The sequence below is a fragment of the Ruditapes philippinarum genome, unplaced genomic scaffold, assembly GCF_026571515.1.
Source record: "Ruditapes philippinarum isolate M1 unplaced genomic scaffold, ASM2657151v2 ctg1203_1_1_1_1, whole genome shotgun sequence".
NCBI classification, from domain to species: domain Eukaryota; kingdom Metazoa; phylum Mollusca; class Bivalvia; order Venerida; family Veneridae; genus Ruditapes; species Ruditapes philippinarum.
In genome coordinates, this window is record NW_026857820.1 from 1 (window position 1) to 138,286 (window position 138,286).

Consider the following 138,286-nt stretch of genomic DNA (forward strand, 5'->3'; position numbering starts at 1 on the left):
TAGCCCAAAGGGCAATGCATGTTTTGAAATGCCCCTCCGCTGAATAAAAATGTCATCTAATGGAATCCTTGTTGCTTGGTATAGGCATCTTTAACCAGAGAACTTTATGCTATTTTATTGTTACATTAATTATATACACGATACATGAATTTATGAATTTTGGAAAAAGTGTCCGTTTTAAAATGCTTACTGACTGAAATGTGTTTACTAAAAACAGCTGCAGAAGCATTGATTTAAACATGCTAATAAGTATTGACATCCGAGTTATAATATGCTTATATTGAAGTTATAACGAACTGTCACATTATTATAATAAATTAAAGGTTCAAATAATGTTGGTCAGGTTGTTTTTGAATAACTAATAAATGTATGGTCACGCAATGGTACACAGGCTTAAAAAGTGCCCATAGTTGAACCAAAATAACCTCATTTAGTTATCATTAACAATAACATAATTTCTAAAGCGGTGTTTCAATACTTTCTATAAACAAATGTAAAATTGTGAAAAAATAAAGTTTTTTTTTTTAATTCAGGGTTTTACTGGTTAATCTAATGATCTTTGATTGGGGTCCTCCCTGCATCATCATTTGAAGCCCAAAATGCGGACTCGATGCTTGAGAGTTTAGATAGGCTGTAAATTGTTTTTTGTTTATTTGTTTTTTTTAAGCGCCATAGTCGTCCTAGAAAGTCCGTTTTGAAAAGATCACAATTTCAGTTAGCCGACACACATACTGGTATCGAAGCAGTTTCCGATAAAAATATGAGGTTATTGAAAAATTTCTCAATAACAACGTCTCCAATTTTAATAAAATTTGATATGACTAAATACAGGTCATGCATTGTTATTGTAAATAAAAACTGGATTCCTGAATAAGACATGCGCATCAAAAATGGGGCTCCAACGGGAGGTGTAAATTAGCTGTAATTGCCTCGCTTCAGAAGCAGTTTCCGACACTTTTATTTAATCATTGATTTTGCGGATTTATAAATCGGTATCGATGTATTTGTTGTAATAAGACTTTTTTAAGGCCTCTTTAGACAAATAATATTGCTTTATTTAGGGTTTTAATCGTAATAATTCAGAAATCCTGGTAAACTTAATATGACATCTGCAGTGATTTTTACCGAGATTATTATCAGACCGGTTCCGGCGCACTGACCAGTTCCGAACAATAAAGCGAGCCATTCACGTAACCGACAATAAATATAGAAAATATAGAAAATATTCACTGGTTTTGTAGTTTATTGACATTAACAAATAAATAATTAAATCATCATTTTATTTCGGCTTCTTATTTATAATTTTCGTCTGATTTAGGCAAAAATGCTAAATTTCACCTCGCCAATCTTATTGGTATTGGTATATCGGTACTGTACATATTATATGTAAACTGAAAGAAAGGGACACAGTTTATATATTGAAGTAAAAGTTGTTATCTGCCTTACAACTTCATCCAAAAATATTTGCAAAAATATAACATAAAGATATTCATACCTGTTTAAACTAGGAGACCCTATTTAACTACATGTAGTTCCGAAGCATGTATTTTTAATGACAGGATTTCTGTCAATGAACACTGTTCCATGTGTTCTCATCGGAAATAAAATGTTATTTGAAATAGAATTTATGAAAGAGTGTGTAAAAAAAGTGTGCAAACAACTTTGTTGAGATAAACATATTTTGAAGTAAAAGCATAATCATTTATTTAAAAAGCGCTAACTGTTTAAAATAGTAGGATCGAGTCTTTAAGATACGCTATGCTCTTATTTATGGAAAGCACATCTACGTGTAGTGTAATTAATATACATTTAACCTCTGAAAACTAAATGATAAGATAACATGCAGAAGGAAGAACAAATAAATATCGATTTCTATGTCAGTGTTAACAGTTATTACTTGATCTAAAAATTGTTGTTAATGTATCTGTTTTATGGATAAAATCTGGGACAGAAGATCGTTCTGTCCCAGATAAAATAAACAGTAAATAATAAGATTATCTATAGAAAGTATTTATCTCTAATGGGACTGGAATAAATATTGTTCGAGCTCAATCGCAAAACAAAAACTTATTTTTTATCTTGACCATGTCAAGATTTTGTGATACGAACGGCCAACTGGGCAGGTCCTAGGGCTTAAGGGGGGATACTCCGAAGAACAAGTTTTCGTTCAGCGATGCTCCAAGAAGCGTTTTCCGGTGTATATCGCACCGTTTAAAATCTGCAACTAGTGAATATTATTTTGGCATATGTAAATAAGTTTTTACAACGATCGTGCATCATAAACTTAATTAAGGGTGAAAGGTTGACTTTTATAGATCGCATATCGTAAGGACAGTTGTCATATATTACGTGCAAGAACAGAAGTACGAAGATTGTGTTCACACGATGGTTAAAGCTAATCAATCCTACTCGTTTCGACTTAATTACCATAATCATACAGTCAAAATACAGTGTAACTTCTGAAAACATATCTACTTACAGACAGTCTTTAAAAGTAGCAGAATCATAAATTAATTACAATTCATGTTATTTGATAAAATGGTCATGAGAAGAGTAATTAGGTATTTTAAAAATGCTATTGCCTAGGAGGGTACGATTTTGAGTTTTACCACAAAATGCTGGTACATATTAATTCCTTTTTTTCTTTTTTTTTTCATTTTTTGTATTTTTTATGAAGTAATTTTTCGGATCTGTCCACAGCAAAAGCAAAGCGAGAAATTGGCATTTATGTGAATTTGCGAAAGACTACAATATATTACAAGGTACCTATTCAAAGACCCCATCCGCTCTGCACAATAAGATATACATGTATACATATTTTACATGTCCGCTTTCACATTGTTTCATCGCGAAAATGAAGATAGATAAAACTCTTGTTATTTTATCTCATCCAGTGAGTTAAAGGCACAGTATGCCTCAGAAATCAATATATTTTTCTTAATTCTTTAGAAATGACAGACATGTGTTTAATAGTAAATTAGTTTTACCTATAATTAAACAGATTGCGGCAAATGGCGGATGTCAACCTTTTTTTATAATAACATGAAATGTGACTAGTTTTAAAAGTAACATATTGTGTTCAATTGATAAAATATTTTTTTAGGCCATATACTCGGATAATATTTAAAGATATTTAGAGTTAGAAGAAACATTTTTAAAAACCATTACACGATCAAAAATATCCGCCACAATCTGCTGTCCCGTTCTCGAGTTCCTATGACCACTGAAGCATAATGGGCCTTAAAGTCAGAGTGACAATTGTTTGATGCAATAATTTTTAAATGCTGCATAAAAATCGTTTGAAAAAATTATCCAAAAAAAAATAAGATTACTTACCTGAGAGAAATGTATTTTTCGTATATATTCACGGGGCATCTCTCGGGTTTGGCTAAGTTTTCGTATGCTCGTGTGATTTTTGGTGTATCTTACGGTGCTGAATTCCCCCTCTGTTTGTTTTGGGTACATCCTCTTGTTATTCTAAATAACGGCGATTTTGTAAGTCCTTTGACTGTGATTTTGTCCTTTTCCCCAACTCAAAGTGCACGATGTTAATGGCCCCTGCTTTTTAAGAAAATGCAAGCCGGGGTGAAAAGTAACGTATCAAGAACATTTGGGGCGTTTTGTTTAAAGAATGCTTTTGTTCCACAGTTCTTTTCTCCTTTTTTCCTTAAATACAGGTTTCCCTCTTTGCATACCAACCCCTTTTTTTGGATACTGCTTCTTTTTTGAATAAAAGATACGCCTTAGTCCCAAAGGGGCATCATCTAAAAAGTTGATAAGTCTCCCTTGCTGTCAAGATGGTTTTTCGAAATTATATTCATTAATGTTTTGGGTTATATTCTTCCCCGATTTTGTCCTCATTTGTATTAAGTCCCCAGTGTCTCGTTCAGCCTTCGTATCATATTTATGAGATTGTTGTTTGGCACAAAATAGTCTGTGCTTTTATTTCTGTTCTTCTGCCATAAGTAAAACATGTTAACTGTCCAATTTGATTTCTTTTCTGTCTTACTAGACAATCCACTTTTGACAAGGCTGTCTAAATCACTTTGTTTCAGTGGCACTGAAAACCTTGCTGGCTCATTTTGTTTGATAAGCTGAGTTACCATGTCTAATACTTCACTTAAAATTAAATCCGATTCTTTAGGGCTCAAACATTCGTTTTCTTTAGACTGTGTTATAAAAATACTATTATCTGAATAAGACATTATTGCTGCTCGTTTTTTTCTATCTTTCTTTTTTAAATCCAGAGCCACTTAATGATGGCAACTTTGTGTTACTTAAGAATATCGTCACAACTATATATACAGTGTATTACATGAAATATTGATAAACCTTTTTCATTGTACCCAAAAGAGTAAAGCTGTCTAATAACTTAACAATGGACGTATGAGTTTTTACCCAATATTTTCATGAAAATTCATGGATTGATACAACTTCTATTATTTAGACAATAGAGAGAAACTCCTAAAACTGTCCATTATGTGAGAGAATAAATAGATCCCGGCTATGCGCCTCGATTTGTTCATTCTCTCACATAATGGACAGTTTTTGGAGTTTCTCCATAACTTATTTTTTGTCAAAATTGCAAGCTATATCAGTTTCAATTATTTCGATTTTGAATTTGTTCTGTTTCTGTTTTGTATTTATATTTTGAAAATCTTATAGTTTCATTTCGTTTTGCACTTTTAATTACTTCCCATCTGAGTAAAGGGTTTGGTCTGTATTAAGAAAACGTATTTCAGTAATGGTATTTTTAATTCCGTCTTTAAATTCTGTATTGAAAGTAAACTTTAATTTAGTTGAAAAACACCAGGACAAAAGCACCATAGGATCAAAATTTAAAGTTGCATATGCTATAGAGTGATCAAATTTAAAGCTAGGTTTTATGCCGGATTTTCAACAATATTTACCAAATCATTTGAAACAACAAAATAATATAATCTACACGCTATATTTAATCGTACTTTTGAGCGCAATGTCAATCTTTTTGCCAACGGATTTTGTATCGAGATATATCATTAAGTTGAACAGTTTCAAGCATGCTTTTATTCTTTGGCGTCACTTCAAATGTGTATGAGGGTTTTAATCTAGTTTGTAAGTATTAGGTTCTAGCACTACATTAAAATCTCCCCCTATAATAAAAAGGTAATCACTTCTGTCTTCAACGAAGGCTTCTAGTTTACGGGAAATTTCAATATCATCTTTATTTGGGCCTGTGTACATTTATGATAAATACCACTTTGTTTTTCCTTACATGAAGTGCTTATACATGTCCGATCACAATCTCAAAAGTATTTAGAATTTGAATATTTAAACCATTTCTGAATTTTTGATAATTTAAACATCATCACTATAAAGTTAAATCCTAAGTAAACCAACTATGACATATATTCTTTGCAAATCAATGTTAAACAGTTATAACGTCATTTTTATATACTATCATGATTTAAAAATGAAATTCAATGAAACAACAACAACAAAAACAACAAAGACCAACATATTTCCTCATGACATATCAGAAAGAAAATATTATAATGGTACCTAACAAACACTCTTACATATTATTTAAAGATGTAAATATTTGGATAAAACACTAAATGTCATAGATTAGAATTTAGTAACCAAAAATATTTATTTTTTATTAAGTCATTGTCAAATGATTACAAAGGTTACATTTTTCTGAAAAGAGTAAGGAAATTTTAGGTAACAGTTGGAACAAGAGGATGGGACAGAAAATTAAAAAAAATATCTATCTAAATTTGGTATCAATACTATCAAATCAATGATATATCTTACATTTCTTAATATCAAATATAATAAATTAAAACTGCAAGCAAAAAATATTACACTCATTTTGAAATTTCTACAATCAATATAGTAAATGTTATTGCGAGCAAATCACATTACATGCATTTGACAGTCAAACTTAAAAATGTAATACAAATCATATTACATTATTTTGACATTCACACTATCAAATGTAATAAATTTAACTAAAGACAAAATACATAACATACATTTTAACATAAATACCGCAAGCAAAATATATTACATTCATTTTTACACTCTTATCATCAAGTCTAATAGATTTAACTGAAGACATATTACATTCATTAACATAATAACCGCAAGCCAAATTTAATTACATTCATTTATTTTCGTACTATTAAATCTAATACATTCAACTTCAAGCAAAATATAGTGTATTCACATTGACAATTTGAAATTTGACAATTATACTACCAATTCTAAATTAAATTAACCACAAGCAAAATATATTATATTCGTTTTGACGCTCATTCATACTGTTTATTGTTGTAACTTGCAAAAACTTTATTGAGTTATTGGGGTTGGTTTTGTTCGAAGGTCTTTTCCTAAACTTTTATTTATTGAGTCTGTTTCTTCTGTGGTTTCATTTCAAGAGCTAAATGAGTTCGTTATAATACTAGAGTCTAAGTCGCTACATCTATTGATGGATTCTATTTTTCGTTTCGGTGTCCGCTTATAACATTCATACATTCATACGGTGGTTATCATGGAACCTTCAATATGACAAGTTTACAGCAAAATGCAATGTGCTATGTTTTGTAAAGGGTCGTCGTTTTGTTTGGTCATGTTTTACCAACCTAAGAAAATTATATACCAAATGAGTTTTGAAAAGAAGGAAAACTGAAGCCAATTCAGAAATGTATTTGTATATATAATTATAATTGTTTTAAACACAAAGTAAGAAAAAAGGTAGTATTCAAATGAAAAGTCGTATACGTTATATGTCAAATTAAACACATAAAATTAAATTGATACTATTGGGGCCACAGCACTATTTTGCAATGGAATCCAACGTCGTACGCGTTGTAATCATTTTTTGTAATTTATTGTATAAACAGATAACAACAATTTCTAAAAGTCCCAAAATAGTTTTTGTGCAAGTATCATAGATACGATGTGATACCGGTGAATTAAGGGTTCGTTTTGCACATATGGTTACGTGTTTTAGCCAAAATTAGTCAAAAGTGGTGACAGATAGTCAGACTGTACAGAAGTGCTTGCGTAAAAAGCAATTTATTGGCAGTACAAATTCAGGAAAAAATGTCAAAGAGCTACAAAATAAGAATATAAGTTAAACATAAATTGAATATATGTATATATTTAAGAAATGAAAACAAATACACAATAATCTTTATTATTTCGAGAGAGCTTTTCAATGCGCTATCAGCAAAAATAAACATATTTCATGACATAAAGTATGCATTTTTCCCTGTTAATGATTGTGTGTCGATTTAAGTTTCCGAAATGATTTAATATTAATGTTCAAAAAATTTAACTCATAGCACAAATTTGATGCTTGTCACGGGTTATTTTGTTGCCATTTAGCAATGTGTCAAATATTATTTAATATCATCGATGTTAAATGTATTGGCGACCAATGTTTACTCCTTTGTTTTACTACAGTCACAAAGTTTTATTTCCTAAGGGAGCGATTTAGTAAATTAAACGCAATGCAACTAACTGGAATTACTTTTCTCAGGGGAATCAATGTAAAAATAATAACGGGTATATTTTCCCAATCTCCCCATTGAATTAAAACTGATTGTAATGAATATATCAATAAAGAAATCAGAGAAACCACACACAAGCATGTCAAATGGACAGTCCATTGTTTTCACACATAATGCTTGTCTTCATATCTGTCTTGAAGGTATGAATAGCATTTTAAACCCTCTTCTTCCAATTCACACTAACATTCAAGCACTAAAATATTTATTGACGTGGAGACAAATTGACATTGTAGATAATTTCAATTTCAAACTGTTATTTGAAAATTAAATAGACTTCTCATTTCAGTTTCATTTATTGGTTTATCTTTTATTTAAGGTAATTACATTTTGCATAATACATTTTAATGCCAATCGACTAAACTATAATTTGTACGTTTCTGAGCGACACTTCGACAGTAATGAGCATGCGCGATATTTCTTTTAAAGAAATGAAATGAAAAAGATAATTGCAGAATCGTGAGGCACAGGCAACATGAAAAACACGGCATCGGCTAACGCTCTATCCTTTTTCGTACTTGGTATGTCGGTTTGCCTGTTGTACTCTTCAGAATTCTTTGTTTTTAGGAGAAATAAATTGTTTGACGGTTATACGTGTCCTGAGTCGAAACGCGTTTTTAGTATGGACAACGTTTACAGCGATATTCAATGTGCTTTGTATTGTAAAGGGTCGTCATCCTGTGTTGACATATTTTACCAACCACAGAAAAAAAGAGATGCGACGGCTGCAGAGATTTTGAATACACAGAACTGGAAATTGCCGACGGTTTTTTGTATTATACGAGGAGAGGTAAATACTCCTCTCATATTTTTAGTTCAGTTATGACGTATTACACATCCATTTAGCAGATTTAATGATTAAAGTTGAACTATATTATATGTTAAATATAAAGACAAACTGCACAATCTGTTTTATTTAATCATTTAATGTCTTTACTACAATGTCAAGTTCTTCTTTTTAAAATTCTAATTAGTGAAAAAATATATTCTTGATGATTTTTCGTTAAAGGACAATTTTAGAAATATTCCATCGTAATTGAATGTTTTAAACTGTATATCTAAGCCGATTTTGCTTGTCTTTGGTATTAATTGAATGAATTGTAATGAATATTGTGTACCTAAATGTAAGGAAAATGTGGTTAAAGTTGAAGTTTTTTAAAATAAAATTTGGATAGTTTTCTCACATGAAATAATCCGAAGTCTCTAAGTTAATCATGATTCGAATATACATTGGTGAGGAGGAATTGGTTCAAAGTCAACAACCTTAACCACTCGAACACCGACGCCCATTTGTTAAATAAGATGATCCTATTCGTATTAAACCTCAACTTTTAAAAGATTCTTTCCGTCCACTGTGATTTTAAAACCAAGTAAAACGCAAGTAAAACATGTGAGGAAAGTTTGACACGATGAGAACGCAACTCATTCTGTTCTTTTTTTACCTTAGTTGTGAGTTGCTTTTATCTAGCTGTAAATAACGTATAATATTCAAGTGACACTGCTAAATAAACTTTTCTTTCAGTTACAAAACTGGTATTTTGAAATTCTGAAGAGGCCTTTTTTAAAATATGGAAGAGCCTAAAGTATGCATCTGTCATAATATGTAAACAGCAAACAATATTTAACTGAGATATTTTATATCTACTTTATTTTCATAAGTAGCTAGATGTATACGTAAGGATTTTTATCTTACTTTTAAGTGCGTTAAGAATAGGCGGTGTGTTTGATATTATTTACTAGAATATTATTTCGGTTTCTAAATACCAATAATGTACAGTGCATGAAAAAAGGAACGTCAAACTAATATTTTAAAGGCATTGCTAATTCGTTTATTATCGGAAGGAAAACCGGCATTTGGTTAATGCTGCTAGCATCAGCCAGGGTTGTCTTAAGACACAAAACAACAAGCTTTTATTAAACGTGCAAATGCTTATTTGACGCAAGCTGCGAAATAGAAAGTAATACAAATATCAAGTTATCATAAGCGGTTAAACTTTTTTAACTTTTATTTAAGTAATAATATTTTTAATATGTCATTAAAGAACAAAACGAAATAATAAAAATTTTAGGTACACATTTAGGTTACCGTCTACGATGTGAAAATACGTTGATATTTGATTTGAATTACACAGCGGTATATATTACATCGTAATACCAAGTGTTTAAGCAATCAAAAATTTGTGAAATTAATTTGCGGTGATGTAATCTATGATATGTGTTAATGAATTCAACTTTATCATTTAGCCTGGCAAATTCGGCAAAATCCTGTTGTAAAAATGACAATCATCGCGTTAACAAGAATATGTCACAGACAGAAAAAGTGATTTTGGAGTTATAAAAATGAAGTGTGTATTCATTATTTACATAAAAATCTGACATGTTTAGAACTGTTTCAGAAATAAAGATATGGAAATTAGAATGTATAGTTATGAAAATGCTTGATGCGAGAATCTTGCATTTAAACAAAATTATGGTACACTATTACTAAATATATATAATTAAATGGTTTAATAAACATACTTGTCAATCAGATTTAGTTGATGGTTTAACTTTGGTTTTCAGCTGTTAACTATATTTGGACCACGTGGTCACCATGGAGCATATGCAGCGTAAGTTGTGATTCGGGTACTCAAATAAGATCGAGAGAGTGTTCTATTCGCATAGAAGGCAACGGAGAATCGACGTGTGATCAAGCTGATGGGGTTAATGGGGAGACACAACCTTGTAATGAGCAATCATGCCCTAGTAAGTAATATATGGTTATAATATTCCTACTTGAACACTGTATCACCGCCTTGGTGGTGTAAATGGTGTATTTGTTACAAATGACATTTAAACCCTTCTGAAAAGTTGACTTCATTTTATTGAGTTTTGCCCGTATTGTTCTTGTTTAGGTTGTAAACATTATCGATACTAGAATCTAACTTGATTACGATACGTTACCTATCCTCAAATGGCACAAACAAGTCATATTAAAGGCTCAAGTATCGTCACTGCATGAAAACATTTGCAGATGTTGAATTGTATTACAATCACATACAGGGGTAATACTGAGTCATGTGACTGTTATACAAAGGGGTGAGGGGAAATAAATCCCATGTACCAAAAAAATTGAGTCCGTGACCCCCTAATTATTTTAGTTATTTTGACTAAGTATACATTTTAAAGGACGTTTAAAGAAAATAATCAAACAAGTGGGTTATGATGGCCCTGAAGTCGCTCACCTGTATATAGGCCCCCGGAGCGGGGCCAGTTTTGACCCCAGGGCTTTTATTTGAACAAACTTGGTTGACATCCATTAGAAGATGTTTCATGCTAAACATCTAAGGTCTAGCTCGTTGGGTTTTTTAAACGAAGATTTTTTAAGATTTTCTTTACTTATAGGAGATACACAAAATCGTCTTTTAGAGATGTGAAATGATAGTCTTATATTGTGTTATAATTATAAATTAAATTATGTTATTTTGATAAACTTTAATGAAGATGGTTCTCTGATTACCGACATCATTATAATTATCATGATTTTTGTGTGTGTATTTATTTTGTTTTACTTACAAGATGAAGAATTCATAAGTGTGCGTGATGTAATGTTATATAAATTGTTAATTGAGAGTAGAACATTAAGACATTAGCAACAGAAATTAACAAATATCAAACTACATAGTCATGTATTAATATTTTACAAGGATACTTTCACGGTGTAAGATTTCAAAATACGAAATTTTCTCTACCTTATTAATGGTATATATTGTTTTAGATTGAAACACCTGACTTTATAGATTTCACTCCAATTTGTTTTATGTAATAAATTGTAAATCTTATTTTGTTTTCATACATTATATTTTTTTGGAAAGCAGGAAAATGTCCTTACGTAGTACTACATGTATTACATTTAACACATTAAAATTAAACTTAAATATTTCATCTTTTATCATTAAAAATATAGTTCAAGTACACGTTTGCATATTTCAGTTTTAAAAAGAAAGATTTAATTTTCATTTTTCAAATGTAGATAATCATTATTGGAGGAAAAAGAAAATTTGCATTGTTTTTCAGAAAGAAACTGACGGCCTTTGATATGCTACATGATATATCAATGCAATTGTCGTCGCATGTGTTAAACGAATTTGATTTATAAAGTTATTCATTTGTGATTTACTATAATCATTTTGATATTGTTGTAAACTTGTGACCTGTCCATCCTACCGGTTGTTTAGTATTTTCTTTTGCCTTTCGTCTCTTGCTTCCTCCTTCATTTAATTGCCTAACTTGTAAGATCAACGATAAGTATCTGAAATAAGATCGTTTTTGGATGTGAATTTAATGTTTTCACTAAATAGTTTTATTGTTTTAAGGAACTGTGTTTGATAATTCAAAAATATTCATTAAGAGATTTTTACTCAGTTGATCCTTATAATCATAATGTAATCAAACAATTTTGTAAGTGTTTAAGAAACAATCAATAATGTAAATTTATGTAGTAACAATTTCATTTTTCAAACTATATCATTTTAATCAATTACAAATAAATGATTGAATAAAATTGCTGCTTTTTCTAAAAGGCAACTGTTTCACACTTGTTATTTCAATGTGTAAGTGTTTTTCAGGAGAAATAAATGTAATCTGCAACTCAAATGTTGTTGTTTTTTTCTGGACCTAAGGTATAATTGAATGTACACCGATTAAAAATTACTTCAACCGATGCAAAGTTTTGTAAGTCATGGTGCATATCCATATATTGGTAGCCTCTTCGCGATATCTACTCAAACGGTACATACTCAAAGAGGTTGCCTATGATTTAAAACTCAAAAACAAACAGGTAGCCCGTACCGCTGCAAAACCGAGTGTTTTATGAAATTTTACATTTATTTGTTACTTACTATTGCAATTTGTCTGAAGATGATTTGAATATAAATGAAAACATGCAATACATAATCAAACATCTGGTTCATTTAAAATAGAGAGAAATAATAATCCTCAAAGAAAGCCCAACACGCAAAATTGTTGCATGCTCGGTTTGATTGAACCTGTTCATGGACGGTAATGGTGAGTGCAAGTTACCGTCCACGCCCCCTTGCACCGGCTTAAGCGGAATGCAACATTTAACATGAACTGGTAAAATTAAAAATTTTGAAACATTCGCAGATGTGTTTATATGGCGGTCATCATAGAACCTTCAATGTGACACGTTAGTGCCATTCCATGAAAAGCGGCATATGGTCCTCAAGTAAAAGAATGCGTGTGCCCTAAACGAGAAAACAATGGGCGGAAATAAATAATTAGATTTTGAAAGGGGATCAGAAGTTATGAAGCCTGCATATCACAGATATTAAGCCCGCAAAAATATTTCGGAACGATTAGCGAGGAAAGATATGCCGATTTTATGTAGTTTGTTTTAGTTGCAATATAGGAAATATGTGCAATAATAGAAAAATGAACATACTATAAAATACATATAGAAAAGCATCATAGTTTTACGTTGTATACATCTTTTCCATATGCATACCTTCTTTCATCATTACAATGAATTTTCTCAGGATTGTTACCAATCGCTGGTTTGTTTTCAGCAGGGACAAGCCAGTGCATCATAGTTTTACGTTGTATACATCTTTTCCATATGCATACCTTCTTTCCTCATTACAATGAATTTTCTCAGGATTGTTACCAATCGCTGCTTTGTTTTCAGCAGGGAAAAGCCAGTGCATGAGCGAAGAGGGTACCGTTTTATTAGATTTCGCAAAGTGGGTACTAAAATGGGTATGGGCTTTAAATATTGTTTAATAATAAATCCTTGTAAAATTACATAGTAAGTGAGGAAGATTTGCAATTTGGGCATAATGTTAATGCATTGAACGGATTTGGTTTAACCATATTTATTTAAGCTCGATTGCGAAACAATCAATTCTTGCAACTTGTATTATTCACTTTCGAGTCTGCTTCCTGGAACCAACCAGTACTGGTGTCATATGAAGAAACATGGTCTTCCCCCTAACAAGACTTGAACCCGTGAGAGGCACACCTTAACGACTAGGCCAGCGATTGAACAGATAAAGACAACAGAGAAAAACGGAGAAAATTACAGCGCAAAGGCACCGATTCGTATGATTTGGCCAGACCTAGTTCAAGAACGTGTTTCCTTCTTTAAATCGATGTATCCCATCCCTATTAAATTTGACCGTTGAAACAAAGACCTTTTAAATAGAAATGATTTTGTTATATAAAGTAATAAGCATAACAGACATCGTCAATATTCGATCCAAACATTCTTATTTCATATATTTTCCATTTAAAAATAAATGAAAATATCAATAAAAAATGAAAAAAGTATGAAGTTTGTTGGGGAAAGAAACAATAGGTGTTTTTATTATAACCTTGGTCCATAATATTATTTCATGAATTTGTATATTACGTTCTGGCCTAATAGCTTCTTTACGCACACATATAAAATATAATTTAAAAGAACAAACAGAGAAAAGAAGAGTTTGAAAACAGGAAGGAATCTATATGATGCACATACAGAAATATGATATCCCGCGAGATAACAAAAAATACAAATGAAATGAAAATATCTGATACGGTTTAATTCAATTTATTCATGAGATATAATATAAATGCGGTAACGTGGGTTTATCTATGGGAATGTGAGTATTTGTTCGTTCCCACAGGATGCTTTAAAGCCCTAAGGAAATAAGTCAATTAATCAACTTGAAATAATCGATATGCAATTACCTGTATTTTATGTTTAAAACATAAAATTTTCATTTAAAAATACAAAAACTACTATCTTTACATTAATCAAAGTGGTATATTCAACATGTTAATGAATAATGTGTGACTATTATTTAATATTCGTTTGTTCAATTTTATGAAAATCATCAATAAAAAGTAAAAGTTTTTATCATGCTTGATATTCATCATACAGGTCTCATATTTTATGGAAAAAAACATCGTATACTAACAGGCTACATGTATTAAAGTATTTCACTGTCCATTATTAATGTTATAAAAGAAAATATGTTAGAATTGAAAACATAAAGTGTGAACATTTGAAAGAATTTTGCCTTTTTGTCACCAAAAGTAAAGTCAAACTGATACTATGTAACTTGGTCCATATACACATTCATTTATAAATACAATTGGCGTTAGGTAGGATAACTATGTCTGCGACTTGTTAATTCATGAACATAGAGTGATGTCAACCATTTTGACACGACAGTCCCTCATGTATTTTAAGTAAAGAAATCAGAAGTAAAATTCATGATATGTAAAATGAATACAAACATATTTCTCCTTTCCGCTCAATGCCTTAATTGTGGCAATGACTCATGAAAGCCATTAATAGTGATGGTCATTAATTTTGTCAACCAACTTGCTAGAATAAAACGATATTATGTTTAATACTAAAGTATTGTCTTGTAGAAACATCAGCTCGCCAACCTAAAGGAAGTTAAACATGAAGCAAACAACAACATTATTTAAAGGTTTGAGGTATGGATCTGGACTCACATTGCCAAATCTTGATAAATGCCAATCGGAACACCTCGAGCGACTTCAAGAATTCGCGAACTTGACGGAGATTGCCGAGTTGTTACGATTGGATAAATGCTTTATCTGCACATGTACAATAAATTCATTATAGACATAGATTGAAATAACTCCTCCTCTGTGTATTGAAATGCATTTGAAAAGTTTGGATGAATTAATGATAAACACATACAGGGAGACAAATGTATTATTTATGATGATGCTATGGTTCTTAAACAGTGCACTATCTCTAGTTGTTACCTATTAATATTTTACGTTTCACTTGAATATCTCAAATACTTTGGGAGATTTTCTGTGGGCAAGGAACATACAGACCATGTTTATCTTAAACCTGCTAGTGTGACCTTGATCTTGATAGATGTTAGGGTTTTGTCCATGATATATTGTCTTAATATGGTGAATATGGTGAATGTGTTGCAACTTATTTCAAAAACCTTAGAATAAAAAGTCTCATAAAAGACCACGTTAAGCTTTATGTGTAACCTTGACCTTGGAGCAAGGGGTCAGTGTTCTTATCTTGACACATGGTCTTATTATGGTAAGCAGTCCCGTGTTGAATGAAAACGTAATGAACTGGACGAGAAATATACTCCTCATCAAACAATGTTTAAGTTTGATCTTCAAGTTTGACTTTTGTTTCGCATCGCATGACACGTTGTATTATATAGTGAGAATGTGTACCAAGTTAGTTCAAAATCCCTTAATGGACAAACATGTTATGGACCGGGCACGAATTGTACCCTCCATTAGACAGTATTGATCTTCGATCTCAAAGTGTGATCATCGGCATGGAGTCAGATGTCTGGTTGTTTGGCATGACACTTTGTCTGTCTTAATGTTGTTAACATTTGTGAAAAGTTATTTCAAAGTCCTTTAATGAATGCCTGAGTTATGAACTGAACAGACGGACGAAGCCTATTTATACATCCACTTTTTTTCCGAAAAAGCGAGAAACAGAAAGTATACAAATGTGCTTAATTACTAATGGGGCTTTTGGCATAAATAATGATACCAACTATGACTTCTTAGTTTATCCCAAGTTTACTCATATAATGGTTATATTGACATTTACCGCCAGCTTCTTGTTCAATATGTATTACAATTTACATACACTTATTTAATTCATACCAAACCTTGTATCAAACAATATCATTATTTCACTCAAAGATTTTAAATGTGCAAAATCTTGACATTAAAAGCTACAATAAAAATTAATGTAATGTTCTAAACTTTATTATATACCGCCAATCAACTGTCATTTAGTCAGCAAAAGTGTGTAAACAGGAAGAAGAATTGACATTTTATCATACAATAAGTAATCCACTGGTGTAATAATGTGCCCTGATAACTGCTGTGTTTATGACGCTCAACAATTTTAAATTCAATATTATATTGTGTCATATAAATAAAAGTGACATTTTGCACATTCAAGGGTATATAAAATATTTTAGTGAGTGATTGTCCAAATATGTTTACATTTTCACGTAATTCTTTTCAATTTTATAATTTACCTCGACGATAAATAACGATCTTGACCCAAGGAAATTTCTGTAAATATTCATCGGAATTTACCTGTAAAATTCAATTTATAAAAAGAGTGGAGCAGTCTTTTTAATACATTTTAGACATATTACATCAATTATAGTTGGTCAATCATCCTTTCAACTTGACAATGAAAAACAAATGAGCATAATGTCACTAAAGATATAATTTAACAACATGAGTGCTATGAATAAGATAACTATTTCAAAGTCAGCTAGGCTTTTAAGTTTAGATAACATCATGATACAACAGGTATCAATTCTCCAATCATCGGTGAATTGCAGTGAAGAATCAAGTGAAATAGCATTTGCCCAAAGGAATTTAGCACATGAATGAACATGGTGTTAAGATATCAGTCTAATGGGGGACACTCCTTGTTTTGAAATGTTATTCCCCTGAATAAAAGAGTATTCTCAAGAAATCATATTTGCTTGGTAAAGGAATCTATAACCAGAAATCTTTATGATATTTTATTGTTACATAAGTTATATACAAGATACATGTACTTATGAATTTTTAAAAAAATGTCCGTTTTGAAGTGCTTACTGACTGAAATTTATTTACTTAAAACAGCTGCAGAAGCATTGGTTAAAAACATGCAAATAAGTATTGACCTCCGAGTTATAATATGCTAATATTGACGTTATTACGTACTGTCAGGTAAAAAAAATAAAACTAAATGTTAAAATAATGTTGGTCAGGTTGTATTTGAATAATCAATAAATGCATGGTCACGCAATGGTACACAGGCTAAAAGAGTGCCTATAGTGAAACCAAAATAACCTAAATAAATTATCATCAACAGTCAAATAATTATTAAAGCGATGTTTCAATCATTTCTATACAAATTAGTAAAATTGTAAACAAAATTAAAGATTTTTTTTAATTTGGGGTTTAACTGGTAAATCTAATAATCTTTGATTGGGGTCCTACTTGCATCATCATTTGAAGCCCAAAATGCGGACTCAATGCTTGAGAGTTTATATAAGCTATAACCGTTTTTGTTTTTCTTTAAACGCCATAGTCGTATTAAGAAGTCCGTTTTGACAAAACCAACATTTCAGTTAGCCGACACACAAATGCCCTTAAGTACGTTTATGAAAAGTCCGTTTTGAAAAAAAAAATCAAAATTATAGTTAGCCGACACACATATGTCCCCAAGTAAGTAAATGAAACTTGCACTTCGTTGTTAAGCTTTCACAGGACATCTTCAATGCGATCTGCTTTATGCGTTTTAGTATGTTTTGTTACTATTTTACTGCGTTTACACGGCGTTCTTAGGGCTCTCTATAGCGTCATGCTGCGTCCTCACAGCGACTCTAAGGACGTCCTGGAAACGCCAGAGTCATAAAAGAAAATACCTGGTCGTACTGTAAATCCCTTCGAATTGTCATAGTCTCGTCAGTTATATGTCAGACAATTCGTGTGTGTTTAATGCTGTGACTCTGCTGCATCTTCAGTACATTAATAGTGCGTTTTGACCACATGGCTTTTACCGCGACCATGGGGTTCTTAGGGGGTTCCAATCCAGAGCACACTGTCAATACCGATCGTCGGCGATTGTTTTGTGCATAATATTGTGCATGGAATAAATAATAATATGCACAGTAACATTCACATATTACCACATGCATAATTTGCCAATGTGTCAAAAAACAAAATAACTTATTGACCAAGACCATGCGTCTGCGTTTAATTCAAATGTTAAGTTCTTACCATCTGCACTTTTATTTGTTACCCACACATATTAATAAGCATATATTACATTTAACCTTGAATGTTTACTCTATTTCATGTTTTTATACATGCAAACTACATGCTGATAAAAATTAAACGAAATGGAAAACCAAATAGAACGAAAGGGAAAACCAAACAATCAACATAGTAACGATGATTTTTAAACGGTTACAAAATTACCGATTTCTATCTGAATTTCTATGTTGTGCACTTCAAGTTTTTTTTATCATTGTCGTTCACTTTTAGTTAATAATAATATTATAGGTGGTAGTTATAATTTGATCATAAATTTATTGAATTTCAAAACCTTTTTTCCAAGAACCATAATATTGACACCTTAAATTAATTATTTTATTATAGCAGGAAAATTAAGTTCTAATCATGATTGCTTTGTTTTGACTACCTAGTTCAGTTCTTAATCCTTTCTTAATATATTCACAAATATTTTTCAAGAATTTTCTGGTGAGGTTTCTGAGCAACAAGCTTATTAGTATGGAGACTTTGGTTTTTTAAAAACATTTGTTTAACTGTCATGACCCTGCAAATGATCTGAAATTTTGCACAAAAGTTATTTGTTTAGACCTACATTAATTGGTATAAAAGTCTCGAAAAACTATTTATTTAATTATATTATTTATATTTATAGTCGCTTCTGTTAAAAAATTCAGTGTAGTCCCTTCAATATAAGATGCTTACTCATAGGTTTAAATTTTCTAAAATTTAGATAACGCATAAATTTAGTAAAAGGTATGTTTACAATCTCAGCGCTGTAGTAACAGATTCATGTGATGAGTTTAAATATTAATAGTGTAATTATGATGATACACATAATTATCAATATAAAAGCCGTTTTTAAAGCCTAATTTATGTTATAACCTCAAGCAAAATCGCAATTTTAGAAATAATGCAACGTACCGACAATTCAATTTCGATCATTCGGACACGGTGTAGTAGTTATTTCCCCTAGAATATTTATCTTTTGAAATAAATTCACAGTGAACAAACAAAAACTAAAAATGAATTAAAATGATATATTCATATGTAAAACAATGTACATTATATATATATAAATTACACACAGTCGTATTCACATTATGCACGGCTGCAGATGAGAAGTTGGATGGTATTTTATGACCCTTCCCCCGCCCAATATGAGATCTGGCTTGTTTATTTTTGAATATGCATTAAATATAACATCAAGGTCTGGATTAAAAGTTTTGCCTTAAAATTCACGCGAAAATGTGACTCATCAGCCCCAACCCGTACAACAAATAGTAAGCAGCCTCTAGAATCGTTTCGTGAAGTTCTTGGATACGCGTCTAAAAATGTAGTTCCCGAGGATGCTGGCAGGTTGTAAATTTAGTTCAATCTATCTTTGTCTCTATCCAGTTAACGTATAATCAGGACAACGAGGAACTCTTTTATTCAGATATTCCTGTATCAAACTGTCTATAGTCTCACAATCACCATCGATCCTTACACTAGTCTCCAAAATATCCATCCATCGTTTCACCCAAAACATATCGCACGTGCAGTCCATCCTTGTGTTAGTTAGGTCCAGTATTTCAATGTTATAAAGATTTTGTATTCCTTCAGACACGTAGGTTAAGCCTGTTTCAGAAAGGTCGAGATATTTCAAGGCCACCAGTCCATTAAAAGAACTGCGAGAGATATATTTAAGCGGGTTTGCTCTGTAGGAAAGATTCCTTAAAATTGGTAGATTCTGAATATCCCCGTGTTCTATTGTGACAATATCATTGTATGATAAGTCTAACTCAACCAATGTCTGCAATTCTGAAATTGACCCAGGTGTTCGTTTTAGTCCACATTTCTTTAAGTTGAGAAATGATACTTTGGTTTGCATTAGATCAAAAATCGACTCATCGCTTATATAGATGAACGCATTCCCCTCCAAACTAAGGTTTTGTAAATTTGAGAGAAATCTAATTGCAGGTGGGAAATACTTAAAATTGTTATACTCAAGGCTTAAAACTTTAAGATTTGAACTTATCTCTTTAAACGTTTCGTTAATGATAATTTTATCTCCTTTCTCAAATTGATTGTGATCAAAGTGAAGTTCTTCTAGTCGTTTTAATGCTGCTATGGAAACAGGGACTTGTTGAAGGTGTGCGTACTTAATAGTGAGGCTTTTTAAAGTGTACGTGAACCCGATAAAGCTGCCTTGAAATATCAGAGGAATATTTGAACCGATCATCTTCAGCACTTTCAACTGTTGTAAATGACGTAATGAATCTGGCCATTGTGTAAGGGCAGAAGAATGTCCGAATGAAAACTGTTCAAGAGAATCCCCGATGAAATTCAAAACTTCACTATCTTGGACTTCGGGCGACTGGGAAGGTGAGACAGGTGTCTGAGGATATCCAAATATTAGATTTCCGTAGACGTCGAGTACTTTGATACCTCTTAAACGATTTAACGCAAGTGGTAGTGTCTGCAGGTTATTATTTGCTAGGTTAAGTATCACTAATTCTTTCTCATGGCCATGAAATGCCATTTCATGTATGTGTGAAATGTTATTATTTTCCAGATACAGTACAGTAAGCGATAATTCAGAAAATGACGACGGCGGAAGAGATGTCAGCAGATTCCCGCCATAATCAAGCGTGTTAAAGGCGTCGACATTTATGTATCCAAACGACACAATTTTCTGTAAAGCCTTATTTCGACAGTCAATGACATTCTGATGACATCGACAAGGTTCTGGTGCCGGACATGGTTTGTTTGGTAAAATAAATGCAGACGAGTGGAAAGATCCAAATGCAAGTACAAACAGAACGAATGTTACGCTGCCCATTCTACTGAAATATAAAAACAAGTAGATTGTCTTGAAGAATTCAATGAGAAACATTCCAGAGCAGCAATATTATTATGAAATACATGTATCCACATGTAAAGTGCAAGTTTGCAAAGTGACATTATTAAATGATGTATATCATTTTATCACTGTTATTTATTTATTCCCCGTGAGGAGAAGTTTGATACCAGCAAGTACGTTTATCTTCTGAATGAGGCAAATGTAAAATAGAGAAAATAAGAATCCCCAGAGAAAGCCCAACACGGAGACTTGAAAATGTTGCAGGCTCGGTTTAATTTAGCCTGTCTAGGGACAGTACTGTCAAATGCAAACTACCATCCACGCCCCCTAGCACCGACTTAAGCAGAATTTAACATTTAACATAAACTGGCACATTCGCAGATGTGTTCATATGGCGGTTATCTTGGTACCTTCAATGGGACACGTAAGTGCCATTCCATGAAAAGCGGCATATGGTCCCCAAGTAAAAAAAATACATGTGCCCTAAACGAGAAAATAATGAGCGGAACTAAATAAAATGGAATTTTGAAAGGGGATCAGAGGTTATGAAGCCTGCATATCACAGATAAGACGTCTAAAGAAAAATTCAAAAAGCAGGCCACATATCCTATGGGTGATTCATCAGTATTCAAGTGGAGAATACTTGAACATCCCAACAAGAAAATATCCGAATAGAAAGAACTAAATTACCACAAGCAGAACAATTATGTCGTGCTGAACGATCTTTTAGGATCGGAAAAAAATATATAACATTTCAAGACCTATTGGCAACTAAGATTAACTGATTCTTTCAATGAAGGGTTGTACTTTTGGTTGCTGCCTTGAAATCAAGATATCATGCAGTCCATCCATGATACTTTGATGGCAATATTTAATCTTATGCTACCATTACAATTTACATGATCTTCATCTTGTGGTTACAATTACACTAAATAATAATATAAGAACCTTTATAGAGATTATGAACCAAGCTTAAGTCTCTAATTCGTGACCAGTGCTCCTATCAACTAGAGTTTATTTGTCAATATCCAAGCATGTGACAGTGTGGAAATTCTAAAATGGCAAACACCTATGCTTTTTAGGTCAAATCTAGTTTTCGGCGAGATGAAAGATGTCGTGAGCTCACTTTGTTTTGCCCAGCAACATTGAAATGCAAACAACTTTTCAAATTATAAGTAAATGTTCAACGTGATTTCCTTTTTACGTATGAAACTACCAATTTAAACATATTTATTACATGTATCTTAATATTTCATTTTATGCATTAATGAACATAAGGTAAACTTAACCTTTCAGTTCTCTATCCGCAATTATAACAGCTTGTAGAATACATGATAAGAGCCGAACAAATATGTCCCATAATTTGTCCGAGATGTGGGCATCACAACTGTCAGTAATCCGCCGTACTTTCGAAATGTTTGATAAGAAAAACCAGGACGAGTTCGTTAATTGCACATAATTATTCTCTCAACGAACATAGAGTATTAAGACTTTAACGAGAAGGTAGCACCTTTTGGCATACGTGAACCGATATTTTAATGTGGCCTCACACGCATGGGAACGGCACATGTAAGGCTGGAGACAAAAACGCTTTAACCATTTTTTTTATTTCTTTACAGGCTCTTTTAAAGGTGAATAAAAGAAAAAATAGCCAACTAAAAATATATATCTAAAACAAGGGGAATAACTTAAACAAACGCTTACTGTCGAGCCGTTTGTTGTAGTTCTTCTTTTTTATTATAAATAAGCATTCTCTCGAGTTCTTCCATGTGTCTTAAATACATGCGCTATGGAGTCATTTTTATGCCTATATTCACAATGAAAAGAGGTTTTAAAGTGAAAATTAAAAAAAAATCACCACCACCAACAACAACAACAAACAGACATACAATGTAACCGGTAAACATTTTTCTCCATCTTTGCTTGATCGACGTCAATGACCAATCTTTGAATCCGCTATGTCCAGTTAAAAACATATTCCTTGCAAATACGAGTTTTTGGGACACGTTTCTATGCTAGTGCGTATCACGTGACTACTCCGGCTAAAATTGTATGTCATTGAAAAGTCGAAAAGTCAAATTTCCAATGATGAAAAGAAAGACAAAATGTACGGGACATCTTAGCAGCATGAATACTTCTTATTTTTCTTTAAAAAATAGTTTGCAGACACATTACGACCACACTCTGTACTTAACATAACTTTATGCAATCATGTGCTATTACATGACTACATGGAAATGCAACACATTATGGTTTTATATTAACAAAGCATGTTTTTCGAACTGCATTCATCTGTTTTGTTACTTTTTGGGATGTGTCTTTTGCATTCAAGTAATTTGTTTGTGACATTTTTTATTATAGCAAAATAACTGATCTTAACCGCACACACGAAAACATGGTAACCTACCTTTATGTCTCACTTTAACTATCTTGATGCATAAAAGATTGCCAAACGCAGGTAATGAAGTGCATATATGTACAAACCTGCCTGAGTAGTAAGATAAAATATTAAAATCGTATCTAAAAGCTTTGAACAACGTTAAAGGAACTCCACTGAGGTTCAAAAGCCTAAAATCATAAAATTTATTTTTTACACAGATCAGCTGGGGCACGTAAAACAGGAAGACATGAAAAAATAATTAAGAAATTTACTCAGAAATGAATTGAAAAGCGTATTTTTGTGACATTTTTGATATGATTTGAGTGAAAAGCGTTTAAACGCTTTTCAATTTTGGGTCATTTTTCACTACTTGAATAATTATCCTGGATAAACCGAGAGAGCAAATGATCTAAAATTTTGCACACAAGTTACTGATCTAGACCTACATCAAACTGAGCATTAATCTCGAAAAAATATTTCCAGTCTCGTCATGTCAAAAAACCTCAGTGGAGTCCCTTTAAGATGGTAGTCTTGTTTTGTCGTGATATTGTCCTACCATCCTCCATTTAACTTGACATTTCAAAAATTTAAATGCGCACAATCTCAGAGTTTAACAATTTTCTTAAGTACAAATGCAAAATATGAGTGCACGTCTTAAGATATGACGTTTCTCGTATTCAGCATAAGACTTTTTTCTTGTTTTTTTACTTTCTAGTATTTTACATGTCCTGTCATCTATTTAATTATAAATTTTTTAGTGACATTTCGTTTCTTTTTCTCGGATAAGAGTAAAGAAATTAATTTTTAAAAATGGGTCAAAGACAGAAATAGAGGATATTGAATGAGTGTAGTTTAATACTAAATTTATTGAACGAGTTGAATAAAATCATATTATGCGAGCCTCGAGCCTCTGGCGAGCATAATATCGTTTTATTCAGCTCGTTCAATAAATTTAGTATTGAATCTACACGAATATAATATTCTATTTATCACCTATGTAAAATAAGAACAGTAAACTGTTAAAATGAGTAATTTTTCAATGACGCACCCATAGTGTAACGCTAACATTAGCGCGCTTTAACGCTATGTATCCATATAGCGCAAATGATTTCACGTCAAAGTGTTATAGGGTGAGATGTTAAGAAATTTTTCTATCATTGATCATTAATGTCGAAAAATTAACTAAGTCGGTATACAAGCAGTGGATGAGCAACCGACCTGAAATTGAATCCCATGGCATGGGACTAAGTGTTAATGCTGTATACCAAATATCAAAAGGCTTTGATAAGTAGTTGCTGAGAAAACTGTAACCGAAATTTCCTACCATTGGCCATTAATGTTGAAAATTTTAACTAATTCGGTTAACAGGAAGTGGATGAGCGACAGATCAGAAATAGAATCCCACGATATGGGACATCGTGTTTATGCTGTATACCAAATATCAAGAAGCTGCGATAAGTAATTGCTGGGAAAACTGAACATTACGAAATTTGTGTCCCCGGTCGCCCGCCAGCGCTCGACAGTCACCATACTTTTAGCCGGGTTTGTACCTATGCAGCCAGACTAATGATATGTTCTTTTCACATGACATGAAATCGCCATGGTGAAATCTGACGAGGAATAACTAAGTGTTCTAGTCTAAGATCATGACATCCTCTTATATTTTACACTTAGTCTATATCTTGAATAAACCGTAACATGCTTGAACATGTGCTTGTATGGTTTACAACTCTACAAATTTCATGAAACAAGAAGAAGAAGAAACATATATTTTTCTTATCATTTATTTTTGCACAGTGTTAACATTAACAACTCTTCACATTATTCTGGACATGAATTTCCGCACTGAAAGTTTTTAATATCTTCGAGGTAACCTGGACATGTAGGAAGCCGACGTTTGACGTAATCCATAATTCCCTGGTCAATCGTTTCGCATTGACCCTGTAATGCATAAATTAATTGCAAATAAAATTATAAAAATGCAAAATTTAGTTCGATATAACATATACAATAACTATTAGCTATATAAAGGTTTTATGGCCTAATTATTTTGAAAGGTTATATAACCCGGTCTGCAATAGCACAACGTCTATACACGTTCATTCATCTATCAAAAGTATTATAATTTAATTTAAAATGCTGCACACATAATAACTTTCAAATCAAAATTCAAAAAATGAATTTCAGCATTTTGCCAGATCAAAATTCAGCCACCGCATTTTTTCCTGGGTATGCGGTCAAGCAGTTTACCAGCACTAAATCCTTCAACTTTCGAAAAAGAACTGACAATTTCTGTCCATGCAAGAACAGAAGTACAGTGTGAATAATAGAAAGGATTTTATGATCAATCACAACAGCAGTGACTTGCACTGTTCGGGAATCGATCCCGGATTGCTTGATTTGCAGTCTTTTGGGCTTACGGGACAGTAGCTGAATGAATGAATGAAATCATGAATGAGAAAATAAATAAATAAAGAACAAAAATATGTTTTGAATTAAAGGTATTAATCAGAACAAATCCATTGGTAAGAATATAACATGAACATACCTCAATCTCGACTTTTTTCTCATCTGGTTGACATTTACTCCAGGCTTCAACCCAGGTCATATCACACGTACAATCAATGTTCGACTTACTCAAGTAAAGATTCTTTAGTTGCCGCAAGTTCTTGAAAGACCGGGATATTTCAGTTAAACTTGTGTTGACTAAATAGAATTGCTGAAAAAGATGAATCAGACATTTTGAAACATATATTTCATTTAAATGAAAAACGGAAGACATTTCCAAGAATTTAAATGTTTATATAATTCGTGTTTATGCTACAATGTAACTAATGAAAAACATTAAATCTATTTGTAAACAATCATCTTCATTATATTTAGAAAACAGGCAGGGTATATTTTACATAATTTAGGAATTCCTCATCAAACATAGATACATAGATGCTATAAACCCATAACAAATTCATGAAAATTCAGTACATATTTCAAGAATTATAAATAATGACCATAATATAGAGCTTACAATTCCCGGTTTTTTACAAATAAGTCACACGCAAATGTGATAGGATGACTGGCGTTATACAAGTTAATTAATAGACAAACTACATTAAAGTATTTTATAAAGAAATTATCAAATCTGTATAACAGTTCAAAACCGAACCTGTAGTTTGTTAAGTCCGCAAAGAGAGTTGTCAGATACATATTTCAGCGGGTTAATGTTAAGTCGGAGTACCTGCAGATTGAATAGATTCTGAAGGTCTGTACTTTCAATACTCCTAATTTTATTCTCGGAGAGATCCAGTTCCACTAAATTGGTCAAGTCTGAAATAGCACCAGGAACGCGCTTTAAATTGCAATTTCTCAAACTGAGACTGGACACATTAGCATTTTTTAATAGCTTGATAGCCTCGTCGCTGACGAATTGCAGATCATTGCCGTCTAAACTAAGGGTTCGTAACTTTCGAAGATCTTGTATACCCTCTGGAAATGTGGTAAGGCCATCATAGTCGAGACTTAGCTGTTCAAGTGTTTGTGCAAGACTTTGGAATGGGGCAGATATCATGCTGTCATCACCAAATCTACTCGGACTACCGTCTGGATGATCAACATTCAAGTGATCTAGATGAAGAGACTTTAAACGAGTAAGCATAGAAATACCTAACGGAACAGCATCTAAGGAGGCGTACTCGATGGTCAGTTTTTCCAATGTGTGCTCAAAACCGTGAAAGCCTTGAGCCGGCCAGTACGGTAAGTTAATGCCTGCTATTGTTAGTTCTTTTAGCTGACTCAAATGGTCAAGTGATCCCGGCCACGAGTTCATTGTCGGGGCACCAAACTTAAATGTTGTAATTGAATCGCCGATTTGTCTCATCACGGCATCCGTAAGCCCATCTGTTCCGTGATGGTGATGTGAACCTGGCTTAAAACCCGGAATAGGATTCCATGTGACATCAAGTGACTGAAGTTTGTTTAGACCCCCAACTGCATTCGGAAGTTCCGCCAGATTGTTATGCGCGAGGGAGAGTATCGTCAAGGAGCTTGATACCCCGGCAAACGCATTAAAACCGATGAGGCTTATTTCATTGTTAGACAAGTCGATTTCGGACACATTCAGAGTAGCAAATGCGTTGTCAGGGATCGCCTTTAAGGAGTTGTTCCCTAGTTTAAGGACACGAAAACTTCCTCCAGCTTTGAATGGCGGAATTGTTCCAAGATTATGACCTTGACAATCGATAGTTGTAATCGTACACACACATCTATGCGCAATGGCGGGGTCAGTTATCGGGCAATCAACTGCATTACAATATGCATTTAGCATAAATAAAGCGCACACGAGAGACTGAAACAAAAATAGAATAAAGTTACATCTTATTAGCATTGTTCGATCATTAGAATCATTTATTTGTAACTCTACAATAACTGTTTTGTAATCAGCCAAGTATACATTATGACCGTAAAAAGGTAAAAAAAAACCTGTCACAGTCACTGTGCAAGTAAGTTAATGTTTAAGTCCGAAACCTGTATCGACACAAAGTATGTTTTCTGTTAAATTTAATATTTATTTCTTTTCGTATTAGACATATATCACTTGTTTTTTTCTAATACATATATATAACGAATGTTATCAAGACAAGAGACAACTCTTGTTGTGTGGTTTCATGAGTTTTCCGCAAGAAAGTTATGCAAGTGATCTAGAAAGAACGTTTTCACGGCTTTTCGAAAAATGCATGTTTCACTTTAAAAATATACCCGTGTCAAGGTTTTTTTAAATGATATAATATACATATATATCATTAAATGTATATAACTAGTATACAGATAATATGATTGAACTATGTACTTACCAAAAGCCACATTTTTCTGCTCTTTCCACACTATAACTTACGGGCGAGAATCTTATCAGTTAACTTATTCTATTGGGGCCAGGCACCGATCATATGAGCAAAGGCTTGGTTTTTGTTGCGTTAAACGTAGTAAAGCTTTTGTTATCAAAGTGGCATGTAATTTTATCTTTAAATGTCATTGTGTACAAATTATAGCAATAGGGAGTCCCAAGAGGTACAAGAACAGAATATTTCCTTAACTCTAAGAGCTTTACTGTAACTTTCATTCAACTATTAAAAATGTGAATAATCAACATCTTTAAAATTGAAACATGAAGAACGCAGAACAAACAAACAAACGAAAAATGTAAATATTTTAGACCTACTTGAAATTAGCCTATTCATTGACGATATTGTTAAATTCATGCTAGCGTTTTTGCCACATAACACCGGCTTCACATTGACAACAAATATAAAAATTGTGTATGTTTAGAAAAATTCGGAAGTGTGTTCACACGGCAGTATATGTATTTGAAGATTTTCTTTCTGTAGTAAACCAATTACAAACATATGTTTTATAATTATTGGAAATCTCAACAATGTCCGCATCTGTTTTCATAATTAGAGATTAAGTGGGTAGGATATTTTCCATGCATCTTGACGTAAGTTTAACACAAAATAGGTGCTTTCAAATTTTAGTTGCATCATCTGTAAATGGCTAATTTTACATTTTTTCTTCGAGAGATCTTGATCAAGCATACAAATCATCAAAAAACACAAGAAATAAAGACACGTAACGAATTTGCTCAAGTATTTTATTAGAAGTACTGCTTACACTGGATTAATAATTTGCAGAACAGTTAACCAGTACCGTATTAGTAACCAGTTAAATGTATGAAGTTCGGAAAATTGAAGTTACTCGGACCACATTATAAATGAAATGTTGGACGCCTTGTACCTACACACATGCAGTTCCGTTCTTATAATTTGGACATTTCGGGATAAAGTCTCTAAGGTAAACATCTACAGGGTAGCTAATTGTTTCGCATGACCCGTCAATACGTAAACCGGTGTTACAGTGTTCCATAAATTGCTTGAACCAGACAATGTTGCACGTGCACTCAATCTTATCCGACGGAAGCTTCAGTTCCTGCAAGTTTTTCAGAAATCTGATTGCTTCAGGCATTGTGTTGATGTTTGACTCTTTCAAATCAAGGTACTGTAGACTCTTCAGATCCTTGAAGGTTTCATTGGCAATGTATCCCAGCGGATTTTTCGTAATTGTGAGATTCAGTAGTTTGCCCATGTTGTCGAAGTCACTGTTCTCGAAGCTGTGGATGTCATTTTCCGCTAGATTTAACTTTGTTAGATTTGTGAGTTTAGATAAAGCACCAGGCACACGTGACAATGAACAGTTTCGTAGACTGAGGTCAGTGATTTTCGTGCCTACCGCAACTTGCACGGATGTGTCACTAACGAAAGCGAGGCTATTGGAATCAAGCACCAGTTGTTCAACGTTTCGTAAAAATTGAAGTAACGAAGGAAACACCGTCAAGTTGTCGTCAACAAGCGATATATAGCGGAGCTTGTTAAGTAGATCAGAGTTCCCAAAAGACGGAATTAGAACGCCAGAGTCTCCAATGTCGTGGTTATGATCAAAATACAGTCTGTCAAGAAATCTAAGCCGGGCCAAGGCTAACGGGAGTGCAATAAGGTTTGTATTTTGAATAGATAATGTTGTAAGTGTACCTTCAAAACCATGGAACGCCTCTGGTGGTAGTGTATAGAATGACCCACCGCTCACGTTCAAAAATTCTAACGCTTGGAGATGACGTAATGTTGGTGGCCATGATTCTATTTTCGGACTTCCGAACTCAAATCTTGTCAAAGTGTCGCCAATATTGTACATCGTTGTCTGATCAAAGTTGTTTTCGTTGATGGGATTATTTGTAACATCAATCCAGTTAATCGATTCAAGGTTCCCTATTGCCTGTGGAAATTCGGTTAAGAAATTATTCGAAAGATCAATTCGGTTAATAGGCGCTTGCTCGGCCCCGCGAAAAGCATATCTGTCGAATCTCGATATGTTGTTGTCTTGCATAAAGATTCTATTTAAAGAATGCAGATTTTTGAATGCGTCGTCTGTGATGTTTTCAATATCGTTGTGATCTAAACGTAACTCCTTGTAAAACGTATCTACGCTAAACTTCGGAAGTTCTGTTAATCCTCTCTCTGAACAGTCGATAATTTCTGATGTACAGCTACACTGCGTGGCCGGGTCCGGGTTTATATCAGGACAATTTGTAGGAGGTTTCTGTGACAATATCGCAACAGTCAGTAAACTGAGACAGAGCGTTCGTAAAACCATCTGGAATCATTATTAAAACAGTCAATTAAAATGAGCCGCGTCACGACAAAACCAACAAGAAAACGTTCGTAAAAATGAATTTCGATAATATTCTTCACCCTTTTTATACCTAAATTGTATTGTTTGCTTTTTCTTTCTTCTTTTTGTTTACTTATTGTTGTTTTTTGTGTTTTTGTCATTTACTATTATTATTAAAATTTCATCTATACATTAATTAAACATTTATAACCTAGCAAAAAAGCAATTGATCATTTCCAAAAGAAATGATAAATACAATGCGATAATTTAATGTTATTTAAAGAAAGAAATACAATATTCTTCAAAAAATCTAATAGTAAAATGTAATTATTAGGAATACCTTTTTATCCGTCATCGAAAAAGAGAAGCCGTCAACTGTGAAATGCGGAAGTGGTGCCCTGCAAGGATATGCATGTGATCTGAACTCCACTTTTTAATGACAGAAGATTGGTACCCGGTTTAAATAAGACAGTTAATCTCCTCTTATCAGTACACCTGCTAAACCAGGTTAAAACAGACAAAATACTAACTTAAAACGTCTGCATCTTTTTTCTGTTATCTTATAGTTGCAGGTGAATGTTTTTATCTTACTGTTTTTTTTAATTTATTTATCTCAGGCTGTTTCGTTTTTTGCACAAGTGCGTAATTGTGTATAGTTTTAGAAAAAAACAAATAATTACCCGCTCTCTGTACAGTTGCTTACATTATTATATTATAGCTACTCTCTTTAAAAAATGTCACAGAAGGCTTGAAAAACTTTATTTATCACTTATAACGCTTATATTTTTTTAATTTTCCCGTGTACTTTGTAAATAACACTTATTTTGACTAGGGCTTTTGTAACAGTCGAGAATTTTAATGAGGAAAGATAATTATGTTGTCCAGCAGAGCTCTGTCAGTAAGCAGCCTTTTCTGTTTGTTTTTTTTTAAAATCTATCGAGGAGAAGCTAAAACGGTTACACAAAAGTTGGAGACTTGTATGCTACCATAATATACTGGCAAGTTGTAACAAAGACTTCAGTGTCAATAACAAAGATGTCATCTAGTACAGGCAGCATATTTTCCCTATCAAATGTTTCAATATCTGGAAGGAAAAGGGGACTTTGATGTAAATGTTGACCCAGTTCAGTTCGGCAATTTCATTGATAACCTTTTAAGTGGAATTACAAATTCACGGAATTGAGGTGTATTTAGGTCACAGGACACTTTTCATTCGCTTCGTGACTGATAAGCATATAATCTGACATATAAAAAGTCTTCCTGTTAGGATGTTAAAATTTAGATCAAGTATTTGGGGAGAAAAAGAGGGAAAAACATTCAACAAATTAAAATGATTGTGTACTATTGCTGGTTTAAATAGAATAAAAGTTTCAGTTTTGTTTGATTCATAAATAAAAATCTCTTTACTTGTTTATTTATTTAGTTGTGCGAAAGGAAATAAAAAAATGAATATTTTTCCACCTACATGTATTTTGCAGATTTTTTTGTTTAACCTGAACATGCATATGTATGAATATCTTGAAAACAGTGATCCCTCGGATGCATTAAAAACAGCAAAAATGTACATGAAAATTCGAGACTCGGTTTGATTGAGTATGTTCATGACGATAATGAAAAAGTACAATATCTCGCACACCCTCTAGCACCTGCTTGATCGGTTCTCAGTTCTCAAAACTTTAAAGTGCTGTTCTCAATGATGAAATTTGTTTTTATTTCAGCTTACCATGTGGAAAAATATTGCTAGTTGGGAGTTTATCCTTAAATTTGTATAAACAATATCATTTAGATGCAATATATATCTGGATGACCTGGCTCACCAGTCCAATATAATTATGTCTCTTTAATAAAAATTACAGAATTCAATGAAAAAAATATAAAATGTAACATAGTAAAAGTATGTTTCGAGTTTAAAATACATTTGCACAAAACTTTAAGAAACAGTTATAAACAACCTCAATGTGATTTTGTATGAACATATTGATTAAATAACTGGCATGGATAATTTTGCTCATCATCCTATATGCACTGACTGAACTTACTTGAATGTCTTTGTTGTTGTTTTTTTGTCAGTAAAAAGGAAAAAAATCACGCTCGAAATCATTGTCAATTTTTATTACTTTAATTCTTGAGTTTTCCTGAGATTTTAAGGGAAAATAATGTAAATATGTTGTTTACAGGCTGCGTCTATGCAACGCACGTATTGCTCATTCTATCTAACGGTGTGATCTTATGCGTTTGGCTGGGTGGATAATATAAAAAATGTTTGTGCGCTTGGGAGGAAAAATAGTCCAATATAAACGTTACTTTTATTAAGTCTCATCTTTGTGTATTTCAAAGGAAGTCAATTCCGTGACAAAAGGCCTTTGGATTCAGTTCTAGTGAATATTGGTCGTTCAAGCATTAGTACAAGTAAAATGGTTTCCTGCGGGGAACATTTATAAAGATTTTTTGATATCTCATTTAACTATTTTCAACATGGTTTGGGGAAAAAAATTAACGTTTGTATCAGGAATATAGTTGACAATAATCGATCAATAGAAGAAGGTCTTTGGTCTTGGTCGAAAAAACACACAATATTTCTGTTTAAGAAAATGATTAAATACCATTGTATGAATAATTCCGTGCAAAAAAAAAATAAATTAAAATAAAGTAAACACACAAGTTTACGCAGAAAATATCTCTATCTTTTATGGCAGATGCCACAAATGAATGTTTTAATTCTGTGGATTTTCACTATAAACAATTTATTGTCTGTAAAATTTCAGATAGATATTAAAGAAACAATTATAATTTTCAAACACATCATGCAAGTTTTTCCACATTAAACGGTAAAATAATAATAGAAAATTAGAAATATCACGTAATAGTGTTATGTTCTTATTTAGGTGTAATTCGGACTAATTCCCTAGCATTGTGTACACCGGTCATTTGAGAGACCGGTGTGTGTAAGGTAAATCCGTAACGTACCGGGAAACGGTATTTAGCTAGGTTTTCGAATAGGTCAATTAACCAATCATGTACGGTTTACAGATCACATGCTCCTCCATGTACCGAAAACAGGTCACGTGCTCCTCCATGCCTCAAAAATTAAACGCGTACCAATACCCTGCGGGCTCCGGCCCGCAGGAAATAATGCTTTTGAATGATATCACTGCAGGCAATAATTTGTATTACATGTACTAGTTAGTATATAATTATAATGAAAAAGACGGAACGTCGAAAACTAAAGAAAACCGCTTGTTTCCATTATATAAGAAGCACGAAATGATACAAAAAGGTTGCTATTATTATTCCATATAGAGCTACCGTTTCATATTTAATGCGAGCAGCTGTTCGTTGGAAAGCTATCAAACTTTTATACTAAAGATGATAACATACAACGGTTTAACACTGCACAGACCATGAGAGAAAAGAGCAGACATCATATTCCGAAATATTCCTGTAAAATTCAGGATATTGAAAATCAAGTTTAACCCATTACCGCATGAGCATTTTGTGAAAAATGGTTGTTTTCATTGAAAGGCCTCCTGTTACAGGTTCATTGCTATGAATGGACCATGGCCTTTTGATTGGCATACTCAATCTTAAATTTCCTGTTACCATGGCAACGAGGGGACATCTCAAAATTACCAAAAGCCACAATTTTGCATTGATATTTTACATCAAAACTGATTTCAAGGTGCTGCAACTTTTCAATGGATTTAGAAAGAGTCAAATGTTTCTCAGCGTTGGTTACACGTCACCTTATGGTTGCACTGGGGCCATTTTAAGCTTCTCACAAGTCCACAATTACTTGGATATGAGGGTGTCTGCTGCCCCCTTCAAACCCCAAACAGAAGGAAGCACATCCCCCCTCTGGCACCCCCTTGATATATCTATTTGATAGGGGTAGTCGCCGAAAAAGTGATCAATTTTTTACACCGTTTCGCAAACGGAACCAAGTGTTTTGGATTTATACCTTTTGAGGCCTCAAAAGGTGGAAGGGTGCAAAGGCGTGAAAAGACGTCTCTATGAAGTAATGGGTTAAGCATTCAACGTCCACATATGAATCATGCTAACGAACTGCTGCTAATGTTTAATTTTTAATATACAATATCTTGAAATGACCATGACAAGATTTTTTTTTAGATCAGATGAGACATTAATCAAAATACGTTACATAGTCTTGGTAAACTGTTTCAACATCAGCCCTATCAACTTTCTAATAAACCGACTCATGGCTTCTCAGAAATGTTATTGTAATTAGTCCTTGAAAACAAAATTTATAGCTAAATTTGATTGTGTTCAATTGATATAAATTTCAAAATTTCAATATAATTTTTGCATATTAATAAAGCATATATTAATATTTACATGAATATATAAGAGTTAGGTACATTTACTGAAATACGACAGAAATGTTTCTTGCATAAAAATTTAGAGCTATTACAAACTTCGAAATAACCTATGCCAGTAAAGCAATTTTACCTCGTCCGACTATCTTTTTAAAGGTACATCTTGTTTCGCTTGACATATTCAAATGCCTACATGGCCTTAAGAAGAGGGATTTTTTATGACGTATGAAAAAAGTACATCAATAGGCAGGGTTAAGACTTTTTGTATATACTTCCACTTTATTAAAAGACAATATGTACTAAAACCAAGAAAGGCTAGCATTTCTCATTAATTAAAACACACAATAGGATTTTTTTATTTTTCTTTTATTTTTTTTCTATAATAGCATTTAAAAATTATATTTAGATTTTGAAAAGCGATTGCGTCTTTGGGTGAAAAAGTAACTGGTTTCAATTAACAAATTTTCGGACACACGCTTGGAATTCGCGTTCTTGCGTATCGGTCGATTCCCATCTGAATGGTTTCACAATCGCCTATAATGGTTAGGCCGGTATTGTTGTGAGTGGTGTAGCAATACAGCCAATTCAGATCGCAGTTGCATTCAATATAGGTGTCGCTGCTGGTGAGATCGAGCGTTTTGAGTGTCGGGATGTTAGTGATGGCATATGGCACCAAATACAGCTCTGTTTCCTGTAGGGTTAAGTTTTGCAGTCTCTTCAAATCGTAAAATGTACTTCTTGAAATGTACTGCAAGGGGTTTTCTGACATGTCGAGTCGCTGTAAATTGACCATGCGCTGCAGGTCATTCTTCTCAATAGTTGTTATTTTGTTGTTTGAAAAGTCCAAATCAATTATTCCTTCTAGTTTAGACAAGGCTCCTGGGATACGATCAAGACCACATGCCTGTAAGTTGACGGTTGTAAGATTACTACCAACTACACTTACAGCTTGGTCACTGACAAATTGAAGGTTATTTCTTGCAAGGCTAAGGTTGTGAAGCTGTCTGAGAGTCAACAGAACGGACGGAAACGTTGTCAGGCTGTTATTTTCAAGGGACATGACCTCTAGTTTATCGGTTAATCCGGCAAAAGCAGGGATAAGAATACCAGCATCACCAACGTGGACATTGTTGTCGAAATGAAGCTCATTTGTACTCTTGAGATCCTGCAGTGCAATTGGGACAGCAATTAACTGTGTATTCTGCATCCAAAGCTTTTCTAGGGTCCATTCAAATCCCTTGAAAGCCGTAATGGGAATTCGATCCATTTCATTACTTCCCCCGTAAAATTTCAGAATTCTTAGCATCTGTAGATGATGGATAGATTCAGGCCATCCTTTGAGGTTATCGTCACCAAAATGAAATTCATTGATAAAGTCCCCAAGTTCCCGCATCACATTATCAGTGAAGTTCATGTACTGTATAGGATTGTAACTGACATCTAGGACATTTAGGGAATGCAGTTTTCCAAGTACTTCAGGCAAGAAAGTCAGTTTGTTGTTCCTAAGATCTAAAACCTTAATCTGATCCTGGAGAGGTTGAAAGGCATCTGGTTCGATTGATGATATGTTGTTGTTAGACAATATTATTTTTGAAACATTGACGTATTGAAAAGCGCGAGCAGGTATTCTTGTCAGGAGATTTTGACTCAAATCTACCTTCTCAAACACCCAATTCGTCTTCGTAAACGCAGGTGGTATACCTACGATGGCACGGTTTATACAATCTATTGCCACTGGTGTGCACGAGCATGGGTGAGATACACCTTTAGCTGGGCAATCACGATCTCTGTCATAATTTGCACTATGGACCTTTGGTACCCCTGATATTAGCAGGAACAACAGAACTTCCTGAAAATAACGATAAACAATAGTCATATCTCGTTTATGTAGAATAAAAGTATGGTCATCACACGTCACTGGTCTATTCATAGAAATGTCAATGACTCTTAAAAAATAAAATAAAGCATTCTAGTACTGCGAAATACAGCTGTAATTTGATAAAAATGCATTTGTCACTTGGGCTTCGTAAATTAAAAAATAATCAGAAATAATGTGTAAATGTAAGTTTGTGAAAAGTAAAATATATTACGGTTGAAACTTAACATTGATTATAAATTAACCGTAAGAGTCATGTAATGCATTAAGATTTAGCGAAGAATGTCGAAGAAATTAAAAGAAACCTGAGGTTCTATATAGCGGAATATTACTCTGGGTACTGTTATGTATTTGCTTTAAATTATCACATCACGGCGTTTGTTTGTTTATGTTAATATATAACCATTGGTGTTTTTTATATTACACACTTGTAATATAACACTGTCATGACATTTTCGACTATACATTTAAAAAGAAATTAAAGCGCGCGTTTAACGCTATAAAAAGTTATTTATCATTAATTTCAAAGGTTTTAGTCATGTGAAAAAAAAAGATTCTTAAACTCATTGTCATACAATATAAACTTTTAGGTCACTCGTCCGAAAAACTGTTTTCAACACAATACATAATAATTATTATATGGCAAATCGTGATGTCAGTAATATATGGCATACAAAAACATTATCTGTTCATGGCCCAGTGTTCACAAAGATTTCAAGATAAGGCTCAAGATCAGGAACAAATGAAAAAAAATCAAATATATTCTCCATTGTTTATCCTCATAGATTAAATAATTAATGTTAACTTTATAAAACTGGACTTAAAATAGTACGTTTGTGAAATTTTAGAATAAATGTATTGTTATTTTCCAAAATACAGGCATTTTACAGTTGATATAAATATTGATCTTGATCCTAAAATTGATGCTTATTTTGATCCAATTAGTTTGTATGTGTGTTGTTATTCGTAGACTTTAACCAAATGTGCTTCAAAATGAGACACTCTTAAAATATAGATTACAAACATCATTCGACATCAGAGTTATAGACTGAATCTGGAAAGTGCGTGATTTAAATTTAATATATAAGGAATAATACCTTTACAATCATCTTGAGACAAGGTCCTGTCTTGTGTGTCTTTCTAAAAATAAAAAAAATGTTATGTAAAGGATTTCAGATAATTTACTAGAGCATATAAAATATATTGAGATACAAAAAGCATGGTTACTGACAAAAAATCGTGTCATCTTTTAGCACACAAATCCATATATATACCCTCATGTTAGACAGTTTTATATTTTTTATATATTCTGGGAAAACAACAACAACAATAACAAAGCAACAACAACAACCCTCAAAAAATAGCAAACACAAACAGCTAGTAGTAAATAGTCTAGTATTTCTCAATACTAATGAGGGTTTGTAAATATACCCCACTTAAAGTGTCAAATAAGTAGAAGGTATCTTATTTTTTATAATACTAAACGATTATGCAATGAAAAGCGACGTTACAAACGTGCAGCATTATAAAGTTTTATATACATGTACACGGTTGCTGTCAATTAATAAAGAAATCTATAAATTTTCTCTGAAAAACTTTGCTGTATTTCAAAACCACTTAAAATATTCCTGACAGGTTAAATGACCATATATGAACGGTTGTTGGCAATACATTTCCAAACAACCGTGTACAATAAGCTTTGAGCTTCCAGTTCAATCCACTTTATCATGATTTTGTATAAATTTTGTGTTTGATGTGAATATTGTAACTTGATGAAAAAATAAATATGTTTAAACCAAACAACCGTGTATTTAGGGCCATATAACCTGTCAAAAAATTCAAATACTAAAATAAAGCAATCAAGTAACACCCCAAACTATAAGCTCAAGTTACTTAAATTGAAATCAGATTTTGTTTCGAAGACAAAGATTGTATCAAAATTGAAAAAAGAAATAGAAGGGCAACATCCAAACTTACTTTTTTTCCTCAAATGAAATAATAATAAGCCTTACCTTAAAACATGTAGTGTTTTACACACACACGCTCGATTGAAGTTTGCCGGGTACCTTTTTCTTTAAAGATTAATCCGGCTTTTTTTCAACATTTGAGCGTTGTGATTTTGATAAACAGGTCATCTTAAGTCCCGGGGAATCAGACAAAAATGATAAATTGATGTGAATGTTTGCAAAAGGTTTTGAAAGGGGTTATCATATCTTCTTCTCAAGACTTCCTCATTGCAAATTGTCCTAAATTCACAAGATCAAATTGCATTTTGGGTTATTTCGTCCATTTTTAGTGTTATATAGGTTATGTCGGGTACATTGTGCTCACATTATAAATAACTTGAAATCCGAATTGTGCTAATATTATAAGTAACTTGAAATCCGAATACGTCAATATAGAAAAACAGATTTTATTTTTAAAAAGTAGCGAATGAAGTAGTTCAGGGTATAAAAATCGTTGTGCTTTAAATGATTCCCGCATATTAGCATAAGTCAATGAAATAATTATTAAAACCCAAAATCAAACCAAGGGAGACGACTGAGTGGAGACAAAGTATTTTTCATTATTGACTGATTTCCCCTTCATCTTTATGTGGATTAGCGAGCCAACATGTCGTATTTTGGTCTCAATGTCACAAAGAGAATTATTTTTTAAATGGTATACTCTTTAAGACCGCATGTTGTTATAATGCCAAATGGTAGATGATTGTTATTAGCTGGAAAAAATGAATGTTTCTCATCTGAATGTTTAATGAGCTATTTGAACATTTAAACATTGCAGAATGGTTAAGATAAAGTTATGTGTTGAAACAGCACTATGCTAAAACCTTTATAACTAATGTATCAGCTAAGTGTAAACCATATGCCATCCGAAACCGCAGTTGAAACTAAAATATTGACTCTGGTAACAGGTCTCTTCATACGGATACAGGCAGATGGTAAGAGAAATTTTCATATAAGCTTCAAGCTGGTTGCAATTTTATATATTTTAGTTTTTGCATTGGAAACGTGTAAGAATAAGTATTGTTCAAATGAATCTTCGCACTAAATGCCGTTCCACTCTGCACAGAGAAAAATGAAATATGTCCGCCATTTTGGCACACACAAAAAAACCCATCGAATTTAGCATTAAGCACGTGCCAGTGCAGAATGATACAGACTACCCTGTTGTTTAGAATTTGGGGAAATGAGATTCAAGTTAGTGTTACTCAAAAGAAAGTCTTTTACAGCACAATTAAGAATCTCAATCTGACTTCTGTTCATATCTTATTATGTTTTACATGTAGCGATACATAGAAGCTGGTTGTAACAGTGTTGTAAAGACTCCAGGCCAAGTAAAACGGGATAGGGAGGGTAGCACCATATGCTCCCTTGACCTGTTCTGTTTTGTGTTGTTGTTGTTTTTGGTGTTGTTTTTTGTTGTTAAATTGAAGTAAATGAAGATCACTGAATCCTTGTTGATTGGAGTCCGAGTCCGTGATGAGCTTCCTGGCGTAAAACTCTGCGCCAACAAACACTTTATGCCTTCAGGTAATTTGCTGTGTACAATGTTTTAAGGTTATAAACTTAGGGTTTCAACTTAGGCTCTTGCAGACACTTTCAATTAATACATTATTCATGGACAAAAGACCGTTGAAAGTGAAAAAAGAGTCATTTTTCATTGACGCACCTATAGTATAACGCTAACATTTACTATGTTTGTATAACGCTAATGACGTCACGTCAAAATATATGCACGGCGCCGTGCAATAACATTTTTACGGAGTCGTAAAATCGGCACGGGTGTTTGATAAATAGCTCTAAGGCTTGAATGTGATGATGATGTACTACAGGTATTTGCACGGCTTTTCTTTTGAAATATTTTACTTACAAAAAATACGGAAGCATTATTGTAAAATTTTAACTTCATAAGTAATGAGCACTTCGGAATTAACTCTTAGATTGATCTTTAATAAAGGGCTTATAATATTCACTATATGGCATTATTATTGTAACTATATGAAGCTAATGCTCCACGTACAGAAGTCTAGTATTTAATACCGTCGCGTGTCTGGAACAATCTGGGAAAATGAATAAATGTGTTAATAAGGCACCATTTAAATAATTTATTAATGTGCAGATTTTTTTTTTCAATGGAAGGCTAGTATAAAGAAATTGATGTCCTTGCATAACGGAAAAATGTATCAGACTCCCACATTTAATATGTAGATTTTTCCCTCCAGAAAAAAATAATTTAACACCCTATCTTGCATGTTCTTAAGTTTGAAATTTTCTGGGGAATGTAAAAACGGATATTTAATGGTACATATGGAAAAATGCATCAGAATCCTCTATTTAAAATGTAGAGCCCCCCCCCCCCCCAACCCTAAAAGATAAAAGAATTAAATACTCGAGCTTAAATGTTCTAAAGTCTGAAATTTTCTGGAAAAAAAAAATATTTGTATGTTAAAATGTGAATCTACTTCTTGTTTTCTGTGAGATTGAGGGAAGCCTGTACGGATTATTGGCATAGATTCTGGGCGGCATATTGGACCAGAATTGCCACGGAATCAGTGATTTCTGGGCGGACCATAAATAGCATATATAGTGTTATTTCAGGTAAAAACCAACCATCCGGGAAGGGGCTTTAAGGGGCTGAAGCCCCACACCCTCATCCCACTAAAAAAAGAAGAAAAGAAAGAAGGAAATAACAACAAAAAAGTTTGACTTGTTTAATTATTTTATTTAATTATTGCAGCTGATGCCCACTGAAAGTAGATCAACTATTGAATTAGAAATAGATCCTTGAAGAACTTTCAAAAAGAAGAATAACTAATGTTAATTTAAGCATTTTAAAATTATCTTTGTATTGATTTATATGAAACATAGGCTAATCAGTTTGTTTTTTTTGCCCGCTTCTATGGCAAGTGCTATTCATATATGAGCTGCGTCATGACAAAACCAACATAATGGGTTTGCGACCAGCATGGATCCAGACCAGCCTGCGCATCCGCGCAGTCTGATCAGGATCCATGATGTTCGCTTACAAACCTTATAACAAGTAGAGAAACTGATAGCGAACAGCATGGATCCTGATCAGACTGCGCGGATGCGCAGGCTGGTCTGGATCCATGCTGGTCGCAAACCCATTATGTTGGTTTTGTCATGACACGGCTCATATATGTATATATAGGCCTCATCTGTGGAAAAATCATGCACTTTTTCCCTACTATTAAGGAACCATCAAGTCATTTTTCTTCCACTCTTGCAAAAATACCATGTTTATTTTTCCGCAAATGTGTGTTAAAAAAACAACTGATTATGCGCCTTAAATTTGTTTTTTTTATTGTCAGACTCGACATTAGCTAGACTACAGTATAGGCCCTACATATTATCTCAGGAATAAAAGGTGAATGTTAAATTTCCAATTATTTTAAAATAATAAAATTCTGATAACAAAATGTAGATAAATGGATAAAAGCAAGCATATAATACGATGCCGTATTAAAAAAAATATTTTTATCGGACATATAACGATATCGAATGAATTTGAGTACGAATAGCATAGAAACCAATACTTCCGTCATGCGCAGTATCTATTGTCGGTTGCTTCCTTGGTGACAAACCAAACAGGTTTGGTTGAAAACAGTATTTTAATACAAACATCGATGAAATCTTGAATATTACAAAACAAAGATCTAAGAATTCAAACATGGCACTGCCATTTCTACCGGGAAATTCATTCAGAGGCGAAGTAAGTATACATTTTCTACAGAATTATTATTTTGATTGCTTATATTAGCAGTGCCTTTGAAATTGAAATGTTTGTGATGAGAGCGATCTTACTCTTTTAGACTAAACATATATACGTTTTAATATGCGATGCTTTTATCGCATTATGTATGAATTCTTACTGAAATTATATTTATTGTTTGTTGTAAACTTGCAAGTCAATAAATAGATTTTATGATAAACTAGAAATCAATATATTCCACTTCGATTATTAAACATTTGTGCAATTGGAAGATCTTTTATTCTAATGTATATCGATATGATATTAAAGTTGTGTCATTATTAGTAATATGTTTATTTAAATCAGGCAAAACTCCAAGTGAGCATTTTAAGACAGACTTAAACTTGCTTTATATTTATCTTCCATTAATGTCAAACCCCTCATGTGGACGTAGATAATTAACTCTAGACTTCAGAGACAGCTTTGAGATACAAGTGAATCTGGAAACAAGTCCCTGGCTCTTATTGAATAGACACCTTGGTTCTTTAGTAGCACTGATACATGTTTCTTACCAGTACACCTTACATTTTTGTAGGTGGGAAACCCTGAAAGTGTCTCTGAAAAATCCCAAGGGTGTCACTCAGGGTAAAACTTGGGACCTCAAGAGTGAGTCAGTGATTTAACCAAATGAGCTATCGCACCAGCCCACCTAATTTTATCAATGCATACAATTTTACATGTATGTAGCATGGAACCCTGTATTATCATTATCAATTAATGTACAAATAACATTTCAGATATTGTCTGTATTCAGTGTATTGGGTTTAATTTGTTAACTTAAGGTACATAGAAGTTAGAAGACTAGAAGTTTGTGTATCTACTTATTAAGCACACTCAATTAATTTTTTAGTAAAGTGTTATCAGGTACAAATTTGTAAGGCTATTCATTTTCATTTTATAATCATTCCATTAACTTAAAATCTGCTTTATACATGAGCAGGGGCTTCTGCCCCTGAACTCCTTTGGCTACCATATTTTAGTTCCAGACGTCATGTACATTGAGTGTGTACTGACTACTGAGTAATTAAAGTGCATTATTCCCCAGGTATAAGTAACTAATAAATAAGATTATAAAAAAATTGCAACCTCAAAAAAATATTTTTGGAATAATGATTTATAATTCACTTCCCTTATCTTATATTTTAGCTGGGTAAGAACAAGTTTCACAAGTCCCACCATTTTGATGTAAGCAATGATGTGTCGATGCTAGTTGGAGAACAGAAGCCAGGGATTGGTGGTGAACCTTTACGGGGACAAAAGTTAAAACCAAGAAACAGTAACTATCCTCGGGGAGAGGGATCTAATTTACCTGCATGGGTTGCATTTGATCGTCAAGTTCTGTGCTTCGATGCATATTTCCAAGAGGCAGTTCATGAAAAGAGGGAGGAACAGTACAGAGTTAGAAACTGTAAAATATATTTCTATCTAGAAGATGACTCCTTACAAGTGATTGAGCCAAGGGCAAAAAACAGTGGTGTACCACAAGGTAATTTAAGTTAAATTTTGTAATTCTTTATTAAAATGGTCTTATTAATTATTTATAAAATATAAAGAAAATTTGGACACTGAATTAAAAAATTTTAAAGGAAGATGATAATTTAATATAATTGTCTATAACCAACAGTTTTAAAAATGTTATTTTCCTTATACAGTATAAAAGAAAGTTAATTGCAGTTAAGACTCATTGATACTTTTAATTTTTTTCATGCCATCAGTTTTCATTGGCATTTTTGAAAATATTATATAAATATGTTGTGTATGTTTTTTTATTAATTTCAATCTTCAGTTTTGTAAATCAATATCTCCTTCATATTATGGTTTCTGTCTTGCAGGAACACTAATTCGTAGACACAGAATCCCCAAACCTCCACCACATGATGATGAGTACTACACAGTTGAGGACTTAAACCTAAACAAAGAAATCAATCTTTATTCTAAAGTTTTCAAAATCACAGACTGTGATGACTTTACACGCAATTTCTTGCGTAAACTCGGCGTTCGCATGCCAGAAAAAGTTGGCGCCCCATCTGATCCTTATTCCAACTATAGAAAAGCTGTAAGTTATCTTTAATTATATCTCATTGAAATATCTCCTACAGATTTTTAGCTCGACTATTCGATAAGAATAAGTAGAGCTATTGTAGTCACCCGAGCGTCGGCGTCCGCGTCGGCGTATACATAACCACTTCTGTTAAAGTTTTTGTAATACCTCAAATATTTTCAAAGTCCATTGACATATGGCTTTGAAACTTTGCACACTTGTTCACAATCATGACCCCAACCTGTAGACAGGGGGAGGTAACTGTATCAAGCATTTTAACAGAATTATGCCCCTTTTTCGACTTAGAATTTACATTAAAGTTTTTGTAATACCTCAAATATTTTCAAAGTCCATTGACATATATGGCTTTGAAACTTTGCACACTTATTCACCATCATGACCCCAAGGTGTAGACAGGGGGAGGTAACTGTATCAAGCATTTTGACAGAATTATGCCCCTTTTTCGACTTAGAATTTACGCTAAAGTTTTTGTAATACCTTAAATATTTTCAAAGTCCATTGACATATGGCTTTGAAACTTTGCACACTTGTTCACCATCATGACCCCAATCTGTAGACAGGGGGAGGTTACTGTATCAAGTATTTTGACAGAATTATGCCCCTTTTTCGACTTAGAATTTACGTTAAAGTTTTTGTAATACCTCAAATATTTTCAAAGTCCATTGACATATGGCTTTGAAACATTGCACACTTGTTCATCATCATGATCCCAAACTGTAGACAGGTGGAGGTAACTCTATCAAGCATTTTGACAGAATTACGCCCCTTTTTTCGACTTAGAATTTACATTAAAGTTTTTGTAATACCTCAAAAAAAAGTCCATTAATTGACATATGGCTTTGAAACAAGATGAAATTTTATACTCTTAGAGAGGTTAATTAAAGACTCTTTCCAAGGCCAGTATAACTGTAACATGGATTTAAAGAAAAAAAATTTCCCTTTTGTTAACTTAGGAAATTTTACATTATCAAGGCTTTCTTACTATCAAGCACTAAGAATAGTCGAGCGTTGCTGTCCTGTATATTTTATCATTTTAAACAATAAATTAAAAGATTGGGAGGGGAGAACAACACATCAAAAGACCAGGTCGGTAAAATCTTGGCATTTTGAAAAAATTTATATATCAATAATAAATACATCATGGTATATGTCTGATTTAACATAAAACTATTGAAAAAAAAGAGTTTTTTTTTTCTCTCAGATGGATGAATCCATGCAGCCACTCAGACCATATGAAAAGCATGACACTTTGAAACAGTTCTTGGACCATGATCGTCATGTGCTACGTTTCTATTGTTACTGGGATGATACTGAGTCAATGTTTGGTGACCCGAGAGAAATGGTGCTTCATTATTTCTTAGCTGATGATACAATTGAAATTAGAGAAGTCATTCCACCAAACTCTGGTAAGTAATTGCTGCTTGGTCATCTTCAAAGAGCTTGCATTTCTATGTTAGAAAATGGAAATGATGATAGGAGTCATACAATTGCAGGGGTTTTAATATGAATGAAATGAAATAGCAGCTTTAATCACTAATCTTTATAATTATATAGAAAAATTCAGAAGAAAAATTATAATCGTAATGATATTGACATATTAAAAATGCAAGATATCCAAAATTTTGTTATTTTATATGGTAATTGAGGTGAAATTTATGATATAGACTGATTTAAGTTAAGAATCTCTCATGATCAGTTAAAAGCTTATACCTGTATGAAACTGACAGGTCCCAATTTGTTACATTAAGTATCACAGATATCTCTTGTATATTGAAAAGATATATGAGAATATAAGGCAACATTGAAACATGATACACAGAAACAATATTGTATCTGAATCAATTTTTAGAAGTCATTAAGACATACCTATATCATCAATGCTAAGTTAATTGCATGTACCAATATATAATGTTCTTCAGGAATTTTCAAATAAGATTTAAAGTACACATGGTATACAAGAGAAATTTTGTTTTTATAGGGAGAGATGCTGCACCTATGTTCTTGCGTCGTGGAAAACTGCCAAAGAATGTTGAGTCATTGAAACAGCCTGGTAAAGTCACTGATAGGACTGTACTCAATGTTTTTGGTCCAACTGGACATGGAGGCCGATACATTCTTGACAGTCTTAAGGTGATACTTCTTTTTCTAACACCTAAATATTAGATATTGTTACTTTGAATGTTTTTTACTAAAAATTATTTTTTAGTTATTTTACAATGAATGCAAAGAGGTTTTTGACATGGAGACACCGAAAAATATTTTAAAGATTTTTGTTTGGCTGGATTAACGAGGTCGAGATCTGGACCAATTAACCTGTGTTTAAAATTTCAGATCATTTGTTGACACTCCATTTCCTTGAATAATCTATTTAAATGTGCAAATTGAGCCCAAACAGAAAAGTGTTGCATTTACGCTTTTCACTCAAACTGGCCCTAAAAATTGGCGTAAAAATTTGATTATCAATTTAATTACTAAGTATAACAATAATTATATTATCTATATACATGTATTAATCTATTGCAATAGATGTATTATGTGTGTTAAGAATTGATTTAATTATACCTGTGGATATAAAATTCTATCGGTTGCAGTCAAAATTGAATAAGGAAATGGAATATCAATACCCCATCATCGCAAATTATACTTAGAAAAAAGTAAGATGCTTTTAAAGAATAATGTTGATCTGTGACTCATTGAATTATGCATATATTTTATATAACCCTTGTATTTACAGACTGGAGCTAGTCCTACCGAATTTTATTGTGACAGTGATCTTACACTGGGTGCCGTTATCAATGTGTGGGGTAGGAAAATGTTAGTGGTAGACTGTGACGATTTTACAAAGGAATACTACAGAACCAAATATGGTCTTGGTAAGTGTTGTTTAGAAGAACATTAATTAATTGATTAAATAATACAATAATTATACCATCAACTTGTAACTCTATAATCTGAAGGTGAGGGAGAAAAAGATTATAGACATTTGTTAATATGCTGCCCTTAAGTCATGTCATATTGCCATAGTCATAAAGTGGACTGTAACAAACTGATGTGTATGACAACTTTTTATGATTTTGTGTGGGTTTTTTTTTATACACACATTTATTCCATGTGTTATCATAACAAAGCAGAAGCAGATGCTGGACTTTTAAACTTCTAAATTGTTTCTTCAAATAAATGAGCTTGGCTTGCATGAAAAATTTAGATTGAAATACATTTCGTTATTAAACACAGATACACCCTTTATGTTGTCTCATCAAAGGATTAGTAGGTAAAAACATGTACATCAAACTTATATTACTGACCAAAGACAAAAGTTCAGTTTGCTATTGAAAGTTTATTATAAATCAAAAACATTACACTGCAAGCTTTATTCATTTTAGACGTAGTCAGAATGTTCATAAGTCAAAATCAGTTCTGTTTATGAGACCAAAGAAAAATTATGCTTAAGAAGGTTACTAATTTGGTGATGAATATTTTGAATTTGGTTGAATCAGTAACAAACAAATATAAATTCATTACATTTTACAGAGGACTTTGCTAGGATACAGTATAAACAAGATGCATATGGAGGTATACCTAAAGAATGGCCACCATACAATGGCTGGGGTAGTGAGGAAGATTCTCTCTGCTCGTGCATGGGTCTTCTACCAAAACCACCCAAGAGAGACTTTATTAAGGTGAGTTTTATGCTGATATATTTCACTGTTTAAAAACTGATGTTTACTCAATACTCTGAGAATCTTTTATGTAGACCAGTGCTTAGTTTTTTAGTCCGCTACTGGTTTTACCGAAGTGGACTTTAGGTTTTCAGACAGGTTTGGCAGAGGAATTCCTGTCTAATTGACAAAATATTCTACTTTTCCAAATAATTAAAGTGTCATGATTTAACTTGTCAAGACATTATCTGTAATCACAACTATCCTTTTTTTCATGTAGAAAACCTTTTGTGTATTTTTCTTAAGAAACCTAATAATTATAATTCTATTCATTATTCAGTATAACTACATGTATTTAATATGAGGTTTTTTTTAGTATACATTTTTCATAATGATTATTTGATTTCTTATTTCAGTTTATGGAGAAAGATAGACGTGGTCTTGACAGTAACGTATTACGATTCCTGGCCCGTATGGATACAACTAAACCCATTGATATGGACCGTAGATTTATCATCTCCTACTTCCTGTCAGATGACACAATCCTTGTGTTTGAACCACCCGTCAGGAACTCTGGTATGCTACCCTTGTGAAGAGTTTTTTAAATTCATTTCTAATGTTAAGATTGAAGTAATCCTGTGGGATTTTATTTTTATGAAGAGTTTTTAAATTCATCTGATTTTCTAAAATTTCATTTCTATGTAATTTTAGTTGAATGTTTCAGTATTAAGATTGAAGTATTCTGTGGGGTTTTTTTTATTTTATTTTGTTATCAAAATCATCATTGACAATTATGATGTCATATAATTACATCATCAATACATTGGATAACATCATAAAAACTACTACTCTAAGAAATGCAGTGATGCTGACATTAACAAAGCTCAGAAACTTTATAGCCCTGCAATTTCTGTACATACAGTTTAGAATCAGGCAACCCTCCCCAAGGCTCCGTTACTGTTGGCTGAATTTTCTCCAACTTTTTCTTGAAATATTCCTAAAATTGATAGGGATAGTTTCGGAATGGAAGTTAAACTTGTCATTTCAGTAAATTCACAATTCAGTAATTCAACATGTATTAAATATAAAAAAACAAATTACCTGAAGAAGAAGAATAGAAATATTACTCAAGAATTGTATTGGCCGTTTATTTAATACACATGAACATAATGTTATCTCTGCAGGTATTATTGGAGGTAAATTTTTGGAAAGGAGTCGTATCAAGAAGCCTAACCAGCCACTGTACAGTACGAAGATGTCCGAATACTACCTGTCTAATGATCTGTATGTTGGTGCCCACGTGGACTTCAACAGTCATAGATTCATTCTTATAGATGCTGATGAATATGCATTTAGATACATGGAGAACGAGGCATTTGATGTAAGTTGTGCAGTAGTACAAATTTTACAGTTCATTTGAAATCTTATTGAAATCTCAACACTTTGCTCTCAGTTTGCATTCTGATCATGTGCCTGCCAGTGGTCTGCCCAGAAGTTAGAGGTCTTGTAATTTAAAGCACATTATCTGAACATTTAACTAATAATTAAATAGATGTGTTTTTTCTTATATATCTAAACAAAAAAAACAGTTGGACATATTTGATTAAAGAATAAGACATATTAAAGTAATGTATTTAATAATAAAATTTTACTTGTGCACAAGAATTAAAATCTATATAAATCTAAGGTGTTTTCTCTGTCTCTCTCTGCAAAGGTTATCATTTAAAAACACTTTATCTCTTTCATAGCATTTATACAGTGTTTTGAAGTCAGTTTTAATAATAAATTTTAGCTCCTTTAGAGTAATTTACAAAAATGCAGGTATTGAAGATACTTGGGAAGTTTACTCAATGTAAGCATTATTATTGTTGCAATGAAGAAAATAGAATACTACAAGTATGATTGTTTCAAGATAACTATTACACAAATTTTTTTTTCTCTCTCCAGTTCCCAAAAGCCAATGTTGACGCTATTGTATCCAAGATCAGACAAGCTGTTGGGTCAAAGCCAGACGAGGTGAGGTCATTCTTCATGCGTAACGATCCATCAGGGGCCGGAATCATACAGTATGAGCAGCTTGGTGCCTTATTAAGACAGATTGAACCATCTATATCCGACCACGAGATTATGTCACTGGCTAGAATGTACAGTGAAAGGTGAGTGATTCAACGTAACTTTTGAAGAAAAACAAAATCTAAGATATATATAAAAATTATAATAAATTAATAAAATTTAATTATAAATTAAATCAAATAATGATTATTACACTATCTTAACGACCCTTACCCTCATTTTTCAAATGATGTCAAGACGTTTACATTGTCATTGACATTAAAAATAAAAAAGTGGATTACCCTTAAAATGTTCAAGATAAATATGAAAAGGTAACAGTAAATAGCAAGTTTCAGATGTTTTATTTATTTCAAGACCCATTGAAATGGAATTTCTTTAAGAATCCAATATATCAATTAAAAAAAAAGGAAGTATCATGTTAATAGATGTTTTCTCATGCCGGTGTTCTAATATATGCATTAAATTTTTTTTCAAATATTGAAATAATAAAAAGTCGAGGAATTGCTACTCACTGTCAAGAGATAAGTTACACTATTGAAACATTCTTTTCCTCATGTTGCTTTCACTAGGCCTTAGATTTGGATCATTGTGCAAATTACCTGAGCACAATCTACCTGAGTATGTTATTTTATGACCTTGTATTAAATACCTTAACAATTTTTATTTGTCGTGCAGCATGTTCTAAAATGTTTAAATCTTTTTTCTATTTTTTATTCAGATCTGGAGAAGATGCTATGGATACCAGGAAACTATTGGCCATTGCTCAAGAACAATTGAGAAAGAGGAACTATGAAGGATTTGCTAAATTGATAGAATCATTCCAACAGGCTGATAAAGACAAGTAAGTTAAAATACATTCTCTCTCAAAAAACTTTGGTTAGCTCTTGCAAGCATTCGTATTACAGATTGAAAAAGAAGAAATTTATTGCACGGTTCTGTGTATGACTGTCTGGTTATTTTCCCTAATTTCTTTCTTTTTCTTTTGATGTTATCCATTATAATGATGATCTTTAATTCTAATTAAATTAAGTCTTGCATTATCTAAGTTAGAATTTGAAATATGATTACATTTTCACATTTTCATTTTTGCTACAAACACAGTTTTGTGTAAGAAAGTACATAATTATCTGGTTTAGAATAGAGTAGAAGAGGAAAATAATCCATTTTGATTGTATTGTCCTGATTAAATTATCTGTTTTGATTTACAAGTCAATGTTATGTATTGAGTTTATTGATATTCAACAGTCTTGTACATGATATATCTAATTTTTACTGCTATTTTTAGGTCAGGATGTATTGATGGGGAGATGGTTAGAAATGTATTCCAGGCCCACCATGTACCACTGCCCGATGATTTATTAAGAGCTGTAATGTCACTGTAAGTATTATATTTGACAGAAATATAACAAAAGGCATAAAATATAACATAGAAGTTTACAAAAACTGTTAATTATTATGTAGAATGTTGTAGAAATATGTACCGATTGGTTTAATAAGTTTATCAAAGATATCAGCTAAAAAAGTGAGCTAATCTGTTGTACGATAAAATGATGTTTATATAAAATATATAATGATAGTTTATATTCAAATTATATTATATACAAACATTACTTCAGCTGCATGGAGATCAAATCTTAAGTCTCAGGTCAACAAAAGCAAATGTTCTCATACATGTGAACTTTTTTTGATGATCAAGTGGAAGATTTTTCTTCAAAAAGTGGGAGATTTTAGAATATGCATTAAACAAAGAAGGAAGTTCTGACATAATAAATAGGAAGATTTCTTTAATTTATGAAAATACCCTTTATTTTAAGAAAAATCTTCAAAAATATGGCTGAAGAAAGTGGGAGTCTCCCGCTAAAAGTGGGAGAGTTCACAATTGTATGTGTTCTGCCATGCCTCTAATTAAAAGCAAAGAAAAAGCTTTTAAGGTCATTTAGTCAAAATATTATGATGAGCAAAAGCTAGATTTTGAGATATTTTTGTTCAAGGTCATAATTTCACTTCAATGATAAAACCAGAAATGGACCTTTGAGAGGTGAAACATGAATTTAGGTGTAAATTTCACCACAGAATAGGTTCTAATTATGTTGTACGTACAGGGGATATATTGCCCATACACAAAATAGCACAATATCTCATTGCATAGTACAATTAATTGGTCTAAAGGTCGCTCCATTTATTCAATAATTTACTTTCCATATCAATTCATATTAAATATACTATTACATTATATTATAATTCAATCCTTCATTTTATATTATACAGGGTGATGAATGAATCAGGTCAAGTTTCATACACAGATCTAGTACAACAGTTGAACTGGCGTGACAGCCCCATAGCCCCCATGCAATACCAGCCAATATCGAGTGACGACTCATGGGCCGGTAACAAAGCTGGCTCCCAAGTCACCAAAATCGCATATCAACCACTTCTAGATGCTATCTTTGGAAAACAAACAAATAACTGATGATGAATCTGTGATAGACGTTTTTTTTAAAAGACATACATTATAATATGTGAAATGTGAATGAAATAAAAGAAAGAGTTATTTATTTCTGAGTAAAACATTCTATATTGTTATCTATGGATTATTTACAAACATAAAATTGTTGCATAATGATATTCAAGACTAACTTCTGTCCCGACATTAATGAAGACAGAATATATAAACATAAGCTGTTCAATACTGATAATATATGCTTTGACAGGTTTAATATATCTATTAACTGAATTAATTTTTTAGAAAACAAAAAATGAAAGTTCCAGACCAAAACTGTAGATTATGGTATGACACAAAGGAACCAGTTTTGGATTGTATTTAGTGTTTATCTTCGTTAACTTTAAATGATTTATCCCGATTCCAAAATGGATATGTATTATTTACAATAACCGAGGTTTTACTATAAGTTACACAGTATTATCAAAGTATTGAATTACATATATTTACCTTGGATAAGACATCTCTATGAGTATTGTTATTTTAACACAGTACTCCTTATTAAATGATATACATTTGCTTTAAGCAATTCAGAACAACTATGCTAAGATAAAAGTATTAACTACCATTAAAGTATAAACTAATTCCCCGCATATTTATTACACAGTATTTTTTCTCCGATTATTTCCTGGACAGGTCAGTGATCGAGGAGTTGTTTTTAATGTTTGCTCGAGTCTGTGATAACTTTTTATGGAAACATTTTACTTTTTGTTTTACTAAATTGTTGTGATGATTCAAGTTAAAGATTTAAAAATTCTTTTTTTTTTAGATTTGCACACAATTATAACTTAGAAAAAAAGGTTTTGGCTTTACTTATGAGTGAACAAATCCCAATATTTATACAATACATAAATGTTGCGATCTATGTGATTAAATTGGTTTTGAATGATTTGTTCTAAATGTCCGAATACAATAGTTCATTTTACAGCTAGAAGAGAAAAAAATCATGTTTTGCCTCAGAATTTTAAAAAAAAAACAATGCTATATTTCCAAAACACATTTCTGAAAATATTCACAAATAGTATTTATGAATTTTTATTGTTTTATAATATTTTACAAGAGAAATGTACAATTTGTCGTTTTACATGTATGAAATGTGCTTAAATGCATAAAAGATAAAAATAAAATATTATTGCTATTAAATATGTTTGTTTTGTTTTTCATTGCTTATTCTTGGATATTTTCTGGTAAATTTAGAAGAAAAAAAAATATATCTGTTTTTTATTTAAAATGTTCCATACATTATATAGGGATTCATTTAACTTAATCCCCCTTTTTTTGCTGAGGCATTGGCTATAATTATACTAAGGGGGACAATTGAAGACAAAAATGATGTTTAAGAGTTTGCTCCCTTTTTATTCTGGTTATTGGATTTAACTGATTTACATCAGTGTTGGAGCAGTACATCTATAAGCTAGCAGAAATCATGATCACTGTTGACTGTTATTTATATCAGGTGTTAGATCAACAGTTGATATTGAAAATGTTTGGAAAAAAATACAAATATCTCTAAAATATAAAAGGACTGCCCCACCACTTATTTTATAAATAGAATGTTACACTGTGAGGTAAATTCTGACGGATATTTTTAGAAATTTCCTTGGGCCACACTAGTTATTTATTGTTCATGTCAAATAAATCATAGAATGGCTTATTTTAACTTTCACCTGTTTTACTAAGTTATACATCCTTGGATGGGACTACATGTATAATGCCACTTTGATTAATACTGGTCCAGCCAGTTAAACTTTATCAAATAATTTTATATAGCCGAGAGCTTTCAAAGAGATAGTTGATAATATATCACTGTTAATGTTACATAACAAAACAACATCTACAATTTTAATAATTTTATTGTAAACTTAAACAATTTCATAAAAGGAAAATCAACAAGTAACATAAAACATTTGAATTCATTAACAATAATTACGAGTATAATTTTGTCAATATTGATATACAAAGGTCAAAGCACTAATTTGTAAAGGTCTATTAACAGAAATTGCCCCTGAATACATAATGAAATATTTTCTAACAGAGTAAAAATGTGTTGATGAAACCAAATACAGGCTTAATTCTCTCAACAATGTAATTAAATTCTCTTAACTTTCACAATTATGCATGTTAAGTTGTTATTTCTTGAAATAAACATTGCTATTTGTTTTCAACAAATGAAATATCTTTTTAATTCTTGTAAAGATAAGTTGTTAATTAACAAAAAGTCATTAAAACTAAAACAGAAAGATTTTTCTTTAAACTATAGATCCAATATCACACCAGCCTAAATCAGTCAAGTCAAAACTAGAAAGAAAAAATAAACAACAAATGTCATAGGAGATATTATTAAAAAATACATTTCCAGAATCAATCAGCTTTTCTTTTAGTTGGTATAATGTTTGTTTCAAAGGGATATAATACATACAGTTCAATTCAGCTTTATCAGCCTTGATTATTTCTGGTAACTTTTAATTCTTCTTTTAGTTTTACAAGGTTCTTTACATTGTCATTATGCTCTTCTGTAAAAACATCCCTAAAAATATAGAACAAAATTAAGTCTGTGAAAATCAATATATTATTTCCAAACAGCAAAGTGATAAAGGTCTAGGAAATCTGGCATTCAACTTTGATTCTGTGCAAGAAATATTGTGTTACTTTTTCATACACTGTCCTTGCAGGGTTCAAAAATACAGTCAAAGCCGCAATTCAAGCACTTTTCCCCTGTTTATCAAGCATTTTTTTTGGTCACACACATATGACCTATTACAAATAATGAAGAAACTATATTGTAAATGTGTTATTAATAATAAGACTTTGAAAGCTTAATTTTGGCTGCTTTATCATTTTTAATAACATATGTTATGTGAAATCCAATAAGGTTCAAGTGGCACTATAAGAGCAAAAATTTTTTTTTGTCTAAGGTACTGAATTAAAGTTTTGTTGAAAATATCAAATTTCTTTCATACATATAAGCAGCTGTCATCCTTTTGTTTCAAAATCATGTTTTCAGAAGCACTTTTTAAGAGAGTAAACAAATTAAAGGATTTTTTCTTTCTTTATAAGCACTAATTTAATGAGAGAAATAGAGGATATTTGTTTAGTTCAGTGTAAGATCGGAATGTATTCACCGAGTGAGCACCAAAAGGTATATTTCACGAGTGGCGCGCCACTCGTGAAATATGAACTTTTGGTGTTCACAAGGTGAAATATATTTCAATCTTACACTAAACTAAACAAATTTTCTTTTCGTTTCATGCCCGGAAACGTTTTAAAAAGACATTAAACCTTATACTGAATGATAAACCCGCCAAATAATAATACAACGTGACGTCATTTACGACATCACGTCATTAAGTTGGTACCCAGTACTGTGCACACTGGTATTTCACTGAAACAACGTAAGGGGCTTAAGTTCAAAACAGTGAAATTATCAAAGTGGTAATTTCACTGTTTCAAACAGTGAAATTACCAGTTTTATATCACTGATATATTTCTATAAACCACCGAAAAGCATGTAATAAAAAGGACTTAAATTATGTAACTTTTTAAAGACTGAGTAAATCCTGCTTAATTACAAGAAAACAAACTGTCCATTTTTATTTTTTAGTGTTTAAATTACCTCTTATTGTTTTGGGTTTGGCCGCAATGGGACGTTTGATATTTTACACAAATCAGAAAACTATCTTAATCAGCTAAAAGGAGGCTGGTTGTTCCAATAAGTACTGTTGTAGTCAAAGTATTTTGATGCTATAAGTAAATTCTGAGATACATTACATACTTCTGTTTTGGGTAAGATGGTTATATCAACCATAAAACAACAAATATATCTCAAGAGAACAATTTGTAGGGTAAAGTTAGGCAACTCAAGCAAGGTGCCAGAAATAATGCGTAAATTTAGCATCTAGGATTATTCATGTATATCCAACTACTGTGATGTATTTAGTAAAACAAGAAAGTCAACATAAAATGTGAAAGAATCTGTCACCTTAATGGTACTAACTTAAATGATTTATAAATAACAACTTACATCACAGCTTGCCTGTCTATATCCTCATCAACTATTTCAGGTGTTGATTTCTGCTCAAGTTCCTGGTAACGCTGTGACATATTGACCTTCTCTTGCTCTAACTTACGACCTGTATAAACATAAATATCATCATTTGTGAACTGCAATAATATATAATTCAAATTCTATAATCACAGAAATGTAGTTAAAGCTTACAGTAGAGATTGGTGGTAGTTTTTCAAAGAAAAAATACTCTTCTTGTAACTCTAATATTATCAGCAATGATAAAAATTTTTCTACCAAAACAAAAATTGAAAAACCATACTCCTTACCTCCCTTTATATTCAAAGAAAATTTGAAGTGCTGTATCATTATAAAAATAAAGATTACAATATTTATTATTATGGTAAACAAACTTTGAAAACTGATATGACATAAATAATTTTATTTTCTAGAGCTTTATCTACATAATCCTTGCACCTAATACAGTGTAATTAAAATTTTCTGTTATTCATTCCTATATGATTTTTTTTTTAAATCATATTTACTTTTCTGAAGAAGTTGTTCATACTCTGACTTTCTCCCTGCGATTTTCACCAATAAATTCTTGTCAGTCTGAAAATGAAGTGATGTAATATTTTTTTTATTTCACAACTAATATAAAATGTAACAAATGAACTTTAAGTATTTGCGCCATGTGATGTACCAATATACTCGTACATCATAATTGGATTCAATCTTATAAACTTAGCCCAAAAACAACTGCATCAAATGCATATTGTACTCCATCCTGCATGGCCTTGTATTTATTTTCCGAGTCCAATAAAATACTTTCAATTCCATATTGTAATCTATCTTAAAAGCCTCATTTTAATTTTTCTCAGATATCAAATAAATTATTGTAGTTACTGCATCTTCAATATATAATACAACAAACAATGCAAATTTTTGAGTATTTTAATCTTTTATTAAACATGTTTTCTCCTGGAAATTGGTGGTGTGAAATAATTAATTATATATTAATGTTGATAGAGTACTATTTTGATTTTATTGGACTGAAACACAGCTGTAAATCCTATATTGGATGAGGCTAATTAGCACCTGTGTTTCTATAGGCCTATGGAAACAAATTTTTTTAATTGTATACAAATATTTCATGAAATATTTCTGTATTATACCCTTTAAAGTTTTAATTATTTACAAAATGCAGAACTATAAATTAAATACTCGGCAAGACTTCCATTAGTGGAAGTTTGAGAGTCATGCATTTACTTCTGATTTTTTGCTTGTGACTTCCAAAATACAACCATTTTCCTTCTTTACCTCCAGTCATTTTGCATCTATTATTTTGGGACTTAATCCAGGAAGCTTTGCCTTAAGTTTACTTTTGAAATCACACTTACATAAGCATCTTTAGAATTCACCATTTGCTTTGCCATCTTGCTCAACTCTTCCTCAAACTTGTGACTATAATTTAATTTAAAACTTGACATTATGTGAAAGATTATTTAAAAACTGCATGCCAGGTTATAAATATTTAACTTAATGTACAAATATAGCAAGGACAGCCATGGTATTTCACACACACAAACACATTTTTTTTAAAGTCTGATAAGGGCTCTATTTCATATCTCATCTGAAGTATCGTAATTTAAATTATCTCTTTTGATACCTGTCACATGTATACAGATATCATTTATCTCATTTTGGCAAGTCTCACTGGGACAGGCCCTTCGATACAAACTGATGCATTTTTTTTCTATTTCAAAATTTGTTGTCAAAAACTACATAATTGCAGTAAGCTTCTTTTCCATATCACCCATAAACTATTAGATGCATACACAATACAATCTTAGATAAACAATCTTTAACAGAGCAGAATCATCTGCCTTTTTCCTCCTACCATTGATTATCTTGAAAAAAAAATTGACATGTATTATTTAAACTGTGTTTAAAAGTGAAAAGTGACTCATAAAACCTATATTACCCCGGTAACTTACATTTCGTTGGTTCTTGAATCCTGTAGGTGTTTTATTTGTTGATTTACAGATTGTAGTGCCTGTCTCTTCTCACCATTACTTTTCTCCATGCTGTAAATATACTTAATAGATAATTGTTTGTTTATTAAAAGAATGCAAATTAAAACCAGACAGGGACTTTAGTATATAATGGTAAAGAAGGCTTCCCTATTTAGATGTACTATTTAATTCAAATGTGGAAGTAATTGCATTCATATATCGAAGTGTCATATATGGCCAGTTCTCAAGTAATGAGGGTCTGTGATGACAATACATGTAGATAAAAAAAGACCTCAATTAAAGTAGATTCCAGCAAAAGATCAAAGTTTAATATGTTTAAGAACTAAAATATTTACAGCCTAGCATGAATATGAAATGTAAATGTTAAAAAAAAACAACACTAAAATCCTTGATATTAATAAATAAAAAAGAAACAGAGTAAAAAATAAAGGCACTTTGTCTGATTCACCAGGCTGTCAGTTCTACTACAATGTCCTGATAAGATCTGTATATAATGTATTATATTATAAATTTATTTTATTACCTGTCAGACTGGGCTTGTGTTTGTGCAACTTTATGTTGTGCTATCTTTAATGTCTCTGTAAAAATAAAATGAAACTTGTGTCCCAAGTACAAATCGACTACAGTTACCTAGTAACTCCAGAATTGTAATAAATTTTCTGTTTTACATGTAGTAAGTTATCAAATTAAATCTTACAACTGGTCAGTGGCAGGAATGGCCTGTCTACTATAAGATCTGCCCAGAATTATACTGACATGTGCTATGATATTAAGATCAGATAACTTTTAACATGTTTAGTTGTACAGTTAATGGGATTACTTCCCTTTACTTTATATTCATTAATGTTAATATGTTATATATATATAATCATGCCTCTCTGATACTTGGCATTCTCACTGGAGCTCTGGTCTTAAACAACATGTTTTAAATGGTTATAATAAATAGTAGATTAGCTTGAATCTTGTTATCATCCATACAACATAACAACATGCATGTAAAGTGATCAAGGTAAAAGAATCAGGTTATTGAACTGATATCATTTCAGCGATCAAAATACATTTCTTATGCTAATATTCTGTGTAAATTGCATGGAGGTAAATTATGACCAGTTTGTGCTTCATATTCAGATTTTTAAAGGCATGAGTATTGACATGCCCAGGGTCTTTACTTGACAGCAATGATTTACTATTTGTGCCTTGACGGCCAGATGCTGGTCATACTTAATTCAACATATACTTCACATGTAGACATATCTTTAGAATAAGATATTTTTATAAACCAATTTTACCTGTCATTTTAGTGTGGATATTTTTAATCTGTGTTAGCTTCGAATTCACTGAAAACAATAATGATACAAATAACTAACACAAATAACTGTAACATCCATATGCATGTATAAACAGTGTTTCTTTTTCTTTATATAACTACTACCCTAAAACGGTACCATTCCCAATAGAAAATGGACATTAAAAATCCCAATTTCCAATGTTAAATTCCCAAAATGACTGTTCAAAATGCCCACAAGGCAAAGTGATTTTTCTAAAATCATTTAAATCCAACATATTCATATAAATCACCACTCAATAAGTTCTATCTAGACAGTAGAAGCTGTAAGCTATCTTTATTCATGATGTCTAATCTCATTTGTAGCTGAAAAAATGCATTAAAAAATTTCCCAATTTTAGTCAAAATAACACATTTTTTCCCAATCAGTCTGGTACCGGCACCATTCCCAAAGTAGAGAAAAAAAACGCTGATAAAACATATATTAAAGAGTATACAAAAACTGAGAGTATGCATGTAAAAAGAAATAGAAATGTCATTTAGATTCAGTGCACAATGAAAAACAAAATGTTAATTATGAATAAGTAAATAAATTTAAATACAAAATATGAAAGCTGCCAAGGAATTACTTTACAAACTCTATTCTTTTTCTTTATTAGATAAAAAAAATCACTGTATTTATTTATCATTATTTAAATAACTCTGATTTCATTATTGTAAGTTATTTGGAATATTTTAAGGCAAGCAGTGATGCTGCTAACTTGAAAATTTTCTTTACTGTTTTGTTGAAGTTATATCAAAGAAATTTTTGATTGTGAATATAGAAAGTTTTTTAATAGAAATTAGCTGGCATTTTGCTGTCCTCAAATTGTAAATTGGACTTTACAAAATGGTAAAAAAGGCGCTGGTAGCTGTATATGTATTCTCATTGAATATCTTTGAATTAATGTTTAAAGGCAATTTCAATTTCAACAAACTTATATGTTTTCTAACTTTTGTTAATAGTTTTGTTACAATTGTGCCATAAAAAGAATTCTCTTATCCTCCCTTTTCAACAAGAGAAATTCTCAAAAACACAATGTCACATTTTGTCTACATTTAGAGTCTTTCATCTATAATTACAAAACATTACCTGTCTCTAAAACATTTTCAATATTCTTTCTTGACCGTCTTTTCTCATTGAGGCGACTCTCTAAATTGCATTTTGCTGAAATGACAAAACAAGAATGATTGAAAACATCAGTGCCAGAAAATGGGAAAAATTTTTACGCCTGAAATGCAAAACTTGTGTGAGTAATCAAAAGTAATCTTTTAGATGGGCAGGATGTTTCAAATAGAATGGTCTGGAAACACACTGTCACTCTAATGATTGCAACAGTTGTGTAACTTTGTGTTTCCTGCGTAGCCACGATCGATGTAGACCTTGCGTAAATGGATAGTTTTTGTTACTTTGCGGCCAGTACTCGTTAGGTATAAGACAGATAAGTAAAGTTTTACATTGGTGCAATAGATAAATTATTCAATTACATATTGCATAATTCCTTTTTATTTATGCTGTATCGTAAAAAAAAAACTGCGAGGCAAAAACCCCGATTCTTATGGGAGTTGTTACCCTTGTCTATATTTTAGTATACTGGCATGCGAGCAGTTCCCGTACAGAAGCAGTACCGGTATTTTTCATTTAAACGCTTGATTTTTACTTGCATTCTTCAAAAATTCATTTCAAATCAAGCAGATACATAAACAAAACAAAATGTAAGTGTCAGTTTGGCAGTACGTATAAAAAATCTCATTATAAATCACTTTCACCTGTGCGTCGTCAAAACGTGACCTTGTTTTCTCTGGGGGATTCCGTCCTTGCGCGCATGAGCAAAAATACTTACACATGAGGCTTGTTAAAGGGTTTTCCACTAATACCACCTGTTTACAGATAAGTAGGCAATGTGATGAAAACTTGTTTAATTATCATTATTTTGACCAATATTACTATATAAAATAATTTTATGGCTTTGATGCGTAAAATATCATCCATACAAGCATGCTATTGCATGTAAATGCGTTGGGGTAACGGTACCAGGTAATAGATACCAGCGTTTAGTCTACATTCTATTTCCTGAATTACATCTATTTATCTCTTAGATACTGGTCTGTTCAACAATTGTAAATGAAAAAAAGGTCCGATATAATAAAATTGTATAATTATAATGGGTTAGATTTTATGTACGGGAACTACTTCTCTTCATACAAAATAATGGATAATTTCGGTACCCCATTTGAGGCCTCATAAGTAAGGGTTATTCTATGTTTAGAACATGTTGGAATTTCCATGATTTGTGTGACGAGCCGAATATTGATGTGTAAAATTCAAATTTTGGTGAGTGAGCGTAATAAAAAATAATGTTATGGTAACTATGATTTTTGTACGGGAACTGCTCGCATGCCAGTACAGTGTAATGGGAATGGATTTAGAATCCATTTCTGACTTAGGATAAATGTTTTCTACCATCAAATACATATTTGTGAAAATTCAATGAGCCGTACCCATTTGATTTTAACATGTTTAATGACATTAAATATTCCGAAACAACCAATTTTCAATCACAACCTAAATTCAAACACATTCTTAATTCTGTGGCATTGATGTCAGGCCAGTGACTAAATTGCATAAAGTCACATGTTGTATTAACTTCAAAACTTGCAGAAATGCCACACTTGATTTACTGTCAGATGTTTTAGAAGAACAATAAGAAACTGTTTGTTTTAAGTGACACAATATAAATTGTCCAACTTTCACTATATCAAAATAGTCACTTGTTTAAAATAATGGTAAAATTTTTCTAAGCAAGTTATTTTTTTTTATAAAGTAATGGCTAAAGAGTTTTACCATTTACCTCAGTCCTAGGTGTATTTAAAACATTTATTTATATGATGTACCACAAAATATTCATCAGACTTTACACGGGGGTCCTTATTAATAAAATCTTATATTGTTATCAAATTTTTTCATGTGATGATTGTAGAATAATTGTTTTGTAAGCGATACCAGCTGGCAGATCTAGACAAGTTTCCATATTTGATAATATTATAAAGTGGGGAAGGTATAATGGCTGTAAAGATTGGATGCATTTATCATTTTTCACCCCAAATAGCGTACTAAGAAGTGACACCTTTAACTGCCTTTATATACACATTAACAGCAGTCATACCACTGCATTGTGCTGTACATATGTTATAACATTTAGTGTAAGTTTTTTAAAATCTTGAAAAAACTGTTGAAAATCATTGAATAGACTATTGTGAAGTTTTCTACAATTTTTAGTGGCCCTGATTTATCTTTAACAAATTTTCCATGGGATTAGATCTACCCTGCTGTTTGAATTTAGGTTAAAATATTCCTGGGAGTAACCCGAGTGGGTCATATTGTTTTTCTTGAATTTCTAAGAAAGATCAAGACTTGTTGAAAATGTACCAACCTGAAAATGAATAAGTGTTAATAGATGTATTAATAGCTAAAATAAATTTAAAGTATAATTTCCCCTTCCATTTATCATTGGCTAAAAACAGTTTAACTCAGTCTTTCCGAAAGACCGTCGGACCGTCGGCCCTGACCGGTAAAAAATCAGAAGGTCCGATAAAAATATATGTTTTGACGGCCCGACGGTCCGGTAAAAATTAAGGATTTATAAAAACCTTACATTCAACATTTTGCAAAGGCCGATCATTTACCTACATTCAAAACAAATCAAAATGTTGTCATTACACAATATAAGCTCGTGCAATGCTTGTCAACTGTTATGCATTCTCATAATGCAAACTTTAATGTAACAACGTAAGATAAAAATATCCGACAACTAGTACAATTAAAAGTCAATAAGCGGCCATGTAAATTACATAAGCGGCCCAGATGTGAAAGGTCAACCGCTATTAGTTTGTTTACACAGATGAAAGCGTCAGTGAATTAATTGGAACAATTTACGTCTTTAATCCACAGACTTAGAGAAATGTTAAATTACATGTGTGCTCAACTGGTGTTTAGCTATGAAAGATCGTCCAAGATGTTGACAAAAATTAAACTATACTGTGAAGGTACCAAAATCATTGAACAATTAATCTGTCAACTTCACTAAATTACCGATATATATAATTCTGTTTACATATGCCAGACTTTTGCTGAAATTTACCCTCTCATTTTGCTAGTATATAGTCTGTATGAAATTAACGTTTAAATAGCAAAATCCATTGATCACATGTATAACAATATTTATGTTTACATTTTGATTGTGGTGAAAAAAGATAACTTCACTTCGTTGATAATACAATTTTCTTTTTGTACACAAATTTTTTGACTGCTGACACTCAAATGACTCAAAATGCTATACCAATCAGGTTTTTTTCGGTCCAGTAAAATCATGTTTGGTCCAGTAAAAATTTTCAGTTTACAGGACCTACTGTCCAGTAAAACTCAGAAGTCTTTCGCATAGACTGTTTAACTGATTGAATATTGGTTGTCCCGGGATAATGGTTTAAAAAAAAATACAGCGAAAAAACATCATATTTTGTCCGGTAATCATACGAAGGATCCCAGTAAAGATGATATCAATTAAAAATGAAAGTGGAAGTGTAGTTGAATATATCGACCTTTTTGTACATCTTTGAGACTTAAAGTGAGAGATTCCATCTTTGAAATGTTTTCTCCTCTTCAAATTTACCCTCTTAAAAACTTCAATCGTCTGGCAACGCGGTTTCATGAATATCACTGTCACTGAAAAGCTTGAATCGATAGGCACAAAAACATCAAATTATCTTGGGTATAACATCACTAATTTTTGGGGCGGTTCTTAAATGTTGACGAATAAGCTGACGAATTTAACATTATCATGGAATATATGTTAAATAGTAACAAGTTAGATATGTATACGCCGGCAGTAGAATTTTTGTTATATAAAGTCAGTAATTGAAGTTACACAACTTGTGAAATATGTTAACAATATAAAAAGTAAGGAAGGGCCATATCTAATGCAGGAAAAAAGGAATTTTAACTTCCTTTGACCTTGCATAGTTACGTCAGGTATATATGTTATTATACGTACCTGGTTACGTGTTGTGGCCATCATACATGAAAATTTTATATACACGAGGGCACAAAAATTGCACTGTGTGTATATTATGAACAAAAGTTCGTAGAACACGAAATATCCCCCTTCATAATTCTGTTAGTGACCTTTGACCTACTGATCTTAAAATCAATAGGGGTTATGTGTGTATTATGATCAACTTCCCTACCAACTTTAATGATCATAGGACAAAATATTGAAGCTATGTTTTTTCAGAAAATCGGGACATAATAATATTTGATATTCAATAAGTCACTTTCGTCAGGCTCACAATGATGGAAAGGAAGATAGATGTCTCAGCTATTGTATAAACATATAGGCAAATAAATGAAGATTAAATCATCTTAATGATTTAAAGAAATAAACCAAAACAAATTTAGTTTCATAATATACATCTACAAACTACAAATTTAATTTAAAAGCTACATTTAATATTTTTCTTTTATTTCCTCTCACTCACAGTCGTCTGAATAAATCACTTTTGTATTGTTCTCTGTCATCGAAAAGAAGATCTCTGTCCTTGTATACAGCATAGAAATTATGCAAATAATTTGATATTAAATCATCATAATAATTATTATTTTGAAAAAAGTATCAATCATTTATGAAAAATACGTCTACAAACTGCAAAAAAAATATATAGATATTAAAGAAACATTGATAATTTTCAAACACATCATTCAAGTTTTTCCACCTTAAACGGTAAAATAATTATAGAAAATTAGAAAAAAATCACGTAATAGTTTTTGTTCTTAATTAGGGGTAATTCGGATTAATTCCCTACAGGTAAATCCGTAACGTACCGGCAAACGGTATTCAGCTAGGATTTCGAAAAGGTTAATTAACAAATCATGTACGGTTTACAGATCACATGCTCCTCCATGTACCGAAAACAGGTCACGTGCTCCTCCATGCCTCAAAAGTTAAACGCGCACCAATACCCTGCGGTCTCCAGACCGCAGGGAATACTGCGGTCTCCAGACCGCAGGGAATAAATAATAACAAGAAAAGCATTAATGCAAAGCATCAAAGGGCGTCTAAGCAAGATATGCAGCAGGTGAAGATGAACTAGTAGACATGTGATGAATTGAGTCTCAAAATGTCAGAAAGGTGAAGAAACCAATTTGTTTTTGTATAGTGTCAGCAATTCTGTTTCCAGTATTATAACTGTACTAAATTGGCAATAAGGCTTATTGCAACACTGATATTCAATTCAATGTTTCTTTGGCTTAAACAATTTTAAATTAAAAAAAATAATAATATGCGACATGCTTGGTTGGGTATAAATGGATAGTTTATTCAATGCTGGCATCAAGTGCTTCTTTGATAATCAAGGGATGTCGGGGAGATTAAAGGATGACGCAATTACAGGATAATGCCTGAAGGCATGTCGTAAGCGACATGCGATAATAGGCTTGCTAGAACCCTGCTGAGTGTATGATAGTCATTATTATTAAGATATTACATGTACATATATACATTATATGGTATAGATTATTTAAACTCAATTTTTAATATTTTGTTAGATTCATCCAAAGTTCTTACCCAGTATTGGTCATTATGGTAATAATGCAGGTTGTACTTCTCAGGTCACTCCCATACTACGATTATCCAGTTCCTATCTCTCTTAATTCATGAATAACTGCCATTTAACAACGCTTCTGGCTCAGAATCGAAAACAAAGGCTTCGATCCTTTCTTGCGGATATAAATTTCCGGATCTTGTCGATAGTAGTCTTGATCAACAGACTGGGGATTTATCAGGCATGAAACCATAAGAAAAACCCCCGCCTGCGGTAAGTTTTAGCTTACAGCACCTGTTATAAAAAATAAATGATGGCAAATTTATATCCGCAAGGGGGAATCGTGTGGGAGTGGTTGTCTTCCATTCTGAGACAGAAGCATTGTAACATGGCAGTCATTCCTGGGTTAAGAGAGATCATAGGAACTAGATGATCATATTATGGAAGTGGCCTGTGATGAACAACCTGCATATGACCAATACTGGATAATAACTTTGATGGTACTTACAAAACATAAGCTTCAGTTGAATCTATCATTTTTTATGTTTATGCAATATTTTAATGATAAAGACTATCATACAAAAAATCATTATGTCTAATAAATCATGGTAATTTATTGAAGATGACATAAATGATGATGATGATGATGATGATGATGATTGTTATAGAAATAGGGAAAGTTGAATTAATGTTATTAGAAGTTATGAAAATATTTCATTAGACTAATAAATATCATACAAAGACGTCCGACAATGTATTCGAACAGCAGTCATCGTGGAACCCACAATGTGACACGTTCGGTTCATGAGCGGTGTAGAGTACAGGAAAGCATATCCTTAACGCAAAAATATCGAGGAAAACTAAATAAATGACATTTTGAAAGTGGATTAAAGGGCATGAAGCCTTGTAGGAGCACATTTGTCTCGGAACACATTTGTCTAACGTAAGACCGATACAGTCACATTTGTTCCACATGAAACAAATGGGACCTCAAGTGTCTACCAAAATTACTGAATTGTGTGACAAATTTGCACCGATCAAGTTTTTTAAGGGACAAGAAAGCACATTTGTCTCATGTTTTTAAGGGACAAGAAACCACATTAATTTGTCTCGTGTCATTAATTTTTATGAGTTTTTGTCACTAATTTCTCCCCGGCAGATGGCACGATGGTACGATTATGAAAACGCGATGGCCAGATGGTAAAAACACGATGATACGATTTTGAAAAAACGAATGTACGATGGTGCGATGGTGAAACAACGATGGTACGATGATAAAACAACATTACGATAGTGAAAATACGATGGTACGATGATGAAACTGCGTTGGCATGGTGACGAAAACGCGATTTTATTTTCACCATCGTGTCATCGCATAATCGTGATTTCACCATGTAGTGCTATCATTGTTTCATCATATCGTGCCATCGTGCTTTCACCATTGTATCATGCATAGCGGTTCAGGGAGACAAAAAAATGTTACTCATGTCCAAACGGAACACTGTAATCGGGCGATATTTGAACGAAACAATATCGCAACTCGTTTTGCATCTCGCAGGAATCTCGCATCTCACTTCGCATCTCATACGTCGACGCGAGACAAGAAAATCTTTCCAGGCCATATACTGCTAAATGATATTCCCTTTATATTCTATATAAAACTGACATTTGCAATGAGCTACAAAACATAACTAGACCCATTTTAGAGAACAAACACTTTTCTCATTTTAAACAAATATGCTTAAACTGAATTAAACATGAGAAAAGTAGGGGTAATGTATCTTCCAAGGAAATTTTCTAGCATCACACTTGGTACTGTAAAATCACATAAAAATCACTCTGCTGTAACTTTGAGGAACCAACAAAACTAAAATTGAAATTTATTTTATCAAATACAACCTTTGCTTGCAATTTTTCTACTAAAAGTACAAAAAAGCATATCCATGATGAAATTTACACAGAAAAACTTAAATTTAGATGTCTATGGCCATGCAGGGTGAAAAAATAGTGTCCAATTACCTATCCGCCATCACGGAACAAAGCCAAGGTCTCCCGCGCTGGTTCCTTTATCATAGAGGCACAGACACGAAGTGATGCGCAATATTTTACCGAGAGACACGAAAAGCGAAATTCCGGCAAATCACGAGGCACAATATTCTACCGTGAAATCTCATGGGACGGGAAACTTCGACATTGCGAGATCTCGTGTTACAATATCGTGCCTCGCTTCGTGTCTCGTCGGATTGTCGCGTTTCGCCCGGTTCCTGTGAGGCCCGATATTCCATAATTATGGCATTACCCGGATTCTTTTAGAAACACATGCACGTTGTAAGTGCCTTTTCAATGGCGGATATGAAAGCAGCAATTTTCGGAAAATGGCGATATTTTTATATATATTTCTGATAAAACAAAATAAGTGTGAGATGATCTACTCATTGTCTTCCTTAGATAATTTAGGGGCCTCCCTTGCCGAGTGATTTCAAAAAAGCACTTGTCCCTAACCGCTTTAGGTCCGACACTCACTCGGGGCGTCGAACTATTCATGCGAGGAAGCCCGTCTTGTGTCCAAATGCAATACCTAACCGCGTGCGCACGTAATAGTTATCGCGTGCGCACGCAATAACTATCCCTTTAGATAGTAATATCTTTCGCGTGCACTCGTAATAGTATCGCGTGCCCACGTAAAAAAAGGTAACGGTAAAGGTCTTGTTTATTATAGTGTCACCCCTACTGAAAGGGCCAGCCATTTTGACTTATGAGACACCTTTTGGTTGCATACCTTGTACCTCCCAATTCCTACCACTATGCAAGGCGCCAGGCGGATAGAAATCGGTAACCATTCATTTTAACTACCTCGCGGCTCACGAAGCGGCCATTTCGGAACGAGTCCCACGAGAAACATTCATCCTTCAATTAACGCTCCCCGTGGGGCTCGAACCTTCGACCTCCCGATCCGAAGGCGGACGCCTTAACCACTAGGCCAACGGTACCGGTAATAGCTATCGCGTGCGCACGTCATAAATATGGAAATCATGTGTCCCTTTTATGCCACCGTAGATACATGTACTACCTTGCTATTGCTTAGAATATTTATAAATCATTTATAAAACTTTAAGCATCGGAACGAAAAGTGTCGGAATTGGCGGCGTGGCTGAGTGGTTAACGCGTCGGACTAGTAATCTAAGGATTGCTGACAGCGTGGGTTCAAACCCTGTCAGGGGCAAGCTGTTGTTTCCTTGAGCAAGAAACTTTACATTCATTACTTAGTACTGGTTGGTTCCAGGAACGGATTTGAGAGTGTTTCAATAAGCTTATAGCTTCCAACACAATCGAACTAAAGTAAATTTGTATAAACTAAAAGTGTCTGTCATAATTAATAACGATAAGAATGGACTCGCTGCATAAGTCTTTGGGTTCTGAATACTGCACTGATAAAAAATTTCATTGTGACATGCAGAGCAGGGATATTCTTTAAGTTAATATATGACTTCTATGCTGAGGCAGGAAGTTTGTTTGACCGGACGTGACCTAAAAACGGTATTATAAATACAGAAAACACAGAACAATGGCTGGAAGTCGGTTTACGTATGGGCATAATTATTACCTTTTTAATTTTTTTTGAAGAATGTGAAACAAATGTGCTTCGAGTGTCCATTCTATTGCGTGTCGAACACATCTGTCTCATTTCCAGTTTGTCGCAAATATAGATTTTTAATAGCACATCAGTCTTATCTCGTGAGACAAACGTGCTCCGAGACAAACGTGCTCCTACAAAGCCTGCATTCATAGACATGCAGTAAAGAGACAAATTGAAATATACAATTCAACTGGGAGAACTGGACATACCTAACTAGAAAAAGAGGCTACGAACGTATCAACAAAGTCATGATAAGTGATCTAGATAAATAAATAAAGGATTGCAAATATAACATATCTGATTGAATGTACGCAGTAACAACAACAACAACAAAACAAAAACAAACAAAAAGAAATAAATCAATTAATCAATAGAAACATAAATAAATAAGTAGATAAATAAATAAATAGAAATAGAAATACAACACTGTTATTTTTATCACACATTTTGTGTCTTTGCTTTTTTCCAAATAACGTGTTTTCGCATTTTCACATTTGTACATTTCGCTTCTCTTTGCATTGCTACATTTTCTGCCGTCCGGTGGTACAAGGGCATGTACTTTTTTTTAAAGTAACGAAAAGATTTCTAAATTACTACCAAGAATCCAAATCAGCAGAATGAGATGTTGATTACTTTGCTTGCAAAATATAATACTTACCAATAATATTCCAACTTTAACAAATATTTCTAAATTCATATCTACTAATCAAGAGAATATGAACACAATTTATTTCAGGATATAAAGGATAATGCATCTGTAGGTCATTCTGCTTTTTTCAACAAAAATATAGAAAACCTAACTGACGGTTGGTTTTAAATTTACATTGATTCAAATTTTCAGTGGCGATCAATCTGTTTTTGAAAAAATAATTATAACAAAAATAACTTTACTTATTCATTTGTATGTTTCTCGTTTATGTACACATCAGTTTATAAATTTGGCACATACATATACAAAATCATAGAATATGTTTACATGGTCATATAGGAGACATTGAAAATGACAGTTGTTATCAAGCATATGCTAAAACAGAAAACCATTATCAACATAAAAGACACTTGCTATGTATCTAGAATTAAATCTTATACCTACAAGGTAAAAGTGTGTACAAAAAATACAATGAAATAACAGTAAATCAAATCTTTACCGCAATAAAATAAAGATTTATACCTTCATTCTTGAAGAAATGCAATAAAAAAAATAATAATCAATTTGCCTAACAATTTTTTTCTTCTTTCCTTTTTTTCTGAAATAAGGACAGAGGTTTTGCCAAATATTTTTACTCTGACAAAATTATTTTTAACTTATTCTGAGTCTCAAAATCAAGTCCTGATATTGAGTTTGAACCCCTGTTAAACGCTTGTGTGTCACTTTATATTGTAAGGGACAGTCTAGTCCATGCATTGCATTTTCAACAATATCTATGCTTATACTGTCACAATACTAGTAGTTACATTTTCTTAATTCAAAAGGTGTATTTGTAAACCTCCTATTTTAATGTCAATTGTAGCATATCCTCTTTTAAACTTACATTTGAATATTGCAACGAAATTCCTTGTATTCTTCAAAACATATTTTTTCTGCATGACAGGTGATTTCTTTAAATATTGCCAAGTCAACAACACTGGTACATCATACTGTTTTTGAGCAACAACTTGTTAGTGGTCAGTCGATATCACGATTTATAGCATAGATTGGCATAATTATACAGTCATGTATGTACCAAATTGTATGCAGCATGCTTCCTGATTCATGTTTATTTTCATGAAAATTTTGAAAATGTATCTAAAGTAAAATATTGTAAAGTGAACAAAGAAAGTAATTCACACATTGCAAACGGCACTAACAAACGAAAATTACCAAAAAGAGGTCAAAATATACATAAATACCTCTTGCTACGTTAGTAACGCAGTAGAATTATAGTGATTGATACTGCAAAATCAGTCATTAATCGCACATAATTAATTTAATATTGAATCCTTTTACTTTTCTCAAGATCTCAATACATATTTCTAAAGATTGAATTTATTGAAATATTTTGGCTCATCAAAACTGCCACTGCGTGCCACAAAACTTCTAATTAATACAAATGTCCTTTTTATCACTCCGAATTATGTTAAAAATGGAACCCCTTGAATGACAAAATTTGGTAAATATGTGGTAGGGAAAACTCCTAAATGATTTGGATTTAGCAACAAGTAGTCACAGGGCCTAATTGGCTGACTTGGCAACAATTGTGGCTGTATTTCATATATCAAATATTCAGTAAGGACAATACCTAAGCACTTATGTTGTGCATCTTATTCTTACACTCCATTACAAGCCATATTTTACAACTGATTCATTTCTGAAGTAAACAATATTAGACTTTCTACTATTGATACAAATAATCTTTGTTATTCATGCACCATTTAAGTTCGTCCATCATACATCTTAAAATTTAGTTTTTATGCTTTTAACACTAAATTATCTGCAAATATTACATACTTTGCATAAAATTATAAGCCATAATCGAGGACATCATGCAATCTTTGTAGCTTAATCATTTAATGTAAATATTTTACATCATCGGTGACAATGAGCTCGAGCAACCTTTAAACCATTAATTTTAACAGAACATAACATATTTTCATAAACAGACTTGATTACCCTGCTAACAGACTGCTTAGGCAAACATTTTGTGCTCTACCATTTTATATGACGACTTAAGAGATTATAGACCTGAAGTATCAATGAAAGAAAACAAAACACAAAAAAGTTGACAATTTCATTTTTTTCTAGTATTAATAATATTGGTGAGGGTATATAAGACTTAGTGATCTGAGATATATTTCTTATTCTCCTAAAGCCGATATGACCTTCAAACAATAATTTATCTTTTTCTTATTGTCTTGCAAAAGTTTCATTTAGTAAGGAATTACGTTTAATATACTTTAACAAGTCTCAACTTCTTTTCGTATTTCTACCTGCTATTGGTGCAAGGGAAGTTATTCCTTACTGACTTATAAGTCGAATGTCTTAGAGTAACATCGCCTATTATAATAGAATTGCATTATATTTTTAAACCTTAATTAACTTTAAAGGAACAAATTGTAAGCCATAAAATATCCCATCTGATCTGACTGCAACTCCTGTAATCAGTTTGTATACGAAACACAGATAGGTCCATTACCAAAATAACAGTAATGACCACATAAACCGTATGTATTTCACGGTTTAGGTCTATAATAAAAGAAGGTACGAAGTAAAACCGCTCAACATTTAAAGCGGCACGCTCTAGATTCATGCAAATTTTCATGAAAATTTTGAAAATATGTTTCAAAGTTTTATTCAGTGAAATAACCAAAAGGAAGCAATTTACACAAAATCTATGGCACTTACAACCAACGTAAATTACTAAAAAGAGGACAAAATATGCAAAAATAGCCCTTACTGCGTTAGTAACGCAGTAGAAATATAGTTATAAATATTGAAAAATCGGTCATTAATCGCACATAACATGTAAATTATTACTAGATCTTTGAATCTTTACACTTTTCCTAAAATCTTAGTACATTTTTCTCAGGTTTGGTTTTATTGAAATATTTTCGCTAATCTGGAGGCGTGCAGCTTTAAGTGTTTGTCAGTAAGAGTTTAATAGTTTATTGTCTCATTCCAAGCATGTCATATGTACAATACATCACAATTTTCAATCATATTAAAAACATGTTGGACCAATCTCAATAGATTTATAAGAGACATTTAAAAACATGATGATACTGGTAAAATATATTCTATAGCTAAAAACCAATTTACTTTATAACCAAGTTACATGTATATATAACAGACATTTTTGTTTATTCCTTCATGAAAAAACAATATACTTCAAAAAATAATGCCCAGAATATTTGTGACAATACTACTGCAATTTACTTGTTATGTGAGTGAGGCCAAATATGTTCAAACAAAAGCGTAAGTTTAGTGCAGCATACATGTACCAAGCATTGCTGTATAATTCTCATTATTCAGCAAAAGAGTAATAATGTTCCAAATGAATGCATATATCATGGAGTATAAGGTTGTAACCCAAAAAACACTTGACTGTGAAAGGTGTGTGACCTAAAATATTCGAATAAGTACATGATTATGCTAAATGTGTGATCCAATAAGTACATAATTAAACATGGTGTGTGACCCAAGGTACAAAATTGAGCATGATGTGGCAATAAGTACATGATTGAACATGGTATGTGTCCCAATAAGTACAAGATTGTACATGATGCATAACCAAATAAGTACATGGTAGAACATGGTGCGTGAAAAGTCATTATTTTGCACTACCTTAAATGACAGTATAATGAATAATATTAACAATAATTGGTTGGTTGGATATATTTGACTGTATAGGGTGATCGCCTTCCAGCATGATACATTTGTGTGCCATTGTAGATAACATTAGTAGGGTACAAACAAACTGCACTAAACTCAGCCTAAAAATCAACCATTTAAATCAAGCCTATACACAATATGTTCAATGTCGATACACTGTGGCAATGTACTGCTATACCATTGCCACAGTTAAATCTTCCTTCACAACCAAAATAAAACAAAAATATCTGTTTTACATCTTCAATTATAAAATATAAAACTAATTGCTGTTAAAAATTATGTATTATGTACACTACTATTATTACATTTCTACTACTTTAATAAAAGGATTAAAACATCCTATTTACACATAAACAAATTCCTTCTTTGTAGTATCTGGAAGCAGGTTTTGGCACTAACTCTTATTACATTAGTATTACTAAATATAACTTTTAGTTTCTCATCACTTTTCAGGTCGATAAAATTGTTAACAGCAACTGCAGCTTGTTCAAAAAGTACATTTCTTAAATCATTGTATAACTGACATTCTAGTATTACATGAGTTTCGTCCTCTACCACATGACAAAATTGACATAGACGTATATCTACCTGGAGATTTTCAAATCTTCCGGTTTCTATACGAATTGGTGCTACACCACATCTAAATTTGCTAAAAGCTGATATGTGGCTAACAGGCAAAATCATTGTACAAAAAGGTTCAACACAATATTTTTCTTTAAATATACAATATGTCCGTAATTTATTCCGGCCTCTACCTGATGAGCCCGTGGGGGCATTAATTTTATCAAACCACTCTGTTTTAAACTTAGCAAACATACGTTCTTCTACAGCTTTAACAATATCATTCTTGGATATAGGTATGGATATATCATTATATATTGAAAGGTCTAACTCATTCAACTGTTTACGAACCCAAAAATACCAGTAATGTATTATTTTAATTTCAATGTAAATCTGGTCAAAAGGTAAAATTGGATGTCTTATTTTGTATTTAGAATTGTAACATGTATGAATTTTTTGAAACAACATCTTTGTCATTTAATAGGTTACAGACTTTGTTTGCTAAATTTCAAAAAATGTTTAATCAATACTGGACAAAAAAACTATCTGAACATTTTTGTTTTATATTTATGTATTCAAGTAATCAAAATGATATTTACTCGTTACCTACAACCGAGCAGTTTAATATATTACATGTGTAATTGCAAATATGTAGTTATATCTTAATTGGTTAAGTTATCAAATACAAAGTAATATGAAAAGCCCAGAAGTTGGATAAATACAATGTACCTATTAATTCTACTTCAATTATCTCTATATATCAAATGTCAAAAGCTGATTTCATAGCTTGAGACTGATATAATCATTTTTGTAACGACGTGTTCATGCATATTCTAGACTTTAACAATGTTCAAGTTGAGATCATGCAAACAAGATATATAATAATTAATGAAGACACGTTGTGCTCTTGAAAATTATTCTTAGACTAACAATCTGTTTAAATATGATTCAAATTCATTACATTGAAAAAAATATATATATAATAAACATGATTCTATGTAAAAGAAAAATATTAAGTTGAGTCCTTTCAGGAGTTAAGCTTCAAGAAATTATTAAAGGCTGCAACATGTGTTAGTATTACTAGCACCGGTTGAAGCGGTATTCATTTCTATATTGAAATCAGTGATTCAGACGGACAGAAAAATATCAACTGCGAGATGAAAAAAATATCAAAATACCTTTAAACGTGTGTTATTTTTTGTAGAGGGTGGAAAAATCTGATAAACCATTTCGTCATATATTAGACTGTGAACTATTGAAAATTGAATATTTAAAGTACGTCTAAAACGGCAAAATTGAAAATAATGCAGGCTCGGGTTGCTGAGACTTTTCATGAATAATATGGAGCGTGCCAGGTAACGTCCTTGCCCATCGGTACAAGATGAAACAGTATTCTACATTTAGATATGTAATGGTGAAATTTTCCATTTTAAATCATCTGCAGATGTACGTATGGTCCGCAAGTAAAAAATTGACGTGCGATAATGGGTAAATCTTAACAGACAGAGAAGATGCCACATATAAAAAGCAGGCAATATATACTGAGTGCGATTACACGGTGATATTCAAGTAGAGTAGCTGAAACCATTTAACTAGAAAAAAAATAACTTAATTTTCGTAGAATATTCCTTTTAATCAGTCTGAACATTTACATTTTGTTAACTCAATTGTTTTTATACTTTCATAATTATTATTGTTGTTCTGTGTCATAAATTATATAATTAAGAAATAAGCACATTTATTTATAGTTACTTGAACTTATAAGAGAAAATGTAAATAATGCTAATTCAAAATACAATAATGTGCTATATTTATACATGAATGATCAGGATTTAGTTTACAACAATTATCAACGTATCGCATTTTATAAAACTTGTTGTTTATCATTCAATGATGTTGATTATTTTATACATACACTGTACTTGTATCTGGGGAAGGTCAAATTTTAGTCTTTAAGTACTGCGTTTATTTGCTCAATTGACTTTTGTCGAATCATGACATGTATACAAGAACTGATCTTGTAACTATATATGAATTTTTTTAAGCAATTAACAAATGTCTTTCCATAAGAGCGAATATGGGAAGTTAATAAATTAAATAAAACATACTTTTCATATTGCTTTTATCATGGCACTGTCATTTTAGATGCATATGATGAACATGTTAATATGTTTTATGTCCAAACATGTTTGAATATTGTTACAATATGTGTAAGGTTTTCACAAACATTATAAAAATAACGTATAACTCTTACGAAAAACTATGAAACGATTTTTAAACATTTAAGTCCCTTAAGATATATTTTGACAACTCGGAATAACTTTTAAAAACTAAATTACCGGTAGTGGCGGGGTTTGGTAAACAAACACTCAATGCGGTTTAACCGCCATATGATAACCGTCATATGATAACCGCCATATGAACACATCTGCGGATGTTTCAAAATTCTAAATTGTACCAGTTCAATTTTGCTTAAGCCGGTGTTAGGGGGCGTGGATGGTTGTTTGCACTTAACAGTACCGTCCATCAACAGGCTCAATCAAATTGAGCCTGCAACATTTCCAATTTTGCCGTGGTTGGCTTTCTTTAGGGATTCTTATTTCTTTCTATTTTATATAAATTTATTCTATAAAGAATAAAACATGTAACAAAAAATAGCATTAAGACACCACATTACAAAACAAACATTTTTAAAGACAAATACATTTCACAAAATACATAATACAAAATATTATACAACAATTCAAATTACAATAAAAACAATGTCACAAATAATAAATATATACATACCGGCTTATACTTATATATACGGGCTTTATAAGAAGAAATATAATTTCAATAAAAAGAATATAAATATCAAGTATTTCTTAACAGAAATAACTTAGAAACAGTGATGATTTATTATAGCGATGAAACAATGAAAAAAGTGGTCTGTTACCAAGAAAATATTTGCTATCCCAGAACCAAATCATCTAAAAATAACTTAAATACGAAATCAATCATCTATCACTCAACTTGCAAAACCAGTTCAATAACCCATAACAAAATGACCAAAGACAAACAACTTGGCTTAATTTAATCTTATCTACATACTTAAAAAGGGATAACCCTTGAGATGGAGGAAAGTAAAAGAGATAACAATATTTTGTTCGAAATTTAGAAGACTGAGTTGTACTCAGAAAAATAATAATATTATAATGAATGGAAATGCAGATATACGTAAGTAATATCGATAACAAAAGCATTAGAAATGCTTCTTGGTGTGTTTAAAATGCAGGTCTAACTAAGGTTTTTCTCTTTACTGTAACAGAATATCCTTAATATAAAGGACTTGGATTGGTTTCTAAAACTGGGAGTAATGACAGATTTTTCCCTATAATATATACTTCAATAACGGTATTACATGACTAAATGTGGCTTGAAATGGATGGCATACAGCCGGAAAGAAGGATGGACGAAATGGGCATAGCAATATACGTTTGAAATTGAACATTATTTTCTCTTTATATATCACATTTGTAAAAATGAAACATCACATCAAAATGATCAAATTACAACACAGTAACACTTTTTGGTCAGAACACTTAGTCACAATGATTCTGTTAACTTTAGATGAAGGAGCAGTTGCCCAAATAAACGATTTATTTTTGTATCATATATGTTTTTTAGAACCAGATATGTAAAGTTCAGGGTCATTATGGTGGTTTGATGGAGACTAATCAATGATATAATTTTGACCATTTATACATGATAATTATGAAAAGTAAATTCGACTTAATATTATGCGTTTTGCAGACTCTTTTTACTTTTTCTCTGTGACCTAATACGTTAAGCTCTTTCTTTTTATCTAGATTCGTGTCCAATAATTTAACTCATTCATTATTAACCTTGTTCAACGATTAGATATGAGTTCACCAATTTTACTTCAATTGTTTTACATGTTAAACACAATTCAACTGAGTGTATTTGATAAGTTTTGATAAATTAAGTCAATATTTAGATAAACCAACACATGTATTTCATAGTTAAGTTGCTGTAAAGTTAAGTTATATTTCATGGGAATAGTATTATATTTAACGGAAAAAGACAAATATGGACAAGATTTTAGACATAGTAAAAAGGAATAAGTCGTCAGTTTCCTCCAAGGATGATCAGAATAAGTACCGATGTGGGTGTATTTTAGGACGTAGACTTGATGATGCAGTTAAAGAGGCAAATGACAAGGATGTTGAAACATTTTGTACTTGTAACGTCCATAATAAACCGTTGACAATATTTTACGAAATGGAATTTTACTGTGATATATGTAAACCAAAACAAAATGATTCCTGTCACAATTTTCCACCAGAGAAGAAAATATCGGAAGAAGAAAACGTGCAGTTCAAACAATCGCTTTTAGATTTGTCGAATTATAAGAGCTATCTAATATATAATACAGATGCCGCACTGGCCCCGTCTCTGTTGCTTCAAAACGTAGAAGATAAAATAGTAAATTGTTATAAAATGGAAAGCAAATGCCTCAGACTTATGACTTATATTGAATATTATCCGGAAAAAGCTCTTGACAAGAACGTTCTTGTTAAATTAAAGACATTAAGACATATTCTGAACACAGCTCTGTCCAACTTCATTCCTGATGAATATAAACAGTACGTAACGATATCTACATCCGAATTTGAAGCAATGGTAAGACAATAATTTGATTCAATGACTAACATGAATAATGCAAATAATTAAATACTAAAAATGTAAAAGTTAATTTCAACATTTTTACGAACATTTATTAAGCGCCGGAGCAATTGAAATATTTTTACTACGGTTCCTTTAAGAGATATCAGATAATAAATGAGACGTAGTATAGTTCCATAGACTATTATAAATATAAGTACGGCTCTTGTTTTATCACCTATGCATTTCAGTGCATAAGACAAAAGGATACGATTTAAAATGTTATGTAGAAACTTTTTCAAAGATAAATCTTATATCTCTTATATCATAACATTGTTGTTTTCTGCCATTTGCTTGACTTCATCGGGTGTTTTTTAAAGTTATTGCGTCAAGTTATTTCTTTAACATATAAGGAAGTTTATCAATGAGCCAATGTGATATGAATCTAACTTCTTATCTGTACTATATTGATAAAGACAAACTCGACAATCTACACTCCAAAGAATCTTCTATGTAACTGTCCTTGGACATGTTTGTTTTCAAACCACATATGTCTTAAACCGAAAGCAGGTTAGCAGCCACCGTGGCCTCACTTGCTCTTAAAGAGTACCTATTTTGAATTTGGCTTTAATTTGTTAAGATACATTCGCTTACCCTCGTGTAAGACAGCTGATTGATACATTTAACAAGTGCAGATTCACTTAAAGATTTGTTATATAGTGAAAAAAATATTAATATTAAGTAACGTAAAGACAACCAGCCTTCTGATTATTCTGAAGTTTATCGTAATTGCACGCATAAGAAGTGCCAATAGAAATGTGAACAAATGATCCTAAGGTAATCACATTAGTTTTGCTCTTACGTTTGAGTATCACTAAGTGAACAGATGTACAAGTAATTTGCTGTTGCTGACAAACTAGAAGATATCAGCATATCAATACTTTAAAGCCACTGACCTCCAGATTGTAAAATGAAATAAAATTTCAAGTAAACAGTAAATACTGATCTAGTTAGGTTTATTTTATTAATCCATCATAACAGTTACTGTCACCTTGATTCAAGAAAGAATGTTGACAAAAGCGTTAGTATATCGGGTTTTTCTTTTCCATAATCTACTACGTTACTAACGCTGTAGCCAATATAAATAGGAGAAGATAATTCATTTAACGCAGTCACGTGTCGCAACAGTGATCCGGAAAAATCCCGGTATCCGGTATGCCCGGGATCGTTTATCAATTTTCGTCATTGAGTAGGCCCCTATCATATTTCAAGCTAAATCTTAAATCGATGAATTAGTCGTCATATATATGAAATAATTAATCAATTACAATTTTAGTGCCATGAATTACTACAAATATAAAAAATAAAAGCAGTTATTCGTAATCCTATATGTTTGATAAAATCCCGGATTCCAAGCGTTCCGGAGCACAGGTCTTGATATTGTCCTGTACGATCACGTGCTACTTGAAAAAAAAAACCCGGGTGAAAGGATTCCGTGATATAATAAAAGAAGGTATTTCCCATTGGTGGAAAAGCGAACTGTTTGTTTTCAGAGCAATAATGTTAAACTATAAACATTTTGAAGTGTCATTTCGATTTCTTTCAAGTATTTAATGATTTTGAGGGGGGATTTGAAATATTAGCAAGACGACAGTTTTTCTGCTATCTTCTGGAGGTCAGCTGCTTTAACTATGTATAATTTGTAGGATTGAAACTTACATTATCCTTAACTGACATTATTTTTTATTTCCATTGCTGTGTTTGTAATTTCTTTATCGCCTTTATCAACTGCCTTTTTATAAAAAATAAAAAAATATAAGAAATTATACAGTTTTGGTTTATTTCAGAACTTATGTATATGTGGCAATAAGAGAAAGCCATCACGTAAGTATACATATATCTTATATATTAAAATTATTTTTCTTTAGCTAGATGTGAAACTAGAAGATTGAGAATAACATTGTATTGATGAAATATAATTGTCTCTGTTTGTATTACTAAAAATATAATATATTTTCATATATGTGCAAAGGAAGTTAAATATGCATTACCATTATAATTATGTTTATCAACATTTGATATTATTTCAGATAACGTAGCTTTACAAGACACCGCTAGAACGGGGATTTCTAAGGAGTTCGTTTCCAAATTGAGTGGCTTTCTTTGTGAATCTGACATAAATGTCCACACAGTTGATGAGGATCAGCAGAATGAGTACAACTCCTACCCGTTGATAGTTGTTTGTTTAAATGATAGCAGATTATTAACGGATATTTATAACTCTCTTGACAAAGTACAACGTATGTTATTTTACTTTTCAGAGGAATGTTGTTACCTCTAAGTTGGCGTTTTAAATTAAAGCAATTAAAGACATAATAACATTATGCGTTTTGCAGACTCTTTAGTTTTTTTCTGTGACCTAATACATTAAGCTCTTTCTTTTTTATTTAGATTCGTGTCAAATGATTTAACTCATTCATTATTTACTTTGTTTAACGATTAGATACGAATTTACCAATTTTACTTCAATTTTTTAACATGCTAAATAATTCAAATACCTTTGATATATGTAACGTAATATTTCAGGTGAAGACATGAGCCGTGTCGCTTTAATTACCTTGCATGTAAAGGCGGATGATTATTCGGAACCTGGTGATTCCGATAGAGCTTTAAAATCGCAAGAAAAGAAAAGAATAAGACAACTGGGTTTGATAACTGATTGGTTCTACAAAGAGGAAAACAAAGAGAAAAATAAAAGCACAAAAGAAGAAATAATAACATTTATCAAAAGAAAAAGATAATGAACCAGTTAAGAACACTTAATGTTCTATTAAGAAGTATGTATACATATAATATGTTAATGTTCATATCTCGAACATGATAAAAAGTGGTGTCAATAGACTAAACTAGTCAAAATAAAAAGAAAGAAAAACAGAAAACAACATCAAAAACAACAAAGAATATTAAAAATAAGAAAACAAACAACAACAATTAGTGCAAGAAAAGAGGGACACCTACTTATTGCCAACTGAGAGCTTGTAAAAGAGAGTAGGCTATTCACAGAAATACAAATATCAATGATATTTCTAGAACAGTATTTGTATCATATCCATTGATTATAATAAATTTACAACATTTGCTGTCTAAAATTGTGTGTCCCTCGTTTTTTCTCATGCTTATTATTAAATAAAAACCACTTCATTTAGACATTAACCAAAAGATTAAAGTTGAAAGTTACATTTCGATAGTATATTTCTTTGTCAGAAACTAGCCGCCACACCAATACTTCACTTGTTACATGCTATATAGAAACAGAAAGAACGTGTTTCCGTAACCAATGCGAAAGCATAAAAATGCCCGACCTTTCCTAGAATTATAATTAACAAAACAAGATCACCGCATAGGCGGTGCAAAATATGCCCGAATGCAAATTTGTTTAATTAAAATGTAAAGTTTTCAAAAGTATTCAGATAAGAAAGGATACCCATTCCTTATAATTATACGAAACATGTTATATTACAATTATCAATATCATAGTAAATGACCTGATACATTACCATAAATGTAGAATGATTATTTCACATAACTTTTGTTTAGATCTACATGTATATTTATACATGCTTAAGTATCCATACTCTTGTTTCAAAAAAACTAAGATATACTTTTACATGCAAAACAGGTAACTTTGTACAAGTATACGAGCCCGTAGATATAAATAGTGACTGAAAACAACAATAATGTTGTTTTTTGTATGATAAGAAATTAAAGCAAGCTACAAATAATAATATACCACAAAATATTACGCCTAAACAGTAATCAAAAATTAAAAGGCTATGCTTTCACCTCCTGTTACATTTATAACATTAAAACTAACACAGACATCCACCTTATGTGCACAAAACTGAAAACATTTCTGATGCTACATGCTGAATAAAATTCATATGCAACGAATGCAAATTACATTTATCTTTAATTTTCTTTCATTTCTAATCAACCTATTTTTTACTTGCTATTACATAAATAAACACATTCATGAAGTAACTTTTAAGAATTCGGGAGATATTCTTCATTGAAATTACTTATGTTAGTTTTGAAATATACTTTCCACAACTTCCTTTTGTTTATATCGCGAAAAAACATGCTATCACATCTCAAAATCCAGCAGAATGTTTTCAGTAGATATTATATGTTATTTTGGTTTTGGAGTGAAATATGTGGATATATTACCTGTTAAGATTTTATATCACCCGAGCCGTTAGGCAAGGGTGATATTTTATCTTGGCAGGTAATTTATCCACGTATAACACTCCAAAACGAAAATAATAATTTTATTACCCTTCCCCTGCCGAGTTCAGACGATTTTAAAATAAATCGTTGAGCACTACTCCAAATGAATCGTCGAAATAAGATTTCCTTGAGGGTACCCCTTCATCACTATATGACGTCACATAAATACATGACGTATTTTCTTTCGAACCTAACGAATGTAAACAAGAGAAAAGGAGTAGTCTGTTGAACGCACTTTTTTGGAATTAATCAAGCTTTCACAAGGTCATATTTGTTTTCAATACTGATGAGAATATGTATGATTACTCTTTTTTGGTAAAGAGTAAATATTTATCATTTGAAAGTTAAAAAGTGCTTGTAAATCAAACCGTACGCGCATCGCCACAACGCATGTTGTTCAGAACGGGGGTACACAACAGGGAAATTTAATGTGTATATTACCCGTCTGGCTCGGTTATATCAATTTCTTTCAGGTGATCAATATCCAATCAAAAAGGCGGAAAAAATCTGGAAGGGTAATAAATTAAGATCTTACACAACTACAACTTGAACTAAACAAATATCCTCTATATGTACATAAAATGTTTTCTAAAATATATTAGATCTAGAATCTAATGAATTATTGTGATAATCTTATGTCGAACATGTATTTACCTTGAATTATATGCACAACGACACAATCCACGATTTATCTAGGCTTTGATGTTACAAAAGTCTTTGCTCCATATAAACTTTCCTACCTCTAGTTGCATATTTTAAGTGTAGTGAATAATTTTTAATTTTTACTTTCGGTAAGGTACATTTCTGACCACTTTTCAATGCAGATCTGAGAACAGTCTTGAGCAATTATAACAATTTCTCAACACATAACTTCTTATTGAGGGAAGCGTTAACTGCTTGACACACGTCTACCTCTTTACATTTTTATAAATTCTTGTAGCATCAGTAGCGTACCTTTCAAGTAAAAACAATTTCATTTTATCAGCAAATCATCCATCAAATACGGCATTTTTTTTACCACTTTTAAAATACATTATTTCAGCCAATATGGCCAATTATCTGCCAGCAAACTCTAAATTCTAAAAAAGATTTTAATCTTAAAAATAGTTTCTTCACTTCACATGAATCAGTGGACAGGAAGAAACAACAATTTTTTTATCGTTTCACTGCAAAATTCACACTGAGACATTGTGAGATAAAAGAAAACACCAAACAATTGTTTTATAAATTAAAGTCTAATTGAAACATGAAAATATTTAAAGTTCATTTTTCTGACAGAGATACGTACGTTTCATTTTTTACTATTTTGCGAAAAATATTTGTTCACATAATGATATTAAGTCACTTTTTGTTTCGATTTAACTAAACGGAACATGTTTAACGGAACAGTTAGTAACGCAGCAGCAATCATAAATAAGAGGGATAATATGTTCATCATTATGTCACAAAATTGACTATGAAAAAACCCGGTATCCGGTACGCCCGATGTCTGATATCAACTTTCGTTGATAAGTGGTTCCCATCGTACCATAAAATGTAGTAGTCTGGTTCCCGTCCTACTATAACATTTAGTACTATTGAACGGAGAGAAAAGGACAGGTAATCCAGACTAAAGTCGCCCCTAATTATATTTAAAGCTAAAGTTTAATTCAATATACTGGTCAACATATACACGGGAGAGCGACAATTGTTCCACAACGAAAGAGCGAGAATGTGTCTTTATGAAATAAATCCAAATACATATAAATTTTCATTTCACAAACTTAAGCATTCAGAGATATACATTATCTGAACGGAAATTTCAGCTAAATACACAAATTAAGTGCAATCAAGGCTGTAATCATTATTGTTTTAAGTAGTATAGGCGTCTCTTTACCCCCAAGACTGCGCATGCGCGGCGGCCATTTTGTTTTCTATTAATAGCTACTCATTTGCATAAAAGAAATGACCTCACTACACATGCGCGGCGGCCTTGTTGATTTACAGACGCGCGGCGGCCATATTGGATTTTTTATTTAGAATGACATCATTGTTCTATTTTAAGAATGACATTATCGTTCTATTTTTAGAATGACATTATCGTTCTATTTTTAATCTCCCGGAAGTATACGGAGCTGACTCGTATACACGATCTTAGGGCTTGAATCGCGGACATTGAGGGTCAGGTCCTCGGCCCTAGACGGAGAGATAATTACCATCATGACAGATAAAAGAAATGTTTGTAAATAGATACGTACTTAACATTTTAATTTATAAAAAATAGTTTAGGTTCAAAATAATATTGATACAAATATAACTCGTTTACTTACCTACATTTAGTAAGGAAATGACTGTCATAGCGTAATGTTCTTGTAGACTGCGCATGATCTATTTTTAGTCGCGGTATTTCACAACCACCAGGAGCTATTTCATCAGCCCCACGCGGGTGTTAATGAAAGAAAAAGGCATTAAGTACAGTCGCCGCTCAGTCTAGATTCACAATACCTAGCGGAACTATTTTGAACAAAAACCCTTTATCCTTCGTTACTAAATATAACTTTTCATTAATCACAAAAGAATCTATTATCCTTTCAAACGCAGCGACCGTCAAGTACAGTCGCCACTTAGTCTAGATTTACAATACCTAGCGGAACTATGTTGAACAAAAACCCTTTATCCTTCGTTACTAAATATAGCTTTTCATTAATCTTATCCTTTTAAACGCAGCGACCGTCAAGTAAAAACTCATCAACCAGAAATTGCTACGCATGCATTCACAAATTTACGCTTTATATATCGTACCCCCTTAATTAGGTTCCTTTTAAGTGCATGCTACGGTTAACTGATTGCATATTTTAAACACGGTTGCCCTTAACAACTTGTCAAATTTTGTGATTTTTATGAACACTTCAGATTCCTATTTTTTCATGCGAAAATTGATTTTGAATGAATAACTTATGTATAAGAAAGTTGTAAACTGATTTTAAATGAAATTTATAATACATTTAAGCTATAAACCGGTTTTTTATCGTTTGGGCAACCGTTTACGCTCAAAATTTTCGAGATAAAGTCGTTATAAGATAGAATAAACCGAAAGCTTTCGTTTTGACCCGGGGTTCTCGATTCGATTTTAAGCCGTTTTTGAGTTATGACGCAAGAGCGATTTTAAACCCTAAATTGCGAAAGTCAATAAAAACGTTAGAACTGTTTACCAATCGATTCGTCTCGTCGCGCTAATTAAGAAAATATATAGTTTTATGGGTTTATCTTTTACCGTTTTCGAGTAATTCGAGTTTAAAGTCACCGGAAGTGACGTCACAGAAATTTCAAAATCGATTTCTTCGTTATTACTTGACCGAATATATACGTGTTTGGTATCGTTGGAAAGCATTTTACCACACCTGTTACCTGACGCTATTTAAAAAGCCATTGGACCGGAACTGAAATGACTGAAGCGTAAAAACGTGTTTTCTGTACCACGCCTGGACCGATCTTAGGCGTGTTTGGTATCAAATGAAACGTCTTAAGCCGCTCTTTATGAATACGGACTAAAATCGAAATTAAAATCACTCATGCGTAAAAATCATTAAAATAACTAAAATAAGCTTACCCCCAGTCTTTACTCCTTGCCTATCAAACTATTTATGACAAGTTACTATAGCCTATCGTTAAACGGTCCAGTTACGACAGGTTTAAACCGGTATTGCTATTTTTGATTAGCCAATGAAATTGAAGAACGGTGACGTTTAAAAATAGACAGCCTCGTTTTGAACCCACTCTTTTTCATTAACCAATCAAAATGGAGAACGATGACGTTTAAAAATAGACAGCCTCGTTTTGAACCCACTCTTTTTCATTAACCAATGAAAAGTGGAGAAGAATGACTGGATAAATTTTGACATAAAAAACGCCTTTTTGTCTTTTATGCAACACTTTACGATATCGATTTTCAAGATTTTTGTTTCATTTAATAGACCTTACCAAATGCTTCAAAATAAACCCTAGGTTCTCGATTCGATTTTAAGCCGTTCTCGAGTTATGGCCCTTTAGCGATTTTTAAATCATTTTTTCAAAGTCCATAAAACCCTTATATTTATGTACCAATGGAAAGATCTCTGCGAGTAGATACAGAAAATGTATTATTATATGGTTCTATTTCTTACCGTTTCTGAGATAGGAGAGTTTGAATATGGCAGACAAAATCACTCATGCATATAAATACGTATAACGTTTTTGTTACTGGACATAACATAGGCATGTTGCATATCAAACGAAAGGTCTTGACAAATGCTACGAGCTCGTACTGTTAAACCGAGAGTGAAATCACTCATGCGTAAAAAACATTAAAATAACTAAAATAAGCTTCCCCCAGTCTTTACTCCTCGCCTACCAAACTATTTATGACAAGTTACGACAGGTTTAAACCGGTATTGCTATTTTTGATCAGCCAATGAAATTGAAAAACGATGACGTCTAACAATAGACAGCCTCGTTTTGAACCCACTCTTTTTCATTAACCAATGAAAAGTGGAGAAGGATGACTGGGTAAATTTTGACATAAAAAACGCCTTTTTGTCTTTTATGCAACACTTTACAATATCGATTTTCAAGATATTTGTTTCATTTGATAGACCTTACCAAATGCTTCAAAATAAACCCTAGGTTCTCGATTCGATTTTAAGCCGTTCTCGAGTTATGGCCCTTTAGCGATTTTTAAACCAATTTTCAAAGTCCATAAAACCGTGAAATGTATATGCCGTTTGAAAGATCTTTGCGAGCAGATACAGAAAATGTATTATTATATGGATCTATCTCTTACCGTTTCTGAGATAGGAGAGTTTGTATATGGCAGACAAAATCACTCATGCGGAAAAACGCGCATAACTTTTTCGTATATGAACGAAACATAATCTAGTTTGGTATCAAATTGAAGGTCTTGACGAGTACATTTTACTTACGCGATCAAACCGGATGTTAAGTCACTCGTGCGTGAAATTTATTTATTCTCCCCAACCAACGGACCGATCTTATCAATACCTGTATCGAACGAAAGGTATTACTCACTAAATTCAGAAAATGTATATTTTTGTATCGCTGACTCGGATAGGGCACGAGATATGAAGTAAAATTACTCAAGCGTAAAATGTGGATTGACGCCTTTCTTAGTCAATATAACCCGGTCATGTTTGGTATCGTACGAAATGTTTTAAGGTGCTCTTTATGAATACGGACTAAAAATTACTAGTGCATAAACGCTCTATTTCTATTAAACATTCTTCATTGAAAATACTGTACTTGAAATATAAACTCAACTTACTGCGTAATGATGTTTACTCTTTGACGTCCAATCACCAAATGACTGAAGTCACCACTGCGATACATCATTACGCAGTAAGTTGAGTTTATATTTCAAGTACAGTATTTTCAATGAAGAATGTTTAATAGAAATAGAGCGTTTATGCACTAGTAATTTTTAGTCCGTATTCATAAAGAGCACCTTAAAACATTTCGTACGATACCAAACATGACCGGGTTATATTGACTAAGAAAGGCGTCAATCCACATTTTACGCTTGAGTAATTTTACTTCATATCTCGTGCCCTATCCGAGTCAGCGATACAAAAATATACATTTTCTGAATTTAGTGAGTAATACCTTTCGTTCGATACAGGTATTGATAAGATCGGTCCGTTGGTTGGGGAGAATAAATAAATTTCACGCACGAGTGACTTAACATCCGGTTTGATCGCGTAAGTAAAATGTACTCGTCAAGACCTTCAATTTGATACCAAACTAGATTATGTTTCGTTCATATACGAAAAAGTTATGCGCGTTTTTCCGCATGAGTGATTTTGTCTGCCATATACAAACTCTCCTATCTCAGAAACGGTAAGAGATAGATCCATATAATAATACATTTTCTGTATCTGCTCGCAAAGATCTTTCAAACGGCATATACATTTCACGGTTTTATGGACTTTGAAAATTGGTTTAAAAATCGCTAAAGGGCCATAACTCGAGAACGGCTTAAAATCGAATCGAGAACCTAGGGTTTATTTTGAAGCATTTGGTAAGGTCTATCAAATGAAACAAATATCTTGAAAATCGATATTGTAAAGTGTTGCATAAAAGACAAAAAGGCGTTTTTTATGTCAAAATTTACCCAGTCATCCTTCTCCACTTTTCATTGGTTAATGAAAAAGAGTGGGTTCAAAACGAGGCTGTCTATTGTTAGACGTCATCGTTTTTCAATTTCATTGGCTGATCAAAAATAGCAATACCGGTTTAAACCTGTCGTAACTTGTCATAAATAGTTTGGTAGGCGAGGAGTAAAGACTGGGGTAAGCTTATTTTAGTTATTTTAATGTTTTTTACGCATGAGTGATTTCACTCTCGGTTTAACAGTACGAGCTCGTAGCATTTGTCAAGACCTTTCGTTTGATATGCAACATGCCTATGTTATGTCCAGTAACAAAAACGTTATACGTATTTATATGCATGAGTGATTTTGTCTGCCATATTCAAACTCTCCTATCTCAGAAACGGTAAGAAATAGAACCATATAATAATACATTTTCTGTATCTACTCGCAGAGATCTTTCCATTGGTACATAAATATAAGGGTTTTATGGACTTTGAAAAAAATGATTTAAAAATCGCTAAAGGGCCATAACTCGAGAACGGCTTAAAATCGAATCGAGAACCTAGGGTTTATTTTGAAGCATTTGATAAGGTCTATTAAATGAAACAAAAATCTTGAAAATCGATATCGTAAAGTGTTGCATAAAAGACAAAAAGGCGTTTTTTATGTCAAAATTTATCCAGTCATTCTTCTCCACTTTTCATTGGTTAATGAAAAAGAGTGGGTTCAAAACGAGGCTGTCTATTTTTAAACGTCATCGTTCTCCATTTTGATTGGTTAATGAAAAAGAGTGGGTTCAAAACGAGGCTGTCTATTTTTAAACGTCACCGTTCTTCAATTTCATTGGCTAATCAAAAATAGCAATACCGGTTTAAACCTGTCGTAACTAGACCGTTTAACGATAGGCTATAGTAACTTGTCATAAATAGTTTGATAGGCAAGGAGTAAAGACTGGGGGTAAGCTTATTTTAGTTATTTTAATGATTTTTACGCATGAGTGATTTTAATTTCGATTTTAGTCCGTATTCATAAAGAGCGGCTTAAGACGTTTCATTTGATACCAAACACGCCTAAGATCGGTCCAGGCGTGGTACAGAAAACACGTTTTTACGCTTCAGTCATTTCAGTTCCGGTCCAATGGCTTTTTAAATAGCGTCAGGTAACAGGTGTGGTAAAATGCTTTCCAACGATACCAAACACGTATATATTCGGTCAAGTAATAACGAAGAAATCGATTTTGAAATTTCTGTGACGTCACTTCCGGTGACTTTAAACTCGAATTACTCGAAAACGGTAAAAGATAAACCCATAAAACTATATATTTTCTTAATTAGCGCGACGAGACGAATCGATTGGTAAACAGTTCTAACGTTTTTATTGATTTTCGCAATTTAGGGTTTAAAATCGCTCTTGCGTCATAACTCAAAAACGGCTGAAAATCGAATCGAGAACCCCGGGTCAAAACGAAAGCTTTCGGTTTATTCTATCTTATAACGACTTTATCTCGAAAATTTTGAGCGTAAACGGTTGCCCAAACGATAAAAAACCGGTTTATAGCTTAAATGTATTATAAATTTCATTTAAAATCAGTTTACAACTTTCTTATACATAAGTTATTCATTCAAAATCAATTTTCGCATGAAAAAATAGGAATCTGAAGTGTTCATAAAAATCACAAAATTTGACAAGTTGTTAAGGGCAACCGTGTTTAAAATATGCAATCAGTTAACCGTAGCATGCACTTAAAAGGAACCTAATTAAGGGGGTACGATATATAAAGCGTAAATTTGTGAATGCATGCGTAGCAATTTCTGGTTGATGAGTTTTTACTTGACGGTCACTGCGTTTAAAAGGATAATAAATTCTTTTCATCTTTTGTGATTAATAAAAAGCTATATTTAGTAACGAAGGATAAAGGGTTTTTGTTCAACATAGTTCCGCTAAGTATTGTAAATCTAGACTAAGTGGCGACTGTACTTGACGGTCGCTGCGTTTAAAAGGATAATAGATTATTTTGTGATTAATGAAAAGTTATATTTAGTAACGAAGGATAAAGGGTTTTTGTTCAACATAGTGCCGCTAGGTATTGTGAATCTAGACTGAGCGGCGACTGTACTAATGCCTTTTTCTTTCATTAACACCCGCGTGGGGCTGATGAAATAGCTCCTGGTGGTTGTGAAATACCGCGACTAAAAATAGATAATGCGCAGTCTACAAGAACATTACGCTATGACAGTCATTTCCTTACTAAATGTAGGTAAGTAAACGAGTTATATTTGTATCAATATTATTTTGAACCTAAACTATTTTTTATAAATTAAAATGTTAAGTACGTATCTATTTACAAACATTTCTTTTATCTGTCATGATGGTAATTATCTCTCCGTCTAGGGCCGAGGACCTGACCCTCAATGTCCGCGATTCAAGCCCTAAGATCGTGTATACGAGTCAGCTCCGTATACTTCCGGGAGATTAAAAATAGAACGATAATGTCATTCTAAAAATAGAACGATAATGTCATTCTTAAAATAGAACAATGATGTCATTCTAAATAAAAAATCCAATATGGCCGCCGCGCGTCTGTAAATCAACAAGGCCGCCGCGCATGTGTAGTGAGGTCATTTCTTTTATGCAAATGAGTAGCTATTAATAGAAAACAAAATGGCCGCCGCGCATGCGCAGTCTTGGGGGTAAAGAGACGCCTATACTACTGTTTTAAGTAACTGAAAGGTATTTTGCTGTTTTGAAACTTGCAATTTAAGACGATTTTGAATGAGTCTATATTTTTTTCTCTCTCTAATTTAGAAAGGACATTTGTGATCCAATTTATTTTTATTAACTGAATTACATGTGCGTTATTGTTCAGAAAATCCCAGTCTTTTAATCTTCAGTCCCGTTCTTAAAACATTACAAAACATTTGTTTGCCCTTTTTAAATAAAATCATATGTATTTATTTCTGAGGAATAATGCATCTAGCATACGAATTAAATAAAGCGTGGTATATTATAGTATATCTATACATATTTCCAACACCGAGGAACAATTTCGATAAATTTCATCGTGGAATATGTTTCTTATACTAGAATTAAAGTATCAAAAAAGGATGACGCGTGTTTATTTCGCATAATATGACTGTTAAAAGTTCAATAAACAAAACAAACTAAACAATAGTAATAGAGTTTTACCATTATAGCACTTTTAACATAACAGTTGCTCTTAAGACAATCCATAAACCTTGAAAACATAAGCAACACATCTAAGAAATCAGGACATGTGCATCTAACCGAGAAAAGAAAACAAATTTTCGAAGTGCAACCTTCACGTGCTTTCGTTGTGGGACATTTTTCGTTACTTACGTAAGTACCCAGTGGAATTGTTACACGAAAGTAGGAGTTATTATGATAACTTGTCAGGAGTTCCTTTGACAACTGTTACGGAGCTTCCGAAAAACGTTACGGATTTCGTCGGAAAACTTTTTATAAAGCGAAGAAACACTCGTAAAAATGGTAATATAATTTTCATCTTAAAAAAGTAGTGTTAAATTAAACATAGATTATTAAGTTTGCCTTACATATTGTATCATGTGTCAGAAAAAGCATTTTAGTCCTTTTTCATCTCCTCTGGTTAAAATCTGGTAGTTTTGAGTAAAAATTCCAAATTATTTGTTCATTCGTACACATTGACCTGTTCATTTGTAATCTTCATCGTTGTCATACTTGATTACCTAATTATAATAGAAAGTTGCTTATGCCCTATTTTTCAAATGTCACGGAGTTTTTTAAGATACCTCTAAATATGTCCTAGAGATCTTCTGATAACTTTTGCCATTGCCGATCTGCTTCTTACGACACGTTTTAAATAGCGTTTTTTTATTATTCAATAAGTGTGAAAATCATTTTGAAACGTAATGCGCTCATCCTTAGCACAAAAATTGGTTATATAGTATTTTAGTTCAAAAGATATGTTTCTAACTAAATTTATGCGAATTCATATTGACTTTATAAAACCGAACGAATGCATTTAATGTCGTTTCTGTGTATACTGTAAATCGTCAATTATATTTTAAAGTCTTAAGTTTCCTTTGAAATGTAAACGCTGAATTTACAGCAACTACATTGTTCTTGTGAAGAGTGGAATATATAGGCATTAGATTTCTCTGCATTATAGACATGTATATTATGATGACAACGTCAAGTTAGTACGCGGTAGGTTGTTGTGTAAATAGAAAATGCAAAAATGTTTCAAAGCTTAGTAATACACTTTTTACTCAGTAACACATGTTTTAAGCAACCGACTTTCTTAAGCAGGCCATATTTAGTTGGGTTTCCCTCAAGTCGCGGCTTTGCTATTTGTATCATTTAATACCATTATGAACAAGCATATTAACTTTTTATACATGGAAAACAAAATCAACCGCAGTTGGATTTCACTACCGATCTTTAGAACAAATTTGCACCTGCCCTACGGGTTCCAGAGAAAAAGGTTCGACTATATATTTCTGCTTTTAAGCAAAAGTAGCAGAATTTCCACAACTAGGATTTTATAGGGAAATAGCAATCAAAATTTGACAGAAGAATTTAGTCTCTACTTAAGAAAAAGATGACAAGGTACATGCCATTAATACCTATGTTACTATATATAGTAACAAAATCTGGGATATTTTATGGCCATTATGGCCAGATCTAGGTCATGATGCAATTTCTGCCGCCTTGCTTCTCGGCATTATTTTTCCATAATGGGAGAGTAAATGAGCGCACGTGAAAATTGATGTTATTAAGTATCAGTGACTTTCAAGATGGCCGCTGACGTTGAATGAACTATAGTCACTTGCAGACAAACTTTTATGACATGATAAATTGCAATCAACAAAGTCTAACATTGAAGATTTATAAGAAAATAATACAATAACTCTACTACCCAAAATAAAAATGACCCTCAAAAATTCAAGAAGAAATGGTAGAAGAAAAATCGGATAAGTGGCATTTAATAAAGAAAGGAATAATGATAATTATAATAACTTTACTTACAGAAGGTAACACATAAAGACATATACAGATTGTAACACCTAATTTACAATGCAGTCTTCTAAGTAAAAAAAAGATAAGAATAAAGATAAATGTATGAATATAACGATTGTATCTTGAATATATAATATGCATTGACCATACTTAAGTTGATTTGATAAATATTTCCTGGAACTTTTTTTAAATATTGACAATTTTGTTTTCCTTCTAATAGTCTGCGGTATAGAAATTCAAATATTAACCAATGCATTAAATGGAATGTGTCATTAAAATAAGCAGCACTCTGTTTGTAAGACAAAATTAAATTTCCATTTAAATTAAATGGTCTCGGATATATTGGGGGGACATTTTATTCACACTTATATACTTGATCATCGGTGTGAAAAATATGTCTTTTCTTTAATCTTTTGCAAAAAAAATCTAATCGTTTTAACATTGAATGGCAAAATTTTATAAATTTTTAGAAATCTGAAAATTACCTGCATCTCATTTAAGTTAAATAAAGGTAGTGCATACTACTTTTCATTTTGCTGCAAACCATTTACTTGAAATTTGTTTCGGCATACCGATAGCGTAGCTATTTAATGTTCTCTAAAGCTGCCAGGAATATTGTACACACGAAGACGTCATGCCTGAGTATTGAATTCAAAAAGTATTTTATCCTGTAAGTCAATGCTCTACATAAAGCCTTTTTTCAGTCTACAAAACCTGCGTTAGCAAAGAAATCTATAAAATGAAAAAATGTACAAGAAACGGAGGCATGAAAAAATATCTCTCGAACAATTATATAACCAAATAATTTTGGATCGTCCTGTATAGTATAGAAAGAAAATATCTTTGTCACAATTAACATTTCTAACAGAGATAAGCAGCTACTATATACTCCATTGAAATATCACTCATGCCTATCAAAAGGTGAAAGAAGGCTTTTGTAAGTGTTAAAACTTTATGGATATAGATTCGATCCTTTGATTATATTCACCGTTTGAAATTTAAATATTTTATCTATTTCTGCATGTTAAAATATTGGTACCTTTCTATTCTTTCGCTTAAAAAACGTAAAAGGACATACATACTGAGTCAGTTTTTTTTTTCGTAATAAGCGTAACTATGTACCAAAAGGTAATAACTCATTGTCGTATAGCTGATTGCACAGGCTAATGAGTCATACACGCTATATTCAAAAAGAATGACAAGTCAACATGTATATACATATATTAAGGTTTTTATTTCTTAATGTGCACTATGGAACATGACATGATTTATGAGTATTATAGTGCAGGATGCATATGGACTGACCTTATGTCAGGATGATTAATATATGTAACTCTAAAATGTTTGTATTTATATACATTATAAAATGTCCTTAGGACAGGTTGATATGAGATATACTATTCTCAAATGTCAGAGTGGGGAGTTCGACTTTGGTATTCCACTCGTGCACTTGTGTGTTTGTATTTGTATATTAAAAAGTATGTAACATCCGTGAGTTCTTTCTCCGTTCACCGAACGACGGTTGAATTTGGCGCCCTAAGACCAGCGATGTCGAAGCGACGATATTGGACAAGCCGGACACAACGAGTACCGTAACAGAAAATTAAAGGTGAGGATCGTTTAATATACCATTTAGTAAATTTGCTAATTTTTGAAAGATGTCAGATCCAAGAAAACGATACAATTTTTGAAAATTTGTCAGATACAACTTGAACAATATTTTCAACTAATCATAGGTACACAGGGTTTTATCAGAAATAGTAACTAAAAATTTTGATGGAAATTCTAAATATTTTAATGACTGGATAAAAATCTATAGAAAAATGAATGCTGTTTTAAAAGGTTTGGATGATAATAAAATAAAAATTAGTCGCATTCAAATCAAGTAAATAGGGACTGTAAGCGATTTTATATGTAGATATTTTGCGTGATAATCATCGTAATTCGTGGGAACATATTAAAAGAAGAATATAAGTACTAAGATTTGGGGAAATTAAAGATTTACATCATGAATTCTATCTTTTGAGAAATTTAAAACAAGATTTGGGAGAAAGTGTTCAAATTTTTGGGGAAAAATTTATTAATCTGAAACTGAAACTGTTTTATTTGCTTAAACGCCTATTTCTACATATAATACATATTCAATGGCGTTGTACAATATCACATCAGAACATTAAAAGTAATAAATAAATGTAGTTTAAGAATAATAAAACAATTATTCTGAATCTAAATCTAAAACATGGTATCACAAATAAAAGAAAGTAATATTATTTAAAAATAATTAAAAATATGGCTATATTATTAAAGGACATGGTAAAAGACATGCAAATGTTACTTGGATATAAATACATTGGTAAAATCAGATATTCATCACAGAGTTTAATGCGCAGAAAAATATTGTCCTCTTAGTTTCTACACTTTACTGACTTTGACTAAAAAGATTAAAAGTCTCTGAAGAAGTGAGTCTTCAAGTGTTTCTTGAAACTATCAACTGATGAGCATTGGTCTGATATTTAATGGAAGATCATTCCAGAGTTTTCGGGCCGATTGTACTGAAACTTCTGTCACTGAAAGTTTTACACTTATTAAAAGGCACTTCATAACTGTCAACTGAAAATGATGATGAATCTCAGAGAACGTTTTTGAACTTTAGTGTAAGCAGGTCGGTCAAATAAGTTGGTGCATTTCCAACGTGACAGTTGTACATATATACAAGAATCTTGAATTGTATTCTGGCCTTGATGGGAACCAGTGTAGATCGTATAGCGCCTGCTTAGAACTGTCACTTTTCCTACGATTCAATACTAGTTTGGCACACATGTTTTGAATTCGCTGCTAGTTTTGCAATATCACAGTTTGAAATACCATACAGAATCACGTTGCACATAGTCTAAGTGAGAAATAACAAGTGAGAGTACAAGAGTTTCTGTTGCATCCTTGTGTGAGGAATTTGCGAATATTTTTTATGCGAAAAAAGCTCACATAGCTGTTTGACACTTTATCTTGATGTGATGTTTTGAAAGTCAGATTTTCGTCCAAATATGCCCCTAAATATCTGATCGTATTTGTCGTTTGATCTTATCACCACAGATGTTAATTTCATCTTTAGAACAGTTTACGCAACTGAGGAGCACTTCCGAAATTTATGTGTTTCAGTTTTTTGAAGAATTCATTTTTAATTTATTACTGTTCATCCAATCATTTGCTTGTGTGTTGCGAACTCTTCTAGTTCCGCAATGGATTCGGCCTCGAGAGCGGTGTACGGTTTGAAACATTTGCTGGGCAGTATGATCGTCGGCGGAAGCCGTAACACGGAGAATGGTGATGCGGTAGGGGTAACAATGTCAAATATGGTCCCTGCATACGCGAGGTAGAGCACGGCCCTAAAACAGCTTCCTTGGGGGACACTGCACGTAAGATCACGCGCTTGACGACATTATATTGTTCACACTTACGCGACAAACTCCTGGGTCGGCAGGTACGAGTCGCAACCAGTCGAGTGCAACTCCACAGATACCCATACTGACGATTGAGAACGTCGAGAAAGAATGTCGTGGATCGACGGTATCGAACGCTGCAACTTAAAGTCCAGTGCTATAAACTGCAGTTACTTCTTGATTTTTCCATGGCAGCAAGAATGTCATTTACAAGACGAACGTAATGCTGATGTCACACGAAATGACTGCTGGTCCGGTGACGCTGAATTTGGTTCTCTTTGGGAAGGAGAATTGTGTTCATTGCATGTTTGCTTAAGATAGAACAATGCTGCCTTTTCAATTAATTTTGACAGAAATGGTAGGTTTGCCTCACTGGTCTGTAGTTAGAAAAAATGAAAGTTCGAGTCCCAGAGTTTGTTTCAACATGGTCTAAACTAATTGCCTGTTTTCCCCATTTGGTGGAAGTCACCCTGCGACAACGAAAGATTCACGTAGTGTGGTAATGATGGGAAGCAGTTAGTCACAAATGACTTCCAACACTTTCGTTGGCAAAAAACGTCAATTTCGCAATGATTTTGTTTGCCATGGAATTAATTTTATTTTTCACATCATTTTCACTTAATGTTCCAAATTCCTCGAATTTCGGTACATCTTTTGGCAATGGTGGCATAGTTCTTATGAGTCGTTTAAGGTTGTCCTCGTATTGTCTCAATTTTGTTCATGAAAGAAATCTGCAAATTTATCAGCTAAACTGTTTTTGTTTTCGACGGGTTGGCATTGGATTTTCGGACTTTCCGCCGGTGAGATCAGTCACGAAAGTTGTAGAGTTTCTTGGAATCTCCCTTGAATGCGAGCACTTTTTGAACTAAGTTTGCGTTTTCTTTCAAAGAATTTAGTTCATAATTTGTATTTATTCCTTGCCATTTTTGAAGAATTCAAAATCATTTGGGATTAATCGTGCTGAAACCGCTTATGAAAATTATAAACTAGGAGATTATAGTTTAATTGAACTTCAGTTAGTAGAATTGGTTTACGGATAATTTAGCGCATAATTTATTTAAAACTTAAACTTATGAGAAGAAAAGCCAAAAACTTTACAAGAAGCAATTACTTGCGCAAATGAATGAAAACAGAATTTCAGAGCATAGATTTTTCTGGCCAGAGTAAAATTTTCTAATGCTCAAAAATCACGCCAAAATACATGAATTACAAAGCAAATAATTTTAATCATATTATACAAGAAATTTTTGCGTGTACTGTAAGAGACCCGGGTCACCATACGTAGTTGTAGATTTAGGAAAGAATGAAATATATTGCTGTATTTCACGAAAAATTTTCACGATTTAGGAAAAAATAAGTAGCAATAATAGTTTGAAAATCAAAGATTAAGTGCTGAAATGTAATAATTTTGGTCATATTATCGCGTGAAATGTCGTAACAAAATTTTATGCGACAGAAAAACAAAATAAATTTTCCAGGGGAAAAACTGCAAGTTCCCTGTCAAAAGGGGAGTCACTTGACGGAGGAACGATAAATATTCTGAAGGATTTAAAGTAAAACCGGCAATATCTGTTGTTAGTCTCTTCTATCGGTGTTTGATAAGATAGAACCTCACACATACAGATCGTAGTATAGTTGGAGATTGGCGGGTGCTGGAATTTGTCCCCGGTGCATCGCGAGGAAATATATAGAAGGAGTATAAGAAAGAAGTCCCCTCAGACTTATAAACAGAAATACAATTTATGTTCAGTTGACGGAAAATTTATTTACAATATGAGATGGTTTATATAAGGAATCTAATTTCAAATAGGGCGCTGGAATAAACAGAAACACACTCCCAAATTCTAATGTTGTTTCTAAAAATGAATAGAAATATATTTTTTAGGCCGTGAATTGGTTAACACAAAATGGCGTTAGAGATTATATTTTGATTTAGGCTGCTTAAGAGTTAATAATACATATGTACCCCTCGAAGAAGATATTCATATTGCATCAATTGTTAGATTAAAAACAGGAATGTTATTCTGAAACCTCAAACAGTTTTAATGTGTGCACTGCTAAAAGTTAAAACAAAATCCAGACTTGGAAAATGATAGATTATATGAATTAAAAAGTATAGAAACTGGAAATGATTGCTTCTGAACCAGGTCTTATGATAACAAAATTCTGTGTATGAAACTTTCGGCTGATAGAAGATTTCCTATTATGATTGTCAATAATACACATAAAACTATAAAATTGAAACGCAGATCAGTAGTTGCTAAAGTTTCAGAAGTTGAGAGCATTAACTCGGTCAGCAGAGGCATCTTCAAACAACTTCCCCTCTTAACAAGGACACGAAGCAGTGATATTCATACACCTCCAGAGCATTTTAATATTGTTTACGAGAACTTACTAAAGGAAAATAGAAATATTTTCGCAAAATAAAGATTCTGAATTATCACAGACAGATACTGAACCATGAAAATACCAACAGGTAATCATCACCTCCAATCAAATTAAGCCCATATCGCACACCTTTAAACAATAGAAAATTTATGAGTGACGCAATCGATGAGATGTTTAGATGCTAATATTATAAGAAGAAGTCATAGCCCTTATTCATTTCCTGTTGTTATTGTCGGGAAACGTGACGGCAGTAAAACGGTTTTGTGTTGATTTTAGACAATTGAATAAAAATTACAAAGCCAACATCATATCCTCTCCATGTAATTGACGAATATTTTAACACTAACTCCGCGAGGGTCCTTCAAAATACTCTTCTCACTATATTTCACTAGAACATGCGCTTCTTACAGAGACGTTTTGGCAAGGTACCCGAGATACGCGATCCAAGTCGAGTATCACGTATAGATTATATTATATTATTAGTCAGTGCCTTCTTAGACGCACAGTGCCAGCACAGGATGTGCGTATCTACATGCGAGCAGGATAGCACACTTTCTCTCGCGCGTTCGCGTGGGCCCCTGGAGTTTTCCAAGAACTCATGTCACATGTATTACAAGCTTTAGAGCATTTGCTTGTCCATTATCTTGAGCGACATTCTTGATATTTTTCTAAAGTCATAAATGATACTTATATCTTATCTATATATCTGACTATTAATAATCTCTATTAATGTTCTATAAAGAGCACAATTAGAAAGCGTTAGAAACTGAAAAAGTGCAGTTTTATTCAGCAACAAACAAAGTACCTTGGTTTTATAATTGATCATGAAGGTATAGAACCAGAACCCAGAAAAAGTAAAAGCTATTAGGTCACTTCCGGTACCAAAATGTGTTAAAGATGTCAGATCTTTACTTGGTGCTGCTTGGTTTTTATAGAAGATTTTGCCCTAAAATATTCTAAAATTGTTGAACCTCTAAATCAATCTTACAAGAAAACGTGTTTTGTTTAAAGGGACAAAAGAATGTCAAGAAAGTTTTGAACAATTAAAGAAAATGTTAACACGTATTCCACTTTTAGCATTCCAGACCCAAATAAGCCTTATTTCTATACACGGACTCCTCAGATTTAGTGGTCGGAGCATGTTTAAGTCAGAAAATGTGACAAATCTGGTATTGAAAAAACAATATATACTTCTTATCTCATAAATTAAGTGAATCTCAAAGAAAGTACATTACCAATAAGAAAAAGAAGCATTCAGTATTCATTATGCGTTACAAAAAATTAGATGTTTATTTACATAATGCCAGAGTTTTTGACTATATTTACACAGCACCATAAACCTTTAAAATATCTTCTAGAAGCACTATGCAAACAAAAGAATTCAGCTTTGGAGTTTAAATTTTCTGCCTATAACTGTAAAATTGAATATTTGCCAGGAAAATTAATTTAATTGCCGATTTCCTTTTCTAGAGCCTCCAGCTGATGATAAAAAATTGCTAACTAAGTCCGATATTGAACTTTATGAGACTGATATAAATGACAATGCTTCGAAATAACAGTCTCAAATTCAAGTAATAATTCAAATGATAATACACATGCTGTGAAAACTGATGAAAGCTATGAAGTAAATGCTTTTTGATTCTACGCACTTTAATGCCAAAGAAATAGAAACAAAGAATACCAATTTCAAGAGCCAATTGTAGAAGATATTAAACAATTCGAAAAAATTAAATATGGCCTCAGAGCAAGATAAAGATCAAACTATTCTTGAACTGAAAATGTTACTACGTCACGGACAGCCAACTAAATCAGTGCAGAGCAAATATTTAGAAATTGGACCAAGTTCTTTATTATCTCTCTAATGTAGATGATAATCCTAATCTTAGATTGTTTGTTCCGCAACACTTAAAACACCTGTCATTACTCTAATATCATTTAAATAATGGTCACCCAAGGGAACACAGAGGTTATTTACAACAATAAAACAAAAATATATTTTTGGCCAAATATGTTCAAAGAATTGTATGAATATGTTTCTAAATGTGTTGATTGTCAGTCAACGTAATCTTACAAAAATAAAAGCACCTATGGGCGAAACAAGAGTACCAATGTATTCATTCCAGACCATGAGTATCGACGTTATTGGGCCCTATGAGAAAACAATGAGTGGTAACCGCTACATTATTTGTTTTATTGACCTTTACAGTGGTTATCCCGAGTGTTTTCCTACTGCTGACAAAAGTACTGATACGATTATACATTTACTATTAGAAGAAATTTACCCTAGATACGCATGTCCATTACACAATTGTCACTGACAATGGATCAGAATTTACAAAGTAATGCTTTCAAAGAAACACTTAAATAGTTAAGAATTGATCACGTGCGTACATGCTGCCGGAAACGCGAAAAATGAACGTTCTCACCATGTCATACATGATATCTTAGCTAAAAGAATCCAGGGAAATCTCAAACAATGGGATATTCATCTTAACATGACACTAGCCGCACTTAGATTCAATGTCTCTAGGACTTCAAAGCATAGTCCATTTTATTTGTTATATAATCGTGATCCAATTCTCCCGGTCGACCTGTTGCTACAACCAAGGCAGCGCTATCATGGCGAAGAGTATCACAAAATTGCATTACAAGAACAACATAATACTTTTCTATCTGTTTATAAGAACCTTAAAAAGCAAAACGAGAACAAGCTAGCTATGCAGATAAGACCGCAAAAGATATCAAAAGCAAACTAGATGTGAATTGGAAGCCATTTTATAGAATTATGGAGAAAAGGTCACCATTAACTTATATAATAAAAAATCAGTTTGACAATTCAACAGTTAAAGTCAATGCAGAACAAATTAGGCTCGCAAAATATTAATGACTGGTCAATACCAAAAGCAGATGATACTGGCAGACCAAAAAGAAATGCCACATTTGTAGTTACACCTGAAAATAGCGATACTGATGATGCTTCAGAAATACCAGAATCAGTATTACCCCAAGTTGCTAAGAATGTAAGAAAAGAAAGGTCAAATTCTGATAGTGAAGATGATATTCCATTAGCTGAATTACAGAAACATCTTCGACAACAACAACAAATTTCAAATAATGAAAATGCTCAAAGTAATGCACATTCAGAAGAAATGCAATCGCAGACTGATTCAGAATTATCAGACTCAAATTCCATACAAGTAAATAGCAATCCTCAGTCACAAGCAGCATATAATGCTATTCAGTCAGATTCAATGGCTGATGATAATGATTCCGATAATGAGATGTTTATAAACTCTGTTTCTACTAAAAAGAAAAGTATTGTAAAACCACGATATAAAGTATCTGGTAAGGTAAACACAAAGGTACATAGTAATAATAAACGCTCGAAACCGAATGTTAAAATGTTTTTACAAGGATTAGCCAGTATGCTATAGAACGTTATATTCCGTGTTATATGCTATACTAATTTTCGGTAAATTGACCTCAGGCATTGTAAATAGTAATTATGGAAAGAAGAAAATATATATGTTAAAAGAAAGCAATATAAAACAAAACAGAAAATTACATTATTTTAACCATATATCTTTATATTTTTGGTGGTTGTATTCATTTATATTAATTTTCAAGTTCTTTTTATTAGGACTATATATCTTAGATTTTTTTTTATTATTGCTTGAAATGATCGTTATTCGCTATATGTTTATTAATAGATCGGTTAATTAAAATGCATTTCAAAGTTAATGACAGCACTTAATCATGAGTTTCAAATTGATTATTTACTTTATTTCATATTAGAATAACATGTGTATACATACATGTTTCAACTGTCAACGCACAATCATTAAATAAAGTTATAATTGGGATAAGTCTTATTGTCGAAATAAAACTAAAGTTAATAGCTTAGTTAAAAAAGTAACAAAATATTGTCTAGAAAAGTAAAAAATTTTTAAATATCAAGTATTACATAAATAAGATACTTACACTAGAGAACATCTTTCATTGGAATTCTTATCCTATGCATTTATGACAGTTGTCTTGTTGTTCATATATCTGAAACAAAATTATGTTTATTGTATATAATATCTATTAACCGATCTGACAACAGACGAAAATGCAAAATATTGGTCTAACGATCACTTGTCGTCCAGCCAAGACAGAGAGGTGCGAGCGTATTCGCCGGTACAGTCAAACACCGCCTGACTAGAAATATTACAGTCAGCCTCTACGATGTCAAACTATGTACAACAAAAACCATGCAGATATAACCATAAACACCTTCTTCGATGTAAAACCATGCAGATATAACCATAAACACCTTCTTCGATGTAAAAACCATGCAGATATAACCATAAACACCATCTTCGATGTACAACCATGCAGATATAACCATAAACACCTTCTTCGATGTAAAACCATGCAGATATAACCATAAACACCTTCTTCGATGTAAAATTATATGAAATAAGCGTCTACGATGTTTAAAATATATAACTATGCTGACACAGCCGTCAACAAACAACAACAACAACAACAACAAAATTGTGGAATCAAATAAACTTTTGTTCCTGTCTTCAACCAGAGAAGCCGAAAACTTCCATTTATCAATAGAATGTGTTTTTCTATGTGTTATATAAACTTAAAAACAAAACCCAGAGAAATACTGATGACAACTTCTTATCAAAATAATTATTTGTGCGCGACAGAGATATCCAAAATAAATATCACATAAACATTTGCGAGAATCGTGCAACAGTAAACTATTAATTTAATTATCTTATTACTCAAAAACATTGCTACATAAATGAAGAATTATAGATCTATCATCACTTTGTTGTATTGTTCAATACAAGACATTCTTTTTACAACGACGAAACAAGAACAGCGTTTACAGATGTGCCAATAAATATTCGAATATAACTTTATCAACTTGTGTATAAAGTCTACTTTTACACATATCAAATACATATATATTAATTTAAAAGAATCTTTAAGAACATCAAACATTTATGAACAATTATGAGTGTCAATTTAAAATTATTCTTTAGAAAGCTACATACCAACGATTTGAAATTCCCGACACGTCACGAAGACCAAGCCATACTGATGTCAGCAAGTACCTGTTAAAAAAATATACGTGTCACAGGAAGTGTTCAATTCGCATGCACAATACACGTTTTACAGGAAATGAAACACCTGGACATTTTATCAATTATCAATTGTTCAAACATTTATGAACAATTATGAGTGTCAATCGTTAAAATTATTTCTTTAGAAAGCTACATACCAACGATTTGAAATTCCCGACACGTCACGAAGACCAAGCCATACTGATGTCAGCAAGTACCTGTTACAAAAAATATACGTGTCACAGGAAGTGTTCAATGCGCATGCACAATACACGTTTTACAGGAAATGAAACACCTGGACATTTTATCAATTATCAATTGTTTATAATATTTTTTAAAACTTTTTCGTATATAAATATCTTTTCTACATATAATTCTGTTAAATTTTATACCTTAAAGTTTTTCTAATTAATATTCTTAAAATAATTTGTTCTTTGAAAATTGTTAACTTATTTGTTTGTTTTCTATGTTTTCTTGATCTCTAGAAATTAATTTTTTTTTATTTTTTTATGATGAAATAAAGGAAATTTAATATTTATTGAAAAACTTATAAAGCTATAATATTTACCTCATGTTACTTTAACATATTATTTTTGTATCTTTTTTTTTTGCATAAAGATTAATCCAACATTTAGCAATAATTATTATTTTACTTATTCTAAACTTTTAAAACTAATATCAAAAGTAAACTTACCTGTGCTACATTGTATCTATCCAAATTTTTCTATTAAAATGAATTCAAACATGAAAAGGTTACGCACGATATACAATTGACCAATCAGAGATTATATGACTTAAGGTGATTTTTTCTTTTAAAAATAAAGTAATAAAAAGTCATTAGATAACATCTCTGACCGGACATCTCTGACCGGATATTACCTTCGGCGATTTTTCTTTGAGAATAAAGTAACAAAAGGTTGATGTAAAACATCCTTACCTTAGGGGTAAAACAGATGTCAAGTTGATTTTAGATTTTTTTTTAATTTGTTACAACGAGTTTGAAATATTTGATAGTAACCTTGTTTAAAACTTTTTTTTTAAAATATTTTTTTTATGTAAGAAAAGGAGGATATTTGTCGTATAGCTGATTGCACAGGCTAATGAGTCATACACGCTATATTCAAAAAGAATGACAAGTCAACATGTATATACATATATTAAGGTTTTTATTTCTTAATGTGCACTATGGAACATGACATGATTTATGAGTATTATAGTGCAGGATGCATATGGACTGACCTTATGTCAGGATGATTAATATATGTAACTCTAAAATGTTTGTATTTATATACATTATAAAATGTCCTTAGGACAGGTTGATATGAGATATACTATTCTCAAATGTCAGAGTGGGGAGTTCGACTTTGGTATTCCACTCGTGCACTTGTGTGTTTGTATTTGTATATTAAAAGTATGTAACATCCGTGAGTTCTTTCTCCGTTATACGACATCATCAAAACTTGATGTATCATTTAATTAAATGGGAAACTGTAAACGTTTAAGTTGCAGCCGTAGATTTATAATTCGTAAAGTTTCAGAAAAAAATAAATATTTTACCGATTTTTATTTCTGGTTAAAAGTTTTATTTGCTACAATTTTTGAATTTAGCAAGCGTGGGTGATATCTTAACAGGTAAAGAGCTTTTCTATGTCTGTTATCTATGTCTCTGTTGAAACTTCACATTTCTGTATAGTTGCAGTAGCTTGCGAATGCACAGCGTAGTAAGATTTGTAATGAACAAAGTTTTGTTTTGTTTTTTTTGTTGTTGTTTTTTTTTACTTTTGAATGTCGACTCTGCACGGTGTAACAAAAATGCTCCTAAAAGAAGCATTAAAACAATTAAAAAGTATCACTAATATGCAATACATTAATACTTAGTAACATCAACAAGTACATTCTTTCAGTACCAATTTGATATGGTGGCATGGCCGAGTGATAATATTCTTAGGTTTGCTAGGATGAAACCTAACACTCATTGCTTAGCTCAGGTTGGTTCAAGGAATGGATACGATAATATTTCAATCAGCTCATTGCTACCTAACCCTATCGAACTTAAACAATTTAAACTTAAACAATTCGTAAAATCTATAAACCAATAGGTTAATCAAATTATACGTACATGATGTATACAATCTTTAACTTAATCTATCAATGCCAACATTTTCGAAATGAAAGGAATTTGCGTTTGGAAAGAAGACATTATACATTTGCCAGTTAAAATCGTCAAAAGTTTATAAATACCTTCTGCAGTTAATTAACAAGAAAAAAATGCTGCCGATTTCTATGTTGGCTTGATCAGTATATTAGACAACAAAGCAATCGTGTACAAAAACATTTTTGCTCATTAATCAACCCCACTGACATAAGTAAATATGAGTCTTTTCTGCAATCTCAACATCCATTGCTTAAAAACCCTGCAGTAGTCTGCCCTTGGTATCTGTGTCAGACGCTGAATCAGCACTGCGCTTCCAAGTGCACGCCTGTTATTATATTCCCACCTCGAAAGATCTTTTTTGAGCCGAAAGAAAAGAAAGGTAAGGAGGATGGCCTCATATATTAACTTTTTGTCGCTCAGAAAGTCTAATACTAACCGATTTTTATGGGCTGGAACATTGTCATTGATCAGTCGAATGCCCTTCAAACCAACACTTGGGCGTTTCTTTTAATAGAATTTGTTTATTTTGTTCAATACAGTGTTCTTGTATAACTTCCCAGTAATAGATTTCCCTTCCCCTGAAGGTATTTACCACTGGACCAGAAGAATTAAAGAAAATTGTTTGCAGACCTTTCTTAGCGCTTTTCTGTCATTTGGCTATGACCAGAAGTTACTGTTTTTACCTCTCCATTGCCTATTGTCTGACATTCACGCGGCTCAAACATATAGACTCAAGTTTCGTTTCCTGTTAGTAAATTAGAGATCACCCTATCATCACAGTTCTGAACTACCTTTGTGTGAGCTACCTTTTCGATGCTGGATATACCAGCTTTAATTTTTTCAACCCGTCTGCAAACTGTCATATATGATACCGAAGTAGACAAATAAATATCATTCAGTTCATAATATATTTGTTTTGGTGGTATATATAAAGCAGCATGGCTATTTATATAGGCCGCGTATTTCAATTTTACCTTGCTTATTTATTGGTGAGCCAACAAATTGCATAGTGTAGATTACTTACATACATATGCAAGTTGATATCTTTTTCACTGTCGAGGCAATTTGCACGTGGTTTTCGTGCTTTCGTAGCTATTAAATCGAACTACATACCTGGATAGAGTTATTAAACAAAAACGTCTAATTTAAACATGTAAACACATAAGTAACATTACTTTTTGAAGCACCATTGTACTTATAATCATGCACTCAGTCCTATCTGAATTATAATGAAGGAGTAATGTATTTGTAGATCAGAATGCATTTGGAATTATATATCAGAAATTCACAAATTTCAGGAGCTAGACTTCCAGGGCGGCACATCCTCCCTTCCAATTTAACATTTCAAGTATGAGAGAGTGAGTGTAAACGCATATAATAATCCCATTTAACTGTTATTATTAGGTGACTGCCTTGTATTCCAGGATAATTTTGGGGCGTCCGTGGCCAAGTGGTTAAGGTCGTTGACTCAAATCACTTGCCCCTCACCGCTGTGGGTTCGAATCCCGAAAGGGACTTTGGATTCTTTCATGTGAGGAAGCTCTCCAGCTAGCTTACGGAACGTCGGCGGTTCTACTCAGGTGCCTGTTCGTGCTTGAAATAATGCACGGAAGGGCACCTGAGGTCTTCCTCCACCAGTAAAGCTCACGGTGTCAAGGGTATACGCATCATTTTTCCGCGTACCGTCGATAATTTATCATCCTGCGCGCAGCACCGTATCATTTTAGACAAAACAAACACTTAAACACAACATGCATGATGAAAAACGACCTGAAAGTCACACTTTTGAAGTAAGTGTATTCATAAAAGTGTGTCTACGGAATATTATGATCATTGAAGCTTATGTCTTTACCTAGTTTTTATCAAAGACTTGTACGATTTCTTTGTTTTAATGAAAACAGCTAGAGCTGGCTTGGGGAAAATGATCATTTTGAAAACATTTAAAAGGAGAAAATGATGTTGTCAATCGAAATATTTATTTGATATAACTGTAACCATCAAAGATATGTATGCAACAAATATTGCACACAAATTTAAGCTGTTTAATTTCTGAAAAAAGTCATAAAAGCGTGACAACTGACTGAGTTCTTGGTACCGTATCATGGGTCCGCTCCGAAAATTGTGGCACCGTATACATTTAGGCTAGATTTGCACCGCTTTATGATGATTAACCTAATGGAGAATAATCTTATTTGTATTTATTTATTGTTGCCCATCTGGGCGAAGCATGTAGATGTATATTAATTATTTACAAACCGGGGGAAAATGCATAAATACTATTCAGTTCTAGAAGCAAACCTGATTCTTTGTGTGTCCGCTGTAAACACATGGGACCACGGTCACATTCGAAAGAAACTGAGACTTTACTTTAATATTAAGATCGGTTCGATTAGGACAACCTGAGTGAAAATTGCTGACTTTATTATGCATGTAAAGAAGCAAGTCTATAGTGAAAATGTTATGTATATTTAACACAAATATGCATATATCATTGTTACCATTTTTATACATACTCTTTGAGATAGTCCTTACGGGGGGATTTTCTAAAAAAATCAAGCTTCCTACTCAATCCGTGCAATTTAGTATTTGTCAATTATCATGTAAATGAAATGTTTATAAATAAAATATTGTTATAACTAAAGAATTTGAGTAAATACATTGGAAAAGTAAGGAATCGACGCCGAGACTTCTAGACTGAAACGGCGGACTTGGAATTCTGGCATCGCTTGTCGAGGCGCGCAAGAATCTTAAATTGTTGTGGTTAAAGTTATCTATAAGTTTTTTATAATAGTCTATCAATAACTGGAACTACAAGGAGAAATACATGCCGACACAAATATGTAATGGATACAGTACGAGTTTTCTTTCAAAAGTGTCTTCTTACAGACATAAGAAGACAATTTTGAAGAAAATACGAGTAACTGTATCTGACTTATACGACATTTAATTCTAAAGAACCGATAAATTAATAAACACATTTAACTATAAATAGATCTATGTATGTTCACTTTGAAAATATAAAACTATAGAAAATATTTGCAAGGCCTTTAAGCTTTTGGCAGTGAAAGGTGTGGTAAATTGTATTCGCACGGAACTTTCGTGCACTTAGTCAATCGGACATAATTCACTTTCAATTATGATAAACAATGTTAAAATGGCTGTGTCATCAATTAACATAATGTCAAATTTACTAAAGTCGATTATGTCAGTCAACATTGAAATCGTCTCTAACTAGTTTTGCGTCAATGTTATATGGATTACATTTTTGGACCTTTCCTTATTCACATGCTTACCTTAACACAATGTTCAGCAGTTTATGGCAGTTGATTTTTTTGTGTGTGTGGGCCGGTGGGTACAGTAAATGTCACGCTAATGTTGTTTTATAGAATGTCAGACTATATAAAAAAACTAAATATTGTACAATTTTCCAACGAACAACTGTTTGTTTCGTCAATGCTAAAATCAACACTTACTTTGCTCCTGGAAATGGACATCCAATTTCTCGATAAACTGGATATTCTCATGAGATGCGCACTACTTTCCATCGGTTTCTATAGTGTTCTGTTTGAGGCAGTTAAATATCGCCTGTTAAGATTGACTCAATGTTCAACTATTCGACAAATTCAATGTTGAATGTCGCGAAAAGTATTTTGAGACGTAAAACTTTGCTACTTTGTCTTTAAAAATACAGAAAGGCGGACAAAACTTTAAGAAAAAATCGAGCATGTCAATAGCAGTCCTGTAATTGTCCCAAGAAGGACACCGTATATTTCAACTGCTCTAAATCCACGTGGAAAGTAACGGTTATTTAAAAGTGTCTTCTTACTATTGTGGCTGATTTAGAACACTTTTGTGCGTCGTGTTGGCGCCGTTTGGCGTGCCGCGCTAGAGACAGGACGACAACACGACAGCGCGACAACGCATCGTTTGGTGCTTTGCGACAAGACGGAAAGGCGATAACGATATACTAGTAGGTTGCGTCGTCGCTATCGACAACGCAATGCGCAATGTACCAAATCAGCCACCATACATAGTTGCCACCTTTCTTAAATTCAGTAACATGCGTAAGTTACGTGCCCAGTCAATTAGTTAAGTAACAAAAATTCAAATGTAAAAAAGAAATTAATATACTATTTTAGAAATATGAGCTTTGGCTTGCTTGTGTGTTTTATTAACAAATTTGAGAGTAAAATTTCAATTACTGATATCTGCAAATATTATGCAATTCCCTAGTCCAAAGAAAAGTTCACAATAGACATAAAATGCAACTGCTACGAAAGCAAAGAATTTTAACAAGAAATCATCTTTGAAAAAAACTATAGAGGCCCAGATTGCTTCCAGGCCCAGGTAATCCACTGCCCCGCTTACCCTAACCGATCACCAACATCTACCTCTTCTTGTCAATCCTACAATAAAAAATAACAATACCCCCCCCCCAAAAAAAAAACAACAAAAAACAGTTAAACACATTTTAAAGTACATGTATACAGTATTACTGCGCAAAAAGAAGCGGTGCCATGGTTCTGTATGATGCGGTACCATGTTTATCAAAGTTTTCTTGATTTTACAACATTATTTTGCATTATTTGTATAAAATTGGTATGTTATCAGCTCGGGTCAATGCTTTTTGTGATCATTTGACATATGATACTTCTTCCGACAGCTTTACTTTCGGAAAAGGGTGAAAAATGTTCGCATCAAGAACACAATTGTTTCACATGTATAAAAGTGTTTTCATTTGTTTCAGGTTATAATAGACAGATATTGTTGCAAAATGTTTTGCACACATAGAAAAATCATTCAAAACTTCCGTGATGTATGCAAACTCTCTAAATAAAATCAATTTTAGTAAGAAATTTTCGCATTTTTGAAATTACCTTTTGAACTTTTCAGAAGATTATGTAAGAATGATACGGTGTTGCGCACATGATGATAAATTATCGGCGGTACGCGGAAAAATGATGCGTATACCCTTGACACCGTGAAGCTGGAACGTCGCGATATGATATACTGTGTCGATGTGACGTAAAACCCAAAACAAACAAAACAAAACCAGGAGAATTTCGTTGGTGAGTTTGCATTTTCTACGATGTCTCTATTCGATGGTTACGATTGGTGTGCTTTATTTAAAACATAGACTAAAACTTTGTTACAAATACATAGTCAGATGAATTGACAATTAGTTGTTAATTTAATTTAAGTGATAAAACCTTAAGGGAAAGGGAGAGAGCAATTATAGAAGAGAATATGGAGGGAATACTAAGTCTTATAGAAATGCTGATCAATTATTTTGTCTCCGACACATAACACACATATACATGTATATTGACAGGAAATACAAAAGGAACAAGAAAATACTTTAAAACACCTTAAAATGTTAAAAGCAAAACACAACTTTGAGTTTGAACTTGTTCATGGTCCATTGCAGGTAGCATTTTCTTGATAAAAGCAATAGGCTCATTTCGTTATTATCAGATTAATTAAGGTGATGCATTATTTTTCCAGGTCGGTTGTAATAAAAGCTTATTGTAACTAATCTACGGACCAGTCTTGGAACCAACAAGTGCTACTGTTGTATCAGGTACATGGTCATGATTCATCGGAGCTCGCACATATTATTCCTTGCTTCGAGGGACAGACGTCATGGCTAGTATTTCATTTTAGATACGAAAACTATTAAGGCAATATATCTAGAACTCTTCAATTTATTTCATTTATTTATTGTTTCGGGATGAATTATTACAAAATACTGCATAAGTTTTGATGCCCTTAATGTATTCAATCCACAGAATTAGAACCTTTTGTAGAATAATTGTCGTTGTTGGATCTATCAATTGCATCGATAGAAAAATCGACAATTCTTTGCAAGGCCAGCAATAAAAGTATATCCACTTGTTCAACGGAATCCTGTTCAGTAACATAGTTTTTTACTGGAAAGATATTACCAAATGTAACTCCAGTTACATTATGCACCTTTTTAATCACTTCATAAACCGCTGCGCTATTGAAAACTTTGGTAATGTCGTCTTTAACTTCCGTGCAAACATTATCTGTATGCGTTACAATAACAACTCGATTTGGACCTGAAATAAAAACATTAATAGCATTAATCATTTTATAACAATGTCAACGTGCAACTTAATCAAACTTTTCTCTCCTTATTATTTTTCTTTTGGTTACTTATTTAAGACAATTTAGTCATCCAACTGTTGTATATCATATTGTAAGAGTCGTACTTTTTTATTTACACGTGTATTGTATAAATTTATATTAATGATGCGATAAAAATTAAACATATTTTTTAAAAGAAATTCAACTATGATATTCCAGACTTGATGCTTTACGTTTTCGGCTTTCGGCTTTTTGTATTTCATTTAACATACGAAAACAATTTAGGCAATATATCTATAACTCTTCAATTTATTTATTTAGTTATTTAATGTTTCGGGATGAACTATTATCAATAACCCATGTCCTAACCATTAACATTTATTAGCCGTGGGATTTTTCCCCGATATCCATGTCAAAAACAGCTGTTTAAGTGGTTGTTGCCTCATGATTTCCTGAGACGATTAAAACCAAGCAAAACACTCGTTCTTTACGTCGTTTGGTGAAACGTTCATTCTAGAAGAAAAAAAAACATCGCTATTGTGCTAATAGCGCTCTCTGTTTGTTAGCTTAAGAACTAAAGCGTTCCCGTTTTTATACTATGCCATGACGTGATGCCACATCAGACGGAGGAAAACATGTTTAAAAAGCGGCTGATAAATGTTTGGAGGCCAGAACTATCTGCTTGTGGAATAATTTAGTTTTGGGATAGTTTTGCGTTTTATATTGGCAAGACACGTGAAACAGGTTTACACCGTGGGCGTTGCTATTTTGTTTTTGATAGTTGTTTACCTTTGCCATGTTTGATGTCGAAGAATATAATTTTTTCTTAACACGAATTCATTGGTCGATATTTTAAGCACCTGTTGCTGTATATCGACGCAATTTGATTCATTTCACCCAATGTTGATTACATGTTATGTTACACGTTAATCAACCGTGGATAACCGACAATAGAAAACATGAGTGAGCGAATTATCTGAAAGTTTGCACAAAATTTATTAAGCCACATATTGTACATACTTCTTGAATTTCCACTCCGGTATTGTTCCTTATAAACGTTATGATATAACTTAGAAGCCAAATGACTGTTCTTAATATGCATAACAGAACCGCTGAAAGGAAAAAACAATGTGCTACACACACATTAGGAACACGATTGTCCAAATATGTTTACCTGATGGCATGTCCTTAATACGTTCTTTTATTTCTGCTATCTTTTTCCTCAGGTCTTCTTTTAGTCCAAGTTTAATATTTTCACCATCCAGTACGTATACGATACAATGTTGAAACAGTTCCTTTTTTTCAACTGTGTCAACTATATCTTTGTCAAGCTAAGAAACATCAAGAATATTTAAAATTTAATGCAAATACATTGTCTTTAGATACAGAAAGTGTCACAGTTACCTTGAGATTTCACCCAATAGCTTCAAAGTCATTTTTGGTCATCTACTAGTCATGCTCAATTGTTATGTATCCATTTCAATTTGTAATTAGTAAAGATGAATGTCAGTTTAGATTTGTTTTAATGTGTATATTTTGTTGCTGGGTCTTTGCATTATGAATCAATTTTGATATAACTGACTGTGTGTAAAGATTATATTTTAAAAATTGGAAATAAATGCAAAACTCAAAATAAGTATTACATTAATTAACACGTATCATTTATCATTGGTCCTAAATACACATGATTTACTTTGTTGGTTGGATGAAACAAGTGCTCTATATGTTTTTGTATTGCTACTGTTCATCAAAAGCGGCATATATATGTAAAACAATGCAATAGAGACATATTTGTTCTACTTTATTTTTTACAACAGAAATACTTCAGTGACTGTTATTTATATTATACAACTTTAATATATATAATGTAATGAAGTGTAAATGTGCCAACATGTTATGTCATAGTTTGTCAGTATTTTACACCCATCAACTGTTCTTAAATAGCACAGTGAATTGATTAACTTTTCAAATCTATCATAAAACATTAATAGGTCGCCTGTGTCCGCTTATCTAAAGGTACTGTCATTGCCGTTATTAATTAACCTTACAAAGTGATTTCCTGAATCAAATCCTTGTATTTTCCTCCTTTACACAGACATGGCATTCAATATCAATTATTTGCTATATTTATTTAAATGAAAAAAAAAATATTTTGTTTGTAACTTTGTACAATTATTTGCGTACTGTTTATTTAATATATTTTAATATTTTGTTTTAATCTTCCAAAATATGGTATAGGATAAATGCAAAAAGGAAAAAAAAGAAAAAAAAACAAATAAATCTTACTTTTATCATTGTTTATTTAAACGAGCTTTCTTTCGGTGGTCTGCAAATTCTTTTTAACTTCGTCAATAATCTCGTTTAAATTTCCTATGATTTTTCAATTTATATTAGTAATTTTTGAAACGTTACAAATATTAGATATTACAGTCCGTGAGACATCTCATTCCTATGTCGTCAATCATAAATACCTATCACTATCTTTTTTGAATTCATAATTCTAATTCTAGATTTCATAAAGCACATTTACATAATGATATAGAAGTTTTGATATTGTAACTACCAAACTGAAGTGAACAAAGTTCCAATTTTTATCATGTTTGTACATGTATGTGGGCAAAGGCAATTAAGAGCATACACCAAAATACTCCCTTGAAAATTAGCCTTTTATGTTTCATTTGCAATCCTTACCCTTTACTAAACATTTTATGAAATAAATCAAAGTGATTTATTTTTTAACCTATTGTATTTCGACCCACACATTAATTCTATAATATATAAATCAAAACTACATTTTGAAATATCTGTCATGCTTAAAGTGACATTATGCTTATTTTTTTTCTTTGTCTAAATCATTTGAACATTTACAATAAATTATTGTTCACGTCATTTATTGATTATACACAGAACCTGAACTATGCAAGAGCCAAATAGGTTTTGAACACAGAAAAGTATACCTCTTGTAGTTTCAGTTTATGTCCAGGACAAAGTTCAAAGTACAATAATTCCAAAATTTGGCAATACATATTTATGATTCTTCTGCACTGCACAACTGCTTAATGAGATCTATCTACCTACAAAGGTTCATGTTGATATCTCTTATAGTATCAGCGTTATGTTCCAGACAGAGTTCAAAGTGAAAAAAAGAACAAAGGGCAATAACTCTAAAATTAGGCAAGGAGGAATAACAGTTCTTTTGCACTGCCCTCCTACCAACTGAGATCAGTCTATCTAAAAAGTGTCTTATTCATATCTCAAACACTTTCTGAGCTATATCCTGGACAAAGTTCAAAGTGTAAAATTGAACAGATGGCAATAACTTCAAATTAAAGCAAGACAGAGTTACGATTATCTTGCGCTGCACTTATATTGAATAAGATCTATGATAATCTATTTACAAAGTTTCTTGTTGGTATCTCTTATAGTTTCAGAGTTATGTCCCGGACAAAAGTTCAAAGTGTAAAAATAAACAAAGGGAAATAACCTAAGAATCAGGCAAGGCAGGGTTATGTTTTTTGCACTGAACTTTTAGCTCATCAAATATATCTATCTATAAAGTTTCATGTTGATATCTCTTATAGTTTCTGAGATATGTCACGGCAAAATTTTAAGTGAAAAAAATAAGCAAATTAGGCAAGGCAGAGTTACCTATTGAAATCTATCTATCTACAAAGTGTCATGTTAGATATCTCATATAGTTTCAAAGTTATGTTTTGGACAAGAAAAGTGGACGGACGGACGGAAGTTGTTTTGAATTTGTTCTATACACGCACCATTTATACTTTAATGTGTATAATGCAACTATAACCTTTTTATTAACCAATATGATAAGTCACACATGTGATTCAACATAATATTGATTTATGTCTACTTTTGCACGAGGTTGTTGCAAATCTGCTACTTCTTGCAAATTTCATTTAAGTTGATAACACGATTTCCATGCAATTTTGCTTTTTTTAATGCTTTCGAGGGATAACTTTACCAGATATTTATACATCACAATAGCAGGTGTTAAGGGCTGTGTGGCAGCCGTAATATGTTTCCCCGTACTTTACTTCAGTGTTGTTATATTTTCGGGTCCTTCGGGATAATTGAGTCCTGCACATTTAAGTATTTAGAATTGAGTAGCGCTCAAGCCGGTTTGGGTATGTGAGGGAAGTTGCATTTCTTATTATCCCTCACGTACAAACTCAATCTAACCGAGTCTGCAATTTTCATGCAATTGCTGTTTTTATGCTTCCGAGGAAACACTTTTTCCAGATATTTTCATATTGTTTACGTGTTGTATTAAGAAATAACATTATCAATTTATTTCTATTCGTTGTTGGTAGTATTTTTTATGGCAGCTTTTAAAACTGAAATATTGGGTTTGATCTGCTGCAATCCACAACTGAATTTGAAATAACTTATTTTTTGTAATTTAAAATTTGCAACACTGTGTGTGTTTGACATTAAAACAATAATGCAGTCATTTGAATTCTGCTAATTTTAAAAGCAGTTGCTAAGGGGTGTGGTCAGTAGCTTGCAATTACCAGTACCGTTCATGAACATGCTCAATAAAATGCTGCAATATTTTTTAATTTGTGGTGTTTGGCATTCTTAAGGGACTCTTTTCTCTCCATTTTGTTAATGCTTACTCGTGCAGATTACCCCTTCAAAGCCTACGAATTTAGTTAAAGATTGATATTACATGCCTTTGTTCCTGGCTCTATTTCTCCTTTAGCAATTTGCTGTGCACGTTCCGTTTGAAGCCCCTTACCAGCTGCTTCCTCTAGTCCCATGGTGTCATAAAACGTTATATTTTTGAGCTGGTTCACTGCTCTTATTTGGTGAAGCTGTTAGGAAAAGTAAAACATAACAGTGGCATAATATGTTCAAAGTCATTTGAACGACGAATCGTTCATTGATACTTTTGATACTTAAGTTTAGAAAAGTTTTCATGTTAAATGAAAAAACTGGAAGTCAATAGTAATGAATTCTATTTTATGTGCAATATACCAACGAATTCAATTTCACAGATTGGCTCACATAAAGCTATATTTGTAAACGTTAGAGGGAATTACTGCTTTTCGATTAATTTTATAATCCATTTGAGTGATCTTTAATAAAGTTATAAAAGTTACAGTTTAAAATATTTACATCCACTTCAATAAATGCAAGTATTTCTTTAATTTCAAGAGATATTAAGAGGGATGGAATTGTTTGCGAATGTCTAATTTAATCAATATAGAACTATGTACTTGTAAAAAGACTTACATGCAATGTATGTGAAGTCAGGCCTCGACCAGCTGGAGCCTTACTGGTTATTCGATTTAATACGGTTGTAAAATACGAATTAATTAGACTTGATTTCCCGCTTGCCACCGGGCCAATAAATACAACATTGATATTTTCCTTGAGTTTGTTAGCAATGTCATCAAGTAGAGCTTTGTGCACCTGTATATAAGAATGTTTTAAATGATTAATATTCAGTGTTCAAAGACATTTTGTTATGAAAATAAATAAATTGTCAGCACCTTCATTATTTGAAAAATGAAGTAGATATAGTTCATGATAACTTCAAACACTATTTTAAAAAAATTACTTAATTTAAGAATCAGAAACTACATCAATTCTATTGTGATTTGCATTATACTGCTTTGTTCTGCGCTCTGAACACGAAGACAAACTAGATTTTTCTTGATAGGTCCGAACATATATTGTGTTCAAAACCTTAAGAGTGTATGTTATATACTCTGTATAGTGCCCTATACAGGATATTTGCGTCTATAACGTCTATGACGCACTATTTAATGTAACAATACAAATCGAACGGTATGAATATAATTATGCAATTTATCCTGCTACTGTCTATAGATAAAATGGATAAAGCTTTGCCGTATAAACTAATCTATCTCCAGTCATTACGACAGAAGTTTAGCCTATGATGACGTCATATAATTACCGGCAAAGAAAAAAGTAAGAAAGAGAAACCATTTAATTAATGTAAAAATCTTGATTTAACTAGACAAAAGCAGGATAAATCGAATACATGGTTGTTGCCGGAATGGAGAAGGTTTACCGGTCCACTGCGAAAATGAATCTTGGTTCGCTAAAACTCTTCAAGATACACTTTTTCGCTCACCGGATAAACATCTCCATTCCAACATCAACCATATATTCTATATATATATCTCTGTCACTCCTTATGAAAAATGTTTTAAACTTATTTTCTAAGCAACACAATTGTACGTTGTAAAAAATATTTTTTGAAGGAACTCCACTGAAGTTTTTTGAAGTCGGTCACTAAGAGTGGGTCAGAATATGCACAATAATTGTAAATTAAAAAAAGTCGATATCACCTTCTCAGTCCAGCCATCTGAAAGTATTTTATGAGTGCGCCATGGTTCTGCGAGTAATGGTTCCTGTTTTGGTGGGGTTGGTGTTTCCTCCATGGGCTGGGGTGCTTTAGATAAAACTATTTATTAAAAAAAATGATGTTATTTTTAGACAAGTTATCTACAAATTATCTATTCACCAGTTATAAAAATCTGAACCGCAATAATCTTAAGAGTAGATCATGAAAAATTGTGATTTCTTTTTTTTAAAAGTATTCATAAATGTATTCATGCACCGGTGATCACGGAATCTAAAATGCAACAATTTCATGTCATTCAATGAAAAGTAGTGTATGATATCCAATATATAGATAAGGAAGTAAACATTGAGCAGAACTTGATAAAATGAAACTTTACAAAGGTTATGAAGTATTATTCAATAAAACATACCACCGAAAAGATAACAGGAAATAAGATTTATCTAATTGTACAATTAGTAACTTTATGTCAAATGTAAATTTAACATCTAATTTGCCATTATAAATGGTAAATATGTGCATAACAATTAGTTTTAAATTTACATCTTAGAACTTTAAAATCTTCTGTAGATCTTTATACTTTATATTTTTTTAAAGATTTCAGAGATAGAATCACAGGAACCCGAAATTCATATATATATATTATAGTATATATATGGGATTTTTTTTTAAATCGTAATTTTTTGTTTTGGATAGAATTTCGGGTTCCTGTGATAGAATCTATCTCATTTTTTTTAAAGCGTTAAAATAAAATTACAATTAAACTTTGCTCAACGGATATTAAAACATGTTATATTTCCTTTCACAAATTTCTGAATGAAAATACTGAAAATATTAATAATTGCTAATTTCTTGTTAACAAACACTAAATAAAATGTAAATATATACATAATGGCTTTGATAAAGTCTTTACTTACCGTCTCCCATCTTGTAGTTTGAACTGTAAAGATTACAACATGTACTGACTATGTTACTTTCCTAAGATAAAGCGTTATTTAATATGATACGCTATGATTTGACATAAGATTATCAACCAAATATCCCTTCTTAACGACCCGTAAAACTCGTTTGAGCAGTTCATTATCTATATGTTACAATTTACAGCAATAGAAGTGTATAATCTTCCATCAGTTGGAGAGACGCTTTTAAAAAAACTGCAAATTTTATTAATGAGATCTTTACTTTATAACAAAGCAATAAGTATAACACCTTTAGTCCAAATTAAACAGAAATCAATCTTTCCATTTCACAATATAAACTTGATAAAGGAGTTTTATTTGCACATAAGAACATACTATTAAAACTGGAGCATGTTAAAGTAAAGTATATGTATGTATTTAAATGAAAATTCTGCGCTTGCAATAAGTCATAGAAAGAAATAGCATGGCCTTATACGTCTTCCTAGCTTATTTAAGGTGGTAATACAATATTTGTAACGTAAAACACGTGGCGAAATGGATTATATTGTAAATAAATGATTGTCATTTCAAATGGTAGAAACATTGGTTGGAATCTAGAAACGTGCGAAATATTTTGAAGCCCATGGCTTCGTCTTGTTCCTGGTCTTCAAAATCAAAATGCCCTTCATAAATCGGACTCGAAAAAATTGAAAAAAGATTGAAAACGTTTCTTTTTTCAATGCTTATAGCTTGGATTTACTTAATATTCATGCAATTCTTCCGGTACTAGGTTGAACAGCTGTTACCAATATAAGACCTGTATATCCTGTTTTGACAATATTTTTTTGGTATGTTTCTTTTTGTGCCTCCGTCGATCAGGAATGTTATGGCGAGTTAATTGTTTAAGTTTTAATAAAATGATATTCGTCTTTCATTAAGATTCTAAAGACATTAATCTTTAAAGGGCCAAACATACATGCTAGACGATAGTGAAGTGTACATTGTTACCTCTGTTATCGGCAATACCATTGAAATACACATATCACAACAAAGCATACAAGACGGGGACATTAACTTTGACTGACATGACTTTGTACAAAAAAAGAGTCAGAGCTTGTCGGTATTGTCATAAATTCATGCAAGAAGACGTCCTTAAGCCAAAAACAAATGTGGGGCTAATTTCTTTCACAACGTTCCCGGAAACTAGACAATTAGCTTTGTTTGTCGTCTGGATGGACGCCAGTATTTGATCGGGTGTGGCTTTGTCTATATATTTCTAAAACTAAGACAACAAGGCAAATGCAACATACACAGGACTCAGCTCCCGATTGACAAGTTCACATTTTGATGGAAAGACTGGACACACATATACAAACGCTCGGTGGTGACTTCCCATTTTAGACTTCAAATCTTAGACATCATGTATAGTATATTAGAAATGTGACGTCTGAAGGTTGAATTGTAAAGTTTGAAGCATGAAGTTTGCAGTGTGAAGTCTAAAATATGAATTGTGAAGTTTGAAGACTGAAATTTGCAGTGTAAAGTTTGAAGTGTTAAGTTTGAAATCTGAAGCGTAAAGTTTGAAGACTGAAGTTCAAAAGTCATTAGTAGTACGACATCGGTTCACCTTTGGTGACAATTTAGAGCGTTGAGATTTCAAACTTCAAACTTTAAGCTTCACATTTCAGACTTCACGCTTCAATATCATACTTCAAACTTCACATTTCTGATATACTATATTGAATTTACGGAAGCTTCAAAGGGTCACCTCTTACGCGATCTTTTATGAGAAGATTTACGCAAGTCGAAAGAATTAAGGTGCAAAGGCATGATATCTTTAGTGTTTTCGCAAAAAATAATTCGAATAAACGAGAAGATTTGAGTTAATTGGCCAAATGTTTTCGTGCAAAAGCAGAAACATTACACATAACGATAAATATTTTGACGAAAAATTAATAAAAGGTGTTTTTCGAAAAAAATATAGAGGCAATACATGATGCATTTCACTTTCTTCGAAAAAGATTATGACGCAATACCTAATTCATTTCAACCTTCTCGCATTAACTTTTGATGCATTACCATAATACAGTTTTCATTTGATGAAAAAAAGTTTGCGCAATGCCTAAAGTGTATTCCGCTTTTCGTTATAAATTTTGTCGAGATCGTCTTCCGTTTTGCATACGATGGCTTATTATTTCGTTAAATAAGTTTTAATAAAATTGTGATATTCAAGACTACAGCAGGTATTTGTGCGAAGTCATGGAGAAAAGTTCTAACAGTATTGGTATGATGTTAAATTTTTATCATCGTCATTATTAGTAGTATTACAATTAGTTGTAATGCAGGAGTTGTAGAAGTGGCGGTGCTGGCGGCAGTGGTTGTAGCAGCCCAGCAAGTATTAGTCTAAGTAGGTACATGTCGTATTACACGCCTTGTTAGATTCTCACTCAATTGGCTTTTCCATGATAGCTTATTTCATAGTCAGTGATTTACGGTGCCATTCTCCCTCATTTTGCATTTTTAATCCACGGAAACAAATTCTTAAACTAGGAGCTGTCACTGAAGTGACTTATGCCCCCCGATAGGAAGCTCTGGCATAAAATCCTCAATATATATACGCAAAGATGCATGTTTATATATACCCGACCTATTCCTTTGATAATATCATTCTAGTTTCCTATAATAGTCTATAACAATTTTCACTTAAATCATCATTATGGGGGGCCCAGAATTTGTGCGAAAAAAAAATCATGTAGCACAATCATGGGCACAGATGCACGCAACTATACTTGGCATGCAAACAATTTTTATAAATGCTCACTGATAATTTTCCAAGTGTCAAAGTTAATTTACTGAAATCAGGAACAAATCCACGACTAGGCTTGGTGGCAAACGCAATTTCTGTGAATAATTCTCTCCCCCCGCTCCCTAAGCCCCCCCTCTGCTTTGGGTGATGAAGCGCTGGACAAAGCTTTATTTTACTCAAAAAATGAACATTCAAGGGGCTATAACCTGATATCCATAAATAGATTCAAGCGGAAAATCAAGATCTAGTTGTCCTACCTAGGATAGTTTACAACATTCCCTAGTGAAGTAGTACACTAGGAATTCACTCCTCAGTTTTCTGATGAAGCACAGACAAGCTTAATTTTACTCGAAAATGACCAGAAAGGGGTCCATATCTGGCAAAAAAAGATTCAAGAGGAAAACCAATAAAGTAATGCACCAACCTAGATTTTGGTGACAAAAAATTCTGTGAAGTTTCACTGAAATCGCCCCTTAAAGCGCGACATATTATCCGACAAACGTTTGGAAGGGCGGGCGAGAGGGACAGTGGCGATTACTATAATGCCGACCATTCCGGGGGATAAAAATGCTAAAAACGACAAAAATTAACTATATGACTACTTGCCAATTTATTTGTTCAATCCAGACTTAACAGTATTCTTAAATTACCTTAAAATTTATCAAAATTTATGTGGGGCCTCCTCCCTAAAGAAATGTGTTTATAGAATAATGATTGTAAGCATGCAATAACAGCGCATAAACACATTACCAACACACAGGCATTTTTCAGGAATCATTAATTAAACCTTAGTATATTTACTTCAGAAAAAAGCGATGCAAATAATTATCAATATAATTTATATGATAATCTTACTAAAAGTAAAATCAAAGTCCTTAATATACTAGTTGTTATTGCGACTCGGCCAACAGTAACCAATGAACGTACTTTAACAGAAGCATAATCTCTGTTTCATTATAAAGAAATATTAATTGCCAGTAAAAAAATGTCATATTAAAGAAATTCCAATATGGAGGTTTTGCCAAACGTGTTTATTGAGGTAAAGTTTTGAAAATAATATCAAAATTAATAAGAGAAAAAGTTATGTTAATTATCATTCACTATAATTTTATTCGATTTCAAGGTCATAACCGATATCAAGGGTCAAAATTTCATAAATGTGATTAGAGCTCACTGCCACGTAACAGGATGAGGCATTTGTGGTCAATTTTTTTCCGGCGTCCATCTTTTCCTTCACAACAAAGTTCTCGCGCGTTGACTGAATATGATGCTTTTTCTCGCTCTAGCGTTTTCAATTTTTGCTTTGATTTTGGACTAAACTTTGTCAGAAAGTGAATCTTAATGTAAGGTAGATCATTTTTTATAGCAATGGATTATGTTTTTGGGTGAAGGTCAAGGTTCACAGTGACTTTGAAAGCAAATCAAAACTTCATGATAATTTGTTTTACACTAAATACTATCTGCTTGGAACAGTTTACAAAATATTGATAAAAGTATTTGCAAATGTAATAATATGAATGAAATTAGGGTGCATTTATTGACGCCATAAGAACAATTGGAAATACAATATTGGGCTGCAACAGCTACCAACAGGCATGTTATTGTAAAAAACGCTTCTTGAGTGGCAAATGTTTTGTTGTATGCATTTTCTTGCTCTTGTGGAACATATGTTGACAAATTCCCTATGAAAAGTAGCAATAATACAATGCAGTATTGAAGAAATGAAATAGATATTTCAAAACACGGACCGACAATGGGAACGAATAGGTTTGCAACACATATAACTTTCTACAGCAATTGACCAAGCTCATTATCTGCCATTATACATGAAGAAGCGTAACATTTTTATGGCAGGCCTACTTATTCACCATACCTTGTCCTTGCGACTCTTTTGTCGTCGTTTACCGAAATTAATAGAAATAAAAAAAAAAACACTAATAAAAACCGCTGGAAATAGTTCTATATGATAAAGACAGACACACTAATCTTGGAATCTGCCACTAGTAATAAAAAAAATCCGAAACTCCAACGTACCGCGAGTGACGCACTTCGCCGGAGAAACCTTAAAAAAAATTTACATTGCCCGCCATTTTCCCCTAAAAGCTTAACTGTCGAGTACTTCGACGGAAATGACAATTAAATGAATATAATTTACGTGGGATTCTAAAAAGTTTTATTACAGTATCAGTTCCATAATAATCAAATCTTTTCGATACCTTCCATGTTACTAGGCCTTAATTCACCGAACTTTGATAACGAACATTGTTTTGAGTAAATAGATCTGTATCGCGATGGATAAGAATGCATATCAAAAATATTTTGCTTCGATGTTCCAAACCGCGTTTACAAATAGCTTGTGTTTAAGAAGTTCATAGTGATGGTGGTTATTATTTAGCATAGTCGTTGTTGTTGTTGTTGTTTGTTTTAAACCCCTAAAATACCCCGATAATTGGAAAATGCGCCCATTAACAAGTTGTACGTTGCAGTAGTATTGGTCATAAAGTAATTAAGCTATCAGCAGACAGCTCGAGCAACGTATATAGCAGACGCACAGTAAGTAGTAGTAAGTGAACAGGAAGTAAGTAAATAAGGTAGTATAAGTAGCAGAGTAGATAGTATGTATTTGCCGTGAGAATAGAAGCAAGTTAATCAAATAAGTAAGCTAGTAGCAGGCAGTAGTAGTAGAGCTGAAGTAGGTAATATAAGTACTAGTACATGTGATTAGGTGAGTAAGACAAAGAGATAGATAAGTAGTAAGAGTAGTGTAAGTATGTAGAAGAGTATTTTAACTTAATTCAGTCCGGTCTTTATTACATATATACGGTGTCGTCATCGGTAAGTCCTCGGTTGTTGGTCGTTAGTCGTAGTTTTATTTTTACTTATATTAGACAATGAGATAATCATTAATTTTAAAAGTGTCTTAGTGAGATAATGAGGCTCCATAATGAGGACAAAATTAATTTCAGAGAAAAACTGAATCTTTGGAAAAAGTGATAAGATCTTTAAAAAGTAAGAAGATTTATAGTTTAACTGTAAGTGTTGTTAACATGTTATGAGCGTTATAATGACTAGTCTTGTATGCCAGTACTCTTATCACTAGTACTGCCTATCGCGGAAAGTGGGCGTTAGTTACACGCAGTAAGAGATTTTTTATGTATATTTTGACGTTTTTTTATTATTAAGGTGGATTGTACTCATGCGCCGAGTTCTGCTACTGTGATTAAATGGCTTTTTTCGTTTCATTTTACAGATAGGTTTATTACTTTTAGATGGCTTTCACATTAGCTTTTAATATAATTTCTCATATAATAAGCAAGAACCTGGAGGCATGTTGCTATTTTGAATTTAGTTGTTTAGTGATTAAGATGCAAAATTCTAATCATTTACTTTGGGCGCCTATTTGATTACCTATCAGATACTTCTTGTGGCTCAATTTCCATATCAAGTGTTAGTCTAAATGGTATGCTAACGATGCAAGCTAGAGCCCTACCGTATATCTTGTAAAAATCTTCGTCTGTTGAATTGCGCACTTTCGGATGGCTGAATGTTTTTGTTTGTTCACATATTGTAAGTTGTCGCGTCATACCATCTTAATAATTAAGAAGAATTCTTTGGGATACGTATATTAACGCGTACGTAGACGTGAAGAAAGCACCCCAGATGCATATTGGCTCGGGAATAGTGTACAAGTCTAGAAATCGTGAGAGGGTTATTCCTGACTAGGTTAGATGCAGTCATGGAGATATGCTTTTTTGTGAGATATTAACTCAGAGCACTCACAAATACGTGAGGATTTTGTCCTTAAGGCGTTTAGAACTCTTGTGGAGTAAGTCAAACAGGAAAGCAAAGACGATTAGACGTAGACAATATTTCAATCGAGGCGCCAAACTTCGTAATTCCTGTCGACGAACTAAACCATTTGGAATATTAATTCATGGAGCTATAAATGGATTTTCCAAGAAAAATTCTATGTGTTGAGAGTCTGCACAATATAAATTAAAACACTGCTGATTTGTATACAGTGACAGAATATGTAAAGAAACTGGGGTGATCGCTGTGGTAAGGGGTGGACTCGACGGGACTAAAAATGACGAAACTGTAACATTAGGAACCCTTCAGATCACACTTAGAAATGTCACTAAGTGATCCAGCATTTTCAGCGGTACCGATTCTGGTTCTGTTGGGAGATCAAACTTGCATAAATCACTGGAATTGAAATGCTGTTAGGAGCTTCCTACTTCAGTATGAAACTCTTTACTTGTTGATTGGGAGGAACGTTTTAAAGATTTAGATTTGATCAACCGTATTTGATAATTACCTCAGTCAAGTTGTCATATAATGCCTCCGACTTTGTTTTATGCTCTTATTCCAAAATCATCTTGACAGTGTTTAAGATAAGATCCAATGGAATATACAATGCAAGAATAGACGGGCACAAACTTATTCGCGAGATCCTGTGTTAACAGGATAAGCTCTCGCAACATTGATGTAACATTATAATAGCCATAGAGGAGATGTTGTTATTAGCACGATATTTTCGTGTTGCGCACATAAATTTGTTCAGGTAGCAAAATTGGAAATTGGTGCGTGTGTTTGTTTCCTAGGCCACACATATGCGCATGGTTGTATGCAGGTGGAGTGAAAATTGGATGGGGTTAAACTGCATCATGTCTTCAACAATGAACACTGCATGTGACACAAGACAAATGCGATGTTTATCAAACATATTATCAATCGCTTTCATAGTCGATTACTACAGAATTAGGTTTTTTAGTGAGTGGGACACATTTCATGGGGTAATATGACAACGTAGTAAATAGGCCACGTGGAGTTGTTGCTTAATTGTCTGTATTATGCTACATGCTCAAATTACCTGTATATTTGATAATCTGGGTGAATGTTATAGAATATGCGATAATATGTGTTATATTTCCTAAAATTATTTCATTTGTGTACACTATAGTCTGATAATTTGGGTTAAGGATAAACAGATAGACTAAACGGGAATATCGAAACATACTAATCTGTTATGATACAACATTTTGGTCAGAGGTAAGTCTACAATTAAACCGTAAACGTATTGTTTCGAGAGAACATTTCTTTATGGTGCATAATGGACATGTTACAGAACTTAAGTTCAGATGTTCTTTATATTTTAATGTGGTTTAGATGTAGAAGTATCTCCGCAGGTTTCTTTATTTTTCTCCATATGATATAAGTGCAAAGCAAAACATCTACTTTTTATTAAATACTACCTCTTCCATCAAATAAAGGATTATAGTTTATAAGCAGTTCAAAGCAACCTAACACTATGTAGAATTAACCCTAGAGGTATCCAAGAGATATAGGAATTCACGTTTAAATTACTGCTCGCAACCTGTCAAGCCAACGTAATCTGGAACAGTCTGAAATATCTATGCAATTAATGATACACCCTAGGAAGGTATTTCTTTATTTATTGTTGTGTGCAGGTCAAGCCCAATATTTTATATTGGAAAAAGTAAGAAGACACTTGTATGAGAACGTGGGAGGGAACGATTTCTTGCGCATTCCGAACATAAAGCATTTGAAATAGTTTTTAGTATACACATGCTTTGTTTAAAAGTCACCGTACATAAGACGAAAATTATTCTGCTAAAACCTGGGTTCACTCACATAAAGACAAAGTACAGTTCACATATCCTCTTACGGTGAATGCTTTCAGCTGTTTGCATATCGCCCTTTAGACACCTGAAAGTATCAAACTTTCCGTGCTTTGAAAGTGGCTTGGTTTGGAACAGTTTTTATTGTATTAAATTTATAGCACTGGACAGATTGAAGTTAGGTTAAATCTCCCTTTCTGGAGGATTAAAATAACCAAGGTAAGCATCATGTCTTACACATCTGTCCACGAAAGACTGTCATGTCAAATGGTGGTAAAGTCACATGTGTAGTTTTTAAATTGAATTTAATGTAGGTCGCTTTTGAAAATAAAAACGCTCTGTGCACAATGTCATCGGAAGTCATAGAAACTTTACAGTTGGCAGACAGTCCCCGTGGTAAGTCTTTACTCCAAGACATATACAACTAAATTGAGTGGCAGCTTGCAGCCTCGCGAAGCACCGTCGCCAACACACAAGAAACACCTCTAGTCATTAGACCTGCAGGCAAGTTTTTAATTAAGGCCTGGGCCTCTGCGTTGTTTCCTTTGGAAACGATTTGAAGGCACAAAGTCTCTTCTTAAGTCAGAGAAAGGCATTTTTTGAATACATAAAAATTAATTCTTAGAACTACTATTTGTGGCTCTATGATATGTAATTGTCCACCATGCTTAGGCACTGGGCCGCTCGACTGCTACTTTCAGGCTGCTTCTTACGCACAATATATCGATAGGAAAACAACATGACTACAAGCTGAGTTAACAGGGTCAATCATAGTCAATACTCAGATTTATGAATCAAATCGATCTATTAATAAGATCTATGGACCCTTATTTTAGGAAAAATTAAAATCCAGAGCCCACGCGCGGGCGGGCAGATCGTCAAGACTTTCTTTTACTCTGACAAGCAAATACAGAAATTGTATTTTACAATCTTACGTTTGTCGCTTAATAATTGCTTTGTATGAATCTGCTGTTCGTCTATATTTGTATCGCGGTTTGTTTAGAAGACAAAATTATTTGTGATGTATGTAATGTATATAGTATGAATGTATGTACGCTACGATTACGTACGTATGTACGTACGTATATACACACCAATAAATTATATTTGGTCATGTAATAGCTATATCCGAGTGGAAGTCAAAAAGGTCATTGTATAAGTATGAAGGGTCATGTGTTGTACTGCTTATTTGAAGGGCATATCCTTGAAGATCTATTATTTTTCAAGTCTTTGCGAAGACAATCGATTCCTAAACTGAAAAGTAACAGCCAATAACAGAAAGAACAAGCAAAATTTGGACATTTGACCTTGAAGTAGTTCAGGTCCATAAGTTTGGTTTATGAATACAAAAGGTCAAGGGTATGTGTAGCATACTTTTGAAAGGTTATTGTCCAAGATATTGGTTGTGGGCCAGTATCGCAAATACAAACCCGAAGAACTGAACAATAGAAATGTATGATCTACGAGTACCAGTTTGACAGACCGCAGCGCCGCCAGGACTATAATCAATACCTCGGTACTTGTTTTTTTTTTGTTTTTGTTAAAGTCAAGGTTATAGAGATGAATCAAGAATGGATACGATCATGGTCAATTTAGGTGTCAAGGTCATATTATAAATTCATTTAAGTGGCGGTACTTATAGAGAAATACTATAGTTTTTTCAGGCAAATGGAAGCGTATACCATAAAATTATAACATTAAGTTTAATCTTCACTTAATTAACATATGAATTTTGAAGGTAGTGGATAACACAATAAAAAGCATTCTCTCTTCTAGGTACATATTCAAGAGAACAATATGTGCTTAAATATAGAATTGATAATACTTGGAATATACGGGTTTAAAGACTGCCTGTCATTTTGATTTCATCTCGATAAGAAAGTTGAATCTATTTTAAAATCAATTTTGAGACCGTTCATTTTGGATAGAATAATTATAAGATTTTTTGTGCGCCACACGGAACTATCCAGATATAAAAGAACCATAATGGTCCGTAATAACAAGAGCTGTTCGGTAAGGACATCCACGGCTTCGTACTATTCCTTAATGCTTGATAGTAGGCCTGTCACTAAGTAAAGAATTTTATGTATATTAATAATCGTAATAGGATATATTTTCTGTTGAATACATACGCGTGTGACGTTCATAACTTGGGAGAGAGTCCTATTATGCGCTCTCCATAAGTAAGAGTATACAATTTTCAACTCATATAGATTTTTATAGAATATAAAATATTTGAGGTGGTATCGCAACCTTAATAAATGTAAATTCTAAGTTAAAAAGATGGGAGCATAAATCTGTACAATGACTTGATAGACTTACCGACTCCTTCTGTCTACACATGTTGGGTCATGTATGTTAGACACATGTTAGGTTACATAGCATATGTCAAATGGACTATCGAAAATATTTAGAGTTAATTAACAGATAAAATCTGTTTACATAATTTTGTGGTTCACAAAAAAATCGCGTCGCATTCGAAGTGACTAACATAATGCAGCTTTATTAGAGACTTATGAATAGTCGAGCTAAATATAATTTTGAGAACGTAAATTTCTATGGACTTGCAATGGAAATCACAACCTGACTGGTTATGATAAAGGTTAGAAAAAGTAGAATGAAAAATTGTTTGTATGGAATAAAATAGTCAGTGACATAATTTAACTTTAGTTAGAGGATTATGCAGAGCTCACAAATTCAAGTGTGTTAATAGGATCTTAAAAGCCTCTTAAACTATTTTTCTTGCTCCCATTCGGCTAGGGCTTTAATGTTATTCATAAGACACATCCTGGATACTGAGTTTTTTATAAGATTCCAATAATTGTTTACAAAAACATGCTGTACAATGCAACTTCTAACAATACAACAAAGAATGATTTCTAGTTTTTTTTCAATAAATATAACGATCGCATAAAAAGTTTATGAGCTTTTTAATTTTTTTGTTAGTAACAATTCTCAACTATACATCCAAAAGAAATTGTAACATCAAAGGCACAGAATTAAGAAAACCTTATTTTTCATATTCTTATAATATATTAAGTAGGTTAAAAATCAATTCACAAAAATAGTTATATAAAATATAAGGGAAACCTTTTGTCTTCTAGAGTAATTACAATCAGAAAATATAAAAGGAAAATACAGATCACCTAAAATTAAGTGTGTAGTAACTTACTTTTGGCAGAAACTTGCAATCCATACATTCAGAAGAAAAAGTGTGAACTATCAAAATTACTAATATGGATAAGACTGCTTATCATATATCTTCACCTAGTTAAGACTTTAGAGCTCAAAAAAAGGTTTATATACTTTGTTTTCTGTTTTATTCACAATAAACGGTTACATAATATACATACAAGAGCCTGCTAAAAATTAAGACTTTGTAGCTGTTCTTAAAAATTTAGGCATACGCTGCCATCATACTTAAAGAAAAATGTAGCTTCAAAATTACTAATTGATAAGACTGCCTTACATTCTTATACCTAGTTTTAAGACTAAGATCATCAAAATGTTTATATCTTGTGTTTTCTGTTTTTTCACAATAAATTATATGAGAATACAATACATACAGAGCATACTAGAAAATTAAGACTTTGATAGCTTAATGTTTTAAATTTGGTGTCTTACTGCCCAGTGAAGATATTCAATCAAAGAAAATGTAACTGGTCACAATTATTTTAATTAGATAACAGATCTTGAGTGACTCTACCATTCTATATATCCTAGTTAAGACTAAGCTCTCAAAATGTTTGATATTAGGAATTTGTTTCTGTTTTATAATAAAAGGTATGAGGAATAAACTACAGAGCATGGCTAAGAAAGACCAATTAAGACTTGTTGGCTTCATATTCAATAGTTTTTGAGCATTGCTGCCATCATACTCACAGAAAAATTACTAATTGGATAAGACTGAGAGTTTTTCTTTTTTCCTTCACACAACTTAGTTTATGAGAGCTCAGAATACAGGCTTTATCTGCTTTGTTTGTGAGGATTTATTAACAGATAATAGGATATGAAAGCAAGTAAAATACAGAGCATACCTAAAAATTAGACTTTGTAGTTACTTTAAAATATTGGCATTACTTGCCATCACACATTCAAACAATATGTAGGTCTTAATTTAATTACTGATTGTATAATATTCGGATTGATTGTTTGAAGAAGTCAGAACTTGTACACAGTGTACAGCATGACTAATCTTTACGCGATTCAAATTTAAACATACGATTTGGTGCGTCTTCACTTATACTTCAAAATTTAAATCGAAGTTCTAAACAATTATTGCAATTCGCATGATAAAATGCTATCGCAGAAGGAAGAACACAAAGACATAATACATGTAGCCACAGTAACATAGTAAATCGTGGACATTTGTTTTTTGTTTCCTATAATCAATATGAGATTGTCATATGTATAAAGAATCAACTGTGGAGACCTACTCTAACTCTTATCAGAATTAGTGGTTAAATACAGATTGTTAATTGCATAACTTCAAAAATGAAGATCAGAGTAGAAATCTATCAAGGCAGTTGAGTCTGAGTGACATTTGGGGTGAGGTCAAATAGTTTCGTGTGGCCAAAAATTCCATACTGGTCTCAAAGGCCAAACATCATGTCAAGACACTTTTGTCAAAATCTGGACACGCCACTTGATTACAAAGATCATTTTATAATCTTAATCTGTGCACATGGTTCAAATTTTATCCATAATACTGCACATCAAAGGACAAGATGGTAACAGGTAGGTCACAATCATCAAAAGTCTGGTTTTCACCTGATATCAACAGTACAATTTTGACAAATACTTATAACTTTGCTATAGTCCCCACATTCAGTCATGGCTGTACATCAGAACGACGAGAAATAGGTCTGTCGGCCCTCCTTCAGGCAAGGTCAAATTTTTGACGCGCTCGCCACGGATTTTAATACAAGCAATCTTGGATACAGGTGCACAACAAAACTACATTTTCTCATGTCAAATATCTGCTGTAGCTTTCATCCAATTTCAGAAAACATTTGTTTAACTGTAGTGTCATAATGAAATCAATTCCCCCGGGCAGGGCAATTTTGAACAGGGCAAAAAATTTGAACACTGCTGTGGTAGAAGGATTATGGGCTGATTATTAATAAGCCAAGGTCAAGCATCTAAGCATTTTAACATTTTCAGAAAATAGAGATTTATAATTTTTACGTATATTGTGGATAGTGATTGAAAGAGATTGGACCCAACTGGTGGGGCCAATTTTAGACCCACGCAGGGGCTATAATTTTATCGTGTGAGATAAAGGTCAGGTACACCATGTGCATAGGCACTCATCAATACTTTTTACTAATTTATTTTTTTTTCTAACATTTTGTCAATTTGAGAGATGAATTTCTTAAGATTTTAACTATATACATAATTGGAAAACCACAATTTACTCGGTGGCGAGTGAGGGGCTACTTTGACTAACCAGAGGCAAATTTGAAGCAACTTTGGTAGATTAACCTTAAGATGATCTCACTAATACATATGTAAAGCTCGAAGCCTTAGAAAGCAAAACCGGCTAGGAAATGACTAGCCATGGGAAATCTCCCTGGACTGTTTCTTGGGTTAGGGCTTTAAGCCTTATCATGTGTTAAGAATACCCTCTCAAGTTGTACAAAAATCAAATTTGCAAATCGGAATTAATTCAACAATGGGTTTTTTGAGGTAGGCTCGTGATATGCTGTTTTTTTCCCGGAAATTTACATAGAGAAAGAACAAATCCGCCCTTGAAAAAAATGACCAAACCAAATGCGGAAATCTCCGTGGACATATTATTTGTTAGGGCTTCAGGCCTTTTCATGTGGCAAAGAGACCCTCTCAAAGTTGTACAAATTGAATTTGGCATTGGAATTGGTCAATATGGCTTTTGAAGCGGTTGGTGCTCTATTCATGTTTTTTTCAGGAATTTATATACAGAAAAAGCCCCCCCAACTCACTTGAAAATGCCTAGCCATGCGGAAATCTTCTCTGACATGTTCTTGGGTTACGGGCTTAACATTATCATGTGGAAAAAGACCTCATCAGTTGTACAAATCAAATTTGCATACGGAATTGATCAAATGGTTTCTTGAATGGTAGTTCTTCGTGAATATGATTGTTTTTCCAAAATTTTAACATAAGAGAAAAACAAATTCGACGGTGGGTGAAAAAATGACGAAACCACGCGGAAATCTCCTGGACCATATTTCTTGGTTGGGGTGCTTTTAGGCTTTTCATGGTGCAAAGAGACCCTCGTCAAGTTGTACAAAATCGAATTTGCATTGGAATTGGTGCAATGGCTTTTGAAAACGGTAGGCTCGTAAAATTCATGTTTTTTTTTCCAAAAATTTATACAAGTAATGTATCAGAAAATGGCAAAACGCGCTGTGAAATGAACCTAGCGCTCGCGGGAAAATCTCTGGACATGTTTCTTGGGTTAGGGCTTTTGGCCTTTTCATGTGGAAGAAGAACCCTATCAGTTGTAGCAAATATCAAAAATTTGGCAACGGAATTGATCAAAGTGGTTTTTTAAATGGTTGGCTCGTGAATATGATGTTTTTTCGCGGAATTTACATATAGAAAAAGAACAAATCGCCGGGTTGCTAAAGGGACCAATGCCAACGGCGGGGAAATCTCCTGGACATAATTACTTTGGGTTAGGGGCTTTCAGGCCTTTTTCAATGTGCAATATGAAGATCATCCTCTGAAGTTGTAGCAAAATACGAAGTTTGGCATTGGGAATTGGTTCAAAATGGCTTTTTGAAGCGGAAGGCTTGTAAAATTGCATGTTTTTTTCCCGAAATTTTATAATACAGCAACAAAAGCAAAAACCGCTGGGAAAATGAACCTAGCCCCATGCGGAAATCTCCTGGACATGTTTCTTGGGTTAGGGCTTTAAGCTTATCATGTTTGGGAACATAAGACCAATATCAAGTGTACAAAATCAAATTTGCAAACGAATTAATCAGATGGTTTTGAATTGGTAAGGCTCGTGAATATGATGTTTTTTCCCAGAAATTTACATTAGAGACAAGAAGCAAATCGCCGGTGGCAGAATGGACAAGCCACGCGGAATCTCCTGGATCATATTACTTGGGTTAGGCTTTAGGCTTATGTGCAAAGATAGACCCTCTCAAGTTGTACAAAATCATAAATTTGCAACGGTATTGTCAAATGGTTTTGAAATGGTAGGCTCGTGAATATGATGTTTTTTTCCCGAAATTAACATGAGAAAGAAAAAACCGAGCCGGTGAAGAAAAAATGACCAAGCCACGGGCGGAAATTCTTCCTGGACATATTACTTGGGTTAGGGTTCAGACTTTTCAATGTGCAAGAGACCCCTCAAGTTTACAAATCGAATCTGCAATTGGAAATTGGTCAAAAAGGCTTTTGGATGTAGAACTTGTAAATTCATGTTTTTTTTTCAAAAGTTTATATACAGAAAAAGACGCTGGACAATGACCTTGCATGCGGAAATCTACTGGACATGTTTCTTGGTTTAGGGCTTTTAGCCTTATCATGTTGAAAGAATGACCCTCTGCAAAGTTGTACAAAATCAATGTTTGCGAACAGAATTGATAAATTGTTTTCTGAATGGTAGGCTGTATATATGATGTTTTCTCCCGAAATTTACATAGAGAAAGAACAATCGCCGT

The 138,286-nt window shown here is 32.6% G+C and overlaps 7 protein-coding genes across 7 annotated transcripts; 2 read left to right on the forward strand and 5 right to left on the reverse strand.

Annotated features, from left to right (window-relative positions):
• Nucleotides 1–19,397: 19,397 nt before the first annotated feature.
• LOC132751152 (slit homolog 2 protein-like) lies at nucleotides 19,398–28,604 on the reverse strand. The gene is made up of 5 exons (XM_060741286.1): nucleotides 28,444–28,604; nucleotides 26,760–27,938; nucleotides 26,145–26,315; nucleotides 25,443–25,537; nucleotides 19,398–21,199 (listed from the first exon to the last, which is right to left on the reverse strand). Exons 1-5 carry the CDS (start codon nucleotides 28,453–28,455, stop codon nucleotides 19,762–19,764), a joined length of 2,895 nt encoding a protein of 964 aa, XP_060597269.1. The 5' UTR covers nucleotides 28,456–28,604; the 3' UTR covers nucleotides 19,398–19,761.
• A 616-nt stretch (nucleotides 28,605–29,220) lies between these two features.
• On the reverse strand, nucleotides 29,221–31,308 carry LOC132751153 (leucine-rich repeat-containing G-protein coupled receptor 5-like). The gene is made up of 2 exons (XM_060741287.1): nucleotides 31,149–31,308; nucleotides 29,221–30,790 (listed from the first exon to the last, which is right to left on the reverse strand). Exons 1-2 carry the CDS (start codon nucleotides 31,161–31,163, stop codon nucleotides 29,381–29,383), a joined length of 1,425 nt encoding a protein of 474 aa, XP_060597270.1. The 5' UTR covers nucleotides 31,164–31,308; the 3' UTR covers nucleotides 29,221–29,380.
• Nucleotides 31,309–35,483: 4,175 nt separating this feature from the next.
• On the reverse strand, nucleotides 35,484–39,174 carry LOC132751154 (leucine-rich repeat protein soc-2 homolog). The gene is made up of 3 exons (XM_060741288.1): nucleotides 39,031–39,174; nucleotides 38,116–38,158; nucleotides 35,484–36,991 (listed from the first exon to the last, which is right to left on the reverse strand). Exons 2-3 carry the CDS (start codon nucleotides 38,125–38,127, stop codon nucleotides 35,597–35,599), a joined length of 1,407 nt encoding a protein of 468 aa, XP_060597271.1. The 5' UTR covers nucleotides 38,128–38,158; nucleotides 39,031–39,174; the 3' UTR covers nucleotides 35,484–35,596.
• A 3,416-nt stretch (nucleotides 39,175–42,590) lies between these two features.
• LOC132751155 (EF-hand domain-containing family member C2-like) lies at nucleotides 42,591–54,230 on the forward strand. Its single transcript, XM_060741289.1, has 13 exons — nucleotides 42,591–42,754; nucleotides 43,940–44,279; nucleotides 44,626–44,849; nucleotides 46,057–46,261; nucleotides 46,834–46,985; nucleotides 47,590–47,728; nucleotides 48,387–48,535; nucleotides 48,931–49,090; nucleotides 49,699–49,895; nucleotides 50,462–50,670; nucleotides 51,306–51,428; nucleotides 51,873–51,965; nucleotides 52,856–54,230. The coding sequence occupies exons 1-13, from the start codon at nucleotides 42,713–42,715 to the stop codon at nucleotides 53,055–53,057; spliced, it is 2,235 nt and encodes a 744-aa protein (XP_060597272.1). The 5' UTR covers nucleotides 42,591–42,712; the 3' UTR covers nucleotides 53,058–54,230.
• Nucleotides 54,231–54,922: 692 nt separating this feature from the next.
• Nucleotides 54,923–65,183, reverse strand: LOC132751159 (uncharacterized). The gene is made up of 9 exons (XM_060741294.1): nucleotides 65,050–65,183; nucleotides 61,544–61,618; nucleotides 60,416–60,463; nucleotides 59,650–59,704; nucleotides 59,088–59,177; nucleotides 58,491–58,554; nucleotides 57,636–57,702; nucleotides 57,109–57,217; nucleotides 54,923–55,614 (listed from the first exon to the last, which is right to left on the reverse strand). Exons 1-9 carry the CDS (start codon nucleotides 65,087–65,089, stop codon nucleotides 55,524–55,526), a joined length of 639 nt encoding a protein of 212 aa, XP_060597277.1. The 5' UTR covers nucleotides 65,090–65,183; the 3' UTR covers nucleotides 54,923–55,523.
• Nucleotides 65,184–79,660: 14,477 nt separating this feature from the next.
• On the forward strand, nucleotides 79,661–83,414 carry LOC132751160 (uncharacterized). The gene is made up of 4 exons (XM_060741295.1): nucleotides 79,661–80,300; nucleotides 82,130–82,166; nucleotides 82,373–82,582; nucleotides 82,869–83,414. The coding sequence occupies exons 1-4, from the start codon at nucleotides 79,707–79,709 to the stop codon at nucleotides 83,081–83,083; spliced, it is 1,056 nt and encodes a 351-aa protein (XP_060597278.1). The 5' UTR covers nucleotides 79,661–79,706; the 3' UTR covers nucleotides 83,084–83,414.
• A 31,105-nt stretch (nucleotides 83,415–114,519) lies between these two features.
• LOC132751161 (uncharacterized) lies at nucleotides 114,520–122,313 on the reverse strand. Its single transcript, XM_060741296.1, has 6 exons — nucleotides 122,199–122,313; nucleotides 121,268–121,383; nucleotides 120,183–120,362; nucleotides 119,621–119,761; nucleotides 116,101–116,257; nucleotides 114,520–114,898 (listed from the first exon to the last, which is right to left on the reverse strand). The coding sequence occupies exons 1-6, from the start codon at nucleotides 122,206–122,208 to the stop codon at nucleotides 114,594–114,596; spliced, it is 909 nt and encodes a 302-aa protein (XP_060597279.1). The 5' UTR covers nucleotides 122,209–122,313; the 3' UTR covers nucleotides 114,520–114,593.
• Nucleotides 122,314–138,286: the final 15,973 nt, after the last annotated feature.

Bases quoted from the DNA above. Each gene is read 5' to 3' on its own strand.
- LOC132751159 (XM_060741294.1), bottom strand. From the start codon at position 65,089: ATGGAATCTCTCACTTTAAGTCTCAAAGATGTACAAAAAG. The intron at 60,464-61,543 runs GTAATGTTTTGT...TATTGTTTTCAG, and splicing joins TGAAAATGTTTTAGAGACAG to TGAATTCGAAGCTAACACAG. The intron at 59,705-60,415 runs GTAAAATTGGTT...TTATTTTTACAG, and splicing joins TATCCACACTAAAATGACAG to AGACATTAAAGATAGCACAA.
- LOC132751155 (XM_060741289.1), top strand. From the start codon at position 42,713: ATGGCACTGCCATTTCTACCGGGAAATTCATTCAGAGGCGAA. The intron at 46,986-47,589 runs GTGATACTTCTT...TTGTATTTACAG, and splicing joins ACATTCTTGACAGTCTTAAG to ACTGGAGCTAGTCCTACCGA. The intron at 51,429-51,872 runs GTAAGTTAAAAT...TGCTATTTTTAG, and splicing joins CAACAGGCTGATAAAGACAA to GTCAGGATGTATTGATGGGG.
- LOC132751161 (XM_060741296.1), bottom strand. The intron at 120,363-121,267 runs GTGATATCGACT...TCTTATATACAG, and splicing joins CAGATGGCTGGACTGAGAAG to GTGCACAAAGCTCTACTTGA. The intron at 119,762-120,182 runs GTAAGTCTTTTT...TTTTCCTAACAG, and splicing joins TGACTTCACATACATTGCAT to CTTCACCAAATAAGAGCAGT.
- LOC132751152 (XM_060741286.1), bottom strand. The intron at 26,316-26,759 runs GTTCGGTTTTGA...CATCTTTTTCAG, and splicing joins GCGGACTTAACAAACTACAG to CAATTCTATTTAGTCAACAC. The intron at 21,200-25,442 runs GTGCGGAAATTC...TTTATATTTCAG, and splicing joins GAAGATATTAAAAACTTTCA to TAGAATGGGCAGCGTAACAT.
- LOC132751160 (XM_060741295.1), top strand. From the start codon at position 79,707: ATGGACAAGATTTTAGACATAGTAAAAAGGAATAAGTCGTCAGTTTCC. The intron at 80,301-82,129 runs GTAAGACAATAA...GGTTTATTTCAG, and splicing joins CATCCGAATTTGAAGCAATG to AACTTATGTATATGTGGCAA. The intron at 82,167-82,372 runs GTAAGTATACAT...ATATTATTTCAG, and splicing joins CAATAAGAGAAAGCCATCAC to ATAACGTAGCTTTACAAGAC.